This window comes from Pinus tabuliformis, chromosome 6 (genome assembly GCF_031772625.1).
Source record: "Pinus tabuliformis cultivar Carrire ecotype Pingquan chromosome 6, CPIR1, whole genome shotgun sequence".
Classification (NCBI taxonomy): domain Eukaryota; kingdom Viridiplantae; phylum Streptophyta; class Pinopsida; order Pinales; family Pinaceae; genus Pinus; species Pinus tabuliformis.
This window is the reverse complement of record NC_142292.1, coordinates 1,929,785,734-1,929,929,912: the sequence shown is the minus strand read 5'-3', so window position 1 is coordinate 1,929,929,912 and position 144,179 is coordinate 1,929,785,734. Positions and strand designations below refer to the sequence as shown.

At 36.7% G+C, this 144,179-nt stretch overlaps 1 long non-coding RNA gene across 2 annotated transcripts; it reads right to left on the bottom strand.

Annotated features, from left to right (window-relative positions):
- Nucleotides 1–37,386: 37,386 nt before the first annotated feature.
- On the bottom strand, nucleotides 37,387–130,450 carry LOC149266896 (uncharacterized). Of its 2 annotated transcripts, XR_016253037.1 has the most exons (5): nucleotides 130,327–130,450; nucleotides 130,144–130,220; nucleotides 113,883–113,959; nucleotides 88,631–88,710; nucleotides 37,387–37,511 (listed from the first exon to the last, which is right to left on the bottom strand). It is a non-coding gene; the product is annotated as an uncharacterized LOC149266896 (long non-coding RNA). The 2 variants fall into 2 exon arrangements; XR_016253036.1 differs by lacking the exons at nucleotides 37,387–37,511; nucleotides 88,631–88,710 and adding an exon at nucleotides 113,285–113,598.
- Nucleotides 130,451–144,179: the final 13,729 nt, after the last annotated feature.

Sequence of the window (144,179 nt, the reverse complement as noted above, 5' to 3'; positions counted from 1 at the left end):
AGTGTGTGCATGTGGTCTCCCTTTCAATATTTGTTCTATTTAATAGATGGGAGAGAGATGAGAGGGCCCCGTGCATTCCATCTTTCCGAGATCTATCTTTCATTCTCTTGGGAGAATGGTGTTCTAAGACATATGAGTCACTGGCAGCAGTACGTTGATTAAGGGCTCGGGGGTGGCCAGTTGTAGCAAATCCTTTCACAATTGAGCCTACGGTTGGGTGGAGAGTTGTCCCCAAAACCTTGTTGTGGTAAGCCTACCTCTACCACAGGTAAACTAAATTCACTATGAATAGCATGTACTTGTGGTAGAGGTAGGCTTACCACAACAAGGTTTTGGGGACGACTCTCCACCCAACCGTAGGCTCAATTGTGAAAGGATTTGCTACAACTGGCCACCCCCGAGCCCTTAATCAACGTACTGCTGCTAGTGACTCATATGTCTTAGAACACCATTCTCCCAAGAGAATGAAAGATAGATCTCGGAAAGATGGAATGCACGGGGCCCTCTCATCTCTCTCCCATCTATTAAATAGAACAAATATTGAAAGGGAGACCACATGCACACACTCCATGTGTCTACATGCAACTTTCTTTTGATTTTTTTAGCTTTCTTGTCTTATTTCTTACTTTCCTTTTGATTTTTAGCTTTTCTTGTTTTATTTCCTTCTTTTTGATAGTTTCCTTGTTTTATTTCTATTTATTATTATCTAGAGCTTTAGTATGGTTATTACTATTTTTATTTTTATTATTTTTATTTATTTTCTTTGTATATATTTTTAATCTTATTTATTATTTAACATTTATGATTTATTATTATTATTATTTATTATTATTTATTATTAAGGGGAGAGATCTTACATACTCTCCCACTTTAAGGAACTTCGTCTTGAAGTTAAGTTGAATTATTTATTATTTATTATTTTTATTATTTATTATTTATTATTTATTATTTATTATTTAATTTACTTTATGTTGCCAACACCCTCTGTTGAACTAGTATAACGAGCAAGCATCGAAAGTCCCCAACACCTGGGAAATCTCAAGGAATCTTTGTCCTTTTTCCCACTTTCTCCACCAAGCATAAGCCTAACTCTCTCTATTTCCTAGTCCAAGGCTGGCCCCAAGGCTCGCGCCTGACTCAGACCTCATCTGCCCCAAGGTAGGCATCCGGTCTGGTACTCAATGACCCCAGGCATCTCACAAGGTTGTCCCACTCCCTCAACAACTACTAAGGTGCACAGCCCCAGGCATCAAAGTCCTTTACATCCCTTCCAGACTTCGGCATCTCAATCCAATAACAGGCACCTAGCCTAGAACATCAAGCACTTGGCCTCTTCAAGATGGTCCCATAGCTCTTTAAGAGCTATCCATCAAGAGCTACACACGACAAAGGAACCACTGGCATATGTAGTGTTGATTGAGGGCTCGGGGGTGGCCAGTTGTAGCAAATCCTTTGCACAATTGAGCCTACGGTTGGGTGGAGAGTCGTCCGCAAAACCTTGTTGTGGTAAGCTTACCTCTACCACAGGTAAGCACTATTCATAGTGAATTTAATTTACCAACAGTAGAGGTTGGCTTATCACAAGGTTTTGGGGACGACTCTCCACCCAACCGTAGGCTCAATTATGCAAGGATTTGCTACAACTGGCCACCCCCAAGCCCTCAATAAATGTACTACTGCCAGTGACTCCTATGTCTTAGAACACCATTCTCCCAAGAGAATGAAAGATAGATCTCGGAAAGATGGAATGCACGGGGCCCTCTCATCTCTCTCCCATCTATTAAATAGAACAAATATTGAAAGGGAAACCACATGCACACACTCCATGTGTCTACATGCAACTTTCTTTTGATTTTTTTAGCTTTCTTGTCTTATTTCTTACTTTCCTTTTGATTTTTAGCTTTTCTTGTTTTATTTCCTTCTTTTTGATAGTTTCCTTGTTTTATTTCTATTTATTCTTATCTAGAGCTTTAGTATGGTTATTACTATTTTTATTTTTATTTATTTTCTTTGTATATATTTTTAATCTTCTTTATTATTTAACATTTGTGATTTATTTATTATTTATTATTAATTATTATTTTGTATTATTTATTATTTATTATTTATTATTTATTATTAAGGGGAGGGATCTTACATACTCTCCCACTTTAAGGAACTTTGTCCCAAAGTTAAGTTGAATTATTTATTATTTATATTATTTATTATTTATTATTTAATTTACTTTATGTTGCCAACACCCTCTGCTGAACTAGTATAACCAGTAGGCATCGAAAGTCCCCAACACCCAGGAAATCTCGAGGAATCTCTGTCCTTTTTCCCACTTTCGGCACCAGGCATAAGCCTGACTCGGTCTGTATCCTAGTCCAAAGCTGGCCCCAAGGATCACGCCTGACTCAGACCTCATCTGCCCCAAGGCAAGCATCCGGTCCGGTACTCAATGACCCCGGGCATCTCGCAAGGCCGGCCCACTTCCTCCAAAACTACTAAGGCGGACAGCCCCAAGCATCGAAGTCCTTTACCTCCCTTCAAGACTTCGGGATCCCAATCCAATAACAGGCACCTAGCCTAGAACATCACGCACTTGGCCTCCTCAAGATGGTCCCATATCTCTTCAATAGTTATCCATCGAGAGCTACACACGACAAAGGAACCACTGGCATATGTAGTGTTGATTGAGGGCTCGAGGGTGGCCAGTTGTAGCAAATCCTTGCACAATTGAGCCTACGGTTGGGTGGAGAGTCGTCCCCAAACCTTGTTGCGGTAAGCCTACCTCTACCACAGGTAAGCACTATTCATAGTGACCTTAGTTTATTAATTACATGTTTATTTGGCTAGGTAAGTGCCACTTTGATTTAAATTTAATGTTAATTAGAAAAGTTAATTAGAGATTTATTTTGGACTGTTACAGGCTTCAAGACAGAGGCGGGGAATCTGAACTCTCAAAGCATCTAGCGGTGGAGTTACAAAGGTTGAAATTGGGAATCTACTGGAAAAGCTGAGAACTAATATCCTGAGCATATTATCATTGTAGCTAGATGTGTTGCAGGTGAAATAGAAGAAAATGGAAGCAGAGAAGGCCATGTTTATTTTCTTCCCTCAATGTAGGAAGAAGCATCCGTTGAAGGAATGTCCATTAAATTCCGTGGAGACTTGTGCGATATGTGAACAAAGTCATTCCACTAACACTTGTCTGTCTCTTCCTAGATTGAAGGTATTATTTTAGGGAGAAAATGAAGAATAAAATTAGCTTTATTTTATGGGATGAAGGAAACCATGGCAACCATGGTCACTGAACATGAATCAGGATATGCCTCAAAACCCATCTCAGTATTTTAATAATATGAATTTTGGTCAACAATCTATACCTTTTTCAACTTTTTGACCGTAGTCTTATCAATATCCGATGCCCTGGAAACCATGGTACCCTCAATCTAGTTCAAATTCTTCATTGTCCTAGAATTGGCGTTGACCTCCTCCTCCTCCTTTAGGATAATTCTCCCAAACAATGCCATAGCAGCAACTACAACTGGAAGTTAATGTGCCTACTATTAATCCTCCTCTTCGTCCTCAACTGTCTGTCCAATCCAATCCAAATCCAACTAATAGAGGGGCTCAATAGGTTGAGATGCTCAACCTCCCTACATATAGTATTGCCACAGCGGAATGTAACGAATTGAATCTTTGATCTAGTCAGGTGGTCCACATAGAATAATAGGGGATGAGCCAACTCATATTCCTATAAAGTAACAAACCCGTTCACAAACTCTTGTTACTATAGGACGTCGGATTGGTCCACCTTATCTAAAAATATTATCTTTGAGCAAACAAAGCCCTCATCCCAAATTTGACTTTTTAGGGGAATTGTAGAATTTATTATTTAAAATTATGTTACTTCAGGCTATGAAGGATGTACTAATTTATGCTAAGACAATTAAAGAATGATGTTCTAAGAAACCTGGAAGAAAAGCAAAGGACCTATTGTAGCGGCTACAACCACCCTCCAAAATTTTTCCTTAGCATTGTTTTGGAGCCTCCCTTCGAACCTTCAAAGCAGCTTGCCTTGCTTCATTAAGTTCACGAGATTTAGTGTTTTTCTTGCACAAAGGGAACCTTGTGATCACTTCTTGATTCATTCCCCTCATAGGTTGTTCATCCAGACTTGGTCTAGCTGCATGCTAAGTAGCTTCCCTAAGAAAATTGCGCATTTCTGGAGGGCAACCAGCCTTCTCCAGAAATTGCGGAATCTTGTGTGGCAACCTGTTGGGCTCCAATATTATGCAATTATTTCAGTCAACACTCCCAACAGGAATTACGTAATTCTCCCCAGTAGGGTTTCTTAGCCCAAATTTGTGCAAATTTGGGTAGCAGTCAGCTTCTTTGCCCATAAATTATGCAAATCTCCTGGGTAGTTAGTCTAGCTCCCAACCATAAATGTACATTTTGTTCAAGAAGTCAAAAAGCCTCTTGCATGAGCAGCTAAGTTGACCAGTTCCCTCCAGGACCGAGAAAAACAAACGTGCATGCATGGGTTGCTTCTCCCAATGTAGCATGTAAAGGCATCCCTCATTTCAGAGATCTATGTTTAGCAGTTGGAGGTTACATGCAAGGATCATTTCAGAAACCTCCCACCAAGTGTCGCTTTCCGTAGATTTATGGCATTCACATCACAACCTCAATGTTATCAAAACTCATCAACCAGATGCTACAGAGCTCATTCCTCACATCACACTTGTAGCTTTGACATCCCACATCACATCTAGGTGCACTTAACACATTCAACTCATCTGTTTTGGAGTAAGCCCGCTTCCCATGCCTTGTGTTGCGTTTCTGTCACTTTTTGTGTTTTCACTTGTATGAGTACTATTTTCTTGATTTCTTTGAATTTTTATTGTCATTTACATGTATATTATATTTTCCTAGCACCATTTTAGTTTTCGTTAACATCTCACTACTGTCGCATGCATGAAGTTGTTTTCTGCGAACAGTTGCTGATTCGGTGACTCGCCTCACCCACATGCATGTTGTTCCATTTTTTGAATCTGTCATTCATCATTTACATGCATGATCATTTTCTTATGCTTACGCTCAGGATCAGCATGCATTCACTATCCTATTTTCTTTCAGTTTCCCGTCGACGAGTCAGGCCAACCTTGGCCCAGACTCTGCCTTCACCAAGGCTGCATTGCAGAATCTACAGAAGGAAGGCTCTTCCTTCCTGTGCAGAAATACTCATTTTTTCCTAGAAATATCCTCCATGACTATTTTGTGCATTTCTAGAGGACAATGACTGCTTGGCCGAGGAAATTTCACAAATTATTCCCTGAACCTGTAGTCCTTCCCAGCTGGAATTGCACATTGCGCAATCCCAACAGCTAGTAGCCAGACTAGATTATGTATTGCATAGTTCCAGCAATGAGTCAGTGTCCCAGTAGCCCAAACTATGCCTTGCATAGTCTTGACAGTTAGTCTTCTGACCTCCCGACTGAAATTGTGCAACCTTCATGATCAGTCACACAGGTATGTTGAAAGTCAGTTCTCAAGTTCATTTTGGTTTTCGACTGGCAGATTTCTTGCCATGAGAGTTTCCATGTCTCTAGGTACTATAGGTGTTCATCTGCCTCTCAGTAGTGCACGTACAATGGTTTCCAGAGGGTAGAGTTGAAGACATTGTTGAGAGCACACCTAGAGATGTAGTCGATCAAATGTCTATGAGCTTGCCAACTCACAAAGATATCAGTTTGTTCATAGACAAGGACATCAAGACATGACAACAACAACATCACAACAAGCAGCATCATGAACAACAGTTGAAGGCAGCATACTGAATGCAACGAATGCAACGAATGTAATGAATGCAAGAGGAAGGCTGTTGACAACACAGGGGTGGAACAAAGTTGCAACCTCAAGATGATGAAAGAAACATTGGAAACTCAGGCTATGAGGTGACGACTTTACATGATGATCACGCGAAGACATGGAATGGAACAAAGAATGAGTTACATGTGCTAAAGCAACAACTCAAGGAAGAACATGAAGCGGCACAGGAATACAAGTGAGTCGCAGCAGGAATAGGAACAACAGTGGGTGCAACATGCACTCATGGATGAAACTGTGCCCGTACAAGTTAAAGATCCATCCCAGCAACTGGCAAGGAGCAGACATGGTGAGAAGTGTAGTTGATCACATGTAAGGGATTCAACAACATGCATGCCATTGTGCGTACACATGCAACCCAACCCATTCAGCACACTCACCAAGGTGAAGACAAGAAGAAAGGCCAACTGGAGCTAAATAAGTACTTTGACAAGTTGATGTGCATGAACACCAACACACACTTGAAGATCAGCATAGACACTAATGCATCAATGTGTTTTCAGTTCAGCCACAACCAAGAAGACCATGCGCATAATAGTAGACGAGCTGGATGAAGGGGCCGAACCAATGCACCGGTTGCAATGGAGGCAAGAGTTTGCTTCAGCAAGATGTCAACATGAGGTGCATGCACACCATCACGGATGACCAAGCTTGGCATCAGCTCACCACCTTCATCATCACAAGCATATGAAAGAGTTGGTCTCATCACAGTCAACCAAGTGTCAGTGATGTCTTGCTTAGCTTACTCAAACCATGTTGTCTCACATGGGTACATGTGCATTGTAACGTTGAGTCATGTCAAGTGTAAGTCAAGTCTCAATAGTTGGATGTAACAGTCATAGAGTAAGCGAAGAGTCATGAGGGTAGTTGAACTATCACAAAGGGGAATGTCAAGGGTCAGCCCATCTTTTGCTATAAATAGTCCCTCATAACTCATTTTATAGGTTTTTGGTTAGCCAAGCTTCTATTAAGATTATCTTGAAGAAAGCTTAGACAGTATTGTAATGCGCCTTGTCTTTTCCACTGCACAGAGCTAGTTCATCTCTTTAGAGGAGCAGGAAGATGTGGTTGTAATGTTCCATTGGTGGGCCTAGTAGGTTTACATAGATGTATTGTATGATTGGAACTTACACTTCTTTCTATAATAAAACTCAGCACATTTTCATGCATATGTTGTTATTTTTGGTTGGACTGTTCTGGTTGCCTTAATGATATATGTTGTTTAACTTACGTATTTGTGTATGAATTGATTCATATGCAATTATAAGAATCTCATTACAAATGTGTTGGTGGCTTAACCATCACTTTGGATTATTAACTACTCTGCTTTCCATCTTTTGATCCATCTTCACTTGTGTGTTCCCTTCCCAGCTGAGTACTGATATAGGTTGTCAAGGGGGGCACTCATCTCACCCCCTTTGTGTTAGAGCCTCCCATGTACCTTCCTTGACTCACTCTTTGGAGGAGCAGGCGGATGTGGTTGTAACGTTCCACTGATGATGCTAGTATGTTTACATTGATGTATTGTATGATTGGAACTTACACTTCTTTATATAATAAGAGTCAGCACATTTTCATGCATATGTTGTTATTGTGGTTGGACTGTTCCAGTTGCCTTAATGATATATGTTGTTTAACTTACATATTTTTGTATGGACTGATTCGTATGCAATTATAAGAATCTTGTTGCAAATGTGTTGTTGGTTTAACCATCACTTTGGATTGTCGACTGCTCTACTTTTTAGCTTTTGATGCATCTTCGCTTGTGTGTTCCCTTCCCAGCTAAGTACTGATACAAGTTGTCAAGGGGCACACTCATCCCACCCCCTTGGTCTTAGAACCTCTCTTCCTTGACTCATTACAGCAGTCACACCCTTGCTATTGATAGAGTTATCTTACTTGCCTTTGTGTGACATTGTGGTCAAGGCATTACCTTACGACCCACTACTGGGACTCCTACACCAAATGACCTGAGGTCTAATTAGGATTTCTTACTGGGGAGATTCCCTGGACATGTTGGTAGGTCCAACACCATCAACGAGACCCAATTACTATTCATGTCAGGGGTAAATTATAGGATATAATGCTGGGGAAATCCATACCTATCAAATATGGGGATCTTGGGAACCCAATTCTGATAGTACAGATTAATGGGGTGGATATCCCAAATGTACTGGTAGATTTGGGGGCAGTGATTAATGTTATAGCCTCTGTAGCCATGATTACCTTGGGTCTATGAAACCTTAAACCAACTCTCACCATCATAGAATTGGAAAATTGGTGTACTATAAGACTAGTAGGGAAGATGGAAGATATCACTATTCTGCTAGACTCATGGCAGTACCTTGTTAACCTTTTGATTTTACATACCCAATCCCCAGCTGGTGGGAATCCTTTGATTTTAGAAAGACCTTGGCTTGCAACCTCAAATTCTTATATTTGGTGTCGGTTTGGAAACACGGTAATATCCAATGGGGAAGTTAGAAAGAATCTTATCCTTTAGCCCCCTGTAGAATCAAGTTCATCAAATAAACTCGGATTTACCTTGATACAAAAGTCTCTACCTACCAAAGAGCCTAAATCTAAGAATGAAGAATTTCGACCCATCCTTACGATCAACAAGGTTCTATGTGTTAAGGATGAAATAGAGGATGATTCCATTAGCACCTTTCTCAGCAGTCTCGACTTTGTTTCTGATTCAACCCATCAGCTGTTAGAAACTGTCATGAGTTGTGATGTTTAGGAAGATATAGAACCAAACAAAAAAGTAGAAAACATTCTTGAAATTGTACCTCATCATAGTGTTCCTGTAGAAATTGAAACAAGGAAAACATTGAATATTAATCCTAACCTTTCAAACTCCCAATCCAAACAACTACTGAAAGTAGGTCAAAAGCATAAAGAAGCCTTTCCTTGGGCGTATACTGATATGAAAGGCATCCCTACTGATTTATGTACTCATCATACACACATTAAAGAGGAATGTCCACATATTAGGCAGCCACAGAGAAGCTTGAATTCTGCCTTAAAAAACATTGTCAAAGATGAATTACATAAGTTATTAGATGTGGATTTATTTATCCAATATCAAACAGTGAATGGGTTTCCCCACTGGTTATTCTTCCTAAGAAGAATGGAAAGCGGTAGATTTTCATTGATTAGAGGGAACTAAACAAAGCAACTTAGAAACACCATTTTCACTTTCCTCTCATTCACCAAGTTCTTCATACATTAGCCGAGAAGGATTTTTTTCTCCTTTCTACATGGGTTTAGCAGATAAAATCAAATGAAAATAGCTCTAGAGGATCAGGACAAAAATACCTTCACATGCCCTTCGGGAACCTTTTCCTAGTAAGTCCTTCCATTTGGACTTTGTAACGCACCTGCTGCCTTTCAAAGGGAAATATTAGGAATTTTCTATGATCAAGTTAATGCTATTGTTGATATTTACATGGACGACTTCACCCCATATGGGGACTCCTTTATAGAATCTTTGAAGAACTTAGAGAAAGTACTTGAAAGAGGCAAGAAAACACATGTTTCTCTTAGTACAGTCAAATGTCATATTATTATGAAAGAAGGAATAATAATGGGACACGTTCCTTCAACTGTAGGAATTTGGGTTGATCTTGCGAAGGTAGAGGTAATATTAAAATTTACTATGACTAAGACACCGACACAACTACACAACTTTATTGGTTATGCTGGCTATTATAGGTGTTTCATAGAATTTTTTTCTCAAATAGCATTCCCAATTTTTCAGTTTCTACCTAAGGATGCAGAATTTGTGTGGAGAGGTGAATGTGAAACAACTTTTGTGGAAATCAAAAAGCTAGTCTAAAAGGCTCTAATATTACGTGGTCCTAACTGGAAGCTCCTGTTTCACATCTCTAGTGATGCTTCTTAAACAATAGTAGGGGCGGTTTTGGGGCAACAATAGGGCAAGAAATCGTACACAATTTACTATGTCAAGAAGAAATTGACCCCTACTAAATCAAACTATACGATAATTGAAAAGGAGTTCTTGGATTTCATTTATGCTATTAATAGATTTCAGCATTATATCTCGAGGTATCCTACTTTCGTGCACATTGATCATACAACTATCAAGTATCTCATTAACAAACCAATAACCCTTGGTTGCATTACAAGATGATTACTGTTAGTTCAAGAATTTGATGTTACGATTGTAGATAACCCAGTGAAAGATAATGTAGTTGCATAGTTCCTTTCTAGGATGGATAAAAATGATGAATGTAGAGCGATAGAGGATAGTTTTCTAGATGAATATCTTTTTTGCGATTTCTACTCACACATCGTGGTATACAGATATTTCTAACTATCTTGCTACACAAAAGGTGCCTCAACATTTCCCTTACAGAGAAAAATGAAGGATTATCCATCATAGTGCTCATTATTGATGGATAGAGGGATATCTCTTTTACACAGGGTCTGACTAGCAAATTCAATGCTGCATAAGTGGTGATGACATCTATGATGTCCTGAAAGCTTATCATGATGGATGGCCCCTGTGGGGAGCATTTTGCAGATAAGAGGACAGGTCATAAGCTATTACAAATGGGATACTATTGGCCTTATTTTTTTCGTGATGCAAGGAAATATGTTAGAGGGTGCGATAGTTTCTAGCAGATGGGTCAGCCTGATCAGAAAAATGAAATGTCATTACAACCCCAACTAGCTCTTGAGCCCTTTGAAAAATGGGTTATCGATTTCATTGGGCCATTTAATCCTCCTTCACAGTAGAAAGTTCACATGCTGGTTTGCAAGGATTACCTGACAAAGTGGGTAGACGCCAAGGCTATTGAGAAAGCAACAAAATAGGTTGTCTCAGACTTTTTAATGAGGAAATTCTTGCATGGTATAGATCTCCTAGAGAGATAGCTTCAGATTGAGGGGCACACTTTACATCACATCTAATACCAGGACTTATGAAAATGTATGGAATCAAGAATAAGGTAACATCTCCATATCACCCTCAGACGAATGGTCAAGTCAAAAGCACAAACAAGGTACTAGAGAATATTCTTACAAAGACTGTAGTGAACCATCACTAGAAACAGGATGAAAAACTTCCCAAGGCATTGTGGGCATATAGAACAACAATGCAGAACACAATAGCGTTTTCAACATACGTGCTTTTCTATGGGAAATCCCCTTTGTTTCCAGTGGAATTCAAAATTCAGACCCTCACGACAACCCTTGAAGTAGGTGTAGATATTTTAGAAGCCTAGAAACATCGATTGGAACAAATGAATGAGTTGGATGAAATTCATCAGGTAGCTATCCAAAATACTGCTGCAATCTAGCAGTAGAGAACTAAATGGCAGGATAAATTCATTAAGAAAAAGGTGTTTGAAAGAGGGGATTTGGCATTGCTAAATGATTCTCGGGTCAAGGATTTTAAAGGAAAACTTTGCTCCAGGTGGATGAGACCATATGAAGTTGACATGGTGTTCGATAATGGGACTATTAGACTTATAACAATTGATGAGGAACATAATCCTTTGATCATAAATGAACATCACCTTAGATTATATCATTGTCTAGCTTCAAGAGACTCCTTCATTAAATATCTCTCTAATAACTCTAGTTTTGAAGTTATTAGTGCATGGAATTCCTCCTCTACACCCCTAATCTATAAAAAAAGAAGAAAAAAGAAGCAATAATATATCTATATATATATATATATATATATATATATATATATATATATATATATATATATATATATATATATATATATATATATATATATATATGTTATACTACTATATCAATCGTTTTCTTGTATATATATGTTGTTACTACTCTATCAATCGTTTTCTTGTAGGTACTCGTCCGGTGCTATTACTCCTCTGGTGTTGTTACTCCATCGTAATTCCAACTAAGTGTTCAAGCAATGTTGTTACTCCTCCGCTACTGTTACTCTATCAAGTTAAGTTGCCACATGCGTCCCTGATCGACTTTGTGTATTTGATTTATAATTCATTTGACATGACCCAATATGACCAAGGAAGGTCATCCCTTAGTTGGGGGGAGGTTCTATAATAAATGAAAAGATGCCATAATTAAATTATAATAACGACTTGTTATTATCATTATTGAACCTTATGCTAAGTGTGTACACTCCATGATTTCCACCATACTTCACACAGTTACCCATATACATCGGGACTTGAAGTTAGCACTATTGTATTAATGAATGCCCTTTCCAATGCTACGAAGTAATTACCATTATTATCATCCATTATTACCATTATCTACCTTGATTTTTCCATATTTCATCGTTACCCTTCTAGATTTCAATCTCACTGCACCCAATCGCTATCACAACTCTTTCACTGCAAATCTACCTGTCGACACTCCTCCTTGACTGTCTTTTGTCACTTTGAAGTTCTATTATGGAGCCTTTGCAGAAAGGGTGGGCAAGCTGTGAGACTTGAACCAGAAAGCACATAGTAGCTTTGACACAATGCAAACATTTGGAAAGTCTTCTTGGATGTAGGATGGAATGTATATTTTGAGAGGCTACAAGGATTTGATGAAGTGATCGAAATTGAATTTGTGTTAAACCTGGAAGGAAATCATTCCAAAGTTCACAGGCTGGATGTTTTTGTCATGGAGGAAGCTATTTCAATTGTCATTGGGTTATAACAAGGAGGTCAAAAATGGTTCTCTCGGAAGTCTCCTCTGCTAGAGTTTCCAGAATTGTTTTGCAAGATTGGAGACAGCATTCCAGAAAGGAAGAGGGTACGATCGTAAATATCTACCATATCAATGGGCTGAGGTGGTGTATTTTGTTGTGAGGTATATTACCTGGGAAGGTCTACTTTCTACATTGTTTAAATACCATTTCAAACTCCTTGCATGCCTTCGGTTTTAGCATGTGCAGGTTCATTCTTTAGACATGCCATACTTTCTATGGAGCACACTTCAATTAATGGCATAGTCTGCCCACCAGTCTTGACAACCATTAGCAGTTGTCACAATTCATGGTTTTGTTATATTATTGGTGGTGCATGCTCTGTCTCGAACCTTTGTGGCTTGGCCACAATTCACTGAGCTAGCAGAAGAAGAACTTGTGGCTATGCTACCTGTAAGGGAGGAGGAAGAAGACTTAGCAGCAGAAGAAGAGGCCCCTGACGATGTCGTTCTAGCGTCACGTGTTGGTCCAATAAAAATAGGTAGAATGGATATAGGAGAGAGTGCGATCCATGTTGCTCCACAAGAACTAGTGTCGATTTCCAATTTAAGATAAGAATCATCACCCTTGGATGGAATTAAAGGTGGTGCCGACACACAAGAACCAACATCACCTATCCAAGAAATTGAATAACTTTTGGTTGAAAATGTAGGTAGTGCTAACACACAATAACCAACACCACCCATCCAAGCAATTAAAGAACCTTTGGTTGAAAATGTAGGTGGTGCTGACACACAAGAACCGGCACCACCTATCCAAGCAATTGAAGAACCTTTGGATGAAAATGTAGGGGGTGCTGCCACACAAGAACCAACACCACCTACTCAAATTAATGTGGAACCTTTGGAAGAAATAGCGGTTGTAGTCGATAGTTCTCCACAAGAACCAGTTTCAGTTACTGAGTATAATGAAAATTTGGAAGAAGCACAGGCAAAAGGAGAAAAAGGGAGCATAAAATAGCTAGTGAATATAGAAGAAGCAGGAGGAGGGCCTACGTCAGCAGGAATTAAGAGAATGGAAGTTAATGAAATTATCCCTCACTCTCCTTTTCTTATTTATTTAACAAAAATCGTAAGGAAATTTCGTTTGCCTAGATGCATGGAGAAAGAAAAAGCTTCTCCCCCAATCCTAAAATTTGTCAGGACGATTGGAGGCACCATTATTGACACTGTTACTCAAAAAACAGTGTTGAGTGGTGAATGAATTGAGCAAATTGAAGGGTTGGTGGTTGGGACTGACACACAAGAACCAGTGCCAACCAAAGGACAAAATGAAGACCCTATATGAGGACACTACCCCATAAGACCCTACAGTGAATCCAGAGCCATGGAGGGAAGACACAGAGAACCTAAGACCCGAAGAAGGAGACAACGGGGCTGTTCCTCTAGTCCATGAATAAATGGAAAAAATCAGAGTAAAACAAGAGCCAGTCGACGCTTTTTTCAATGTCAACCCACCAAGCCCTGGACCAACTGTGAGACCTATGGAAGAAGTTGCTGTAAAAAAAGAGTTCATTGAGAAATGTGCGAAAAGGAGACCCCTTCATAAGGAAAGATATCAGTCACAATTTAGTGAAAACATGTAGTTGAAATTGGAAATCATTAAATTGAGAAAACGGGTGCGGAAATTACGAAGAAGAGTGAGGAAGCACAAGAAAAATGTTGTGAAGCCCCGACCTCAAACTATTTGAGTGGTACCAAAGACTAAAGATAGGTCCATGACTTTAGTAGCTACACAAACTGAGTCGTTCTTGCATTTATTTGAGCCTTGATAATTCATGATAATTGTGAGACCCAGAAATGGGAGGTTGTTGCAGCTCATCTCCAATGGGGGTCCATTTCTATGGAATCCCACTAGGAAAGAATAAGGGAAATTCGTGATCAATTTGTGAAAACAATCTCCAGCTACATAGAATAGATAGAGAAGGAAAAGTGGAAGTAGGAGAGACAGTAGAAGCGAATTAAGGGACTGGAAGAAAAGGTGAATCTACTAAAGGCTAATAAGGAAGAAATGTTTAGTTTGGCACAACAATAAATGGCTTTCCCAGCCCCTTCCCATAGCTATGCTCTGTTCTGCCATCAACAATATCTGTTCTTTTGTCTAGAAAGTGTCCGCGAGGAGCTCAGTCATCAGATGGAATATTCAATGTAGTTTTTGTGCATCTTCAAATGCCACAATATTTTGGATCAACACTTGATGTGAGAACTCTATATGCATGATTAAATTTTGGGAAATGATCAATCATTTAACCCAGTGCCATACGTGGGACACATTCAACTGAGAGCTTTTAACTCCTACACAGTTAATTAGGTTAAATGGAAGAAGGCCTTCAACACGTTCAAAGAGAATCAAGGAAATAGGCCACTTGTCCCTCAAATGGAGAATTGTCAGTTTATGAATGTTTATAGTAGACATGAGACCATCTTAGGGATCGAGGGACGAAAAGAAAAGATGCTGGCAACCCAAAAATGGTGCATCAACATATGCAAAAAACAAATCTTTACTTATCAAGAGGAGGCCTAGGACAACTTCCAGAAATGGTGGATGATATTGTCATCAGCCATCAGGATACGTGAGCCTTTTGGGGCCCCCAATTTTTCTCAGGATCTAAATAAGGGTACCTCGGTATATTGCATGCATGCAACTTTGTGAGGTCTGATGGATGGGGTTGAGGTTGTAATTCCCAATTATCTGGTTTCCATCTGATCAGTATACTTCAACGTATGAGGTAGGAAAGAATTGGTGGAAGGAAGTCATCCAGACATATGGATATAATCCTTCAAGAATAGAGATGTCTGCAAAATACGATCTTGCATAACTTCATGTTGATCATCGCAACACTAATCTAGATTTTCACATGCGACGATCTATATGAGGGCATGCAGTAAGCCCAGTTGGGGGGAGATGTTGGTGGCTAGATTTGCATACTTTTACTGACCCTTTTACCTTGTTATTTTTACCCATTTCATGCCAAAAATGGTTAATCGATATCTTAAAATGCATAGGTATACCTCTTGTCATGTCCTTATGGATTATTGTTCAATGAAGCATAGTCGTTGGGGATTATTATCTAAACAACTTGCTATTTTAGTTATTTATGCAAATTTGAAGGAAGAATGACCATGACCGTGATTCACTGAAGGATACCATCAATCTGCCAGTGCTATCCTTGAACATTGGTTGCAACAGTGAATCAATATCTCGATTGAAACACTTCTATATTTTACATTCTGCTTCATTCTGAAAACCACCATGTAATTAAAGGTAGACAACATTATAATTCTAGGAATTGTATTATTGACAAAATGTATAAAGTAGAGTTGTGGGTTGTGAAAGTTATCGTTGTTAAGATTTGTTAAGATTACAAGAGAAATAATCTAAATCTGAGTCTGTAACAACATACTTGTAATATTTCTTTAATTAATGATAGTTTGATCTTCTGAGAATAGTGTGATTCATTGATCTCGCCACAGCCCAGAAAAGGGAGTTGGGCCCACTCTCCTGACCAGGTGTTTGTTGGATTAGATGTGTGTTTAGGTTTATTCTGTGAGTTTATTGTTGCTGAGAATTTTTATTAGTGTGTTGATATGAGTCCTAATTGTTGTTGCTATTATTGTCATTACAGTTATTACTTGTTGTTACTCTGATTTGTTGTTACAGTTATTGCTTGCTATTACACATTGATGAATTTATAATTAATTTTCAATGCTAGGTAAGGAAACTATGGCCTGCACATACAGTGCATGATAGCCTTGAAATAACTCATAGATCCCTAGATTGAAAATTAAAGGTGGATTGGGTGAAATTTTATGATTCATTCTTGAACACCAATATTTATTTTGGTGTAATCATCTACCATTAGCATAAAGTATAATTCACCATTTAAACCTTTGTTCTCATAGGACCACATAGATTAATGTGTATTAACTCCAATGGACGTGATGAAAAGTGTTATTTTTTCTTGAACTCAACTTTGGTCTATTTACCATGCCGACAAGATTCACATATCGTATTGGTAGGTTTTGAAATTTTAGGCATTTCTCTTACTGCTACCTTTTTGTTGATCTTGACCAAATTGTCGAAATTTATATGTCCCATTCGTTTGTGCCATAACCAACTTTCATATTCTTTTGCAAAAAAGTACCCTTTAGGTGTCTCATCCAGAATGTATATGTCATTTGAAGCTCTTCTTACTGTAGAATTCCAGCAAAAACTCTGATAGATCTAGAATTCTAGTTAAATTAAACACAAGTAATTTGTTGTATTCATAAGAGGAGAGAAATAATTTGTTCCACAAAATCAATGTATTAAATTAATGAACAATAGTAATACATGAGTAACCAAACCTCTAATGCCAAAGGGAGGTGGTTATATAGAAATTGCCGAATCTAGAAAATTAGGAAAAAACTAGTAAAAAACTAGAAAAGGCTAAGAAAAGCTAAAGGGAGGCCTAAAATAGCAACAATGACTCAAGACAACCTATGCCAACTATCAGCCATGAGGAAAGCATGAGGAGGGCCACATTTCCCAAGGAAGGCAACTTTAAAACATGCTAAAATGGTATGGGGGACCAAATCCCTTGATTTAAGGGGGTATCTTCATGTCGGGTGCCAATCCCCAAAATAACTCAAGTGGATAAGGTGTGGTTAGGTGTGAACATGCACTTAGATGTTTAAATGGTTTAGGAAAGTGGTTGGACCAATATTTCCATAATATTAAGCCTTTAAATGCAGAAAACAATGGAAAGTTGGTCCATCGAGCTAGTTTACCAAAAACCAAGTGTGAACATGATTTTTAGTGCATGTGGCTAGGTCAAGGATGATTAGGCTAAAAAATACATGTAGATGTTAGGATTATATTCCAATGCTCCCCCTTCATCCTAACTCACTTATCTAAACTCAGTCCCAACCAAGATGTCGTGTTAGGTACTCAGGTACAATAAATAAAAAATCCTCATAAAATGAAGAAAGAGGGAAAATCGCGTGGGAAGCCCCCCCCAAAAAAAAAGAAGAAGGGAAAATGGGCTAGGTGGCCAGAAGGGCCTACTCAACTGTCTCCAGCACTCCAAGCATAGCTCTCAGTTATGAAAATTTCTTTTCAGTGAAAGACTTGGTGAAGGTGTCTGCAACCTGCTGCTCAGTGGGGCAGTACTGCAGTGATATGACTCAATCATAGATCAGCTCGCGGATGTAATGCATGTGAATCTTGATGTACTTGGTCCTCTACCTCTAAATTGGATCAATCAATATTTGAATGGACCCCTGCTTGTCACAAAATGTGACAGTCGGAAGTGGATACTAAATACCAAACTCGGAGAGAAGCCCTTGCAACCAAATAGCCTGTGTAGTTGCATTCACTGCACCTCTATACTCTTCCTCGGATGTAGATAAAGAAATCGTGGAATGCTTCTTGATATACCAGAAAAAAGGTCCTAAACCAAAGCTGAAAACATAACCAGAGGTGGACTTTCGATCTGTACCATCACCAACCCAATCAGAATATGTGTACCCAATCAGTGAAAGTGGGCAATCTGCAGCATAAAAGATACCAAAACTAGAAGTACCTTTCACATATCTAAGGATTCTCTTTGCAGCTTTCCAGTGAAGCTCATGGGGCTCCTGCATATATCTGGAACAAGCTCCTACTACAAAATATATATTAGGTTGGGTGTGAGTAAGATGCAACAAACTCCCAACCAACTGTCAATACAATGTACTCTCCACCAAAGGTGTAGTACCCGCATTCTCAAATCTAATCCCCGAAAGAAAGGGAGATGTTGTTGGCTTGAATTCTGTCATCTAAAAGTGGAAAAGTAGATCTGATCCATACTTATACTATGCCATATTGAACCCTAAAGTAGACTGAGAAACTTCAATACCAAGAAAGAAGTGCAACAGTCCCAAATCTGTCATTGAAAATCGATTATGCAATGCTAATTTTTCCAAATCAATAGCTGAGGTAAGGTTCCCTGTCATCAGTAAGTAATCTACATAAAGTAATATCAGTGAAAGGGATTCATCATGTTGTAGAAAATAAAAATTCGGATCAGGTTTTCATCAAATGAATCTAGTGGAAAGCAGGAAACAATCCATCTTTCAATACCAAGCTCTGGGAGCCTGTTTTAGGCCATACAAGGATTTATTTAATCTATAAACGAGGGAAGAGTTCTGAATGTATCCATATGGCTGATCCATATGTATCTCCTCCTTGAGATCTCCATGAGTAAATGCACTCTCAACATCCATGTGATGAACTTCCCATTTGCGAGAAGCAGCAATGGTTAAAACTAGTTGAATGGAGTACATTTTTGCAACAGGTGAAAATGTCTCTGTGTAGTCTATGCCATGTACCTGTGAGTATCCTTTTGCAACAAGTTGATATTTGTACTTGTTGATCTCACCATCTGCAGCAATCTTTGTTCGATAGATCCATCGGCATCGAACAAGCTTTCTTCCTTTCGGAAGTGGAACCAAGTCCCATGTGTTCTTTTCCATGAGAGCAGAGTACTCTTAATCCATGGCAGCCTTCCAAAGAGGGTTTCCAGTAGCCTCAGAGTGTGACTATGGATCTGAACCAAGTGTAATATAGCAATTTATGGGAAGCAATGGTTCGGTGGCAACGAGGGCTTGAGGAGCCCCAAAAATCTGTGATCTAGTCCTTCTCGCATCCACATGATCACTGACTAGTTCACTCGCATCTTGTAGGGCTTTCTCCGCCCAAGTTGGAAGCTGAGTTGGAGCAGCCATGACCTACTCCTCATCCTCTGAATAAGACCCAAGAGGCTTCTCTGATGGCTACTCTGAAGTGTTCGAAGAATTTTTGGACTCCTCCTCATCAGTGGCAACAAGCAGTTCCTCGGCAGGGTCTGCTGAAAAATCATGCAATGATTCTTCTTCAAACTTCACACTTCGAGCTACAAGGAACTTTTCAGTGTGAGAGTCCAGCAATATATATCCTTTGACACTATTAGGATATCCAAAATATATACATTCAACACTTTGAGGCTCCAAAGCCTTCCTCTTATCTGTCGGAATGTGAGCCCATTCTCGTGAAATAAAAAAGCGAAAGTGTGACACTTTTGGTTTCTTACCGATCCAACATTGAAATGGAGTGGTGCCTTTGAGTGCTTTACGAGGAATGTTGTTCTGAATATATACTGCACAATTAATAGCTTCAGCCCATATCTTAGGAGCTAATGATTTGGACTGTAGCATACAATTGGCCATCTCTTTTAACGACCCGTTTTTCCTCTCCACGACACCATTTTGTTGTGGTGTATATGGCACTATGTGTTGTAGTTGTATACATGCATCAATACAAAGTTGCTGCACATATTTGTTGACATACTTCCCCCCACATTATCTGTATGGAGTATCTTAATCTTAAACCTAGAGTCATTCTCAACAAGTGCTTTAAATTCTATAAGACATTCAAATACTTCCGATTTTAATTTCAGAAATAATACACAAGTAAAGAGAGAGAAATCATCTATGAAGGTGAGTACATATCGAGCCTTACTGAATGAAGGTTTTGAGAATGGGCCCATAATGTCACTATGAATCAACCCAAGAGGTGAAGAAGATCTCTGTGCCTTCCCTTTGTCAAACTTTTGCTCTGGATGCTTTCCAAGAATGCATCATTGAAATACACCGCTTGTGAATTTAATAGCGAGCAATCCTTCTACCATGTTTTCCTTGTTGAGTTGATGCAAGTACTTATAGTTTATATTGCCAAATATTTCATGCCATAACCTACTGATATCATTAGATTGTGACAAAAATACAGTGCTAATAGCTTTAGGAACAAATTGGGAGAATAAATACAAACAAGAACCGTGATCTGCAATTCCATGTGCAAGCTATGAGCCCGTGGAAATGTCGATAATCACTGTGGAGTCCAGAGTGAACTCCACCTTCCTTCCAGAGCTAGAATGAGTGATTTGATATATCAAGAGAAGATTTGAGGACAGCGAGGCAACATGAAGCACATTTTTGAAGCAGCCCCCTTCAAGGTCTACAATTCCTTCTTCGCGTACCTTTGCGGGTGTGGCATCTCCCAAGTAAATTGGGGATTTGGTGCTTTCTTCGATGGAGGAAAATTCATCTTTTGATGCTGCTATATCGTTTGATGCACCTAAATCAAGGATCCAAGATGATGGAGTTGATATGACAACCATTAAAGCATGACTATCTCGTGCCCTCCCCCTCCCATCTCCCATTCTGTTATCATCCTTATCCTTTGCATTCTCGAGCACGGTGAGATTGTGCTGCTACAATTGCTTAGCCATCTCATCGATTGTTTTCCTCATGAAATTTTCTTCGGGATGAAAAAATTTGGAACAATAGCTGAAAAGTGTTCTTTCCTTCTTCTTCTTACTCTTAGGAAAATAAGAGCTCTCTGAAGATTGTATGGGTCTCTCCTTATTCGATTCATTAAATTTACCCTTCCCTTTTTGCTTGTCTCTTCCACTACTCTTTTGAGCATCAATAGCCGCAAGTGCTTGGTTCTTTGAACGCTTGATGGCACCCATTTGGACTAACTTAGCTTTCTCTTGAGTCAATGCTGCAATGAAGTCATTCAATGGAGGCATTTTCCATTTTTCCTGAGTCAATTTATATGCTTGAAAATATGATACAACTACAAAATATTAAGGGCCTAATCTCAAGAGAATCGAAAGGATAAGTTGATCTTCCTCTTTCTTGAATCCACATGCATCAAGTTCACCAAGGACAGATTTAAGCTTGGTGAAGTATTCTTGCAGGTTTCTGAAATGAGTTGGTCTAAGGGATATGAGTTCATTCTCTAGTTGATGCACTCTCATTTCATCCTGCTTGCCAAATAGTCTTTCCAATGTGGTCCAGACTGCATCAGGAGTAGTGGCTCCGCTGACATAAAAGAGGAGTTATCTGGAAATTGATAGGCATATCATCCCAATTTCTTCATCTAATTTATTGAAATACTTGATCTTCTCCACTGCAGAAGTCAATTCAGTCTCTGTTCCCATTGTTACCCTGTAAAGCCTTTTACTTCAGAGGAGCAGAGTGATCTCTGTCTTCCATTCAAAGTAATTGAAAGGATTTAGAACGAGTTTTATGGGCTAATAGAGATGATCCATTTCTACTTGCTACACCTCCTAATGATCTATACCTGCAAATAAAACCATGTACAATCCACTAGATTCGAACTAGCTCTGATACCATGTAGAATTCCTGCAGAAACTCCGATAGATCTAGATTTCTTGTTAAATTAAACACAAGTAATTTGCTGATATTCAAGAGAGGAGAGAAAGAATTTTCTCCATAAAATCAATGTATTAAATTAATGAAAAATAGTAATACATGAGAAACCAAACCTCTAATCCCAAAGGGAGATGGTTATATAGAAATTGCCGAATCTAGAAAATTAGGAAAAAGCTAGTAAAAAACTAGAAGAGGCTAAGAAAAGCTAAAGGGAGGCCTAAAATAGCGAAAATGACTTAATACAACCTGTGCCAACTATCAGCCACGGGGAAATCATGAGGAGGGGTGCATTTCCCAAGCGAGGCAACATTAAAACATGCTAAAATGGTCAGGGGACCAAATCCCTTGATTTAAGTGGGAATCTTCATGTGGGGCACCAATCCTTAAATAACTCAATTGGATGAGGTGTGGTTAGGTGTGAACATGCACTTAGATGTCTAAGTGGTTTAGGAATGTGGTTGGACCAATATTTCCATAATATTAAGCCTTTAAAGGAAAAAAACAAGGGAAAGTTGGTCCACCAAGCTAGTTTACCAAAAACCAAGTGTGAACATGATTTTTAGTGCATGTGGCTAAGTCAAGGATACTTAGGCTAAAAAATAAATGTAGATGTTAGGATTATATTCCAACACTTACTATAGCCATTATTTTAGAAAACTTGCATTTCATGATTTCACATTCTTAGAGTTGAATAGCATCGTGTGTCCTTGATCACACATCTTTCCAACACTGAGCAGATTGTAATTCATATTTTCAACCAATAGCACATCCTTCGCTAATGCATCCTTGTTTCTAAGTGTGACAATTCCTGTTCCTATGATGTTTTAAGAATTGTCATTTCCAAAAGACACCATTCCATCCTTCTTTTCTTTCAAGGATATGAACTTGTTTCTATCTCCAGTAATATGCATTGAGCAACCACTGTCAACGTACCAAACGTTTTTATTTCTTTGAGCCTTGAGAGCGAGAGCAAAATTTTCAATCTTCTTTTTCCATACTTGTTCATTTTGATTTTGTGAAAATTCCTTTGAAGAACTTCCAAGTCTACAATCTTTAGCCAGGTGTCCAAAATTGTTACATTTGTAACATTTGGCATCATCTCTCAAATGATAAAATCTGTTGATATTTTGCTGAGTTTTGGAATATTTATTTCTGAAAGATCTCCCAGAACTATATTCATTCCAAAAATACACGCCACATTCTACATCTCTATGTCCAAACCTTCCACATGAATAACAATGACCATAAAAGATAGGTTGATACTTGGGAGGAAATATTCTTCGAGGAATTATCTTCCATGGCTCTTCCTGCAAGTCTTGATCTCTTGATATAGTTTGGAGGTCTACCTTCTTATATCCATGTTCTTTTGTTGTCATAGAAGGAATTGAATATTTTTTAGATTTTTATTTGTAACCAAGACCAGTCTTGTTACTGCATGACCGTTAATTGTTGATGAGTTCTTCCAATTATTTTGAGTTGTTAGCGTAGTGTTGAAGAGTTTTTCCATTTTTTACTTCCTTTCATAGAGAGACTATTTCAGCTTCCAATGCTTCCCCTTCCTTTTTGTCTTCCTTTAATTCTTTCCTGAGTGATTCTTCAATTTGTTTGTATTCTTCAACCTTGATTTTAAGATTTAGGACTTGTTCCCTCTCTGTCTTTAATTTGTCTTCAAGATTGTTGATGTGCTTCTTCTCAGTCTTGAGCTCTTTGATAACCCTGATTACTTCGTTTTGAAATTCAACCTCAGTCATTTCTTCTTCTTTATCTCCTTCTTCATTAGATGCCACTTTCTTATTGTTCTTGTCCATAAACAATACTTTTCCATTGATTTCTTCTTCATTATCATTGTCTTTCTCAGATGAGGATCTATCTTCTTTGTAGAAGAAACTCTTCTTAAGCCATTTCTACTTGCATTTCTTCTTGTACTTCCCAGGACCTTTCTTTCCCTTCGTAACAACCTCATTTTTGTGAGGACATTTGAATGAAAAATACCCAACCTCACCACAATAAAAAAAATATTAATGGAAGTTTACCTCTGATTTTTCACATACCTGTTCTAATTTTCCGCATGAAGTAGGAAATTTCTTTATCTAAATATTCTTCTTCATCATCTTCCTTTCCTTCATCCTTATAATTGCAAGTTTTTGCTTCGGAATATGCTTGTCCTTACTAGTCTTCTTGGATGCGGAAAATGTTCTTTCTAAGTGAGAGAGTCCATCCTCTTATTCAATCCTCATTTCGTATGCTATAAGCATTCCATGCAGTTCATCTATGTTGAGATTGGCCAGATTCAATCTATCTTCCAAGACAGATACCTTTGGATTGAGTATTGTTGGCAAGGTTTTGAGGAACTTTCGGACAATAATTTTTGTGTCGATAGGTTCTCCCAAACCTTCCAATGTATTTGTTGTTTCATCAACACGTTGAAGGTATGCAACAATATCTTCATCTTCCTTCATTCTGAGTTGCCCAAATTTTGCCTTGAAAATTTGAAGCTTTGATTCTTTCACCTCATTTGGGGACTTTTTAGGTCTAAAATGGGCCTCCTAAGGAAATTGTAAAATAATAGTGGAAATAATAAAATAAGATTAGATGACATCATCAAATTTTAGAAGGAAAAAATATTAAACTATTTTTTCAACTCATAATTTCAACTTATCTCCCTATGGGTTTACTCAAATTTCAATCATAAACACTCGTTAGATGCATAATTTGATTCCTCATCCTAGGAGTACCCATATTGCATGCTTTTTATGGATAGTTCTACATGACAAATGAGAAATACATGGAAAAACGTGATTGCAATCACATTGTTTCATATATTTCTCATTTTTTGTGAAGTAGGGTCCATTGAAAGTATGTAACATGTGTAGTCTTTGGATGAGGAATTAAATTTTGCATCTAAGGAGTACTCCTGCTCAAAATTTAAAAACTTAGCGAGATAAGTTGAGAATACAAGTTGAAAAAGTAGTTTTATTATTTTATTATTTTTTAATATTTTTACTTTTTTACTCCAAAAATGGTGAATCATCCACCATGGTTGAAATCATCATCTTGAATCCTATTGGTTCTTATATAGTTTATTTTGGTTGTACACTTTTCTTGGGAGGCCAATTTTAGACCTCAAAATTCCCCTAATGTGTGACTCACCTACATATATATTCTCAAGCTTGCCTCATAACTCTTTAGCAATTTTGCAACTCAATACCTTAACATAGACAAATTCGATATGCCCGCTGATAATAAAATCTGTAGCGTTTGCATCATATACCATATTTTTCTTACCTTGCTCATTTGGGGTCGATGTGAAGCCTTTTTCAACGATTTCACATACTTCGTATCCTTGTGCCAGCACATGAACCTGCATTCTACCACTCCAAAGTGCATAGTTATTTCCATTGAACAAAGGAACTCTATTATTAGCGTATTCCATGACCTCCTTCCAATTGTTAGAATGCTATTGAAGGAACCAAGCTCTAATACCAATTGTTGGAAATACTGAGAGGGGGGTGAATCATTATTCCTTAGGAATTAACACATTTAAATCTTTTCAAAGCATTAGTTAATCTTCAATTATTATTAATGTTTAACCAATAACAATAGTAAAAAAAATAACACAATAGGCATAAGAATTTTAGGTGGAAAACCCCCTCCAGGTCAAAAAACACTAAACACTTTTCTAATAAATTATTTAATCTTCAACCACAAATGAAATGAAAGTTACAACTTCCTAGAATTCTAGAAAAGCATTCTTCTCTAGCTCCCACTAGAAGGACACCCCAACGTCCTGGTTTCTCTAGTAGTCAAATGAATGGATGCCCCAACATCATAGATTAACCTACCACCCTGAATCGTTCATAGGCTCCAACTTGTAGGTGACTTCATGCACCTTCCTAGCACCTCCCTGTCATCCTATAATGATAAAAAATGAGACAAGAGTGTGGACTCACGTACAATGGACAATGGTCCACAATACAATATGATTTACAATGATTTTCTTGTACTTGACCAAAAACCCAATCACACTATGACCTATAACCTAGCCATGACATCATCCCAACAATGACTCTTATACCTCCCAACAATGCGTCTTCAACTCTAGGTAGATTGACTGTTTTACAATAATCATTGTTTTAGAATTTTACAATGATGACCTTTTACAAGACTGACTCTTTACAAGACTGACTTCTTGGATCATTTTCATCTTCTGAGGTACTATCATTCTTTCTTCAAGTAATGGTACTTTGGCGACGCACTTCCTTCTATTATGTGTTCGAGTTGTCCTAAAGTGTTCTCCTTCCTACACATGCATTAACAAGCAAGACCCAAACAACTACAAAATAATATACTTACGATGTCATGCAAAAACACATGTCATAGAGGATTTTAAAAATTCAAATGCAAATGCTAATTATACATACCTTGTTGTAGCATACTTACCCTTGACTGTTGATGTGTGGTCCCTACTGGAGTGATCCTTGAATGCATACTTTTTATTGCCTTCTAGGAACTTGATATTGAATCTATCATATCTATGTAATTTTGAATCTCCAAAGTCTAAAATTTTTTCTTATGGTAGGCCTCTGAGTCCTCTTTCCAACACCATAGTTCTGATCAAGATTGGATTCTTCAAGAAGGATTCATGGCCAATCTCCCACGATGACCTGATTGTAGACTAGTTCAGTAGACCGAATTTGTACGAGGTTCCACATGTCACTGTTTCAACCTTCGGCCCTGAAAACAATACCCAAGAAACTACAATCCATCCTATTTCTATCACTATTTATGATATTTGAATCCAATGTTTAGAAAGAAGGTTATGAAGATTTTCGTCAGGTCACCTAATTCACATGGAATTTCGGAGCCTTCAAAAACTCTAACTTCCTCAGATCATATCTCTGAAAATATAGTGGAGCAAGAACTGAAATTCGGTCAGGAGGTTCATCAAGATTTTGGCTCAAACGAGTTTTAATTTCATCTTCTTAAACTTCGTAGAAAAAAAATTATAGTGAAAATTCCACGATAGCCCGTTTGAAGCAGCAAAATCCTAGAATCCAAGGCTCTAAACTTGCTTCAAAACAAACATTAAAACTTGATCATAATTTTGTGCGTTAACAAGACCTCAATGAAACCTTAAACTCCATGTGATAGATCCCGTGTTAGATGCTCATGAGGGCTGAAAAATTACATAGGTCTTATCACAAGATAGCTCATTGAAAATTGCTTGCTAGAGGAGGAAATGAGGGTCAATATTTATAGAAATGTCTTGAGTTGAGAGGGTCCTCAAAAAGTGAACGTTGGAGGGATTTTAGGAGCATAAAATATTATTAATTATTGAATATTCAATGACCACAACCAATGATGAGTGCCATGCCACAACCCCATGGGTTTTTAACCCATTAACTGGGGTTACTAACTTCAAACACGAATAACTCTCAAACGGTGAAGAACTACATGGCGTGCCATATATCAATGGAAATATCTTGATGAGTAGAATACATATGGAAGATCATTGACTTAGAATAGGATGAATTTTCATGTCAAAATGGCCATAAAAGAGCAGGGTAGCCCCTGATGCTGCTAGGGTTGAGATCAATGACAACCATTGATAAACAAATGCATATCTAAAAGCTTGGCCCCTTCAAAATTGACTATAGCAGAGGAAGTTACTATAGAATGGCTTTTAATGGATCCATGTGATTACATTTAATTATTGGATTGCTAATTTTCCCCAAACATAAGCCTAACCATATCCAAAATTACCCAATCTAGTCTAATCCATTCACTGATTACTGTACACCCTTGTAGAAATTTCTCTATAGATTAGCTAGCTCTGATACCATGTAGAATTTCTTGCAAATTCTCTACAAATCTACCTCTGGGATCTATGTAGAGAATATGACTGTAGATTAACTCGATAATGCAATATACCAAAGAAAAATACTATAATCTACTTCTACTATCAAACTTGTGGAAGCTTAAAGATCGAGATGAATCAGAGCTGAACACATATAACCATAAGAAGAAGAATCAATACACATGAAACATAGAAAATACTCAAGGGAATGCCTCAACTAAAAACCCCACTATCTGTATTATTATACAAGGTGGAAATATCTTAGAATTACACAAAGCCTTAGCTGTCACAGCTAGCCAGATCTCAGTGCAATCCTCCTCGATGCTCATAGGCAATCAAAGCTTATCACAAGCCTTATCCTCTACCCTCCAAGCTCCTATTTCCTTGCACAATTATCTCTAGGATGATATCCTTCACCCATTGTAACACTGCTCTCACACACTGCTCTAACACACTGTCAGAACTGCGCAATCCTCAAGGAAGCTTATTCCTTCTGCATGGATGATTTTCCTTTATAGGAAAACTCATGCAACTGATAGTAACCTGTCCTTAACATTTAGCTCACCTGGGTTTTTCTATAAATAGACATGCATGAGTTTCTCGTGAGAGAATATTCAGTTATCTAGAGTACAATAGTTGGATGCATGCATGCATTAATTGACTAAACTCACAATTAGTTCCTCAAATAGTTTGGAACTAATTTAACTAGAATTAACTCAGTTAAATGAGCTAACTAATTACAACTCAAATATAACTCATCCTTGTCTCCTTAATTAAGGGATAATATCCTTAATTTAAGGGATAACTGTTGCATGACTTCATAAAGACTTCTAGCTTGAATTTCTCCAACTAATTAACTCAAGATGAATTAATTAATTATTTTTCAAGCAACTAGTGAGACTAAATTCGAATTTTAATTCAAGGACAAATTGAAACTGGAATATTCTTGTTGCCACATTTCAACACTCCCTCTTAACACGAAAGGGATTATCTGCCACCCTAATCCTATCTCTATGGAACTTGAATTTACACTTCGACAATGCCTTAGTCAAAATGTCAGCATCTTGCTCCTTGGTCGAAATACACTGCAACAACATGATTCACTTCGCCACACAGTCTCTGAGATGATGATATCGGATGTTGATGTGCTTGGACCTATCATGAAATACTATATTCTCAAAGAGTTTGATACAACTCTGATTATCACAATAGATCACTGTTAGATCCATCCTCTGATCAAACAAATCAACTAGAACTTTTCGTATCTAGATGGCCTCACATGCTGCCTAACTTGCAGCCATGTATTCAGCCTCTACCAAGCTAAGTGCAACTGACCTATGTTTCCTGTTGTACCAAGAAACTGCAGCTGACTTAAGGTTGAAAATTCATCCTAATGTGATGCTTTGATATGATGGACTCCCTACCCAATCTGCATCAGTGAAGCCCTGTAGCTTCACTCCCTCTGTCTGTCTGTACCATAATCCATATTGAGATGTGCCTCTGAGGTATCTCAAAACATGCTTAGCTACCTTCCAAAACATTTTGGTAGGCTGAACCATTTCTTGACTTAGCTGATTCACCGCATATCACAAATATGCTCATGTGTTCACTAAATACATCAATGAATCCACAAGCTACTAATACACAGTAGCTTCTACTACTTCTCTTGAAGTAGCATCCTCCTTCCTCTAGTTACCTGCTAGAGGAGTCGCATGGGCTTGCACTTATCCATGCGGAATCTCCTGGGTATCTCATTGGCATAGTTGCCCTGAGACACAAACAACTCCCCATCCTTATGCCGCACTTCCATGCCAAGGAAGTAGTGCATGAGACCCATGTATTTCATCTCGAATTCTCTTGCAAGGTCCTCCTTGCAAGACATGATCAAATGATCATCACCTGTCAATACGAGATCATCAACATAAAGTATAATGATCAACTGCTTACATTTTACCATGATGTGGTACAGGTTCGCATCCACTTCACTCTTTGTGAAGCCCAACCTAGTGAAGTAGTTGTCGATCCCAGTGTACCAAGCACGAGGTGATTTCTTCAACCCGTACAAAGCTCTCTTGAGTCGACACACATGTGAATCATGATCGAAGGTCTCAAAACCTTTCAACTGCTCTATGTACACCTCTTCCTCAATCTTGCCATTGAGGAATGTAATCTTCACATCCTTCTGATCGATCTTCCAGCCCTTCTGATAGTGCCAACATCGATCTGATAGATGAGTACCTTTCTATAGGAGCAAAAAAATCGTCATAGTTGATCCCCTCGACCTATGAGAAACCATGGGCAACCAATCTTGCCTTATGCTTCTCCACACTACCATCAGCAGCTTTCTTTACCTTGTAAAGCCAATGGGAACTCACAACTGACTTGTTCTCCTGTCTTGGAACCACATCCCAAACACTCTTCCGAACTATGGAGTCATACTCCTCCACCATAGCATCAACCCAAATCAACTGTTGCACTACTTCCTCAAAGGAAGATGACTCAGTCTCAATACGTTCCCCAACAAGGGCCATATATCCAGTGTACCTATCAAGTGACCTCCTTTGTCTGCATTGAGAAGATGGTTCTCTCACATTCTCTCTCGCATATGACAATAATCTGTCAACTTCTCTTTTGCGCTTCCATCCATCTCTGGAAGATTTTGCTTGAGTGTATGTCTCCACTCCTAGAACCTTTTCATGTGGCTGCTCCACATTAGTCTGAGGCTCCTCCTCCTTAGGAACCAAAAGTTCCTCCAAAGCCTCTAGTTTTAGCTCCCTCTCAAGGGAAACTTGCATGGCATTCTGCTCATCAAACTTGGGATCTCTGTGAACCACAGTCCTCTGACTGACAGGAAAGTACACCTGATAGTTGTGAGGTGTATCAGTGTACCCCAGAAGTATTCCCAACTCAGCTATCAGCTCAAGCTTCTTCCATCCATCCTTTGTCACATGGCAATATACCGATGAGCCAAAGATCTTGAAGTGACCCACATCTAGTCTATTACCGAAGAAAGCTTCCTCTAGTGTTTTCATCCCAAGTATGCGATGTGGGCTTCTATTCTGCAAATAGACCATTGTGTTGCTTTCCTCAGCCCCAAATGAAGTGGTAGGCCTTGGTCATGTAGCATCACTTGAGCTACCCCCATATAATCATTATGTTCTTCCTCTCAGCCACCCCATTCTGTTGTGGGTTATGAGGTTTCGTCAACTCCCGTTTAATTCCTTTTGCTGCACAAAAGTCCTTAAACTCTTAAGAGACATACTCTCCACCATTGTCGCTTCTCAAGGTCTTGATCTTCTTCCCTGACTCTTTCTCAACCAAAGCTTTGAACTCACAAAACTTTGAGAAAATCTAGTCCTTATTCTGCATGAAATAAATCTAGCATTTACAAGAAAAATAATTAATGAAAATCACATAATACCTTTGCTTCACGATGGATGTTGTCGAGAATGGTACACACAAATCAGTATGAACTCACTCTAAGATCATTTCAACTCGACCGTCTCGATCATGAAAGGAAGACTTGGCGTACTTTCCCAAGGTACAACCTTTGCATGTGTCCACTTGCTTAAGTTCACCTTTGGGAAGTCTAGTAGAGATCTGCTGCATTATCTTCAAGGGGCCATGATGCAAGTGGCCTAACCGCATGTGCCATAACTCGCCAATGTCTTGGCTTTGCACCAATTCTGCTTCCGAACTCAATGCATCACAATCATCTACCTCTATTTTATAGAGATTCTTCACTCGAATCTCGATCGTCTTGGTCTGACCCATGGCTATGTGTCTTAGGAATGCCTTTCCTTTACTAAAGACAACATCATAGCCTTCGTCCTCCATCATCATGATAGATACTAGGTTCTTCTTCACTCTAGGCACATACTTCACATCTGTCAAGGTGAGAGAAGCTCCATGCTCCCTCCAGAAAGCAACCATGCCTACTCCTAAATCACTATACTTTCTGTCATCACCCATCTCTATGCGTATCTTGAGGTCTTTCTCCTCCAAGGTACTGAATAAACTTTTATCGCCGACCATGTGGAATGAGGCTCCACTATTAAGATACCAAACACAACCCACCATCGATGAAACCATACATGCGATGAGGGTAAAATCCAGTTCGAACTGAGAGGCTAATGCCTCACCTTCTGATCCTTTCAAGAATCCCTTCTTGGACTTCTCCGATGGGAAATTAGTCCCATAATGTCCCATCTCAATTTGAAGTATGATATGAATTCGATTTCCTCCTGCAACACCGAACTTCAAACTTCGAATTCTATTTTCTGTATATTGTTCACAGCTCTGATAAACTTGGCTCTAATACCATGTAGAAATTTCTCTATAGATCAGCTAGCTCTGATACCATGTAGAATTTCCTGCGAATTCTCTACAAATCTACCTCTGATATCTATGTAGAAAATCTAACTGTAGATTAACTCGATAATGCAATATACTAAAGCAAAATACTATAATCTAGTTCTACTATCAAACTTGCGGAATCTTAAAGATCAAGATGAATCAGAGCTGAACACATATAACCATAAGAAGAAGAATCAATACACATGAAACACAGAAAATACTCAGGGGAAGGCCTCAGCTAAAAACCCCATTATCTGTATTATCATACAAGATGGAAATATCTCAGAATTACACAAAGCCTTAGCTCTCACAGCTAGCCAGCTCTCCATACAATCCTCCTGGATGCTCATAGGAAATCAAAGCTTATCACATGCCTTCTCCACTGCCCTCCAAGCTCCTATTTCCTTTCACAGTTACCTTTGGGATGATCTCCTCCACCTAGTGTAACACTACTCTCACACACTGCTCTAACACACTATCAGAACTGTGCAATCCTCAAGGAACCTTATTCCTTCTGCATGGATGAGTTTCCTTTATAGGAAAACTCATGCAACTGATAGTAACCTGTCCTTGACATTTAGCTCGACCAGGTCTTTCTCTGAATAGACATGCATGAGTTTCTCATGAGAAAATCTTCAGTTATATGGAGTACACTAGTTGGATCCATGCCTGCACTAACTGATTGAGCTCACAATTAGTTCCTCAAATAGTTTGGAACTAATTTAACTGGACTTAACTCAGTTAACTAAGCTAACTAATTACAACTCAAATATAACTCATCCTTATCTCCTTAATTAAGCGATAATTGTTGCATGACTTCACAAAGACTTCTAGCTTGAATTTCTCCAACTAATTAACTCAAGATGAATTAGTTAATTATTTTTCAAGCAGCTGGTGAGACTAAATTCAAATTTTAATTCTCAATTTTAATTCAAGGACAAATTAAAATTGGAATGTTCTTGTTTCCACATTTCAACAACCCTAATTGGGATATTTGGATACACTATTATAATATAATCCACATATCCCTAACATTCGATTATGATTTGTAGATGATTGGAAAATAGGGGCTCAATATAAATTTGAATGCATTAAAGTAAATTATATTATGTATGGTTAGAGTACCAAGCTCTGCATAGCTTAAACATCATTCCGAAGGAATTTTAGGCTAAAGCCTCTTGCTTGAGGAATTTTAAACTGAAACATTGATTTTCAATTTCCTCAATATTTGTTGCTATGAATCCACTGTTTTTATATCAATTTCGCATTGTAAGGTTTATGAATCTATACTATTGATATTATGCTAGATGAAGTTATGTGATCTTCAATCTCTACAATTTGGTTTATAAATTTGTAGATAATTTATCATTGTATTAAAACCTGTGGCCACTTTGCCAAAAAAAAAAATAACTCTTAATTATCTACTTAAATCATACAACAAATGATACATGATACACAATGTAATTCAGACAAACCGATTGGGGTACTCTACAACAACATGTTTCTTATAGTCCATCAAGCAGTTTACACTAAAATAAAATGAAATAAGATTATTAATATAGATATATTTTATGAATAGTGTATTATAACTACCAAACTTGAATTGAATTAATGAACTACTCTTTGCCTACATAGACCTTATCTAGAGTCTTTCCAATATTTTTCTCCCATAAACCCATAAGCTCATTCATACACAAAGTATTTGTAGGAGGAATCATGTATATAGTCTTTGCCAAAGTTCTATGATCATCCATTGCGTTGGTTGTGTACATTACGACTTCTTCCTCGACCGCAAACATAGTTGCATGTTCACAATATATTGAAATGGTTTACAATCTTATGTAGGGATAAAATAAAGTATGCATAGAAATCAATGGTCCATCAAACATTTGATATTTTCATTTCCAAGAATGACAAATTGTGCCTAGAGGGGTTGTAATGCTGGCATGAAATTCCCTTCAGTTCGCACATAATCTTTACATGACCCAACACTCTCTTTTGTACAACCTTCAAATTTACAATGAGTATATTATATGGTATTTTTTTATCTAGAGGAAAAATGCATGAATTTCCAACAACATTGGAGAGGGTGTGCAAAATATTCCCTCTTCAAAACAAATTCCCTTGAATTTATCTTTCTCCTAAGGTTTTGTTAGGACTCAAATGTTCAATTTGGGATTGTCCTAGGCCTACTGAAATATCAAATTGGTGCCAAAACAACTGTAGCAATTTTCATGGAATCATGTCTTTCGATAAAGACCCTTCAGGCATGAGACTTATTTTTATGACCTAGATGTATTGACCTAAAGGATGGCCTTCTCTTTGCTACTCTTGATGAAAACACTGTGGGAGAAGTTGTTGGGATTCCTAAATATGAAAGTCCTGTCAAGAAAGCTACCTTATCATCATGTCAAAGGGATAAAAAAACATTTGAATTGATAGTGGGCAGGTGTAAAAAGAGGCCTCACACTATTTTTTGGTAGTAGTGTGAAAGTATAGAATACGACCATTGAGGGAGGGATTCTCTTCTTAGAAGTGATGAATTGTTATCTACAGAGGCACACATAGCATGTTTTCATTGTAAAGGGTGTGGTGAAATTAATCATCTCTAATTGGCTAGATATCCCCAAGAAAAGCCCACATGGGCATAAAATTATTGGACAAATGTCACAAGCATAACAAAAGGGTAGACAAAAATGTGTTGTGAACAATTTAAAAATGGAGCACATATCGACATAATTAATTAAAATAAATAAGATATAGAAAAAGGTAACTTGATAAAAAAAAAATATTATTTCATCTCAAACAAATGTCTCAAAACACCTTATTGTGTAGTAGTGACTATTTGTTGAATATATTCTTAGAAAAATGGAAAGTAAGCCCTAGAGCAGTGTTATTTTCATTGAAGTATTATATTGTTATTGTATCTCATATTCATTTTTGTCATAAAATAATTCTATTGTTTATGTCTACTATTGTTTGATAACAAAAACACTAACAAGAAATAAAAAAAATAAAAAAAATTACGAAATGGGAAAAATAAAAGGTTATGTCATATAGATATGTTGTTGCAGCAACCAAACTAAAATGTTTGTTGGCATTGAACTTTACCATAACCAGTATAATATACATGGTTTATGAAAGTTCAAAATACAAATGCATTTAGAATATAAACAATGGGAAATAAATAAAGGTTTAGTGAACAAATATATTTTTCATTGCAATTCAATCATCAACATCAAAATGGGTACATGAAATATTGGCAAATAAAGAAAGAGACTAGCTACAATTGCCCTTCTTCACTGTTGGCTTTCATGACATGAAATGCATGCATGAAAGCAAGATCACTAACATTATCTCTTGAAATTCATCTTTCCAAAATTTAAAGTAAAATACATGAAAATAGGCCAAGTCCAATGTGTAATATTCCCTGCTAGGAATGTCTTGAAAAAGTCACAAATTTTCCAAGTTTGCTTTGCTTTATTCACTTTGGTAGTTTCAAAAACAGTTTGATAAAAACATGTTGTAAGTGATTTTATAAAAAATTATAATAAAAAGTAACACCAAAAATTCCAAACACACTTTATGGAGATAACTAGGAACAATTGATATTTATTTTGCATTGAAAATAGAGGCATACATACCATTGGAATTACATGCTTTCATAATGAAAAGATACTGAGATAGAAGAGACCAATGAATAATGATGTAGATAAGGGTTGTAGATGACTGTGTTAATATTCAAATATCTCCAACTATACAAATAATCCTTCACGAAGATTGTATAAATATATTATCAACCTTAGATTGTAGAGACAAACAAGTAATAGTCAAATGAAATGAAATTATTTATATAGGAGTAGTCAAATGAAATAAAATTATTTATATAGGAATAGTCAAATCACAAAGAACACCATCTATACAACTCCTAAAAAAATCAAGCTTTGTAGTGTTTTGCAGACATCTATAGGTAAGAATAAAAAATTACATAAATTTAACATTACAAATTGTAAGGAAAAGTAGTTTCAAAACCTTTGTGAAGAATCTTGAATTTGATCTATCTTTGATTTTTGGTTATTGATATTCGATCCTTTCTTCACTCTCTCTTACAACTTTGGAATATTTTCTCTGAGCCTAATCAACCACCTTCTACAGTGACTCTATTAAAGCCTGTAAAATATAAAATTCTTAGGCCATCTTCTTCTTGATTTTATAAATTCAAAGAAAATTTCGTACATGAAACTTCTCTATGAGATACCATCACATATATGAGAAGCATTATTCTGAGCAACAAAGCTAAATATTTTGACAATATGTTATGTTCTTACCTTAAGTTCCCAATTTTCATGTGTGAGTTCCTCAACTTTAGCAGCATCTATAGGAGATGCCTCCTTTACAACAACATTTTCCCATTCAACAACTATTTTTTCCTCTTACCACTCTTTTTCCAGCATGAAATTAGCTTCCTTTGCTTGATCTTGTAGCTTCTCCATAACCAATTACAATTTAGAAATCTCTTGTGATTTGGCTTCTTCAAGCTTCTTCTGCATGATAGATTCAAATTCGTTTAGATTCAAACCCATCAAATATTATTTTCATTTCAGTTAAAGGACTTGAGATGAGGTAGTAAATGTTAAGCATATGCATCCTAGTTCTAAGCCAATGATGAGTGACACCATATTATAATATGGACTAGTAATTTGTTTTATAAGACTACTAGGGAGTTATATATTTTATCAGTACTTAGTAGGGGCATGTGATGGACTATAGTAAGTGACTACATAATACATACATCTAATCCCCCCAAAATCTTTTGAACGCAACCCAAAAAAATTTGATCTTGTGAGACATTAAGAAATATGACAATAAAACCTAACAAAAGCAAAGAATAAATATTGCCATCACATGCTTTTCTAACTCTAGTTGCCATGTCTTCTCTTTAACACGTTTCTCCAATTTTTTCTTTACGTCTTTTAATGCCCTGGTTTCCCTAGCAGCCTACAAGAAGAGAATATCCTAGTTTAAAGAAAAAATATGTTACTTGGACCCACTATAGAAGCATGTGAAAGGAAATTGTGCCAAAGCATGTCAGTGTGTGGATGAATTGAGAAAAAGAAGACCTTAATACCAAAATAAATTCATAATGCAACTTGTCTCTTCTTATCAGATAACAAAACACTCATATAAAATAAAAAAGAAATATTTCTATGATAATAATTGAAGCATGTGTTCAAAATAACAATATTTGTGTCTGAAATTTCAAACCGGGATAAAATCTTCACATACACCTTTTATAGGAGACAATATAGAAAAGGATGCTATAATAAGCTCACCATATTAGGTTTTTTAAGCTCCTTTATTGCAACCTTTAATGCCCATCACACTCTAGATCAAGTGACACTTGCTTCTTCTTCCTCTTCTTGTAAAACACATGAGCTCTTTGTGCATGTCATTTAGCCTGAAGAAGACACTAATCATTCAATTATCCAAATATTAAGTCTGAGTGATAAAAGGTAGACAATCTATCTAGTATTTTGTAATCTTATCATTCCTCCAACACTATCCTTGGAACATTGAACCCATTTTCAAAGCTAACAAGCAACAAAACAAAAATTCAATAATCTCAAGCCTTTGTCTCCTTCATTTGAATAGCCATACAAAACTTTTTTCATATATTAATATATCTTGTATTGTGTTCTCAAGTAAAATGAATTGCATTTGAATTTTCAAATAACAATTGCTAACATCTAACTACTACAAGAGAATGACATACCTAGATAAATTGCACCTTTTCTTTTCCATTCAAATCGATATCCGTTCTGAGAAACCATTGTCCAAAATCCTAGCTAGACAAAAATAGTTGACAACCAAAGTTTAACATTGGTTCTCCTATCCTTATGCCGATGTAGATGTTTTTGTATTTTCTTTGCAAAATCCTCCCTCTTCATGTGTTCATAAACCTTAAGTGCAAGCTTGCTAGCATCTAACTACTACACGAGAATGTCATGACTAGATAAATTTCACCTTTGCTTTGCCGTTGAAATTGATATTCAATAATAGTAGCCATTGTGCAAAATTTTGTCTGGATAATAATAGCTGAAAACCAAAGTTTAACATGGGTTCTCCCGCCATGATGCCCAAGTAGATTTTTTTGTATTTGCATTGCAGTGTCATATCCCTTCATGTGTTTATAAAGCTTAAATGAAAGCTTTCCTAATGAATGAGAAACAAATGAAATTCTACTTATTCATGGAAACTCAATAATTGAATACAGATAAAAAAAATAAACAATAAATAAAGATATTAGTAAAAAGGAACAAGAAAAAAATCTCAAACCATAGAATGACAAAGATCGAATTTTTTGAAATAGACAAGGAAAAATACCTCTCTGCAAATCTTATAAATGAACTAGAGCCTTGTGCATGGAAACAAATTCTCTCTGTTCTAGATGTGTGAAAAATTGGCACAAGATGAGTTTCATTGCATATCCCAATATTGCAATTCTTCAAGCATCTAACTCAACCATCTATCCAACTCTTAGGAAAACCTTTGTTTTTGTCCTATCTAAAAAAATATTTATTTTATTAGAAAAATTACTTCAACCATAGAATCCAAAAATGTTAGAGTTAGATCTGAACTCATCTTAGCAAATTCTATGTACAAACCTAATAACCTTTGAAAACGTTGGTCCAACCTATTCTGCCAAAGATCCTCAACGAATCTTCTAGTTTACCCAACTCTGAACACCCCTTAATCAACATTACATATGTGACCTGATTAGGATCACACCATTCTATCACCATCTTATCAAGAAACCTCTCGACATTTACAATCATCCCCTTTTTAAAGTACTTATCCAATAGCATGTATATTACCATAATATATAACACGCATCTCTTTGCCACCATTGATCGAAAAATCCTTTCTTCTTCTTACAATTGATTGTGTTCAGTACATCCACTCATCAAAATTGCATACAAGGCACCCCTATGACTTATATTCCTCTCTCCCATTTTCTCTAAATACTTTAGGCCCTCCTACATCCATCCAACCTTGCAAAATCCATCAATAATGGTAAGATATTGATACAATATTTGTCAGAATTCAATGTTGGACAATGCTTGACTATGCTTGACCATGGTTTATTTTCATATTGAGACAATCTCTATCAAAATATGACATTGGACAATGATTAACCATGGTTGACAATGGTTTACAATGGTTGAGCATAGTTGATTTTCATATTGAGACAATATTTGTCACAATGTGGTGTTGGACCGTGGTTGACCATGATTTTTTTTATGTAAGCGTGGTACATCCATTTCTCTATTAATATTTCATGAAAATAAGTTTGATTTCTACAAAATTGTAGTTGGCCTCAACCTGCACGTAGGAAACCAGGTCTATTGGCCACCTGTCTACATCAAATGTTGTCCAAAATTTAAAAAGAGTTTTTCTTACCATCCATGCTACATTGGCAACTTTATCATCTATATAATTATTGCTAAAAAAGTAAATGCTAGTCATCATACAGACAAAAATATACTGGTTGGTCTGCTTCATTCATCTGAAGAATCAACGAGGCTGGTGCTTTCATGCTTGAACCTAGAACTTCACCTCTCATCATATTTTGGAGACTCTGTTCCAGCCTGTTCAGACTGAGGTTGTTGTTGTACAACTGCATTTGGACAAATTGTATCTCCCTCTACAAGTCCTTCATACTTGGCTCTGCCAATCTATCCTCTGGTATTCCTTGGAACTTTGACGATTGTTTCGCATTCCTCTACCTAGATCTCTTGATTTTCAATTTTTTTGTTTGGTTCTCTTTCACATTCGGAGATTACAGCTTTCACCTCAGTCAGGGTTTCTACATAGTATGCGTTGATCAGGTTCTGCATACTCTCCTTCCTTGTTTTCCTACCTCTTTTGTTCGGTCATTTTCTTGAAGTCGGGTCCAGGCCTTTCATTTTTTTTCCTGTCCTTCCTAGTCCTCTGTTTCCTTTCCTTCCCAGTTGGTTGCCTTCCTTCACCATCCAATTCTTCTTTCTACTTTTTTCTTTCCTTTCCAAGTGGAGCACCTGTACCAGGGCTAGAGTGTAGTTCAAGTGCCGAGTCTTCAGAGTTCTCTGCACTCTAATTTTTAAGCTACCTATAACAGAAACCAGGAATAAAGCATTATAAATCGTCATCAAATTTACCATAGTGGACTCATAGTATTTTGTGCTCTGTAAGTTGGTCATGTAATTGACATCATTCCTTCTATTCTTGTTTGGATACTCGGCCTGAGAATTGGCCTCGCTCATTTTAGGATTCCCCACAAACTTCCCCCATTCTGGGTGAGACTTCTCAGGTGTGAGCGTTTTCATCTGCTCTGTGCCCTGAAGACTATGATAACCCCCATCTACACCCATGTTCCCCACTCTCCCCATAGAGATTTGAAGGATAATAACAACACCATTGTCATGGGTGCTTCCCATGAGAATTTGAATAACCCCTCTATCCAGCTCCTGCAAGACTTCCCTGCACCTCCACCCTACTATAATTTCAACCCTACCACCCAGTTTCCTAGGTTTCTTTCTTCCCTAGTTTTCACCTCCCAGGAGCCAAGACAATGCTTCTCATTTTTCCACCAAACTACAATTATTATTTCAGTCCACAAGAGAGCTACCCTTTGCCATTGGGTCCCGGAGCTAAGAAAAATCCCACTTTGGACGGTTTCCCTTCCCCAAATTCAGCCACAATTACTACATCTTTTTCTGCGAACCTTTTCTAGGACCAGGATTGACTCTGGATTGAGGAAAATTAAACCTGCTAGTAGGTTGAGGGAGATGCTAAGGCCAAGTGAAACTTCTAGCCCTCTGCAATTATCTATGACACCTTCCTTCTCTATCGGCATTCTCATCCTTATCAACCTATAGAAATTGTACCGACAGACACAATGGAGAGCACATAGGATGACCCTATTGGCTGCAATTCAACTCAGCCTTCTTCTTATACCCCAGAACCTATCTACGCAAGGCTAAGAGAAGGATTCCCAAGCGCCCTTCCCTGGATGATAAGGCAGTCTATCTACCCCCGTATTAACAGACCAATTACCCAAGAACGTTGGGAGACCTCAGCATCTAAATCGATTGGGGACACCATTAGAATTAACCATTGTTCTACTTCCAGATTCACTTTAGTGCCTCTTTCTAAATTAATTATTTGCAAGAGCCAATTCATGTTTTCCAAACAATCGTGAGTGAAAGAAGAGAGCACATACTAGTTTTTACAATCAATAGTCGAACACTGCTCGACGTCCTCAAACCCTCGGCTCTTACCACCTTCAGTTGTATGTCCTGCCTTTTCTTTTTGCATGTGAATTATTCTCATCCTAACCTTATTTCCATTTTGTTTTATGTTCCACCTACCCAGCATGTCACCTGAAAGATCCACCATGTGATCTATTCCTCTATCTGCCACCCTTCCTCTCACATGCGGGTCTTAGGATGGGTTTCCACTAACTTTCCCATAATTGCAGATCATTAAAATTTGCCTACCGCTGGTGGCTCTTGCCGCAAGTTGTCTACATCTGCCTTGCCACTTTCTGGGTTCCGTGCCAACTAACCATCCGCTCTTGCATCTGCCCGCCTTAACATCTGGGCCTACCCTGTATTTCTAGTTTCTCCACTTCCATTTTCTAGCTCTCGTGGCCCCTGTCCAGCCTCTTCTCCCTCTACCAGTTGTGCCATCTGGCTAGCTTCTCCTTCCTCGGCCCACCATGACCTCTGACTGTCGTCTCTCCCCTCTAATCTGCAAGGCCCATCACACCTCGATAGGGGGTTTTCTCCTTTTTCCTTGTCTATTCTTAGGATTTCCTCTAGAATACTCATGCCTACCATTTGACTTAACTCATCTCCCCTTATATCAAGGTTTCTGCCTGCCTGTCCACACCCCTAGTTGGCTAAGTTGTCGACTGCCACGTTACCCAATCTACAGACATGCGTCGGGACAATGTAGTCTATCCTTCGTATTAGATTTCCTATTTCTTGGACCAGCCATGCCATCCTCCAACTTTGGCTTATTTTCTCCCATCTAGTTCCTTGCTAGAGCTTTTTTACCATTTTTATTGCCAGTTTCGAGTCTCCTTCCACCTCAATTCTTTGAAAGCTTTCTCTCCTTGCAATTTCTAGCCCCCACTTCAACACATAGAGCTCAGCTTCATTATTGCTCGCTATACCACAATCCATGGCATACAAATGGATGGTATTTCCTTGGGAATCTCTGAACACACTTCCAGAGCCTGCCACCCCCGAGTTCGCTTTTATTGCTCCATCAAAATTAAGTTGGATGAAGTCCACCTAGGGGAGCATGAAGATGTTTAGGGATTCACTGGGAGGAGATTTCTGTTTCCATGAGTTTTTATTTAACATGCTGGGTTTTAGGCTTAATCTTGCCAATATATGACCTTCCTGAGGATTGGTTTCCCAATCCTATGGGTACTAGTTCTATGCTAAGATCATTTCTCTAGTATTTTGGACTATCATTCCCCATAATTCTATTGTTGTTCTCTTTTACACTCTGAAAATTTCTCTGCTTCTTTCCTTCCTCACCGCCCAAAGTAGGAGTCCAAAGGATATTTGCTAAGCTCAGTTTAGAATGGGATTCCGCTAAGGCTTCCTTCTCCATTTTTCCACTGTTAATTTCGTTCTTGTTTGATCCCTATCGCTAAGGCCGAATTGTTGCTCATAACATTGCCATAGCACCTCACTATAACTGCAGGCATTTAGTAGATGTTACATTGATTCCAATTTTCCTTCACATGTACAACAGGACGATGGTCCATTCAACCCCCTTATTTGTAGTTGATCCCAGGTGAGTGCTCTACCATGCTAGATTATCCAAAGAAAGAAATTTATTTTCGGCCATAATTTGTCCTTCTAGATTCGATCCCATATAGGTGGTCCTTATTATTGGTGGTATGCTACTTGTAGGTGGTATCCTTCTTGTATGGTGAACATCCCTTTTATTCTGTACCCCCATCTTATTATATCTGGTCCTTCCGATATCGCTATTTTTCAGGACTCCATCTCCTTCTCGTAGGTTTCCCACTGAATAGATTTTGGAGCATCCAACCAGTCTTGTTTCTTCTTCCATTTTCTCCAATGTTCCCCTGTGTCCGGGCCCCAATAATTTTTCACTATCTGATTTGTAGGGTTATTGGTGAATTGGCATATTTCTACAAGTTCTAGTCGACTATGTAGTTTATCTATCTGCTTCCATGCCTTGTTCTAGAATCTGGCTTTGTCTCCTCCCCTTATCTCCTAGAAACTATGAGTTCTTATCAGTTCTCTATTTTGTGATGCTAGATTCCATATGGACGACCCCTTTATGTTTTCCTGGACTCTTAGCCTTCCTTCTTTCGATCTTGGCATACCATATTTTCTCCCCCATATTTCTTTCCATAGATTTGTTCCTCTCTGAATCCATCTCCACCATAGCTTGGCCCCCATGACCTGGTTTAAAATATAGGGGTCTCTGAGTCCCAACCCTCCTTCTTTTATTGGCTTGCTAAGCCAATGCCAGGATAGCAATGCCCATTTTTTATCTGTGTTTGGCCCCTACCACAGGAATTTCTTAAAGATGTCAATCATCCCTTGACACACTGTTTTAGGGACAACTTGACTAGATAATTAGTAGATCGGAATTGACTGGAGCATTGCTTTCAGCAATATTACTTGACTTGCCATGTTCAGTGTTCTGAAGGTCCAGTTCTGTAGTCTCCCTTGGATTTTCGCCAGAAGTGTCTTCCAGTTTTCCACTCTGATTGGGTGAAGACTTAGCGAGATCCCTAAGTATTTCGAGGGGAGATTACCTATGTGGAATCCCATGATTCTTGCTAGAAAAGCTTGGGATGGGGCTGCAGTATTGAAAAAGAAGATGTCCGACTTATCCTTATTAATCTTTGTCCTAGAGGCACTCATGAAATCGTTCAAGATTTCCATCAGGGCTCTGGCTTCCTTGAGGGTTGCTTGCCCAAACATCATTATGTCATCAACAAATTGTTGATGTGTTAATGGCAAATCATTACCCCACATTCAAAGACCTGTAAATTGTTTGCCTTGTACTTTTTCTTTTACATATCTTCCTAATACTTCAACATCCAATATGAATAAGAACATGGACATTGGATCATCTTTTCTTAGCCCCCTTGTTGCGTTGAAAGCCTGTTGTGGGGAAAAGTATCCGATGCGGATGACCCTATCCCTACTCTAAAGGTGACAGTCTTTAGCAACAACTGAAAGTAAAGCTTTGATGTTTTCCTTTATGAAAGTACAGAGAGAAAGATGAAAAGATTAACCAACCTGGTGTCCTTCGCTTAGTTGATCCTTGTCCTCTCTCTTTGTCTCTTGTTCCCAGCTCCTTGCTCTCTTTGCCGGTCCAGCTACACATAGATCCTGCACAAAACAAGAGAGGAAACTACAAGATACATGTACTCATAACTGATGCATGGATTAGAGTGAATCAAATATACAAGTAAATACAATCCATCAATGTAATACAAGTATATAGGAGAACATGCAAAACTTTATTGATAGAAGTAACAGGGTTCTGAGAAGGTTACAACCAATGATGGCTCCAATCCAGCAGCACCTCCCCAGCAGCAAGAACTCTCCTCTTCACCTCTAGTAAAACAATCACCCAATAGCTCTAACTGTAATCCAACAACACCTCCTTGCTTTACACAAAATTCCAGCCTCTTTAGACCTCATAGAAGAGCTCTATATATAGGAGAGAAGAAGAGAGGATGAGTCAGCTTGAGACTGACATAAAGCTGCCTTGTGTCCTCTCCCTCTTTAGTTAATCTTCAGTTCTTGAGTCCACTTGGAGATCCTTGCTTACACATGGTGATCAAGTACCTCTTACTCATCACAGGGCGAATCTCATGAACCAAGTGTCAGTTTGGAAGCTTCCTGGGCAATTGACACCTTGCAGAATGACTGTGCCACTTGGCCAATCTCGCCCAGCGCAGGTAGCCTTCATTGCTTTTGACTTTCAGCGCAGGTACAAGGAAGAGCAGTTGACATTCAGCGCAGTTGCTCAGTGGAGCAGCTGACATGATCCAAAATTAGCCTGTTTTGAAGTGTTTTCAGGTGGAGAACTGATTGGAAGTGCTGTTGTTTGATGACCTTGTTCTTTTAGGGGTAAGAACAACATGTTTAGGGACTGAGGATCCCTGTAATTATTGACATTTCATGCTCCATGCTGCGAGGCACAAAAATGTCTATAACAGTTGCCCCCTAAAGTATGAGGCCGTTTATCGGGTGAAATGCTTTATCTAGAGGGTCCGAAGTTCATTCCAGTGCTGAGGAGGCGCCATGTAATACAATACAATACAATACATTATTTTTCATTGTATTTTCATGATCTAGCTGAGGCGGGCATTCCCATGCTCAGCTTTTATAAATACATTTTGGTACATTTTGGTACGAATGGATGAAGGATAATGTATGGCAGTGGATGGGACACGGTTGACACTTTCAGAATGACCCCTCTTGAACATATAACGACATTGATGCGATGGATTGGTAGCATTACCCCAAATGTGGATGGTTTGGCGAGGACCATGGTGATGAGACCGGTGAATGAGACAACCCAACCCGATGTGGTATGGAGGAAAAGTGTCATGTCCAAGAGTGACTTGCTACCATTAAACTTTGATGTTCTCCCAATTTTTCCCCAGTCATTTCTGACCAGTACCTCTTTATTTTTGTCAAGCTTGAGGAGGATAACATATGCTTGTTCTATAACCTGCCCTTCAGGCAAGCCCATCGCTATGATTTAACGAGCCTAGCGATAGGGAAACTCGTTCTCGTCTAAAGACAAGTTTGTCGCTATTTAATCATTTTAACGAGTCTAACGACAAAGAAAACTCGGTTTTTTTCATTTTTAGAGAGTCTGAAAAGGTACAGAAAGTTAACTCCATAATTCCTTTTTCGTCATCTAATCCCTTAAGTCCGAAAAAAGTATAAAACAATACAGAAGGGATGAGTTTTCGATTGTTTTAACGAGCCGAACAAAACAAGCGCTCGATCTTTTTGTGCAATAATCCCTCAGGTCCAAAAAGATTAAAATCTAGAGGAGGGATAGCTTTCCGGTCGCTTTAACGAGCTGGAAGGCCAAAACTCGGCAAACTTTTCATATTTTACGAGTCAGTGAAAAGAGCTCAAAGAAGACTCGTCTTTTGAGGAACGAGTGATAAACAGGGATAGCAGCAGATTCCAGGTACAGGTTGGAATTTTCCAATCACGGCAGTGTCACAAGGATGGCTAGGTGAAATCACTCTTCGCAGTTGTTTCTCAAAAGAGGTAAACACACAAATGGAGGTGAATGATCGGCCAAATGAAAAGTGGAGGTGACGGTGCACAAACACGACCAAGGCTTTTATGGCTGATGAATTTACGATCTCAGAAGGGTATTTACCGGTTCATTTTTTCTGAATGAGCTTGAACTCTAAAGGAAAGCCTGCTCATAAACTTATGTTTATTTTTTAACGAGCATGAACTATGCGCTAAAACTGCTCGGATCTTGCGTTTATTTTTTAACGAGCATGAACTATGTGCTAAAACTGCTCGAATCTTGCATGCCCCCAGCATCATAATAACGCATGTCAAAAGGAGGGTGCCCCCCAAGCTTCATTGCATTCAACTTGGTGATTGGAATGAAGGTTTACCTTTGAATTTTGAAAAGGGGATTTGTTTCATTTTTTAATGAGGTTGACATAGTAAAAGAACTATCCTCATAACTCCTTGTTTCATTTTTTAACGAGGTTGACACGAGATAAGAACTGTCCTCGGGGCCGACCAAATATTTAGGAATCTTCCGAATCCAACCAGAAGATTGGATTAGATTTCATTTTGTAGGTTTCCACCGTGGCCACTCCCGCCAGATTAATTGGAGGCGGTAGGGCGAAAGTACCCATTAAGGCAGGGTCTTTTAGGAGACCTACTCCGATATTTTGAAACGAATGGTCGCTTCCATGGATCAGAGGAACGCTTCCTGTAACTTGTGAACCATTAGGGAGGAAATTTTGTTGGTCAATGATCGTAATCTCTCCTTGAAAGGGGAATGCGATTTTCCTAAAATAGGTCGACACAACAGCTTCCATGGCATAAATCCATGGTCTTCCTAGTAGGATGTTATAGTCAAGATTGCCATCGATGACTTCAACATCTATTTCTACTGTTTTGCCCCCTAGTTCAACTCTCAAGTTACTAAGGATACCGTAAGGGGTATATGTCCTTCCGTCGAATGCTTTTAATGTTGTTGATGATCACGTCAAGGTTGGAGATCCTAAAGTTTTCCAGCAACTCATTGACATAATACATGTCGATGCCCCCTCATCAATAATTGTTCGATGAACAGTTTTGTTGAGGGCTTTCACTTGGATGAGGAAAGCTAGTTGAGCTGGTAACTGAGGATCATATCCTTTGTGATCAAAGGATACAAGATTGGAATCTTTAGGATCCACCCCACCAATTGCTGATAACAATGCCTGCCTTTGGGATGGGCAATGTTGTAGTACTTCAAGAGTCGACATAGCAGATGGCGATTGCGCCAAATCTTCCACTATATTATAATGTTGTGCCGCTCTGGCACGAGGATTAAATGTCGACTTGTGTACTACTCCCTTTGGCGGTTTTATTGTTAATTCATGTGTGATGGGGGGTACAACTTCTGCCGAAGTTGTTGTCGAACTGCTAGGTTGATCTTTACCTTTATCGTTCGACACCTGTGGATTCCCGTAATCTTTGTTCCTTGTCGAAATTAAAGCATCATCATGTTGCTTCGATATCGATAACATAAGCACTTGCGACGGTGAAGCATTTCCACTACCAACCAGATTTTTTCCTCGATCGGGAAACGGATCAGTTAACACAGCTGGAGTTTGCGAACTCTTTAAGAATCTTTTTAGATCAGCTTTGTATGGACATTCTCTCGTCCAGTGATCCTCATCACATATCTGACACCCATAAGGTGGTTTCCTATCTCGAGGAGGGCTTGAAGAAGTTTTTCGAGGAGATGACTCTCCTTGTTTCTTCTTCTTCCCTTTGTTTTGATTCTTCTTGCTTCCTGGTTGATTGGAGTTTTTACCTTTATCCGTAGATACAGCATTTACCTCCGAAGCAAGAATCTCTTGATTTGCTTTTTGATTCGAAGTCTTACAGGCTTTCTTATCTGAATCCCTTGTCGACTTAGCGTTTGTAGTTCCAATCACGCCATCACCGGCATGAGAGTCACTATTTGATCCGGGAGGAGGAGGGATTGAAAATTCCGGTCTGGGGGCGTCAGGTATCTTATCATAGAGCGTGCCCGACTGAGTATATACTAAGTCCAAATATTGAGCACGAGCAATAACCTGCTCCTCTGTTACGACGCCTCCCTTGGCCACATCTTCTGTTATAGCAGGCAGAAGCGACTTTATAAACCACTCAGCCAATAGCTGATCTGGAACATAGGTCTTTACCATTCTGCGACGACGACGCCACTCATGTATATGATCTGATATATGTGTGGCCGTTGTCTGCTTGAAATTGGTCAAGATCTCCGTTCCAGTTTCGTACCTTTTAGGTAACTGAAAGTGTGTTAAGAAAGTCGTGGCTAGGGAACTAAAATTGTCGAACGAGGCTCTAGGTAATTCAATATACCATTTGGCCGCCGGACCAGTCAATGTCCTCTGGAAAAGACGAAGCCTTATCGAATCATCATTCAAGGTATTCGATGAACACCACAGATGGAATGTCATCACATGATTCGACGGGTCTTCGCCAGGATTTCCATTGAATTTAGGAATGTCCGAAGGAAGTTTGTGAGGAATCGCTGGCCACCAATGGGCATAGGCGATTGGATCGTTCGTCAATCGATGTAAATCCGGTAATTCTAAGGTCGCCACGAATGGCAACTGCTGATTCAGGTTTGGTGAGGCGTACCCAGGATATGATGGAATCGCCTGAGCAGTAGGTCTTTGCACACCAGTATAATGCAACTGATGTTGATATGACTGATATGGTTGGTGGGCTTGGCCACTGTAAAGTGGTTGGTTTAACCCATTCTGAATATAGGGTTGCCCACTATTTGCAAAGATCTGTTGCTCAGACCCCTGGTACACCTGTTGAAACTGAGGTTGTTGGTATTGCACCATCCATGGTTGTGAAGCCATGTTTTGTTGTGCGACACTAACCGACGGACCAAGACGCGGGGTTATGGTTCCCGTTTGTATCTGTGTCGTCCCGGCAGTTGGCGATTGTGGTTGTGTTGCAGGGTCAATAGGCTGTTGCATTACAACTTGGGGTTGACATACAACAGGCATCGATTGAACTTGCGACACGGTTACAATTGCTGGCGTCGTCGGGATACTAGACATAGGTACACATTGTTGCATGGAATATACAACTCTTGGTTGTTGGGGTAACATAGGTACCCAACCACTCGTCGTTACTTCAGTCAAACCTGAATGTGGTTGAAAACTGCCGTATGGGTATCCCCCCGAAAGGGGAAGTGAAAGGGCATATTGCCCCCCATACGGTAACCATCCGGAGCTCAAGGGTATAGATGGCCTTTGAGGACTGGATGGCCCAAACTGATTCCCAAAGGGATCAATTTGTCTCGTTTCAACATAAGAATTACCGGGTATTATACCGGAAGAACAAACTGGAACAGACCAAGTTGTCATAATAGTCCCTGGGCGGACTCCTTCTAGCTGATGAGAGCTAGTCGGGACGGCTGGTATGCCGGCAAACATCGTCGGATTGGCAGCAGGAGCTTCTGCTGTCGCTGTGTCGTTTGGCACAGTTCTAGATGTCGACGGTTGTTCAGACATTTTAAGTCTATCCAATAAACTTCCTAACGATTCTTCAGGAACTTCTGGTGGTGATAGACAAACTTCTGATGCAGAAGGAAAAAGAGGGGTACCTACTCCAAAATGAATTGGAGTATTTGCTTGCTGGTCCTCTACGATTTCCTCTATTGCAATCAGACCAGGAGGAAGAGGAAGACCGTCAGGTCCGTAAAAGATTTCTGGTGCCGAAGAAGGAGTTGCTTCGACAGCGACAGTCGTTTGAACAACAAGACTCTGTGGACCGGTTTCAGATGGAACTGGTTCAGTTATGCAAGTACTTGTCTTCAGACTAGGATCAGTACCACTGTCCTTCTGTTGCTGTTGAACTTCTCCAATAGAGGCAGGGATTCCAGAAATATTGGGAGTGACCAGAATCTCAGATGTTGTTGGAACTTCCGTTCTAACCTTAAAAGGAGATTTTGACCTGGTCAAGCGAGTTCGCTTCGTCCGTACTACTCTCGGTTCCGGAGACAAAGGCGGTTGACTCACAAGCCTCCCTGAACGACGGGGTTTTAATTGACTTTCCTCCACGGTTGCGGATTACTTGATCAACTAAAATACAAAAAGGGGAATTATGTTTCCGTATTGAATGAATTTTATTAGACGCTTTTAGACACAACTTTGCTTTTTCATGTTTTAAGAGTCGAGAAAAAGCTAAAGATGACTCTAGTCGCCTTCGATGTATTAACGAGCCCGAAGTGACAAATGCTCGGTTGGACCTTTTCAGTTATAGAGTTTGAAAAGGGCCAAAAGAAACTGCTCTGGAGATCTAGGCAGAGGGTGTGCCAAACCTTTCGCGAAACCACAGAATACGTTTTACGGTACGGGTGGTCGATCTTCGTGAATGCTGTGTTCACTGCATCGCGATCAGTAGGGCGGTCGACACGGCTTCCTAAGGATAAAGGATAAAAGCCTATAGGGGTCTCCCAATATACGCGACGGTACGCGGGAGCTCAAGTCCGTATTAGTGCCACCGACTCTCAGGAGGAATCACCCACCTTCGTAGAGATCGACAGTCACTACGTTTAACGACGCCGGAACACGTCTCTACCTAGACCTCTACTGTGAGCGTTATGTTACAATGCGTTTTTAGATTCATTCAATATATTTTAAGTTGATCTTGTTTATCAGTTTGTCTTTCAGGATCACCACGAGATGTATTGGTACAAATTCCTAAATGCAGCTAAAATGATAAGCAAGCTTTCACAATCTTTTTAGCTTTGAAAATCCTAACTACTGAGGGGAGAGAAAAACAATATCTTTCCACACAGAGCACAAAGCACAAACTAATGCACTTTCTCCTAGATCAGACACACAAACTTATCAAAAATGCAAATGCAAGATGCATGTATTTCTTTTCTTTTCCTTTAATGTTGATGTAGACAAAAGGAAAACTGTTGTATAATTTTCGAATTCAATTTGAAGCGTAAACAAACAAGCTTTGTCTAAATGAAAAGACGCTTTACAAGTACTTGTTTCAACATTCAAAATATATGAATTCAAACCATAAAGTGAAAAACAAACAAACTCAAACGGCCACGAACAGTAATAAAACTAGCTCATAAGATCACAAAGACACTTTTACAGTTCAGGATCTAAGAGGCCACAGCTATACTGGTTCGCTTTTCACAATGGGAAACTGTAACTGAAGCAAGAAATACTGAAAGAACATTCACAGTTTCATCACACAACTGAGGCGGAATAATGTCAAGGAGAAGTGGTCTACAGCAAGTACAATGACCAGCAAGCAATCAGCTAAAAATCAGTGAAAACAGGGCCAAGACACAAAGGGAAAACTGAGCAAGACAATGGCTAACTGGACCAGCGCAGGTTCTAGTCTGCCAGTTTGACTCTCAGCGCAGTTCCCGAAGGGAGTACCTGCGCTGTAATGCAGACTGCCTGTGGACAGCCTGCACTGACTCACGAGGGTTTCGTCTACAAAGAATTCCGGGTCATAAAAAGCTCAAAAATGCACTGTTTTTGCTGAAATAAAAAGCTATAGGTCAAGTACAGGCTAAGGGATGATCAAGAGGATGAAGATCTATCACAAAGAGTAAAGAGTCTTTTGTAGATAGGCTCTTCAAATCTTGAATTTGCTCAGCAAATGAGCAAGAGTAGCAGACCCTCTACTTCGCTTTTGATATAGTCAAAAGCTTTTCGATTTGGTACTCTTTTCTTCAAGAAATGAATAGCAAAATACTACAAACACCAACAAGATACTAGGATCCCCAGTGGAGTCGCCAGTTTGTTGTGGGGAAAAGTATCCGATGCGGATGACCCTATCCCTACTCTAAAGGTGACAGTCTTTAGCAACAACTGAAAGTAAAGCTTTGATGTTTTCCTTTATGAAAGTACAGAGAGAAAGATGAAAAGATTAACCAACCTGGTGTCCTTCGCTTAGTTGATCCTTGTCCTCTCTCTTTGTCTCTTGTTCCCAGCTCCTTGCTCTCTTTGCCGGTCCAGCTACACATAGATCCTGCACAAAACAAGAGAGGAAACTACAAGATACATGTACTCATAACTGATGCATGGATTAGAGTGAATCAAATATACAAGTAAATACAATCCATCAATGTAATACAAGTATATAGGAGAACATGCAAAACTTTATTGATAGAAGTAACAGGGTTCTGAGAAGGTTACAACCAATGATGGCTCCAATCCAGCAGCACCTCCCCAGCAGCAAGAACTCTCCTCTTCACCTCTAGTAAAACAATCACCCAATAGCTCTAACTGTAATCCAACAGCACCTCCTTGCTTTACACAAAATTCCAGCCTCTTTAGACCTCATAGAAGAGCTCTATATATAGGAGAGAAGAAGAGAGGATGAGTCAGCTTGAGACTGACATAAAGCTGCCTTGTGTCCTCTCCCTCTTCAGTTAATCTTCAGTTCTTGAGTCCACTTGGAGATCCTTGCTTACACATGGTGATCAAGTACCTCTTACTCATCACAGGGCGAATCTCATGAACCAAGTGTCAGTTTGGAAGCTTCCTGGGCAATTGACACCTTGCAGAATGACTGTGCCACTTGGCCAATCTCGCCCAGCGCAGGTAGCCTTCATTGCTTTTGACTTTCAGCGCAGGTACAAGGAAGAGCAGTTGACATTCAGCGCAGTTGCTCAGTGGAGCAGCTGACATGATCCAAAATTAGCCTGTTTTGAAGTGTTTTCAGGTGGAGAACTGATTGGAAGTGTTGTTGTTTGATGACCTTGTTCTTTTAGGGGTAAGAACAACATGTTTAGGGACTGAGGATCCCTGTAATTATTGACATTTCATGCTCCATGCTGCGAGGCACAAAAATGTCTATAACAAAGCCTCCGTCGGAGTTCCATTGAGAAATATTGAGAACACTGGGGTTGAGATTATCAAATAAATCCATCTTATCCATGTAGGATCAAAGCCATACGCTTTTAGGATTCCTTGTAAGTGATTACAATTCAGGCGATCATAAGTTTTCGATAAATCTAGTTTTATCATCATGCCTTTCGGTTTTTGAAATTTCAGGGAGTGGATCACCTCTTGAGCCGTAACAATTCCATCCACAATTTTCCTCCCTTTGACAAAGTTGGTCTACTCTTGAGAGATTAATCCAGGCAGGATAGGTTTGAGGCAATTTACCATGATTGTGGCCATGATTTTATATATTACATTACAGAGAGCTATTGGTTTGAATCCTTTCGGATCTTCTGAGTGGTCAGTTTTTGGGATAATATCTAGGAAGGTGGAGTTCAAGGCAAGATGCATTCTTTTATTGCATCAAGACTCCTCCACGACTACCAAGTTTCCTAAAAGAATTTTGTTGTGAACCCATATGGGCCCGAAGCTTTATTCTCCGCAAGGCCTTTGATAACATCTTCCACCTTAGACTTAGTGATTTCCCTTAGCAGGGCTAGGTTCTGATCCATGCTCACTAATTGTGGGATACGCCGAGTCATTCTATTTATATTCTATGACCTATCTATATTAGGTTCTGTCAGAAAATTTTGAAAGTGATGGACTAGCAGGTTCTCCATGTCTTCCTTTTGAGTTAGGCGGTTCCCCTTCCCTCAGCCATTGAATTATCGATTTCTGTTTCCACAAGATCTCTTCCTACTGCCTCCTTTCCTCCAATGTATTTATCAGTTGTCCTTCTTCCTCCACTAGGGCTTCAGTTCTTCCATCATTTACTATCTGTTATTGCACCTTCCTCATCTTTTCATGTAGAAGCTCCTATTCCTATTGTATTTTACCAAACTCTTCCTTGTTCCAATTTTTCTATTTTGACTTTGAGTTCTTTAAGGCGGAGTTGGAATGTATGCATTAGGTTTCTTCCTTCTTTCTCACTTTTTTTCCACCAATCCTTTAGTTTCCAAGGAAAGTCGGGTCTCTTAACTAGAATGCTTCAAACTGGAAGGGTCTCTTAGTTTTCCCTTATTTCATATCCACTTCCAGTCTAATTGGCCAGTGATCTCAACCCACACATGGTAGGATGGATGCCTTGTAATATACATATCTGTTGATTAAGTTTTTTGTTGGCAAGAATCTGTCTAGGCGAGACTCTATTTGCCTATTTCCTCCTCTTGTATTGTTCCACGTGTACATTCCATTAATTGTTGGGATGTCCACCAGATGTAACTCTTCTTGGGCATCCCTAAATTGTTCCATTTCGGGTTCCTCCCTTATAATCCCTCCTTTTTCTCTCCTCTAACGATGCTATTAGATTAAAGTCTCCTACAATCAGCCAGAGTTTTTCATCATGCATTTGGTTTAGGATCAGTATATTTTTTTATGAAGTTTTCATTTTCTATTAGAATGTGCAGTTCGTAGACTACTAAGAGCATGAATCATTATTTTGTCCCTATTTTTTGGAACTGACCTATGAGGATGTGCCGCATCCCTATCCAATAATCTTCTTTTACCTCCGCTAGGTTCCAGATTATTGTTATGCCTCCTGCGCTTCCTTTCGCATCTGTTGCTACTCCCTCATACCTTAGTTTTAGTTTCCTTAGAATCTCTTCTATTTTTTCCCCTGTTGTCTTAGTTTCTTGGAGAAGCATTATTTGAGGCTTTTCCTTTTCAAATTTATCGATTAAATATCTCTATTTTCCTCAACTATTTAGGCCTTATGTTCCAAGGTATTACTATCATTGGGTAACTTTGTTTAGTTGTTGGTATAATGCTGATAGTGGTACGACCCTACCCGTGTTTACCAACATCTCTCCCATTATCTTTATTGATTCCTGTAAATTTCTCCTTCCTCTTTTCTTTCCGCCTTTTGCTCTGTTTTGATATTCCTGGGGGTTTTCCTGGTGCATACCTAGTTTCTCTGCGATCTCTACTTGTCTCTGTCCTTGTTTGGCCTTATATTGTTGGAAGGTCTCCTTGTACAATTTCTTTTGGTCCTCTGGGATAAATCTTTCGTCTAGGTGCCTCCATTCGTTTAACAATTTCTTGAGAACTTCCTCTTCCATGCTTAGCTCTCCCCCCTTTCTTACGTCAATTTCCATTGTAGTGGTTTCCATCCCTACCTGTTCATATTTATTTGTGAGATCTATTTTAGCTTTCCGCTTTGGTGTTGTTTTTGCATGACTTGAACTACTTTCTTTTCCTTTTTCCTGGTAATCCATGAGTTGGGTTTCATTTTCTGCTTCTTCTTCCTCTTGTAGTACCTCATATCTATTTTTACTGCTTGACTGAGATTGGTTGTCTTTTTCTGGGTTTTGGGATCCCTTTGGTGGCCTTCTCTTGTTCTTAACCTCTTGGAACCCCTCATTTCCTTCCTATGGGGGTTTCAATTGTTTTTATTTTAGATCCCAACCTTCCTGGTTCAATGGGCATTCTTTAAATAAGTGGCCATATTCGTGGAACCTTCGTCATTTAAACGGGATATGCTCATAGTCCAGGGTCTATTGCCAGATGTCTTCATGGTATTCTAGTTCTACTGATACAAGGATGGGCTCTGTTATATTCATATAGACGTAGATTCTAGCATAAGAAGTATATTAGCCTCATTTTGTGGTTTCAACTATTTTAGCCAATTTTCCTATTGTGTTCCCAATTCCCTCTAATATTTCTGGGTCCCAGAAGTCCATTGGGAGTCCAAAGAGTCTTACCCAGACTGGGGTTACCAAGAATTTCTCTTTATCCGGGTTGTAAGATTCTTCCCAATATCGCATGAACAAACCTGCATTATAATGAAAATATCGGCCATTTTCAAATACTCTTTCCTTATCTTGCAGGCTTGAGAAGATTACCATGAAGAAGCCTCTCACTCCCAGCTTCAATTTGATATGGCCTATGGGTTGCCATTTTTGTTGTATCCACTTGATCAGATCTTTCTCCGTCGGCCACACTCCTATGAACTTGTAGATCATCGCATGGTCCTTCATGAAGCTTCAGTATCTTTCCAGTTTGTTCATCGAGATTACAAATTTGGGTTTCTCTACTGCACATGGCAGACACTGCCCCCTGCTTCTAGCCTATCATTGTGCTTCGAGGACTAGGCCATTTGTTGGATTAGTTGTTCTTGGGCATGCAACTGGTTTTTTGTTTTTTGGATTGAATCTCCCACCATAGTGTCCCAGTAGGAGGGGATCTCTCCCCCCCCCCCCCATCTGCTTCTATCATCACAGACTGTCTAACGATTTATTGTCTGGAGAATCTACTGAAGATGTCAAGAAATGCAGGTTGCAACCTTAGGGTTTGGGCATTTCACTGGCGCTAAGCTTCTAGGGTTGCAGAGCACATTGGGATGAAAATACAACACATGCATATATGATTGAGCATGATTATCAACCCAAGGGATTAATAATAAACCATAGGATTAATATTAGAAACCCTATGAATAATATTATAACCTAAGAATATGAACCCTTAGATTAATAAACCCAAGAGATTAATATTATAAACACAAGGGAATCATGAACCCAATGCATTAATACTAAAACCCCAAGGGATTATGAACACAAGGGAATAATATTAAACCCAAGGAATCAATATTATAAGCTAAAGGTATATAAACCCCAAGATAAATATTATAAACCCTAAAATAAATATGGTTAACCATGGTTTATTTTCATATTAAGACAATCCTTGTCACAATGCGACATTGGAGCATGTTTGAACGTGGTTGATCATGATTATTTTTCATTTTGAGATAATATTTGTCACAATGCAACGTTGGACCATGGTTGACCATGGATAATTTTCATATTGAGACAATCTTTTTCACTATAAGACACTAGACCATGGTTGACCATGATGATTTTATAAAACATGGTTGACCATGGTCAACCATGATTGATATTATAAACCCAAGGTAATAATAAGCCCAAGAAATTAATACTAAAACCCCAAGAGATTATAAACCCAAGCAAATAATATTAAACCCAAGGAAATAATATAAATCCAAGGTATATAAACCCTAAAATAAACGTGAATGACCATGGTTGATTTTCATATTGAGAAAATGTTTGTCACAATGTGATGTTGGACCATGGTTGACCACCATTGACAATCGTTGGCCATGATTGATATTATAAACCCAAGGGAATAATAAACCCAGGGGATTAATACTAAAAACCCAAGGGAATAATGTTAAACCAAAGGGAAAAATATAAACCCAAGGTATATTGATCCAAATGGATCCTAGAATGCTCTCTAAGTCTTCAAATTCTCTTAAAATCATGCCAAAGATCAAAACAATCGCATGCGAAGAGCCCTTAGAATGGCAGAAAAACACTATCGGGAGGCCAAAAATGCATGAAAACAGTGAAAAATAGAGTATTGGGAGCGTGAATAGTGAATGCACAGTAGCTGTTAGATTTGGCCGATCAATGGTCTAGATCTAATTGACAAATCACAATCCGCACAGGCAGACAATGGATATCGACGCAGACCATATAAAACTTGTGATGGCGACTAGCGGAGTCAACTAGGACATTCGATCAAGCGCACAGATCGAAGGCCCACGTTGCATCATGGGATCGCTATCAGAGATTACAAGAGCACTTACAACAGCCTAGGGTTATCACGATGTGTGATTGTGATCAATCGCATTGCGATATCGCAATAGGGGGCTACACAGAGGACCAGGCTATATGCGCATACATATATGCGATCCGATGAACCAAACGTGACGATTATATAAATATTATTTCATAAGATTTTAGATCCACAAAAAAGGCATTTTAATGTATTTTGCGTATTTCATTTATTAAACGAAATACAAAGGATGAAGCGTCGATGCGATGAGCTAGACCCGAAAGGGTTCCTTAAAGATATTGTATATTATTTTAGATCCGCCATAAGCCATTTTAACGTTGTTTTCACCATTTTTAACATATTTATAAATACAAAGGAGCAAGGCTGAAGCGACTTATGAGATCGATGAGGATAGACCCGATAGAGGAGTAGACCGTATTTAAGGACTTTTGAAGTCTGAAATGAAAAGTGTTTTGGCGGATTTTCTCAATTTGAATACATTTCTCTATGTTAATAAAGAGCGGCTGTTTCAGGGGTTCCAAAGGCCCGAGGCACTCTTATGTTGCAGAATAGGTGGCCACCTCCCCTTTAGGCATTATGCAATGATTATGTAATGCTAGAAGGGGGATTCGAGCAGACAGAGGCCGGGAGATAGAAAGCCAAGAAGGAGAAATGAATAGGTAGCCTAGATTGGCTTTGAAGCCACAAACATAGAGAAAACAAAGGGAAGCAGTATTGCAAGTAGTGCCAAGATAGAGCTAAGACAGAGACAGAGAGTGATTAAGAGAGTTTGTGTACTCAAAGAAGGCTTGAGAGGTTCAACCAAACTCTTACTGTTATATTTGTTGTGTATTAAGTCTCAAATTGAGCTCATATTGTTGTAAAAACTCTGCTTGAAGACATAATAGAGAGGCCACCACTGAAGGCTGGACCATGAGATGTAGGCCAGGAGTATTGGGTGAACTATTCATTAAATTTTTTGTGTTATGTGTTGTCTATTATGTTTTTTTTACTGCTTCATTTTCTGTGTATTTCGCAATCTTATTGATCCATTGCATAAAATAACATAGACAAATCCAGGCACATGAGTCTGTAATACCTTATTATTTGTCTTAGTTCTCATTATTAGATCAAATGGTATCAGAGCCTTAGGTTGCTAAGGTTAGACAAGCTTGTGCTAGACTGTTTGTGAATGCTAACTAGGTCAAAGCTCAAATCAGGAGAAGGAGAACTAGTTGAAGCTAACCCAGAAATAGAAAGAGTATATCCTAGGAGGAAAATGGCAAAAGAAAATCCCTTGGAATTAGACTCTCAATTCATGTACAGTTTCATGACCATGAGAGCGATGGTAGAAGATATGTATCGAAAATTTAAGAAAGGTAGTGGTGAAGATTCTTTAACCTCCAATCAAGACAAAGGAATAGAGGAATCTCTTCTAGATGGCCATTCTGGAGGCAAAGGGAAAGGAAAAGAGGCTACTCTATCCACACCTCTTGATAGCCCTGAAAATAAAAAGAAGAAAACATATTTGATTAAATTAGATGTTAAATTTGATTTGCCAATATATGATGGAGAATTAAATGCAAAGAAGCTAGAAAACTGGATTAGACAGATTGATGTGTATTGCAGGGTGCAGAATATTGATTCAGACAAGAGTAAAATTTAGCTGGCCAGCCTACGCCTTGGAGGAACTGCCTTGGTATGGTGGGAAGGCAGGACACATGCTGACTTAAAGAAGCATGGTAAAATTCTTTCTGTTTGGAGTGAATTTGTTTCTGCAATTAAAAAAAAATTCTATCTACTAGCTTATATGCAGCAAGCTATGATGAGTTGGAAAACTCTTCACCAATTAAAAGGGAAAAGTGTACAAAGCTATACCTAGGAATTTAGAAAAAGAGCTTTGATTTTAGGCATTTATTTGGACTCACCTGAAACTTTGCTGAAGTATATATGTGGTCTACATAGCTATTTGAGGCACACCATTCTCATGTTTAACCCTACTAGCATAGATGAGGTATCTATTCAGGCTACACATCTAGAAGCTAGAGGCAAGAATGTGAACCTAAAGATTGGGGGATCATCAAAACCCACTGCAAGCAAGAACAAGGAAAAGAGGAAGCAGAAATGGAAAGAGAGGAAGGCAAATGTTGTACAGAAAGCCAAACCTTCATGCACTCACTACAAGAAGGATGGGCATGATGATGAACATTGTTGGTCTTTTCATCCAGAGTTGAAACCCAAGAAGTTCGATGGCAAGAAGAAGAAGGTTGTTGCTGCTATACAAAAAGATTTGGGGTCAGACTCAGGTGATGAAACAACAATCACAGCTACAGGTATACAAGGTAAAAATTCTAAAGCATCTACTAGTAATTCTTTCCAAACTATTGATAGTGAAGAAAATAAGAGGAAAAGACATGAGATTTTTCATATTAGAGTTATTTCCAAGCATCAAAAGATTGATACTTTGTTTGATAGTGGCTCACAAGTAAACTTAATTTTTGAAGCAATTGTAAAGAAGTTGGGATTACTAACCACACCTCATAAGAAGCCATATCCATTAGGTTGGGTATGTGATAAAGCAAAGCTACAAGTGACTAGACAAAGTAAACTTAGGTTTGCCATTGGTTCAACATTTGTAGATGAGATTCCCTTGGATATATGTGGAATTGTTTTAGGAAGTCCTTACTTGTGTGATAGAAAAGTCATTTTCTATAGAGCAAAAAATAAGTATCAACTAACCAAAGATGGAATAGAATATATTGTAATAGCTCACAGGCTCAAAAATAATTATACTCTCATAAACTCAGGGCAAATGAAAAGGATTGTAAATTCATGCAAGCAATTTTTATTAATGGTTGTAAAGGAAAACAAACCTGATAAAACCAATGTATTTGAGGGTTGTGATGCTAAACAGAAATATGATTTATAAAAAGTTGTTTCAGAATATGATTTCATATTTTAAGAACCTAAAGGTCTACCACCCAAAAGGGAAATTGTACATGATATTCGCCATTGCCTAACATCGGAATGTATAGGTTATCTACTTTAGAGAATGTAAAAATCATGCAGGTACAGGAGCTGCTTGAGAAAGGGCTCATAAGACCAAGCACATCATCATGTGGATCTCTAATCGTGTTGGTGAGAAAGAAAGATGGTTCGTGGAGGATGTGCATTGACTACAGAGCACTGAATAAAATAACGATCAAGAATCGTTATCCCCTTCCTCACATTGATGATCTATTGGATCAGCTGAAAGAAGCTATTTACTTTACCAAGTTGGACCTACGTAGTGGTTACCATCAGTTTAGAGTAGCAGAGCAAGATGCATGGAAGACTGCTTTCAAAACAAAGCAAGGGTTGTATGAATGGCTATTTATGCCTTTTGGCTTGACTAATGCTCCTGCCACTTTCATGAGAGTTATGAATGACGTACTCAAGCCTTTTATTGATGATTTTGTGATTGTATATCTAGATGACATTCTTGTTTTCAGTAAAGCATGGGAATAACATTTGAAGCATGTAAAGCAAAATCTAGATGTTTTGAAAAAAGAAAATCTCTATGTTAAATTATCAAAATGTGAATTTGGTAAAACATCTTTCAATTATTTGGGTCATATTGTAGGGGGTGGTGAATTGAAGATAGATCCCTCTAAGGTTGAAAACATTGTAAACTAGCCTAAACCCAAATCTGCTACAGAAATTAGAAGCTTCCTAGGAGCATCACAATATTGGAGAAATTTTATTGCTAACTTTTCCTTAATTTCAGCTTCCTTACATGCTTTAACAAGATTGAAGAAGGTGTTTTAGTGGGGAGGAAAATAGCAGAAAGACTTCGACACCTTGAAAGAAAAAATTAGTACAGCACCAGTACTAGCATTGCCAAATCTTCAACAACCATTTGAGATCGAAACAGATACCAATGACTATGCCATGGGAGCAGTGTTGATGCAACATGTTAAACCCATATGCTACCATTCTGAGACTTTTAATTCTGTTGTAGTTAATTATGCTACATATGATAAAGAATTGTATGCATTAGTCTAGAGTGTGAAAAAGTGGAAACATTACTTAATGGGCAAAGAAAAAATTATACATACTGATCATCAGCCACTTCAATATTTTCACTCACAAACTAAATTGCAACAATCAAGACACTATAGGTGGATGGGTTTCCTACAGCAGTTTCATTTAGTCATCAGATATAAAAAGGGCATACATAATAAAGTTGCAGAATGTTGTCCAGACCAATCACAAATGAATCTAATATACTTAAGCATAACTCAGTAATGCATGAAAGCTACATTGAATAATATGCTCAAGATATAGACTTTAAAGATGTTTATGCAGAAGTAATGGAAAAAAGGTAGAAGAATTGGATTACTATGTTAAGGATCAACTCTTGTATCATTTGTAAAGCTATGCATTCCACAAACTGAAAGAGTTAACATAATTAGGGAGGCACATACTTCTCTGATATCAGGTCATTTTGGTGTAATTAAAATAGCTGCACAGTTGCAAAGATATTGCTATTGGCCAAAACTGCATGAAAAAATTTCTAGATATATTAAAGGGTGGACCATGTCTGCTAAACGCAAGCCTAGCAATAGAAAACTAAGCTTGTACACTCCACTTCCAGTTCCTTCTCATCCTTGGGAAAGTGTTTCCATGGATTTTGTTGGGGAGTTGCCAAAATCTAGAAAAGGTCATGACTATCTGTATGTTATTATGGACAGGTTCAAAAAAATGTGTATTTTAATACCTTGTAATTAGCAAATTACAGTTGAACAAATAGTGAAGTTGTTCTTTCAGCATGTTTGGGTGCATTTTGGGTTACCCACTTCCATAGTATCTGATCGAGATTCTCAATTTGTTGGGAATTTTAGGTCAAGTCTGTGGGAATTGATGGACACCAGACTGAAGAAGAGCACAACCTTTCATCCACAAACAGATGGCCAAACATAGTTAGTGAACATGAAAGTGATCCAGTTGCTTAGGGGTTATTGCAGCAAGCATCCTAAGCTTTGGGATGAACATTTATGTTGTGTTCAACATGCTTACAACCATGCTAAACATTCTTCTACACAGAGATCTCCTTTTGAGACCTATTTTTGTTTTATACCAAGGTCTCCCTTGGATTTTGTCTTTGAAGAAGACATAGTAGTTGCTAGACACAGTGATGTGGACAAAGTGACCAGGTTCATTGAACAGATCCAAGAAATTCACCAGGCAGTGCAGGAATAACTAGAAAAGATCCAAGCCAAGTACAATGCAAGGCATGATAAGCATCAGGTGGAGCACAGCTTCCAAGTTGGTGATCAAGTCTGGCTATATACCAGCAATGACAGAATGCAAGGTGAAGGAAAAAAGTTGAAGCCAATAAGGTATGGGCCTTTTAAGGTACTTGAGAGAATTGGTGAGAATGCTTTCCACCTTGATCTGCCAGCATAAATGCACATATATTGAGTGGTAAATGCATAAAACTTAAGATTGTTTGAACATTCATTAATTGAAGATCCTTAAGAGCAAAGTCAATTGCCTTCCATTGATGATCAGTTGCCTAATAGCTCAACGAGCTATAAGAAGATACAGTTCTGGACAAGAAGGTGAGAACCACGCACAGAAGGGATGTTGAGTACCTTAGGATCAGGCTCAAAGGTTCAAAACCCAACAGTGCAAAATGGATAGAGATTGGGCAAGTGAGGTAGTTGTATCCTCACTTGAGCGATGCTTGAAAACTAGCTTTTGGTGGTCCAAAAGCCTTTTTCAGTGGGAAGGTGTGATCCAAATGGATCCTATAATGCTCTCTAAGTCTTCAAAATTGCTTAAAATCATGCCAAAGATGAAAACAATCGCATGCGAAGAGCCCTTAGAATGGTGGAGAAACACTATTAGGTGGCCAAAAACACATGAAAACAATGAAAAACAGAGTATTGGGAGCGTAAACAGTGAATGCATAGTAGCCGTCAGATCTAGCTGATCAACGGTCTACATCTGATCAGCAAATCGTAATCGACATAGACAGACAGCGGATATTGGGATAGACCATATAAAACTTGTGATGGCGTCTGGCAGAGTCAACTAGGACCGTCGATCAAGCACGCAGATCGACGGCCCACGTTTCATCACGAGATCGCTATCGGAGATTACAAGAGTGCCTACAATGGCCTGGGGTTATCGCGATGTGCGATTACGATCAATCGCATCGCGATATCGCAATCGAGGGCTACACAGAGGAGCGGGCTATATACGCATACATATATGCGATCCAATGAACTGAACCTGACGGTTATATAAATACTATTTCATAAGATTTGAGATCCGCAGAAAAAGGCATTTTTAATGTATTTTGCATATTTCGTTTATTAAATGAAATACAAAGGATGAAGCGTCAATGCGATAAGCCGGACATGAAAGGGTTCCTTAAAGCTATTGTATATTATTCCAGATCCACCATAAGCCATTTTTACGTTGTTTTCATGATTTTTAACGTATTTTTAAATACAAAGGAGTAAGGCCGAAGTGACTTGCGATAGCAATGAGGACAGACCTGATAGAGGAATAGACCATATTTAAGGACTTTTGAAGTCCGAAATGAACAATGTTTTGGCAGATTTTCTCAATTCGAATACATTTCTCTATGTTAATAGAGAGTGGCTGTTTCAGGGGTTCCAAAGGCTGGAGGCACTCTTACGTTGCAGAATAGGTGGCCACCTCCCCTTTAGGCGTTATGCAATGACTGTGTAATGTTAGAAGAGGGATTCGAGCGGACAGAGGCTAGGAGATAGAAAGCCGAGAAGGAGAAATGAACAGGTAGCCCATACTAGCTTTAAAGCCATAAACAAAGAGAAAACTGAAGGAAGTAGTATTGCAAGCAGTGCTGAGACAGAGCTAAGATAGAGACAGAGAGTGATTAAGATAGTCTGTGTACTCAGAGAAGGTTTGAGAGGTTCAAGAAAACTCTTACTGTTATATTTGTTGTGTATTGAGTTTCAAATTGAGTGCATACTGTTGTAAAAACTCTGCTTGAAGACATAATAGAGAGGCTACCAATGAAGGCTAGACCAGGAGATGTGGCCCAGGAGTATTGGGTGAACTCCTCATTAAATTTGTTGTGTTATGTGTTGTCTATTATGTTTTTGTTTACTGCTTAATTGTCTATGTATTTCGCAATCTTATCGATCCATTGCATAAAATAACATAGACAAATATAGGCACATGAGTCTGTAATACCTTATTATTTGTCTAAGATCTCATTATCAAATCATATATGAACCCTAAAATCAATATTATAAACCATAAAATATACATGGTTGACCATGGTTGAACATGGTTGATTTTTATATTGAGAGAATCTTTGTTAGGATGCGATGTTGGACCATGCTCGACCATGATTAACCATGATTGATTTTTTTATCAAAACAATCAATTTAAAAATAAAACATTGACCATGGTTGATCATGATTGATATACATATTAAGACAATATTTGTCACATTGTGACATTGGACCATGCTTGACCATGGTTGTCAGGATGTGACGTCGGACCATGGTTATGGACCATGGTTGACCATGGTTGATTTTCATATTGAGATAATCTTTCTCACAATGTGATATTGGACCATGCTTGGTCGTGATTGATTTTAATATTGAGACAATCTATGTCAGAATGTGGTGTTAGACCATGGTTGATGATGATTGACCATGGATGACCATGTTTCACCAATGTTGAACGTGATTGACCATGGTTGATGATGGTTGAAAATGGTTGAGCGTGATTGATTTTCATATTGAGACAATCTTTGTCACAATGTGACGTTGGACCATGGTTGACCATGGTTGATCACGATTATAAACCTAAGGGATTTATATTAAACCCTAGGATTAATATTATAAACCTTGTTAATAATATTATACCATAAGAATATGAACCCTTAGATTAATAAAACCAAGGGATTAACATTATAAACTTAAGGGATTAATACTAAAATGCCAAGGGATTCCAAATACAAGGGAATAATATTAAACCCAAGGGATTAATATTATAAACCCAGGGTATATAAACCCTAAGATAAATATTATAAATCATAACATAAACATGATTGACCATGGTTGAACATGGTTGATTTTCATTTTGAAACAATCTTTGTCACAAAGCGACGTTGGATAATGGTTGACCATGATTGATATTATAAACCCAAGGGAGTAATAAACCCAAGGGATTAATACTAAAAACACAAGGGATTAATACTAAAAACCAAAGGGAATAATATTAAATCGAAGAGAATAATATAAACCCAAGGTGTATAAACTCTAAGATAAATATTATAACCCCTAAAATAAACACAATTGACCATGGTTGATTTTCATATTGAGACAATCTTCATCACAATGTGACGTTGGACCATGCTTGACCATGGTTGACCGTGATTGATTTTCATATCGAGATAATCGTTGTCACAATCAGACGTTGAACCATGGTTGACCATGCTTGACCATGTTTTATTTTCATATTGAGACAACCTTTGTCACAATGTTATGTTGGACCATGGTTGACCATGGTTGTCACAATGTGACGTCAGACCATGGTTGACCATGATAGATCATGGTTGATCATGATTAATTTTCATATTGACACAATTTTTCTCATAATGGGACATTGGACCATGGTTGACCATGGTTTATTTTCGTATTGATACAATCTTTGTTACAATGTGGCGTTGGACTATGGTTGACTATAGCTGACCATGGTTCATGATGATTGACAATGGTTTAGGATGGTTGATTTTCAAATTGATACAATCTTTGTCAGAATGTGACATTTAGATGCTTGACCAATGTTGATCATGACTGACCATGGTTCATGATGATTGACAATGATTTAGGATGGTTGATTTTCAAATTGAGAAAATCTTTATCAGAATATGACATTAAACCTTAGTTAACCATAATTATAAACCCAAATAATAAATATTAAACCCTAAAAATAATATTATAAACCTTATAAATAATATTGATGATGATGATGATGGTTAATGTCCGCTGAGACCAAACAATGATCTATCGGACCTAAATAAACAAATTATTTATTTTGATTTAAGATTTTATTCCTATGCTCAAAAAGCTTGGAGAGAAGCCTCCCGAGCTCACTATAATTTTGACATTGTAAAAGGCTAGAAAAGTCAGTATTGTAACAAAGTGTTTATATTTTAGTAATATAAACTCTTAGATTTTAAAACTTTTACTAATATAATTTTTATATCTTTAAAAAAAATTAATAATTAACTAAAATTTTATAAAATAAATTAATATAATATTATTATTTAAAAATTTATTACTTTACACTATCTTAATTAAAATTAAGATTCTTCACCGCATTAATACTAGCCATGTGATCTATGAAAACTCATTCTTTACTTTGAGGATATCTTGAAGTTCTTTAATGTTTTTCGTTAGATTTATACATAAATGAAGTCCATAAAAGTATAATCTTCTTATTTAGATTTATACATAAATGAAGTCCATAAAAATATAAGATATTTACAATTTTGTAACTTATCTGATTTATGAAAACTCATTCTTTACTTTAAGATATCAATATAAGATACTTAATTTGGTAAGTTATGTTCAATGAAAACTCATTCTCCACTTCAAGGATATCTTAAAGTTGTTTAATGTTTTTAATTTGATTTATACATAAATCAAATCCATAAAAATATAAGATATTTACAATTTGGTAAGTTATTTGATATGAACTCATTCTTTACTTCAAGGATATCCTAAAGTTGCGTAATGTTCTTAGTTAGATTTATACATAAATCAAGTCGATGTTCTTAGTTAGATTTATACATAAATCAAGTCGATGAAAATAGAAGACATTTACAATTTCTACCAACTTATTTGTATGTATAAATTTGGGTAGACTGTAAGTTCATTAATAAATAATTTTTTAATTGGGTTAGTTTTTCTAATTTTTAGGTATTTTTGTAGCCATATGGCATTGCTTAAATCATAGTTTAATTTTTAAATTATTAATTTTTTTGTTTTTTCTTAAATTAATATAGAAAAATGTTTAAACAAATATTTATATAATTTATTTTACAAATTTATTATTGTTGGGAGCACTTCTTATAACACATCATGACATCAAAATATTTTATATAAACTTTTTCATGCTCTACCTCATGATGAACCATATTTGTTGTTTCGAAACGCGTCGACCAAAAATTTCTCTTATGTAATTTCTACCGAAAAACTTTGTTTAATTCATTATGAATCATAGAAACCTCAATACATAAATTATTAGCTATATTTTTTGTTATAATTTAAGTTTTATAAATACTCTTAAAAAATATAATTTTAAAATGTATAATTTACCTAATGATTTGTTTTAATAAAATTTCAAAAATATTAAATTTATCTATATATTCAAAACTGCATTTAAAAAAAAAGAAAAAAAAAACTAACCACCTAAAATTGTACAGTGAGCTTGAGTCGATTGCAGATACCCCGAATATTCGGGAATCCAACGAACATAGGCGCGGTCAAAAAATTGACCGCACCCATGTCCGTCGGATTCCCGAATATTCGAGAAATTTGCAATCGACTTAAGGATGGTCAAAATTGTATAACAAAAGAAAATCCTTTCTTCTAATTCCTTTGCCAATTTTACAATATTCTCCATAATGTGGCAAAATATGATACGATTGTAGAGTGTACTTCCTTTGACTTTGAACATTTCGACACAAATTCTTTGTAATGCTCGAAGGACGATCCTTAAGTCAATTGCATATTCCCAGAATACTCTGGCATCCGACGGACATCCCACGGACATAGACGCGATCAATTTTTTAACCATGCACATGTCCATCAAATCTTAGAATATTCTGGGAATCTGCAATCGACTTAAGCACACCGTGCTCGAAATACTCATAAAAATTTTATTGCACCCACTAAATACATGGACTTGTTCCTGGGTCATCCTGTTTCTGAGCGGCCAAACAGCGAAGATTTTACGAAGACGTTGTGGAGGGGGACATGGATGGACTCCGCGTGCTTTGTGCGCATCCATCCACGTGACACCATTTCAATATTCCACTAAAATTAGTGGAGAAGCAAACAAACGCACACCATTCCAATAAATGAGCGGAGAAACTGCTCTATGGAGACGCATTTCTGTGGGTATCTGATTTGACAGGCAGATACGACAAACGAAATGCTTATCATGAAATGAAGGTGGCGTGGTTGAAAGAGGAGGAAAGCCCAGGAAATTTGATCTCGGGGCCAAATCGGTGATACAAATTTTCTAGGGTTTCACCAGTCTGTTCTTACACACAGTTTTGCGTAGGTACGTCACGTACATCAATAGGGAACGTTAGTCAATTTCTTTTAGTCATTTCTGAGTTGGTCCCTCTGGCTCCAATTTTGCCGCTGGACTTGAACATTGTGGATTGTTGATCGATTCTGAGCACCGAGGAAATCGCGGAAAATGCGCTTAAATATGGGGAAGTGCGTCACGTGGACGAAAGAGGTATAAGACCACTTTGAGAAGAATACCTCACATTTAACACTGCTGGAAGAGTATTGTTCATTCCTTATAAATAAGATAAGAAATTACTTTATTGATTTAATAAATTATTATTATTATTATTATTATTAATATTATTATTATGATTTTTTTTTATTAATTACATTATAAGTGGTTCTTATAGGTTTTAAATGTGGTTTATTTTGGATAAAAGTGAAAAAAGCATCCAGTATTTAAATTACATTTCTCGCTATTTAAATATTCTAATTGATTGATTTTTCCACTCTTATCGTCAGGATGAACTACATAGTTCCAAACTCGACGAGCTTATGAATTGATTAATCCAAAAGATATTATCAAAATCAACATAGATAAACAAAAATCTAAAATCAAGTATTATTATTATTATTATTATTTAGAATTAATTGTTTTGATTATTTAAATTTGAACCAAATATTATTTTTATTTTTTTATTTTATTATATTGATTTTATTAATTGTTTTTATTATTTAGATTTGAGCTAAATATTATTTTTATTTTTTATTTTTAGATATTCATTTTATTGGATTTCTTTTTATTAATTGTTTTTGTTGATTGAATATTAACAACAATATAGCAATTATTTCCTTATAATAAAATATTACTTATTTAGTCAAATCCAACCATTATATTACTGAGCATCACTTGATGCAATGAGTGCTAAGTGGACTAAAAAAAATCATTAAAAATTAGTCAGTAACGACTACCTCTCATGGAAATGGTCATAGATGGATGACTTACTTAACACAGTTGAATCCCAAAACTGATATATAATTTTCTCTTTATCTATTTAACTTGATGCCAAGACCTATTTCTTCATCTTGTCCTGACAATCAACCTCAATGGATGTTTCAGAAGGCATCAACAAAACTCTAATGATGTGATTTTTACCTAAAAATTTCTTATTTTCATGATATGTATCACAGAAGCCTAAATTCAATTAATATCAATAATATTATATTGATATTGTTGATATTGAAATATTATGAATCATATAATATTGTAATATATTATAATGTAATATAAAACCCACTGGATTAATCTTTTAAACCCCAGGTATATAAACCCAAAGATTATCATTATAATAATAAATTAAAAAAATCATTTCGGTAGAAATCACAGAAATATAAATTCGAAAATGGTAATAATAATCAAGATATTGCGATAATAATCATTATAATAATACAAACCAAAGGGAATAATAATAAATCCAACATATTAATATTATAAACCAAATGTATGTAAGCCCTAACATGAACACAATAAACCCTTAAATAAACATTGTTTACCACGTATCACCATGGTTGATTTCTATATTGAGACAGTCATTGTCACAATGTGACATTGGACCATGCCTAACCATGCATGATCGTGATTGATTTTCATATGGAGACAATGTTTGTCACAATGCGATGTTGGACCATCGCTGACCATAGTTGATTTTCATATTGAGACCGTCATTATCAAAATGGTACATTGGTCCATGGTTGACCATGACTAGCCTTGCTTAACCATGATTGATTATATAAAAACATGCTTGATCATGGTTACGAATGGCTAACCATGGTTTTCCTTGCTTGACCTTGATTCACTACGATTGATCATGGTCGACCATGATTGGCATTATTAACCCAAGGGAATAATAAACCCAAGGGAATAATATTAAACCCAAAAGGAATAATATGAACCCAAGTGAAAAATATTAAACCCAAAAGAAATAATATAAACCAAAAGCATATAAACCCCAAGATAAATATTATAAACCTTTGAATAAATATACTTGTCCATGTTTAGAAATGGGTGTTTTTTCATATTGATACAATCTTTGTTACAATGCGACGTTGGACCATGCTCGACCATACTTGACCATGTTAAAAGGGATTAATATTATAAACCCAAGCTATGTAAACCTCAACATAAATATTAAAAACCCTAAAATAAATATGGTTGACAATGGCTCACAATGGATGGTTTCCATATGGACATAGACCTTCTCACCATGGTTGATCATGCTTGATAATAATTGATTTTCATATTGAGACAAACTTTGTCACAATGCAACATTCAACCTTCGTTCACCATGGTTGATTTTCATATTGAGACATTCTTTGTCACAATGTGACAATGGACCATGGTTAACCACGAATGACCTTGGTTGACCATGATTGATTATATAAAACATAGTTAATGATGGTCCACAATGATACACCATGGTCAACCATAGTTGGCCTTCGTTGACCATTATTGATCATGGTCAACTATGATTCATATTATAAACCTAAGGGAATAATAGACCCAAGAAATTAATAATAAAAACCTAAGGGATTATAAACCCAAGGGAAAAAAATTAAACCCAAGTGAACAATATTAAACCCAAAGGAATAATATAAACTCCAAGGAATTAATACTGAAAATCCAAGAGACTATCAACCCAAGGGAAAAATATTAAACCTAATGGAATAATATTATAACCAAACAAATAATAAAACCCAAGGTATATAAACCCCAAGAAATATATTATAGCCATTTAATAAAAACTCATGACTATCTTTGGCCATGGTTGATTTTCATATTGAGACAATCTTTGTCACAGTGCGACTTTGGACCATGATTGACCATGGTAGAAATGATTAATATTATAAACCCAAGATATGTAAACCCTAACATAAGTATTATAAACCCTAAAATAAACATGTTTGAGCATGCTTATCCATGGTTGATTTTCATATTGAGACAATCCTTGTCTCAATGCAACGTTGGACCATGGTTGACCATTCTTGATCATGATTGATTTTCATGATCAAGCATTGTGACAATTTTTTTTGCAATACGATGTTGGAACTCGTTGACCATCGTTGATTTTCATATTCAGACAATCTTTGACATTGTGTAATATTTGGGCATCATTGACAACAAGTGACCTTTGTTGGTCATGATTGATTATATAAAGCATGGTTGACCATGGTCAACCATGATTTCCCTTGGTTGACAAATATTAATCAGCGTCGGCGATGATTGATATTATGAATTGAAGTGAATAATAAACCTAAAGAATTAATATTAAAAATCCAATGGGAAAATATTTAACCCAAGGGAACAATATTAAACCCAAAGTAATAATATAAACACATGGTATATAAAACACAAAATAAATATTATAAATCATCTAATAAACATGCCTGACCATGTTTGGCCATGGTTGATTTTCATTTTGATACAATATTTCTCACAATCCAATGTTGGACCATGCTCATCCATGGCTCAACCCTTACATTATTAAACCAAAGGGATTGATATTATAAACCCAAGGGAACCAAAAAACCAAGGGATCAATACTAAAGCCCTAAGTTGTTATGAAACCAACAAAACAATATTAAACCTATGGAATTAATGTTATAAATCCGAGGTATATAAACCCCAAGATAAATATTATAAACCCTAAAATAAACATGGTTAACCATGGTTGATTTTCATATTAGGACAGTCCTTGTCACAATGCAACATTGTAGCATTGTTCACCATGGTTGATTTTCATTTTGAGACAATCTTTGTCACAATGCAACGTTGGACCATGATTGACCATGGTCGATTTTCATATTGAGATAAAACTTTTCACAATGCAACATTGAACCATGGTTGACCATGGTCAATCATGATTGATATTATAAACCCAAGGGGATAATAAGCCCAAGTAATTAATACTAAAGGGAATAAAATTAAACCCAAGGAAATAATATAAATCCATGGTATATAAACCTTGAAATAAACATTGTTGACCATCGTTGATTTTCATATTGCGAAAATGCTTGTCACAATGTGATGTTGGACCATTGTGGGAATAATATAAACCCAAGGTATATAAACCCTAAAATAAAAATGGTTGACCATGGTTGAACATGGTTGATTTTCATATTGAGACAATCTTTGTGATAATGCGACGTTGGACCATGCTCGACCATAGTTTACCATGATTGATTTTCTTATCAAAACAATCATTGTCACAATGAGATGTTGGACCATGGTTGACCATGGCTGTCACAATGTGACGTTGGACCATGGCTATTAACCATGCTCGATTTTCATATTGAAATCTTCTCTCTCACAATGCGATGTTGGATGATGTTTGACCCTGATTGATTTTGGTATTGAGACAATCTTTGTCACAATGTGGCAACAGACCATGGTTGACAATAATTGACCATGGTTGACCATTTTTGACCAATTTTAAACATGATTAACCATGGTTTATGATGGTTGAGAATGGTTGAACATGATTGATTTTCATATTGAGACAATCTTTGTCACAATGTGACGTTGGACCATGGTTGACTATGATTATGAACCCAAGGGATTTATATTAAACCCTAGGATTAATATGATAAACCTTGTGAATAATATTATACCACAGAAATATGAACCCTTATATTAATAAACCCAAGGGATTGACATTATAAACCCAAGGGAATAATAAACCAAAGGGATTAATACTAAAATGCCAAGGGATTTTAAATAAAAGCAAATAGAATTAAATCCAATGGATTAATATTATAAACCCAAGGTATATAAACCCTACGATAAATATTATAAACTATAAAATAAACATGATTGACCATGGTTGAAGATCATTGATTTTCATATTGAGACAATATTTTTCACAATGTGTCATTGGACAATGGTTGACCATGATTGATATTATAAACCCAAGGGAATAATAAAACAAAGGGATTAATACTAAAAACCCAAGGGAATAATATTAAATGTAAGGGAATAATATAAACCCAAGGTATATAAAACGTAAGGTAAATATTATAAACACTAAAATAAATACAATTAACCATGGTTGATTTTCATATTGAAACAATCTTTCTCACAATGTGACATTGGATCATGCTTGACCATGGTTCACCGTGATTGATTTTCATATCAAGATAATCGGTGTCGCAGTTAGACATTGTATCATTATTGACCATGCTTGATTTTCATATTGAGACAATCTTTCTCACAATGTGATGTTGGACCATGGTTTACCGTGATTGATTTTCATATCAAGATAATCGTTGTCCACAATTAGACGTTGGATCATTATTGACCATAGTTGACCATGCTTGATTTTCGTATTGAGACAATATTTGTCACAATGTAACATTGGACCATGGTTGACCATGGTTGACCATGACTGACTGTGGTTGATCATGATTAATTTTCACATTGAGACAATCTTTCTGACAATGTGATGTTGGACCATGGTTTATTTTCATATTTAGACAATCTTTCTCACAATGTGATGTTGGACCATGGTTTATTTTCATATTGAGACAATCTTTGTCACAATGTGGCATTGGACCATGGTTGACCATAACTCACCATGCCTAACTATGTTTGACCACTGTTGACCATGATTGACCATGGCTGACAATAGTTTACGACGATTCATTTTCAAATTGAGACAATCTTTGTCACATTGTGACGTTGAACCATGGTTGACCATAATTATAAACCAAAGGGATTTTATTAAACCCTATGATTAATATTATAAACCCTATGAATAATATTATAACTTCAAAATATGAACACTTAGATTTTAAATTATTTATTAATATAATTGATATATCTTTAAAAAAAAGGTCCAATATTAATTTAATAGTTATCTAAACTTTTATAAAATAAATTAATATAATAATATTATTAGATATCATTTTTTGGGATTGAATTGCGTTAGGAAAGTCATTCATTTATGACAATTTCCATGAGAGGTAGTCCTAGCTGACTAATTTCTCATGATTTTTTAACAGTCCACTTAGCACTCATTGCATCGGATGATGCTCACAGGGGTGAAGAAGTGGGATTGAAACTACTTAAATAAATCACATAGCATCAATCGTCACTTCTGGGGCTTGCACCCGGTAACCATGACTTCCGAGGATGTCACCCCTCCCAGATCGCCTCTAGATCAAGCACGCTTAACTGTGGAGTTTTCTCCACAATCAAACCCACTTAGCTTGCTATCCCATTTGCAAAATCTTAGCAAATATTGTGCCTCATGAACCATTCAAGTAGAGCTCACTTCACTCTTATGTATTTATGTATTAAGGGTCTTTCGCAGTGCATTATATTAGATATCATTTTTTGGGATTGAACTGCGTTAAGAAAGTCATTCATCTATGACCATTTCCATGAGAGGTAGTCGTAATTGACTAGTTTCTCATGATTTTTGAATAGTCCACTTAGCACTCATTACATCGCGTGATGCTCACAAGGGATGAAGAAGTGGGATTGAAACTACTAAAATGAATCACATAGTGTCAATCATCACTTCTGGGGCTTGCACCCGGTAACCAGGACTTCCCGGGAGGTCACCCATAGCAAATCACTTCTAGAGCAAGCACGCTTAACTGTGGAGTTTTCCCCACAATCAAACCACTTAGCTTGCTACCCCACAATCAAACCCACTTAATTAGAAATTTATTACTTCACATCTTTTAATTAAAATTAATATTCTTCACTGTATTAATACTAACTATGTGATCTATGAAAACTTATAAAAACTCATTATTTACTTCAAGGATATCTTCAAGTTGTTTAATGTTCTTCATTAGATTTATACGTAAATCAAGTCCATAAAAATATAAGATATTTACAATTTGGTAAGTTATTTGATCTATGAAAACTCATTTTTTACTTCAAGGACATCTTAAAGTTGTTTAATGTTTTTAGTTAGATTAATACATAATCAAGTACTTGAAAATATAAGACATTTACAATTTCTACCAACTTATTTATAAGACTTGTTCTCGACGAGAATGAGTACTGGGTCACCTGTTCTAGAACGGCCAAATAGCGAAGATTTTACGAAGACGTTGGGATGGGGACATGGATAGACTCCGCCTCCTTCATGTGCATCCATCCACGTAACACCATTTCAATATTCCACTAAAAATTAGTGGAGAAGCAAACAAACGCACACCATTCCAATAAATGAGCGGAGAAACTGCTCTAAGGAGACGCATTTCTGTGGGTATCTGATTTGACAGGCAGACACAACAAACGAAACGCTGATCATAAAATGAAGATGGCGTGTTTGGAAGAGGAGGAAATTCCAGGAAATTTGATCTCGTGGCCAAATCAGTGATACAATTTTTTTAGGGTTTGACAACCTTTCTGCTCTTGCACACAGTTTTGCATGCGTACGTCACGTACATCAATAGGGAACGTCAGTCAAATTCTTTTAGTCATTTCTGAGTTGGTCCCTCTGGTTCCAATTTTACTGCTGGGCTTCAACATTGTGGATTGTCGATCGATTCAGAGCACTGAGGAAATAGCGGATTATGCGCTTAGATATGGAAAAGTGCGTCACGTGGACGAAAGGGGAATAAGAATTCTGAGAAGAAGAATAACTTACATCTAACACTGTGCCGGAAGAGTATTGTTCATGGTTTATAAACAACATAAGAAATTACTTTACTTTATTTTCTGATTATATATTTATTTATTTTATTTAATTATTATTATTATTATTATTATTATTTTCATAATAGTTTTGGGATAAATCACATTATAAATGGTTGATATATGTTTCAAATTATCTAATGTGATTTATTTTGGACAAAAGTGAAAAAATCAATCAATAAGAATGTATAAATTATATCCCTTTTATTTAAACTTTTTCATTGATTGATTTTTTAACTTTTGTTGTGAGGATGAACCAAATTAGATTGTTGGTACATGTTTCAAATCATCTAATGTTAATCATTTTAGACAAAGCTGAAAAATTCAAGATAATGCTATAATAATAATAATAATAATAATAATAATAATAATAATGATATCGCTATAATAATAATAATAATAATGATATCACTATAATAATAATAATAATAAATTGTTTTATTGTTTTATTATTATATTGATTTTATTAATTGTTTTATTATTTTCATTATTATTATTTTGATAGTGTTTTTCTTATTAATCACATCATAAATTGTTGGTATATGTTTGAAACCATCTAATGTGATTTAATTTGGTCAAAAGTGAAAAAATCAATCAATTAGAATGTTTAAATTATATCTCTGTTATTTAAACATTCTAATTGATTGATTTTTTTACTTTTGTTATGATCCAAAAGGGATCTAAGAAACCCTCTAAATCTTCAGAAATCAAAACAATCGCAAAAGAAGAACCTCTTAAAAAGTCGGATTACACTATCGGGAGTCAAAAACATAAAGAAATAGTGGAAAAACAGAGTATTGGAAGTTTAACACTACTTTGCATGAGAATCGTCGGATCTAGCCAATCAACGGTCCAGATCCGATCGGCAAATCGCAATCGGCAGTGGCTATCGGAGGCTATTTGGAGGCGGTCACATAAGTGTTGCGATAGTGATCAACAGGGTCAACGAGGACCATCGACCAAGCGTGCAGATCGATGGCGAATGTTAACTCGCCAAATCACATCAATAGATTACAGCAGAAGCGCTTACACTGGTCCGAGGCTCATGCGACATGCGATTGCGAAAAGTCGCATCACAACATCACATAAAAATATTACAATGAAGCAGGGCCAATATAAACATAACTCGCAATAGCCAGACCCGATAACATTATAAACGATGTTTGATATGATTTGAGATCCAGAAAACAGGGTTTTCCTTTGTATTTTCATTTTTCGTTAAATACATGAAATACAAGGGATAAAGCGTCGATGCGATGAAACCAGACCCAAAAGGGTTTATCAATGCTATTGTATATTATTTCAACTCCGATATAAGCGAGATTTTCATGTTTAATATATTTTTAAATAAAAAGGGAAATCACGAAACAAGCGGGATTTCAGGTGGGCCGTGGGTGGTAAGAGATTTTGGCCGGGCTCCGCCTAAGCCCATACATTGGCTGCCATGTGTCTAGGCACTAGAGAGAGAAAAACACTCTTTTCTGGTGGTTAACTCTCGTACGCATGGCTGCCTGAAATGAACCACAGTTGTTGGATGCAGATCTCCCAGATCAACAGTGCAGATGTGATGTTGGCATAAACATGGATCTGATAGGAGTTATAAGGCATAATTGATAACATTTCAAATCTGATAAATGGAAGTTTGGCGATTTTTCACAGTTTTTAATGTATTTCTCTGTGAACACAGAGAACGCTATTTCCAGGTATTTCAAAGGCCCGATCACCCATTTCGTTACAGAACAGGTGGCCAACATCCCTGAAAGAATTTAGTAATGATTGCTAACGCTTAGAGGGGGATCTGAGCGGACAAAGGTCGAGAAGCCAGAGAGCCGAGAAGGTGAAATGAACAAACATCAGCGATTGGATTTAAAGCCACAGATTGATATAAAACAGAGGAGGCATTGCTGAGACAGAGCAAAGACAGAGACAGAGAGTGATAGAGAGAGTCTGTGTACTCAGAGAGGCTTGAGGGCTTCAAGAAAAACTCTTGTTGTTGTATTTGTTGTGTGTTCAAACTCAAATTGAGCTCATACTTTTGTAAAACTCTACTTCTGAAGACATAATAGAGAGGCCACCACTGAAATTTGGACTAGAAGACGTAGCCTAGGAGTTTTGGGTGAACTTCATATTAAACTTGTTGTGTTTATGTGTGTTGTCTATTATGTTTCTTTAACTGCTTCATTGTCTATGTATTTCGCAATCTTATCGATCCATTGTAGAAAGTAACATAGGCATATCCATGCACATAAGTCTGTAATACCTTAATAATTATCGAAGATCTCATTATTAAATCCAGTGGTATCAGAGCTTTAGGTTTGCTAAGGTTGGACAAGCTTGTGTTGGATTGTTGAATGCTAACTAGGTCAAATCTCAACTTATGAGAAGGAGAATTGGTTGAGACTAACCCAGAAATAGGAGGAGTCTATCCTAGGAGAAAAATGGAAGAAGAAATTCCCTTGGAATCAAACTTTCATTTCATGGATAGTTTCATGACCATGAGAGCCATGGTAGAAGAGATGTATCGAGAATTTAAGAAAGGCCGAGGTGAAGATACTTCAACCTCCAAACAAGACAAAGGAACAGAGGAACCTCTTCTAGATGGTCATTTTGAAGGCAAAGGGAAAGGAAAAGAGCCTCCTCTATCAACATCTCCTTCTATCCCTTTGATTAAATTAGATGTAAAGTTTGATTTGCCAATATATGATGGAGAATTAAATGCAGAAAAGCTAGATAACTAGATTACACAGATTGATGTATATTGTAGGGTGCAGAACATCGATTCAGAAAGGAGAAATATTCAGCTGGGTAGACTTTGCCTTGGAGGAACTACCCAGTGTGGTGGGAAGGTAGGACACAAGATGATTTGAAGAAGCATGGTAAAATTCTTTCTACCTGGAGTGAATTTGTTTCTGCCATTAAAAAAAATTCTATCCACTAGCTTATATGCAGCAAGAAATGATGAGTTGGCAAACTCTTCACCAATTAAAGTGTAAAAGTGTACAAAGCTATACCCAGAAATTTAGAAAAAGAGTTTTAATTCTAGGCATTTCTCTAGACTCACCTGAAACTTTGCTGAAGTATATAGGTGGTCTGCATAGCTATTTTAGGCACACCATTCTCATGTTTAACCCTACTAGCATAGATGAGGTATCAATTCAAGCTACACATCTAGAGGCTAGAGGCAAGAATGTGAACCCAGAGATTGAGGGATCATCAAAACCCATTGCAAGCAAGAACAAGGAAAAGAGGAAGCAGAAATGGAAAGAGAGGAAGGAAAATGATGTACAGAAAGACAAAGCTTCTTGTAGTGATGGACATGTTGATGAACATTGCTAGTCTTTGCATCCGGAGCTGAAACCCAAGAAGTTCGATGGCAAGAAGAAGAATACTGATGCTACTATTCAGAAATATTTCGGGTCAGACTCAAGTGATGAAACAATAGTCACAGCTACATGTATAAAAGGTAAAAATTTTGAAGCATCTACTAGTAATTCTGCACAATCTATTGATAATGAAGAAAATGAGAGGAAAAGACATGAGCCTTTTCATATTATAGTTATTTCCAAGAATCAAAAGATTGATACTTTATTTGATAATTGTTCACAAGTAAACTTGATTTCTGAAGCAATTGTTAAAAAGTTGGGACTACTAAGCACACCTCACAAGAAGCCATATCCATTAGGTTGGGTATGTGATAAAGCAAAGCTACAAGTGACTAGACAATGTAAACATAGGTTTTCTTTTGGGTCAACGTTTGTAGATGAGGTTGGGTTAGATATAGTTGCCTTGGATATATGTGGTATGGTATCGTTTTAGGAAGTCCTTACTTGTATGATAGAAAAGCAATTTTCTATAGAAGTGAAAATAAATATCAACTCACAAAAGATGGAATAGAATATATTGTAAGAGGTCATCGGCTCAAAAATAACTAGACTCTCATAAACTCGGGGTAGATGAAAAGAATTGTAAATTCATGCAAGCAATTTTTACTAATGGTTGTAAAGGAAGAGACCCCTGATAAAACAAATGCATTTGAAGGCTGTGATGCTAAATAGAAAGCCGATTTAGAAAAATTTGTTTCAGAATATGATATCCTATTTCAAGAACCTAAAGGTCTACCAAGCAAAAGGGAAATTGTACATGATATTCATTTGCAGCAAGATGCTCCATTGCCTAACATCAGAATGTATAGGTTATCCACTTTAGAGAAGACAAAGATCAAGAAGCAGGTACAATAGCTACTCGAGAAAGGGTTCATAAGACCAAGCACATCACCATGTGGATCTCCAATCAAGCTGGTGAGAAAGAAAGATGGTTCGTGGAGGATGTGCATTGATTACAAAGCACTGAATAAAATAACGATCAAGAATCGTTATCCTCTTCCTCACATAGATGATCTATTAGATTAGTTGAAAGAAGTTGTTTACGCTTCCAAGTTGGACTTGCTTAGTGGCTACCATCAGGTCAGAGTTGCAAAACAAGATGCATGGAAGACTGCTTTCAAAACAAAGCAAGGGATGTATGAATGGCTAATTATTCCTTTTGGCTTAACTAATTCTCTTGCCACTTTCATGATAGCTACAAACGATGTACTCCGACCTCTTATTAATGATTTTGTAATTGTATATTTAGATGACATTCTAGTTTTCAGTAAAACATGGGAAGAACATTTGAAGCATGTAAAGCAGACTCTAGATGTTTTGAAAAAGAAAATCGCTATGTTAAATTATCAAAATGTGAAATTTGGCAAAACATCTTTGAATCATTTGGGTCATATTGTAGGGGGTGGTGAATTGAACATAGATACCTCTAAGGTTGAAGTCATTGTGAACTGGCCTAAACCCAAATCTGCGACAAAAATTAGGAGCTTCCTAGGAGCAGCACAATATTGGAGAAAGTTTATTGCTAACTTTTCCTTGATTGCAGCACCCTTACATGCTTTGACAGGATTGAACAAGGTGTTTCAGTGGGGAGGAAAACAACAAAAATCTTTCGACACCTTGAAAGAAAAGATTAGTACAACACGAGTACTAGCATTGTCAGATCTTCAAAGACCATTTGAGATTGAAACAGATTCCAGTGACTATGCCATGCGAGCAGTGTTGATCCAACACGGTAAACCCATATGTTATCATTCTGAGACATTTAATTCTACAATAGTTAATTATCCCACATATGATAAAGAATTGTATTCATTAGTGTAGAGTGTGAAAAAGTGGAAACATTACTTATTGGGCAAAGAAACAATTATACATACAGATCATCAACCACTTCAATATTTTCACTCACAAACTAAATTGCAGCAATGAAGACACTATGAGTGGATGGGTTTTCTGCAACAGTTTCATCTAGTCTTTAGATATAAGAAGGGCATACACAATAAATTTGCAGATATGTTGTCCAGACCAATCATAAATGCATATACTATACTTAAGCATAATTCAGTATTGCATGAAAGCTACATTGAACAATATGCTCAAGATGTAGATTTTAAATATGTATATGCAACTTTAAATCATGGCAAACATGTAGAAGAATTGGATTATCATGTTAACAATCAACTCTTGTATCATTTGGAAAAGTTATGTATTCCTCAAACAAAAAGAGTTAACATAATTCGGGAAGCACATACTTCTCTAATATCGGGTCATTTTGCTGTAAGTAAAACAGTTGCACAACTACAAAGGTTCTGTTATTGGGAAAGAATGCATGAAACAATTTCTAGATATATTAAAGGGTGTACCATGTGTGCTAAAAGCAAGCACATCAATAGAAAACTAGGCTTGTACACTCCACTTCCAGTTCCTTCTCATCCTTGGGAAAGTGTTTCCATGGACTTTGTTGGGGGACTGCCAAAATCTAGAAAAGGTCATGACTATTTATATGTTATTGTGGATAGGTTCAGCAAAATGTGTATTTTAATACCTTGTAACAAATATATTACAGCTGAACAAACAGTGAAGTTGTTCTTTCAGCATGTCCAGGTGCATTTTGGGTTACCCACTTCCATAGTATCTGATCGAGATTCCCAATTTGTGGGGAAGTTTTGGTCAAGTCTGTGGGAGTTGATGGACACTAGACTAAAGAAGAGCACATCCTTTCATTCACAAACAGATGGCCAAACAGAGGTAGTCAACAGGACAGTGATCCAGTTTCTCAGGGGTTATTGTAGCAAGCATCCCAAGATTTGGAATGAACATTTATGTTATGTGCAACATGCTTACAATGTGCGAAGCATTCTTCTACACAAAGATCTCATTTTGAGACTTGTTTTGGTTTTACACCAAAGTCTCCCTTGGATTTTTTCTTTAGTAAAGACATAACAGTTGATGGACATAGTGATGTTGACAAAGAAACTAAGTTCATTGAATAGATCCAAGAAATTGACCAGGCAGTGTGGGAATAGTTGGAAAAGAGCCAAGCCAAGTACAAGGCAAGGCATGATAAGCATCAAATTGAGCATAGCTTCCAAGTTTGTGATCAAGTCTGGCTGTACATCAGCAAAGATAGAATGCAAGGTGAAGGTAAGAAGCTGAAGCCGATAAGGTATGGGACTTTCAAGATACTTGAGAAAATTGGTGAGAATGCTTTTCGCCTTTATTTGCCAGCTTACATGAACATCTATTCAGTAGTTAATGCAGAGAACTTGAGACTATTTGAACCTTCATTGATTGAAGATCCTCAAGAGCAAAGTCAGTTACCTTCTATTGATGATCTGTTGCCTGAATATCTCAATGAGTTGCAGGAAGATACAGTCCTGGACAGGAAGGTGAGAACTACGTGTAGAGGGGATGTTGAGTACCTCAGAATCGGACTCAAAGGTTCAAAACCAAGCAGTGCAAGATGGATAGAGATTGGACAAGTGAGGAAGTTGTATCCTCACTTGATTGATTCTTAAAAACCAATTTTTGGTGGTCCAAAAGCTTTTTCACTGGGAAGGCGTGATCCAAAAGGGATCCAAGAAACCCTCGAATTCTTCGGGAATCAAAACAATTGCAAAATACGAACCTCTTAAAAAGTCAGATTACACTATCGGGAGGAAGAAACATGAAGAAATAGTATAAAACAGAGTATCAGCAGTTTAACGCTACTTTGAATGAGAACCGTCAGATCTGGCCAATCAACGGTCTAGATCCGATCGGCCAATCGCAATCGGTGGTGGCTATCGGGAGGCAGTCACATAAGTGTTGCGATAACGATCAGTGGGGTCAACAAGGATCGTCAATCAAGCACACAGATCAATGGCCCATGTTAACTCGCCATATCGCATTGGCAAATTACAGCGGAAGCACTTACAACGGTGTGAGCCTCATGCGACATCTGATTGCGACAAGTTGCATCGCAACATTGCATTGGAATATTACAATGAAGTGGGGCCGATATAAACATAACTCATGATAGCCGGGCTCGATAACATTATAAACGATATTTGATATGATTTGAGATCCAGAAAATAGGGTTTTCCTTTGTATTTGTGTTTTTCATTAAATAAATGAAATACAAGGGATAAAGTGCCAATGCGATGAAACTGGACCCAAAAGGGTTTAATGAATGCTATTGTATATTATTTCAAGTATGATATAAGTGGGTTATCATGTTTAATGTATTTTTAAATAAAAAGGGAAATCGCAAAACAAGTGGGATTTCGGGCAGGCCATGGGTGGTAAGAGGTTTCAACCAGGCCCCGCCCGAGCCCATACATTGGCTGCCACGTGTCCAGGCCTTGAAGAGAGAAAACCACTCTTCTCGGGTGGTTAACTCCCATATGGATGGGCTGCCCGAAATGAGCCACAGCCGTTAGATTTAGATCTCCCAGATCAATGGTGCAGATGCAATGTCGGCATAAAGGCGGATCCGATATGAGTTATAAGGCAGAATTGACAACATTTCAAATCCGATTAACAAACTTTTGGAAAATTTTCATAGTTTTTAATGTATTTCTCTATGAACATAGAGAACGTTGTTTTCGGATATTTCAAAGGCCCGATGACCCATTCTGTTACACAACAGGTGGCCACCATCCCTGAAAGCATTTAGCAATGATTACTAACGCTCAGAGGGGGATCTGAGCAGACAGAGATTGAGAAGCTAGAGACCCCAAGAAGGTGAAACGAATAGACAACGTCGATTGGATTTAAAGCCACAGATTGACAGAAAACAGAGTAGGCAGTGCTAAGATGGAGCAAAGATAGAGACAGAGAGTGATAGAGAGAGTCTGTGTACTCAGAGAGGCTTGAGGGGTTCAAGCAAAACTCTTGTTGTTGTATCTGTTGTGTGTTGAGACTCAAATTGAGCTCATACTTTTGTAAAACTCTGCTTCTAAAGACATAATAGAGAGGCCACCACTGAAGGTTGGACTAGGATACGTAGCCCAGGAGTTTTGGGTGACCTCCATATTAAAATTGTTGTGTTTATGTGTGTTGCCTATTATGTTTCTTTAACTGCTTCATTGTCTATGTATTTCACAATCTTATCGATCCATTTCACAAAGTAACATAGGCATATCCATGCACATAAGTCTGTAATACCTTAATAATTGTCTAATATCTCATTATCAGATCATGTTGTGAGGATAAACCACATTAGATTATTGGTACATTTTTTAAATCATCTAATGTGAATCATCTTTGACAAAGGTGAAAAAATCAAGATATTGATATAATAATAATAATCATAATAATAATAATCAAGATATTGCTATAATAATAATAATAAAGATATTGTTATAATAACTATTATAATAATATTAAAACAAATGGAATAATATTAAAACCAACCTATTAATATTATAAACCCAAAGTATGTAAAATCTAACATGAGCACTATAAACCCTTAAATAAACATTGTTGACAATGTATCACCATGGTTGATTTCTATATTGAAACAATCATTGTCACAATGTGGCATTGGACCATGCCTAACCAGGCTTGATTGTGATTGATTTTCATATGGAGACAATGTTTGTCACAATGCAATGTTGGACCATTGTTGACCATGGTTGATTTTCATATTGAGACAATCATTATCACAATTCTATGTTGGTCCATGGTTGACCATGACTACCTTGCTTGACCATGTTTGATTATATAAAATATGTTTGATCATGGTTACCAATGTCTAACCATAGTTTTATGTGCTTGACCATGGTTCACTATGATTGATCATGGTTGACCATGATTGATATTACTAAGCCAAGGGAATAATAAACCAAAGGAATTAATACTAAAAACGCAAGGGATTATGAACCCAAGGGAAAAATATTAAACCCAAGGGTATAATATTAAACCAAAAAGGAATAATATAAACCAAAAGTTTATAAACTCAAAGGAATAATATGAAACCCAAGCGAAAATATTAAACCCAACAGGAATAATATAAACCCAAAGCATATAAACCCCAAAACAAATGTTATAAACCTTTAAATAAACATACTTGTCCATGTTTGGCAATGGGTGTTTTTTCATATTGATACAATCTTTATTACAATGCAACGTTGGACAATGCTTGACCATACTCGACCATGTTGAAAGGGATTAATGTTATAAACCCAAGTTATGTAAACCCCAACATAAATATTGAAAACCCTAAAATAAATATGGTTGATAATGGCTGAGGATGGATGGTTTCCATATTGACAAAGTCCTTCTCACCATGGTTGACAATGCTCGATAATAATTGATTTTCATATCGAGACAAACTTTGTCACAATGAAACATTGAACTTTCATTCACCATGCTTGATTTTCATATTGAGACATTCTTTGTCACAAACTGACAATGGACCATGGTTAACCATGAGTGACCTTGGTTGACCATGATTGATTATATAAACCATAGTTAACGATGGCCCACAATGATACACCATGGTCAACCATGGTTGGCCTTCATTGATCATTATTGATCATGGTAAACCATGATTCATACTATAAACCTAAGGGAATAATAGACCCAATGAATTAATACTAAAACCCAAGGAATTGTAAACGAAAGGAAAAATTATTAAACCCAAGTGAACAATATTAAACCCAATGGAATAATATAAACCCCAAATAATTAATACTAAAAGTCCAAGAGACTATCAACCCAAGGGAAAAATATTAAACCTAATGGAATAATATTATACCCAAACAAATAATAAAATCCCAAGGTATATAAAGCCCAAGAAATATATTATAACCCTTTAATAAACTTTCATGACCATCTTTGGCCATGGTTGATTTTCATATTGAGACAATCTTTGTCACAATGCGACTTTGGACCATGCTTGACCATGCTTGTCCATGGTTGATTTTCATATTGAGACAATCCTTGTCTAAATGCAACATTAGGCCATGGTTGATGATGCTTGATCATGATTGATTTTCATGATCAAGATTTGCGACAATATTTATCGCAATGCAATTTTGGACCATCATTGATTTTCATATTGAGATAATATTTGACATAATTCAACATTAGAGCATGGTTGAAAACAAGTGATGTATGTTGGCCTTGATTGATTATATGAAGCATGGTTTACCATGGTTGACATTGATTGACCATGGTCAACCATGGTTTCCCTTGGTTGACAAATATTAATAATGGTCGATGATGATTGATATCATGAACTAAAGTGAATAATAAACCCAGATAATTAATAATAAAGACCTAATGGGAAAATATTTAACCTAAGGGAACAATACTAAAACCAAAGGAATAATATAAACTCAAGGTATATAAAACCCAAGATAGATATTATGAACCGTCTAATAAACATGCCTGACCATGTTTGGCCATGGTTGATTTTCATTTTGATACAATCTTTGTCACAATGTGATGTTGTACGGTGCTCAACCATTGTTGAACCATCACACTAATAACCAAAGTGATTGATATTATAAACCCAAGGGAACAAAAAAAGCAAGGGAGCAATATGAAAAGCCCAAGTAATTATGAACCCAATGGAACAATATTAAACCTAGGAGATTAATGTTATAAACCTAAGGTATATAAACCCAAAGATAAATATTACAAACCCTAACATAAACATGGCTGACCATGGTTAATTTTCATATTGACACAATCCTTGTCAAAATGCGACATTGGGCCACAATTATTGACCATTTCTCACCATGTAACATCACATCTATAAATCTGGATGAGCATTATTATCCATCAAAATTAATGACAATTCCCCACAGATGTTTTCCATATTGGCAGAATCTTCAATAGAAATCCATGCTCAACCATTTACCACCATGATTCACCATCGTTGACCATGGTTGATTATCAATATCTATGACCATAATTAAACATGGCTCACTATGGTTTCTTTTCAATAATAGTCACAAACCCATGGCATTAACATTATAAACCCAAACCCTATAAAGTGAAAGATAAATATTGTAAACCGCTAAATAAAAATTAAGCCCTAACTTTAATACTATAAACGTCAAGAATATTATTATAAACAATAGGCATTAATAAACCCAAAGGAACTGATACTAAAACCCAATTGATTACAAACCCAAGTGAATAACATTAAATTGGAGCATTGTTATTAAAGCGTAGACATAAAATTTTAAAAATTGAACAATCTGTATTGTTACACAACACAACGTTGCAAGATGAAAGAAAAAAAAAACTTCATTTGAGAACATTGGAATTTAAGGAAAACTTGGAATAAGATAGTGTAACCATATGTGGGGTAACCATCATAACCTTGGTCTAAATATAGGCATAAAAAATTACCTTTATAGAAGATAGCCTCCTTTGGGGGTGTTATGCCACCATAAGCAAGTTTTGTCCTCTTCCAAAGCGTGTTAGCACTACTGCAAATAAAAAATTTTGAATCAATATTTTTGTACACATGTTTCACCAAAACACATTCATATTTTCCTAGGCTAAATTTCTCCAACAAAAAAATTCTTTGAATGCAATTAGTAACTTTGAGTAGCACTAAACATAATCATTGATCCAATTGTACATTGAGTTCCATATCCAAAATGAATAAAAGTAATAAACATGGAATAAATGTGTCCTTTATCATTAAGGTAGGGTCCAATGAAGTAGTCATTACCCATATGAACTCGAAAAGTAATGAATCCAAATTCTTTCTGAGCGCATCAATTACAACTGGCAAGGAAAATTGTGTTTTCCAACAAAAGACTCCATTGTTTACAAACCAACTTAAATCTCATCAAGATCAATAAAGGGAGTCAATGAAATATAAACTTAACAATATCAAATGATAGAAACTTCCAAATAATTGAATCCATGGTAAGCAACAACTTTCCTAAAATTAAAGGAATATTGTATATTATGTTGCAACGACAAACATACACCATACCAATCAGAAGGGCCTACAATATTATACTGTTGCATTTATTAACAAATATTTATTAATATTCTCACAAAGATTACATACATAGTAATTCAATTATTGCTTCTCCATGGTAAATATTGTGAATAATATATCATTATACACCAAGTGAATAATTAGACAGGGCGGAAACAATATACAATAAAAAAAAATGAAAACAAAGCAACGATATTATTAACTTATTCTAATAAAATCAATATTTACCTTTTAAAAACATTCCACTCCTACACATATCTACACACTGAATCATTTCATCCTAGTCTACGCATAATAAAATTTTATGAATTTCTATGGCTTTTTAGTTAACTTAATTAAATTATATATCAAAAATGATTCAACATACTTCATCAGACGTATGATCAAGATCCTTTTACCAAAATTATGAAGTGTGTATATATATATAACTCCAATATAATAGAAACTACATTGGAATAAAATATTAGAATAAAAATCACATTGTAATATAATCCCAATACAAATTTACACTATAATTTTTTTCTATAATTTTAATAACATTAATAACATTAGTATGTGTATCATTTCATGATTAGGTTTTTCTATAACAATTATAAAATTTATAAAAAAAACTAATTTAATCGTACTAATTAAAATGAAATGTATATTATAATCCCAATAAAATTTACATTATAATTCTTTTCTATAATTTTAATAACACTAGTATGTGTATCATTTCATGATTAGGTTTTTTTATAACAATTATAAAAGTTAAAAAAAAAATTAATTTAATCGTATTAATTAAAATGAAATGTATATTATAACACTAGACAAAAGTAAATCTATATATTAAATTCTAACCGTACAAACATAACACTTTTCTTAAAAAAACCATGTTCAACACACTTGCAATAAAGTTGAAATTCATTTAATTTGTAAACTATTCAACAAACAAAAAACTAAACAAATATTACCATAAATATGGATCTCTAAGAAAATGTCAGCATTATATATATATATATATATATATATATATATATATATTTCTTAAAAAAACCATGTTCAACACACTTGCAATAAAGTTGAAATTCATTTAATTTGTAAACTATTCAACAAACAAAAAACTAAACAAATATTACCATAAATATGGATCTCTAAGAAAATGTCAGCATTATATATATATATATATATATATATATATATATATTTCTTAAAAAAACCATGTTCAACACACTTGCAATAAAGTTGAAATTCATTTAATTTGTAAACTATTCAACAAACAAAAAACTAAACAAATATTACCATAAATATGGATCTCTAAGAAAATGTCAGCATTATATATATATAGAGAGGGGTTAAATATAATGTGGCATTTAAGAAATTGCTTAGCATTGGTATATTTCAAATCACTATTTCAATAGTATTTTAACTCCATTTTTATTACTTTAACAAAAACAATAATTGTTTTCATTTCAATAAAAATTAGAATGTTAATTAAAATGAAAGAAAAAAAGTCTGATTTAATAAGAATATTTTTTTTACAATAAAATTATTGAAAATATAATGAGTATAACAATAATTTTAATGACAACAATTACGCTATTTCGTTTGAATCATTTAACACCAATAAATATTTATGATTTAATATTTTTATATTTGTATTATGTTTATATTATAATGAATTCCCAATGGATAGCTCAGTTGGTTGAGTACCTGTTGTTAAGTATCTCACCTATCGAGAGTTCACGGGGTCAAATCTCATTATAGCCCTTGGGGTTAGGACTTGCTACTTTGGCCAATGCGTAGATCCCTTCGGGTTGATCAACCTGGGCCAATGGGTATATATTTATATAATAATTATAATTTATCACATGATTAACTCTAGAGAGAACTTGTATTATTTTGTATTCACCTTTTTTTATTATAGGTTAAGTTACTCAATGAATTCACTATATCATTTAATCGCAATCAAGCCTAATCACTGATTAACATCATTGTTTACTCTACCACTTTAATTCAATAGTATGGATTAATAGTTTATTAGGAAAATTTTGATATTTATGCTTGCAATTTAACTTTACCCATCTCATAGCTACAATACAACATTTCATGTATTGTAATCTCCATACGTAATGAGGAGTCAAGATTATATTTAATTTCTAATGTTGAACAAGGCCATTTCCTAAGTTAACCGCTTGTTGAAGTTCATATTTCTCATCAATATTAATGGATAGCATGATGTAAAGGATTTGCTAAACTATATGTGGCAATTTTTTGTTTTCTAGCCATGGTTATAATGTTTACGTTGCCAATGGTTGTATCATATATTAATACATGAATAGACTTAATCCTTAACCCCACTTTCTAGAGTGTTCTACTGAGGTACTGTTGTGGCCACCAACAACCCCCCTCCTTATTTAGTATTAGCAATAACACTAAGTAAGTGGGGACCCTTAGTAAAAAATTCAAAAAATTCAATTAAGGCTTATGTATTCTACTCCTTAAGAAAACATCGCATCGTGCGGAGAAGATAGGACATTTCCTTGTGAGTAAAAGGATAAACTGCGAGAAGTGCGACGCGAATTCCATCGCATCACATGCATTAAGAAACGCTCATATTCGAAAACCTTAAAAAATCACCGATGGCCGATATGCGATATCGCATATCGCAAATATCGCATAAAAAACACATAACCATTTAACGATTGTAACAAATCTACGATCTTGCGATAACGCGATACTGCGATCTGCGATACTGCGATCTGCGATCTTGCGATCGCACGATACAGCAATCTGCGATTCTGTGATAAGCGCGATCGGGCAAGCCTACGATAACACATCTTGATGAAAATGCGATAACGCGATACTGCAATGATGCGATGCGAATCGCAGAAATTGTCCATCGCAAATTTTCCCCGGCTCAACATTCAAGAAAAGTTTTCCATAAACTAAAAATTGGATATGCGCTTTAATGAAAATTAATGAATGATACACCAAGTGTTAATGAAAGACAATTTTGTGTTTTTCGAAGAGTTAGTTCACGTCAAGTGGCATGTTTTTTGTACATCCATAGAGCTCAGAGCTTTTTGTCGATTTTTATTATCATTACTCTCTCCTCATGTGTGAACTGCAGGAATGAAAAATAGAAACAACATGAAGCAATGTGCAGGGAGCGATAAAGGGAAAGGGTAAAGCTACAATGCTCGGAAACAGACAAGTGATGCCCTCATAAGTAGATATTGCATGCAACAGAGCCGCAAATTCACAGAGCGCCGCAGAGCTATCCGTTACAGATCTTTCAGTCACAGCCATGGTTGAATGAGTAGTTGAACAATGCTGATATCAACAGGCGATTTAACGCTCAAGGTGAGAAGCTCACGAAAGTAGTATGTTTACAAAATTTTGAAGCTTATACCCAGTGAAGGAAAAGGCGCTAAAAGGCGAAAAACACACCAGAAAGGCTCGGATCAAAGAACGGAGGCAGTTTCCGATGCGCGATTAGTGCCTAGCGCTAATCACGCATCGCTGAGAAAATTGTTCAAAAAGCAAGGTCCCTAACTGCTCAGTCACCCATAAGCCCGGAAAACGCAAGAAAGCAAAGGCAGAGGCAATGTGAGGATTAACCAAGTAGAATTTGGATTATTACGGAGCATACACAGTAAATCCACATAGTCAGAGGATGACTCTCGAGTATATCTTCTATTTTGATGAAAAGATGGTGCCAGCTCTTGCCATTTCTGTTTTCTTAGCTCAACCAAAAGAGGAAGACAGTCAGCCGACTCTACCCAGGAAAATATTGAATGCTCGCAACATTAAGGAGCAAATGCAGAAATAGTTAGATATTCTATTTAATTTTTAGAAATAGTTTTGCTTAGAAAAAGGGCGGTCATTTAAACCGTATCCTGAATCTGTGTAATTAAGTTATTTAGTTAGTAGTATTTAAACCCTTCTCATGCATTTAGAGAAGGGTCCAGAAATTTATCAAAAGCGTGTCCTCAGAACATGCACTTTTGCACCGTCAGAGGAGGTTTTGGTGAATGAATGGATCAAGATTTGTTGATGTTTGCATTTGATATCTGCTACTGATGTTGCACTTTTGTACTCTTAGTAGATGTTAGAGAAAGGAGAGATAAATCATTGTCACTTGAAGCTTATGAGTAGGACCAGTCATAAATGGTACTTTTATCTCTTGACCATTTCTGCTTATATGTTAAAGTGATATACAGTTTTAGTTGTTTATATTCTATTGCATGAATGCTTGAGTTATCATTTGGCACTTTTGTACGGTGGTAGCTATTTATTTATGTTTAATGTATGAATAGCTTATTATGGGATATGTTGTTCACAACTGTTTCGCCTAACTTTTTATGCGAAGCAGTTCATCTTAATTGATTTCCTTTCTTATAATCGTTGAATGATCTTTATTACCAGTTGTTATTTGAAATTTCTTTAGATCGCATAATAGAAGAATTACATCCCGGGTTAGCATAGATTTAGATGTGTTGTTTATTAGATTACAATAGCATAGAATTAGATTAAAGCTTGAATTAGAATAGCTTAGATAGGGACTGTTAGATCAGCAACATCCAACTCTACACACACACACCCATAGATTGGGAAACTGGTCCCATTATCCCCAGTCAGACCCGTTATACCAAACGGATAAGAAGCTGCCAACGAAGGTCCAGATCGGGCAGGTATCCCCCTTGTTGTCGACCCCATTTTCGGGGCTTCAACATATTTGGCGCTAGAAGGAGGGCCTATGAATCGCAAGTAAATCCAAATCTGAATACCATTCTAAGAGTAAATCGCCCTCATCATCTCCCCCGACTTCACCATTACATTTAAATCCAGAGTCAGAAGTCGCTCGAGTATCAACCGTTGCTACACACCCTGATATTTCAGAACAATCTACCGTTGAACTTCCTGAAGTCGAATCCCTGATTCACAAACTTCAGCGATTTTCCATTTCTCCTCAGAGGTCTGATAAATCTCAAGGCAGCGTGACTTCGCAGTACAACACTGCTCATCCCCTGACCAGGCTAAAGAGTGAAAAGTTTTGCGTCCAGCCAACCGAATTACCTCTTCCCACCAGGAAAAGAGCGAGGAAATCACCGCAAGAGTCTGACAGTGAGACTCTTTTGTCTACATCATCCATCTCAACTACTTCACCGCGAAGTCAGCCATCCACACCTCCACTCTAGATCATCATCCATCCGTCCACTGGAACCCCCACAACCCCTCTTCAATCATCTACGATCATAGTATCCTCATCCTCCCAGCCACAGGGATCATCTTCTACACTTTCCTCTGTTAGCAGTTCAACAATGGCCCAGTCTCCATGGAATAACCCTGGGGCAGTCTTAATGCCTGCACCCTTGAGTCAAATACCGGCCCATCCTGAGAAATGGCTACCTAAATTCAATCCCGAGGCAGGCATGCTGGCAAAAGAGCACATAAACAACTTCATGGTTTCCATTAATCTCAATGGAGTTACTAATGAAGATGTTGTTGTTCGGCTTTTTCCCTATGCACTGCAAGGGACAGCCGGGTCATTGTACTTTTCATTACCCTCCGGATCCATCACAAGATGGGACATCTTCCAAGACCAATTCCTAACCAAGTTTGGTGATGAAAGGTCGACAGCAACGTTAATCAATGACCTATCGAATCTTAAAGCCAAAGCTAGAGAGCCTATCAAGGATTTCAATTTACGGTTCAACAAAATTTTCAACAAAATTCCTACTGCTTCCTAGCCCAGGGAAGAAGTACGATGTAAATGGTATATTACCGCTTTGCCATCGAACATAGCAATCTTCGTGGACAAGGCAAAAAAAATAACCTTAGCTGATAACATGAAAGAGGCGATAGCAGTAGAGAAACGAATAATAGCCCTGGAAAAGAGATCCGCGATAGAGGAACGTAAGTCCAAAAACGTCACCTTCAAGGAAGACTCCGAGAAGAAACAAGCAAAATATCCTTTTGATTTGGAAGGATTGCAAAAAGTTCTAAAGACCATGTCCAATGAGATGGTCGACATAAAAAGGCAAGTAGTAAAAACTTCTTCGAAAAAGCCCTACAGAGCTTTTAAAAGAGGTCCTTCAACAAATGCAAAGCCACCCAATGCCATTTCAAATGCTGAATCCGAGGAAGAGGAAGAGGAAATTACCACTGAAGGGCACACCGATGACGAAGAAGTTGTGGAATTACAAGGAATGTGGGATTTCATCCTCCCACAAAAAGAAGATCAAGAAGTATTTCCAGTTAGCACACGAAGCAAAAATCAGCTTGATCGTCCCCAAACTATCCCTAAGCCGAAGAGCGCAAGCTCTGCAACAAAGGATAAAGTCGCAACAAAGAAAACGACATCTAAAGCGACTCAAACTAGCCCAGTCCAAGCAGATGAAATGACTCCATCGAAAACAATGATAGTGTCGGATGAAATGGAGTACAATATGATGACATGAAGAAGACTAGGGCTAATATCACCCTTTACGAACTGAGCAAATTGAAACATCAATAGAAGATAATGAAGAAAGAATTACATGCCGTGCCAGTTGCCCCTTTGCCTGCCGCTGTACTTTCTCAAGCTTCCCACAACATGGGAAGACCTCCAACTAACGCGATCAATAAGATTGATCCAAATGACATCGCCTTAATTGGAGGGAGATCAAGATCTCATACTCCCCCATTTCTCCTTACTTATGAAATCTTCAATAAGAATGTGCACAATTGTTCGGTAGATTCTGGTGCTTCATCAAATATTTTACCCAAATCTATATGTGCCAAGTTAAATGTTCAACCACAGAAATCCGCAGTGCGCATAGTTCAGCTAGATCGATCTCAAGTCGAAGTGATTAGCGAACTAAATCAAGTAACCATAAGATTGTCATCCAACCCGAAGGTATGTCAGGTTATTGACATTCTAGTTGCCGATATCCCAGAATTCTATGGTTTAATTCTTAGTAGGGATTGGTTCGAGAAACTTCGTGGATACTTCGCAGCCGATTGGTTGCACATGTGGCTGCCCTACAACGGTAAACCGAATCAAATAAAAGTTGAACGAGAGCTACACTAGAAGTACATAGTAACGGAATTAGAGGGAGAAAATGAACCAGTAGCGTATAACAACAACATTATTGGAAATTACTCGGTAGATTCTTTCCTCGGCAATTTCAATGCTCATGCGTCACCCTATTTAGAACACTCTGTTTTGTCCCAAGTCGAAAATTTTTCTCAAACTGATAGTTCGAAATGTATCAATTTTTTAGATAAACCTGTAAATAAATCCTTGTTTTGGAAATTATTTTTTGATGGCTCTAGATCTAACGAAGGATCAGGAGCAGGATGCATTCTGATTAGTCTAGAAGGAGATAAAATCATGCTCACATGCAGACTCGAATTTGATTGCACAAACAATACAGCAGAATACGAGGCTTTGGTTCAAGGCCTGTACAAAGGAATCGGGTTAGATGTCAAGTATCTTCAAGTTTTTGGAGACTCTGAGATTGTGGTTAAATAGGTACGTAACACTATACATTGCTTATCAGGTCATTTAAAACACTATCAATCTTTAGTACAAGATCTGACTGAGCATTTCATAGCGTTTAATATTTCTTCAATCCCCAAACTCCAAAACGCAAGTGCAGACCTTTTGGCTAACGTAGCTTCTAAGCTTATTCCATCCGAAGATTTTAGTCCAGATAGATTCTCAATAGAATTAATCTTTAGACCGTCCATTCCTGACAACATCACAAATTGGAGAGTATTCAATGATGATCCTAATATCGTAAATTTCCTTACGTCTGAAGGATCCTACTCCAATCAAATAATTGATGAAGACCAGCACGATCGGCAATTGCAACAAAATAGCACTAATAATGTTATACCTAAGTTGGTGGTCAAGTTAGAAGACTTATACGATTTGAAAGATCGGTTTAAGAGGTATACCAATTCAAAACTCTACAGTTCAACCTTGAACTACGAATTAGTAACCCTAGGGACTAATGCTAAACCACAAAACATTAATCTAGGCCTCGGCCTAGCCCCTAAAGAGAAACTAGCATATATTCGTCTTTTGAGACAATATAAAAATGTTTTTGCCTGGAATTATGATGAGTTGAAAACATACGACACTTCTATCATCTAGCATACTATTCCCATGATCGATAACGAAAAGCTTGTCCAACAAAAGCTGAGAAAGATCCACCCCAATTTAGAAAATCAGATAAAAGCTGAGCTCAATAAGTTACTGAAAGCCAGGATAATCTTTCCCGTCAGACATTCCAAATGGGTCTCCAATATGGTACCCGTCAGAAAGAAAAACGGAGATGTTAGGATTTGCATTGACTTTCGGAACCTTAACAAAGCCTGTCAAAAAGACAATTTTCCTCTTCCACCTATGGAGCAGATACTGCAGGCAGTGGCGGGCTTAGAATTAATGTCTTTCTTGGATGGATTTTCAGGATACAATCAAGTGTTACTACATACTGATGATCAGTTGAAAACCACATTCAGAACTAAATGGGGCACATACGCATATCGGGAGATGCCATTTGGTTTGATTAATGTTGGTGTCACATTTCAGAGAGCCATGGACATCGCATTCAAAGGTTTATTCAATAAATCTGTAGTAATTTATTTGGATGATATAACAATGTACTCGAAGAAGCGAAACGACCATCTCAAAGACCTGAAACAAATCTTTCAACGGTGTTTAAGGTATGGAATTTCACTTAACCGAATGAAATCTTTTTTCACACTAAATGAAGGGAAACTTCTTGGATTCATAGTGTCAAAATCCGGTATTCACATTGATCCCAACAGAATCAAAGAAATTTCTGAAATATCCCTACCTCATAACAAAAAAGCCATGCAATATTTCCTCGGTCAAATCAATTTTGTAAAGAGATTCGTTCCAGATTTTTCACGAATCGTGTCTCCTTTGCAAACCATGATTAAAAAGAATTCAAATTTTAAATGGGGTCAAGATGAACATGAAGCATTCAACCTGATCAAGCAAGCTATTATAATGCTCCATCTTTAGCGACTCCGAATTTTTCAGGACCTTTTATTTTATACACATTTGCCTCAGATAAGTCATATGCTGCGATTCTAACTCAAGCGAATCAAGAAAAAGCGGAAGCTCCAATTTTGTTTTTAGCTCAAATTTACAGGGTGTTGAACTAAATTATTCAGACGTGGAGAAACAGGTTTATGTTGTTTTCAAAGCGGTCAAATACTTCAGACCTTTCTTACTTAAAACCCATACTAAGATCATAGTACCGTTTCTAGCAGTAAGGAATCTTCTAGTACAGAAGGATGTGGGTGAGAAAAGGGCCAATTGGGTTACTGCATTACAGGAATATGACCTTGAGATCAAACCAACAAACATTGTAAGAGGTCAAGGCTTCTGCAAAATGCTCGCTGGAGCATCGCAAATTTCTGAAATTCCATCTGAAGAGGTACAAATGTGTGAGGTAAGCCTAAACGATGAAAAATCATTATATGCTGATGTCATTTATTATCTTAAGAACGGGTATGCTCCTTCACACCTTGATCATACTAAGAAAAGAGCTCTAAGATTGAAAGCTAAACAATATCAGCTCATAAATGATATTCTTTTTAGAAAAAATTATGATTCTCCTCTTCTTAGGTGTCTTGATAAAACTGAAGCTGAAAAAGTTTTGCAGGAACTCCACGATGGGCCAGCAGGCGGACACTATGCTGGAGATGCTACTGCACATAAAATCTTACGCGCAGGATATTACTGGCCCACGCTATTCAAAGACTCGCACACTTACGTAAGAAGATGCCAAGTCTGCCAAACTACTGCTGGAAGACAAAAGAAGTTGTCCCTGCCACTACAGCCGGTAAACATCGAGCAACCTTTCAGTCAGTGGGTCTAGGACATAATAGGTGAGATCGTTCCTCACTCTTCTAAGCAGCATAGATACATCCTCATGGCAACAGATTATTTTACTAAATGGGTAGAAGAAGTTCCGCTCAAGACAGCTAATTCTAAAAATATTATTGAGTTCATAGATGAATTTATAATCACTAGGTTTGGATTTCCATCCACTTTAATGTTTGATAATGCATCATACTTTTCTGGAAATGCAATGACTGAATTTGCACTTAAAAGAGGATTTAAACTTAAATATTTGGCCAATTACTATCCGCAAGGTAATGGGTTAGCTGAGTCAACAAATAAAAACCTAATCAGGATTATTAAAAAAACAGTTGACCAGAATCAAAAGAATTGGCACAAGGCTTTGATATATGCTTTATGGGAAAATAGGATAACGCAAAAAGCTTCAATCGGTACTTCTCCCTTTAATTTAGTTTATGGGAAAGAAGTGGTTCTTCCGACTCACTTAGCCTTTCCCTCTTTGTCTTTAGTACAATACATTGATGAAGTACCCACTTCCTCCTTACAGCTAAGACAAATGGAAATAATTAAATTAGAAGAACAATGAGAACAAGCTAAGAAAATGCATGCTCATCATCAAGCACTAGTAAAATCCTCTTTTGATTCAAACATAATGACCAGAAAAGATTTTCGGATGGGAGATTTAGTTTTAAAGTGGGATAAGGCTCATGAAGAAAAGGGCAAACATACAAAATTTCAAAGGATGTGGCTTGGTCCTTTTCAGATTGTTGAAGTCATAGGTCCATCAACATTTGTGTTACAGGATTTAGCAGGTAAAACGGATCCTTTGCCTGTTAATGGACAAATTCTCAAGAAATATTTCCCATAGAAGATTATTCTTCTATTTTTGTAGAATAGTTTTTCTTTTCATAATAAAACCAGTTGTGAGTGGTTACATTAGAGACACCAATTCTCTTTTAGATTTTGAACTTTTCGCTTGTATAAATAGCAAATCTTTCTGAAAACTGATCTTTATTATTGACAGATATAGTTAAAAACTTTAGCTTAGATATGATACTAGTTTCAACTTCAAAGAATTTGATGAAAGCAACCTTTAGAAAAGAAATTGTTTTATCTCAGCATAATGAAAGGTATCAATAACAAAATAAAGATTCTCCGTAGAACAGCTGTTTCCAAAAAACTCTATTATTGTCGTCCAGAGCTATCTTAAGGAAATAATGACTTCCTCCCTCCTAAGGAAAATCACAGCTTTCAGAGGGATAATCCAAGGATACACTATATCTTGAAGAATGAGAGGTCTCATCACGAGCCGGCTTATCATGATCACAGATATTATAACTTGCTGACTTTGCCAATACTGTCCACCACAACAGGGCAATGACTCAATATTGTTGCAATCAAAAGACAAGGGGTCTCATCATGAGCCACCTTGTTCAGCAAAGTTATAAATCAAGTGAGTGACTTTGTCATAATTTGGCTGCCAAACCAAGACATTGTTCTTTAAGAATAAAAATAAAATCAAAGCAATAAGTGTGGATATGGATTTTTCTATGAAAAGTTGTAGGTCACCTTCAGTAGGATACAGGATCATTGCTGGTTAACAGGTAACCCTGTCGAGGCTATAAATGCCTGCTGGCAGCATAGGCTCTACCTACGACAAATGAGCAAATTTAAAACTAGTTTACAGAGGAGACTTTCTTTTATCTTTACAAGACCATGTAATGGCTGATGTAAATACAAGGACTAGCTTGAGGAAGCAAATAATTAGAATAGAAAGAGGTTGAAACAAAATATCATTGACAGTTTAAAGCATAATGTACTCTATCTTTTCATAACAAAGTTTAATTTTCTGAAAAATTTTCTATTTTGGAAGTTTGAAAAATTCAATAGAAAAACAGAGAGAAATGGTTCTTCCAAGTGAATCACCAATTGTTGTGGCCACCAACAACCCCCCTCCTTATTTAGTATTAGCAATAACACTAAGTAAGTGGGGACCCTTAGTAAAAAATTCAAAAAATTCAATTAAGGCTTATGTATTCTACTCCTTAAGAAAACATCGCATCGCGCAGAGAAGATAGGACATTTCCTTGTGAGTAAAAGGATAAACTGTGAGAAGTGTGACGCAAATTCCATCGCATCGCATGCATTAAGAAATGCTCATATTTGAAAACCTTAAAAAATCGCCGATGGCCGATATGCGATATCACATATCGCAAATATCGCATAAAAAAACACATAACCATTTAACGATTGTAACAAATCTACAATCTTGCGATAACGCGATACTGCGATCTGCGATCTTGCGATCGTGCGATACAGCAATCTGCGATTCTGCGATAAGCGCGATCGGGCAAGCCTGCGATAACACATCTTGATGAAAATGCGATAACGCGATACTGCGATGCTGCGATGCGAATCGCAGAAATTGTCCATCGCAAATTTTCCCCGGCTCAACATTCAAGAAAAGCTGTCCATAAACCAAAAATTGGATACGCGCTTTAATGAAAATTAATGAATGATACGCCAAGTGTTAATGAAAGATAGTTTTGTGTTTTTCGAAGAGTTAGTTCATGTCAAGTGGCATGTTTTTTGTACATCCGTAGAGCTCAGAGCTTTCTTGTCGATTTTTATTATCATTACTCTCTCCTCATGTGTGAACTGCAGGAATGAAAAACGGAAACAACATGAAGCAATGTGCAGGGAGCGATAAAGGGAAAGGGTAAAGCTCCAATGCTCGGAAACAGACAAGAGATGCCCTCATAAACGGATATCGCATGCAATAGAGCCGCAAATTCACAGAGCGCCACAGATCTATCCATTACAGATCTTTCAGTCACAACCATGGTTGAATGAGTAGTTGAACAATGCTGATATCAACAGGCGATTTAACGCTCAAGGTTAGAAGCTCATGAAAGCAGTATGTTTACAAAATTTTGAAGCTTATACCTAGTGAAGGAAAAGGCACTAAAAGGTGAAAAACACACCAGAAAGGCCTGGATCAAAGAACGGAAGTAGTTTCCGATGCGCGATTAGCACCTAGCGCTAATCGCGCATCGCTGAGAAAATTGTTCAAAAAGCAAAGTCCCTAACTGCTCAGTCACCCATAAGCCCGGAAAATGCAAGAAAGCAAAGGCAGAGGCAATGTGAGGATTAACCACGTAGAATTTGGATTATTACTGAGCATACACAGTAAATCCACATTGTCAGAGGATGACTCTCGAGTATATCTTCTATTTTGCTAAAAAGATGGTGCCAGCTCTTGCCATTTCTGTTTGCTTAGCTCAACCAAAAGCGGAAGACAGTCAGCCGACTCTACCCAGGCAAATATTGAATGCTCGCAAAATTGAGCAAATCCAGAAATAGTTAGATATTATATTTAATTTTTAGAAATAGTTTTTCTTAGAAGAAGGGTGGTCATTTAAACCGTATCCTGAATCTGTCTAATTAAGTTATTTAGTTAGTAGTATTTAAACCCTTCTCATGCATTTAGAGAAGGGTCCAGAAATTTATCAAAAACTTGTCCTCAGAACATGCACTTTTGCACCCTTAGAGGAGGTTTTGGTGAATGAATAGATCAAGATTTGTTGATGCTTGCATTTGATATCTGCTACTGATGTTGCACTTTCGTACTGTTAGTAGATGTTAGAGCAAGGAGAGATAAATCATTGTCGCTTGAAGATTATGAGTAGGACCAGTCATAAATGGTACTTTTATCTCTTGACCATTTCTGCTTATATGTTAAAGTGATATACAATTTTAGTTGTTTATATGTTATTGCATGAATGCTTGAGTTATCATTTGGCATTTTTGTACGGTGGTAGCTATTTATTTATATTTAATGTATGAATAGCTTATTATGTGATATGTTGTTCACAACTGTTTCGCCTAAATTTATATGCGAAGCGGTTCATCTTAATTGATTTCCTTTCTTATAATCGCTAAATGATCTTTATTACTAGTTGTTATTTTAAATTTCTTTAGATCGCATAATAGAAGAATTACATCCCGGGTTAGCATGGATTTAGATGTGTTGTTTATTAGATTACAATAGCATAGAATTAGATTAAAGCTTGAATTAGAATAGCTTAGATAGGGACTGTTAGATCAGCAACATCCAACTCTACACACACACACCCATCGATTGGGAAACTGGTCCAATTATCCCCAGTCGGACCCGCTATACCAAACGGATAAGGAGCTGCCAACCAAGGTCCAGACCGGGTAGGTATCCCCCTTGTTTTCGACCCGATTTTCAGGGCTTCAACAGGTACGTGACTCAAAGTATTGTCGCAAGGTGGAATTCCTCTGGCCCTTGATTTCCGAGGTCAATGATCCAATACATCAGAGAGAAAGAGTTGGCTATGGGGTGTAACCATCCTTTTCCTCTTCCATGTTCATCCTCATTCTAGCAATTTTCACTTCTTGGAGCGCTTGTTGGAAATACAGAGAATACAAAACATTAATTCACACAAAACACGAGCTGCTTGTCTTCTATTGATCACATAAAACATGATGATTACAATGAACCCAATAAAGGTTATTTAAACATTTTCCAACTAGCTACTTGCCTAAAATATCTTGACATGCAACCACATGAAATCACACACTCAAACTCATCTATCACTTAATGCGACTTGACTCAACACTCAAACACTCAACCACTCAATAACTCAGTTAACTGACACTCTATGTTTGGCTAACTCCTCATGCAGGATTAATTATCTTATTTTAACACTCCCCCTTAATTACAACTTCTAAACTAAAACATGACTCATGAAAACTGAAACATGCCTGCTAGTCTATGTCTTAGCTAGGCTTACAACACCCAAGTTTCTTCTATGAAACTCAAACACATCTTATGCTAATGACTTAGTAAATATATCAGCCAATTGATCACTAGATTTACAAGGCTTCAAGTGAACTTCTCCATTTCTCACAAGTTCTCTAATAAAGTGATATCTAGTATCAATATGCTTTCTCTTCTGATTAAACACACTATTCTTGGATAGTACAATTGTTGAGGTGTTGTCACAATATATTGTTGTTGATCCTTGTTGTTTTTGCTTGATTCCATCAAATACTCTTCTTAACCACACTACTTGACATGCTATTGATGTTGCTACTACAACTCTGCTTTTGTTTATGAAAGTGTCACAATGGGCTGCTTCTTATATGCCCATGAAATCACACCTAAATGAAGGTGGAACAAAATACCATAAGTGCTCTTCCTATCATCCGAACTTCCTACATAATCATTATCTGTGTATCCAATCAAATCCTTCTTTTCTGTGCTTGCATACATTATGCCACAATCTCTAGTTCTTGCTAGGTATCTTAGAATTCTTTTTCCTACACTCCAATGTGTGTCTTTTGGAGTCTCCATAAATCTAGAAATAAAACTCACTCCTTGCATGATATCTAGTCTTGTAGCTGTGAGATACATGAGGTTGTCAACCAATCTTTGAATAGAGTTGGATTGACATCTAATACTTCATCATCCTTACTTAACTTTGTACCTGTTGCAACTGATGTAGGGACAGGTTTGCAATTTTCCATCCTGGATATTTTCAATAAATATTTGGAATATTTATTTTGAAAAATAAAAATTCCTTTTTTCAGATTGCTCAACTTCTATGCCAAGAAAATATTTCATGAGACCAAGATCTGCATCTCAAATTCTTTCATCATGGCTTATTTAAATTCATCTATGTCAAAATCACCTGTAAAAATCATGTCATAAACATATGCAAACAATAAAAAAATTTCCATGCTCATTTACCTTTGTGTACAAGGTAGGCTTGATGTTGCTTCTACAAAATGCATTCTTGATCATGTAACTGTCAATTCTGCTACACCAAGCTCTAGGCACTTCCTTTAATCCATAGAGCACTTTCTTCAACCTGTAAACTTTGTCTTCGTTACTTTCAACTTCATATCCTAGAGGCTGCTGCACATAAATTTCTTCTTCTAGAATTCCATTCAAGAAGGCTGATTTCACATCCATCTGATATAAATTCCACTTGTTTTGAGCTGATGTGGCTAGAACTGCTCTTATAGTATCCAATCTAGCTACTGGAACGAACGTTTCTCCAAAGTATATTCTCGATTGCTACAAGAATCCTTTCGCTAAAAGTCTTGCTTTAAATCTATCAATTTCACCTTTTTCATTCAAATTTGTCTTGTACACCCCACCAATGAGATTTTTATCCTTTGGAAAATCAACCAAATCCCATGTATCATTCTTTTCAATAGATTCAATTTCTTCATCCATGGCTTGCAACCAATTTTCATATTTGATTGCTTCTTCAAATCAAGAAGGTTTAATGACAACAATGCAAAATTTGAACTAACATCCAAATCATCATAAATATATTTCAAACTTCTCATATTTCTCTTACCATTTCTTGATTCATCACCTGATTGATTACTGGGAGAATCTTGATCTGTTGATCTGCTTGAGGATCCGTGCCGCTCTGAAAATCTTGGGGTCCTTGTTGGTGTGTCTCTGTTTGGTGTCTTTACCTATGATTATTGATGCTCCTTTTCTACTACATCTTCTTCCATCAGTGGAACTTGTGCATCAACTGTTTTGTCTGCAGTTCCATTCCATGACTCTTGTTCTTTGAACACAACATCTCTGCGAATTATGGTATTCTTTGTGACAAGGTTATACAATTTGTAAGCTTTTGATTGCTCACTATAACCAATGAATATGCATTTTTCACTTTTATCATCCAATTTGCCTCTTCGTTCCTTAGGCACATGTGCATAAGCTACACATCCAAATACTCTAAGATGAGATACGCTACAATACATACCTGACCATGCTTGTTCTGGTACTCTGTTCATTACACTCTTTGTAGGAGATCTGTTGATCACATAAATAGCACATGCAACTGCTTCTCCCCAATACTCATTAGATACGTTTCTTCCTTTCAACATGCTTCTTACCATGTTCATAATTGTTCTGTTCTTTCTCTCCGCTACATCATTCTGCTGTGGTATGTACCTAGTTGTAAACTGTCTTCTGATCCCATGTTGTTTGTAGTAATCATGGAATTCCTTTGAGTCATATTCTCCACCATGATCTGACCTCAATACCTTGATCTGTCGATCACTTTGGTTCTCTACTAAGGCTTTGAATTCTTTGAAATTTGCAAAAGTTTCAAACTTTTGCTTCAAGAAGTAAACCCAAGTGTTTCTATTGTAGTCATCAATGAAAGTAAGGAAGTAACAACTTCCACGAATCAACTGTGTCCTCATAGGTCCACACAAGTCTGTATGCACTAGCTCAAGAGTTTTCTTTGCTCTGTATGCAACTCCCTTTGGAAAACTTTGACGGTGTTTATTTCCCAAGATGCAACACTCACAAGTACTAGTAGGTTCTTTGATGGGAGGTAATCCTCTAACCATCTGTTTCTGTTGGACCAATATTAAACCAGAAAAATGCAAGTGTCCAAATCGAAAGTACCATAACCAATAATCATCAGAACATGCAACTATAAAATAAATCACCTGACCACTGTAATTCAAAATTAGAGGAAAAATTTTGTTCCTCGTCATCTTCACCTTTGCTATCAATTGCTTGCTTAGCAGATTGTCATATATAACAACTTCTGGACCTTGAAAGATAACTATGTATGCTTTCTGTGTCAAATGACCAACACTTAACAAATTATGTTTGAGACTAGGAATATAATATACATCTCAGATTGTCTTTGGCTCCCCCTGCTTGGTCAGAATGTTGACCACTCCTTTTCCATCTACTACCACAATCTTGTCAGTCCCCAAATTTACCTCTGTTTTCGCAAATTGATCAAAATTTGCAACGAAATCCTTGTTGCCTATCATGTGGTTACTGCAACCACTGTCTAACAACCACACACTAGTAGAAGGTTCATGCATTGTATGGCAAGCTAGGAACATGGAGTTAGTACACTTTGTAGTGACATTAGCTCTGTGGTTCCCTTGATCAACTATCTTCTTCCTGCAATCACGACCATAGTGACCAAATTTATTGCAATAATAGCATCTCACCTTTGATTTGTGAATTCTTTGATTATTGTTGAAGATTCTGTAGTTGCTTCCACTTACATGTTCATGCTCTTCTCGGTCATCTTTCTGTCCACCATATCTTCCATTTCGTCCTCTGCCTCTTGACCTACTTCTGTCTCGACCTCTATCTCTTGAAATAGAAACTTGACTATTGAAAGTGGTCTCTAAAGTGGAATCCTTATTTCTGTCTATCCTTGCCTCATGTGATAGAAGTGATCCCATCAGCTTATCAACTGTCAATGATGCCAAATCCTTGGCTTCTTCTATGGCTGCTACCACAACATCAAATTTGGTAGACAAATATCGGAGGACCTTCTCAACCAATATTTTATCTTTTATATATTCACCATAAATGTTTAACTGATTTACAATAGTTATGACCCGATTCATGAAAGAATCGATGTCTTCTGTCTCCTTCATCTACAGAATTTCAAAATCTCTCCTAGTATTCTGCAACTTAACAATATTGACTTTGGCCATACCTTTATAGTTTGTCACCAAAGTATCCAATGCTAATTTTGCTAAAGACGTGATCATAATCTTTTGGAACACTACTCGGTCCACTCCATGTTGAATAAGCTGCAACACACATGCATTCTTCTTCTTGTCTTTCTTCCATTGTTCCCTCTCTGTATTACCAAGATCTTGTTCTTCTTCTTCATTCTTAGGTTCTGAATACCCAAACATGACATAATCCCAAAAATCATGTGCCTGCAACGTGGTCACCATCTTAAAGGCCCACACATCATAATCTTTCCCTGTAAATGGTGTGAACTAGGATTGGAAATTTCAAAAAGCCATGTTTCTCCAAAAATACCTTTTTGAAAAAAAGAATAAATTTCTCCTTTGTAAAACTCTTTTTCAAAAAAATTACCCATTTCAATAAAACCCTAAGTTTTTTATTTAAAAAAAAAAACTTAAAAAAAACGTTTTTAAAAAACACTTTTCAAAAAGTCTTGATATTAATTTTTATATATAAAAAATATTTTTAAAAAATCTTTATATATAGAAAAAAAACACTTCAATTTTAACGATCTCTTCGAGCTTCCCGCTCAATGTATTTAAATAACTTCCCACTCAACTTATAAAATTCAATGGACTTGGTTTAATAACCTATTCAACATGAAACGACGTGAGCCTTTAAACACAATATACAAACAGCATTAAAATTCTGCTCTCATGGTGAGGCCACATGACCGACAATAATATTGACTCCTTCAAATTGCATTCCACCAACGACAATTGTGGTTGATGCAGTTATGGTTTCAGCTGGTGGCATCTAAGGTTGTGACCCTCCCTCTAGCCATAATAATTAGACGGTTGATTGCTCAACAACTGACAAGCTACGGCTTATCGCTCAATGACTATGCTGAAACTTTCGACCCTTTACTTGGGAATCTGTAAATCTATAGGTTGTCGTTATAGAATTTCTTATAGTTCCAATACCAATTTGTTTGAGAAAGAGAAGACAAAACATGAATTCACACAAAATGCGAGTTGTTTCTCTTCTATTGCTCACACAAAATATGATCATTACAATGAGCCCGGTGAAGGTTATTTAAACCTTTTCCAACTAGCTACTCACCTAAAATATCTAACATGCAACCACATTCAATCACACACTCAAACTTGTCTATCACTTAAATCGACTTGACTCAACACTCAAACACTCAACTACTCAATCACATAGTTAACTAACTCTCTATGTTTAGCTAACTCCTCATGCAGGAGTAATTATCTTATTTTAACAGTGCTAACAACTTCACCAAACCTTAAATGTTTTCCTATGAGTCCTGAGCAGTATAAGATAATGGTTCATTTTAGGTTACCTGTTATATGAGTCTCGGCTTTAGAGTAGGATTTTATTATACGAGTTTTCCCTTGGATTTGATTTCTTTTTCACTATGTCCCCATTTCTTTCCAGCCCGTAGTTCCCACTTTCAATCACCAAAATCTCATTGGAAAAGGGAGGAAGAAAACCCTCATTTGGCCATATACCATCAGCGACATCATTGATGTAAGTGTTGTTGGCATCTCAGAGCTTCCATTAAGGATTCCTAAGTTGACCAACTATAGAAGTTCCTCTTTCTCATAAATATTAATGGATACTGTGATGTATAGGATTTACTAGACTATATGTGGGGATTCTTTGTTTTCCAACCATGGTTATAATGTTCACATTTCCAGTGGTTATATGATATCTTAATACATGAATAAGGTTAATCCTTAACCCTTGTTTCTGGAGTGTTATACTGAGGCATATGACTCAAGGTATTGTCACTCTAGCCCTTGATTGCCCAGATCAATGATCCAATGAATCACAAAGAAATGTCCAGTTATGGGGTGTAACCACTCTCGCCCTCTGCCACATTCACACCCTTTCTAGCATTATGCACTTCCTGGAGCACCAACAACCTCGTCGAAACCCTATTTACTTTCCTCTAAGTTGAATACACTTCTGAGCATAGTAAGGTAATGTATAATTTTAGTTTACTTGTTATGTGAGTCTCGACTTTGGAGTAGGATTTTATTATACAGATTTTCCCTTTGATTTGATTTCATTTTGACTTGGTCCCCATTTATTTCTCACCTCGAGTTCCTATTTTTAGTCTCCAAAATCTCGCTAGAAATGGGAGGAAGCAAACCCTCATTTGGCCATCTACCTTCAACTATATTGTTGATGCTAAGGTTTTTTGCATCTGCAAGCTTCGATCAATGGTTCTTGTGACATAAGGGATGGAAGAAGAGCTTCCAGATTCTGCTTAAGGATTTCTCTTTGTTTTGAAAAGTTGGTAATAGAACATCATTACTAGACAATACCTCGCTCAACGGGCTTGGTCTGTGTTGAAGCTTTATATATTTTCATTACATTGACATTTTAGTTACAGTCGTGAGGCTAGCTACCTCCTAGACGTGTATAATTTCTTAACTGAATTAGCGCTATTACTTTGTTTTGGTTACTAGAAAACCAAGAAATTTTTCCCATGAGTTTCTTATCATATAAGGAATAATATATTTTGAATTGGGTGGTTTACCGAGCTATGTGGAATTATTAATACATATTTATATAGTTTTCAAGGTTGCCTTTATCTAGTTCTTTCTTCAAAATTGGTGATGGGTTATTTCCTGTGTTCAATTATGTTTATATATATATAGATATTCTCTTTCATTATTAATTTTCTACTTTCCCAAGTTGCACAGAACTCTATCAAATATTTTGTTAATTTATTATCTGTTATTCATATTCTCGGCATGACTGGATAGTAATTAAAGTAAGAACTTTCTCCTTGAATTATTTAATTTGATTTAATTGTGGTTTACATCCTTCGATCTGGGACTACTTGTCAGCTACTGGAAAGGGCCCAACCTTCAAGGCTATCCTCGATCACAATTAAGGTGTTATTTCAGCTTCTGAATGGCTATGGTTTGATTTAGGATATGGAATCACTTGGCACACACACATAACATGTGTTTATTAAGATGACCAGCTTCAACCCGAGAAGTTCATTCTTCAAAAGACTTGATTTTTAGTTTTGTTTTTTGAAAACAACAACTCTTAGGGCTTTCTTTAAGTTTTCTTTTGCAAGTCAATAATTCAATGTAGAGCTTACCTCCTATAATAGACTTGATTTCCCCTTCACACATTAACTAGGGCGAGGTTAGCATTTTTTAACTCCTAAAATAGTTTTTTATCAACAAAGAATTTAATATCAGAATTAACCCGAAACCTTTTCCAATCACAGTGACTAGTATTCTTATATGTTTTTTTTTCATCACAATACTTATTTTTATTTCCCTTCAAGAGCCTGTCCCCTATGTTTATTATTACATGTGTACTATGAAATATGTCTATTTTTCCCTTTTAGCATACTCTACAATATGTCTATTTTTCTTTGCATACTCTGCAATATGTCTATTTTTCTCTTTCTATTAATTTAATTTATTTTGATTACAATTTTTTTTTCTCTTTACAATGCGACTCCTACTTTGATACGCAGGAGTAATTCTATACCTATATATAATGTCCAATTTCAATGGTTTTCTTTGCAAGACTATATTCATGTATAAAATTCACACTGTTAATTGCTATTTCTTACTTGTTATTGTATGACATTCATACTATTACTTATCTTATTTATGTATTCACATTGTTGTTTTATATGCTTTACTAACAATATCTATTGACATTTTATAAAGAAAACACTAAACATAATTAAATAAAAAAATTGAAGCATACTATTATTTACCTAGGCAAAGAAAATCCTTACAACCTGAGCCCACCGACCCAATTTGATCAGCCAAACTATTGACAATGAGTATAGCAAAAGAACACCCAGAGCATATAGCATGAATTCCACTGGGACAATCCTCCAAAAACACCACAGCTCAAAAACATCAAAAAACATGTAATTAGAGTAGCAAACCACCCTAGTAGAGCTTCCTAATACTTCCATCATGGTCGTTTACACTATCCTTCAAAAACACCACAGCTCAAAAGCATCCAAAAATATGTAATTCCAAACCATGCCAATATAGCTTCCTAACACTTCCATCACTGTCATTTACACTTCCCTTCCTTCTACCAGTGAACAAACTCTTCGAAGGCATATTTGAAACATAATATTATGCGTCAAGTGTTCCATCCCGACAGCCAACAACTCAAAGGAAACACATTGTTGCCACAATGGCTCGTATTTCCCCTTTCAACTAATCAATTTTTTTTTTCAATTTTTAATTTTTCATTTAATAAATTTTTCCATTTATTATTGTTTTTCATTTTTTTTATTTTCTTTTACTTATTTGCTATATTTCATTTATTTTTGTTTTCTTGATTTATTGATTTTTTCAATATTTTATAATACGTTTTTCTTAAAATAAACTTTTAAAATAAAATATTGATAATGTGACATCTTCAGACCTTTAAGTTATTTTATTTATATTTTCTTGTTTTTTTTACTATTACATTTAAGTAAACGGATAAACAAGTTGGTTTTGTGGTGTTATTTATTTTAAATTTAATTAAGTCAAGTTATAGAAATATTAAAACGGTTTCCATGAAAGATCTAAAGAATTAATGATGAACCTCAGTAACTCTCTTTTCACTCGACAGTTATTAGTTATCAGTTAATGAAGTAGCTATCCCTTATCTGTCTTCGTCTTCCAAAAGAGAAGAGAGAAGGAGTAAGAGGGTGGGGTTGGGGGCGGGGTTGGAAAACTAGAAAAGGATTCCTTGTGTTGAACAATGTTTGTTAGTGGGAATGACCTTGAGAGAGACTTCCCTAGAGGAAGAAATACTCAATTGCAGGTTGGACCTGGAGTCCTGAGGCCAAATCAATAGAACTCCTATCTTGAAGAGAAATGATTAGTGGGGAAAGAGGAGCTAGGGGGAGAATATTGGACGTAATTGCAAAAATTCTCATTGCAAGGGTGGAGAGGTTCATTCAACAGCGATTTAGACTTTCAATGGAAGATAAGTGTAAATTTTTGTCAGTGTTTATAACTATCTTTCGAAGGAATGTAACTTGCTAATGTTGTCCAAGTAGAAAATAAATTCTATGGTATTTAGGATTGCATGTTTCCCTAATTTCATATATAGCATGATGTGAATGTAAGGAGGAAGTTTACCTTGAGTTTCAGATTGTTCTGATGATATAAGTATTTGTGAATAGTTAACATAAGTATCTAGGTTGGCATAATGTTTAGAGGTTATTATGTTACAATATATATACAGCTCAAAATGTATAGACAAAATAACCTTGCTACTTGAGCATAATAGTTATGTTACCCAAATCAAGAATCCGTGCAAGAATAAAATTGTACACTCAATGTATTATGAAACAGTCCTTCCATATTAAACCAGGTAAGAATATATTTATATACAAATGCAAATTGGATGAGTTACTACGGTTAACAATGCCTTTTTCCAAATAGAAAGATGAAGTACCTACCACTGAAAACAGGTTCAGTATAACTCTAACTAGTAAGTTAAAGAAACCTCACATCAAATATTAATCCTAATAAATTAATCTGTCGAAACTATTAATGGAAAACCAGAGTTATAATCACATATATTATGAATTTAATCAAATTTTTTACCAATAGCCATTAGGAATGACGTGTATGCAGAGTAAATTCATCAAGAATCGGGATGCATATAACATGGGTAGTTGTGGAAGGGCTTCCAGTTAGCAATAGGTACTCAATGCCAAATTTATTAAACATTAAGTCTTATGAGGAAAAGAATTATCAAGTAAAAAGTAGAGCCTTAACGAAAACATAGTTACAAAAAACAAATAAGGAAACTTCTACATAAAGGAAGAGAGGATGTGAATAACTTCAAGGTAACCCTTCCGATTTGTTTCATCAGCAGTCCTATGATGGACGCCAAGGAATGAAGTTCTGAAGAATGAACCGACTTGGGTAAGGGAACTGTATCTAATGAACATAAATATTAGATATTAATAGAGTAATTGAGAACAACATAATCCAAAATAAGCACACTATTATATATGAATAAAGATAGTTAGATAGAGTAGTGCTTCAATATGCATTTGATAACACAAAAATAGTAGAAATTGATACACAACAAAGAAATTGTGCCAAAACTTCGATTGGGAGGTTTGATAACCCAAAAGCCAAAACCCTCAAGAAGAAAAGCTCCTGTAGCTGTTTAACTTAAACAATCCAATATTTTCCTAATGGAAGGAAGGCCTTCATACCTGCATACATTGCGATGAGAAAATCTGGGTCTTCCGGAAGCCTGGCACCCGCACCCATCCTCCAGTTGGCTAAGAACCTGCATCATAAAACTGTAGTATGTTTTACAATGAAAATATGAAGGAAGTGATTGAACAAACTATATAACACAAACAAGAATAACCCTTTTTCATTTAGAAACATATCAGATGAAAGGCGGGTGTAGCAGTGGTTCTCAGCGACATAGGTTCCAGGAATCACTAAAGACGCGATGCCTATAGAGGAAAGAAAATAACCTTAATACCTTTGACAAAGAAACATCTACAGACCTGCTATTAATCAAGAGACTGAGCTTAACCAGAAAAACAAATGATGTAATCCTTGCTTAAGAGATTACCTGTATAAAATGAATGACCATGAGATGACAGCATGCAATGCCCAGTCAAACTAGTTAGTAAAGTTGGAACTCTAGGCAGACCCTCCTGGCACGTAGCTGATGAAGGAAAGATGGTTTGAGCAAGGGTATCATCAAACTTACGAGAGTTTCGCGGGATGTAGCTCCAAGAGCTAGACAAAGTAGAATGGCAAGAGAACCGAGAGAAGTCGTCGGATCGTAAGGATAGACCCTTGAGATCTGGTGGAGCAATGGATCCAACACCTCAATCAAACGGTAATGCCAACAACTGATGGCACCCGATGAGGACGAGACTTGGCAGCCATCCAACTGTGGACCAGCCAGAGAAGGTCGAGGAATGTCAATGTGATGATGTGTCTAGACAAAATGATAACCAGAAATTTAATTACCATGTGCAAACCTTGTGAGTGACATAATTAGGCGTGTGATATAAATATAATGGGTACAATGCCAATCTATGAAGTGGATATCACCTCCACTCTCGCAGTTATATTGTACTCTCTAATTAATTGTAATAATGAAGTTCAGTTAGACTATAATCCTGGGTCATGGTAAACCAATTTTTTTATATAGTTAATATGCATTGTATTATTTTAATGAATAGGTGTTACAATTGGTATCAAAGCTTCAGGTTACTATGTTGAGGCCTGAATGAATGATCTTAGAAATAACAAAATAGCTATGATGCACAGAGGAGCAGTGGATGCAATAGGTAAGAAAGAGTGGGATCCGCTCCTTTTGGTGGAACTACAAGACGTAACCCAGAAGTATGGGTACAACTGGGAGAAGAAATTGCCAATGCCAATGTTGTTTTATTAGAAACAATCCAACATTTATGAGTAAAAATGCAGAGTCTATGTCCTGATAATGAAAGGTTACGTTTGGAACAAGAAAAGATTATGAAAAAATTGTTAGATAGAAAGAATCAAAGGAATCTAGACCCCAGTCAAGGAGAAGAGAACAAGATGGAATCTCGCAGACAACAAGAGGAACGTCCAGAGTCTGAAGGGGGAAAAACTTATAATGCAGAACAATCAGATAATGTTTCCAGTAAAAAGGGATTAAAAACACAAACGACACAACTTCGATGAGAGTTCAGAAAGATCAAACCACCAATCTATAACGGTGAGGTAGAAGAAGCGACAAAAGCCTGGTTAATTAATATTCCCAGATATATGAATATGATGACAACTTGAGGGCAAGGTTAGCAATTTATCAGTTACAAGGAAAGGCCACCCTGTGGTGGGAAGAAATCAAAACAGTCAAAGAAATTAATGAGCATGAGGTCACCTAGGAACAATTTCAAAGGCATTTCAAGGATAGATATTTAACTAAATGATTTTATGAGGATAGATCAAAAGAGTTTCATGAATTGAGACTAGGACAACAGACCATGGATGAATTTATAACCAAATTCACCTACCTATTAAGATGTGCCTTATATCCATGAAGAAAAGGCTAAAGTCCAGCGTTTTATCAGCATTTTACCTGCCTTCATGAAGGAGAAACTGGAGTTTGATAATGAAAAATGATGGACAAAGCAGTCGAAAAGGCTCAGATCTGCTACCAACAAATGAAACAGAAAGGTGAATTAAATAAAAGTTAGCCGAGTAAGAAGGGGCATAAAATTTTTGCAAATAATAAGAACATGAAGAATACGGGCACCAGATATTTAGGATGGAAGGGACCAAATGGTTCTGCTAACTGAAACTAGCAAAGGTACAGACCTAAAAATGAAATAAAACAAAATGAAGCATCAAGTAAGTTGGAAAAAAGCCAGATTCCCAAACCTCCATTGTAGTGTTGGGGCTGTGGGGAACCCCATTACTACAAGAATTGTCCTCATAGAGGGAGAGTAGAACCTGCCACAAATTTGCATGAAGCTTATACTGTTGGTGACATGGCATGGAGCATACCTTGGATTAACACAACATTGGAAGATCACTAAGTAGATTGTCAACCCTCGATGGTGGAACTCGAAGGTAAAATATTCAATCATCCTTTTTCCATTTTAATAGATCCGAGTACTAGGTTGAGCTATGTTATCCCAAGAATAGTTGATATTTTCCACCTAAAAAGTTCAAAATTTGAGAACCCCTAGCTGGTTCAACTAGCAACAGGTGCAAAAATAAGAGTCAGTGCAAAAGTAGAGGATTGGGAAATAAATCTAGCATAACAGAAAATTAGGAAAGACTTAAATATACTACCCTTATGTTCCTATGATGTCTTGATAGGCATGGACTGGTAATGGAAGTGGTCCTTAGTAAAATTTAAAGATAAGACCATTAACTTTCTACCAAATGATGGTACCAGAATAGAAATTCAGGGTGTTAAAAGAGAAGTCAAGTTATGACTTGTTACAACCCACCAGCTAGCGAGATGTATGCGCAAAGGTTGTCAAATCTATGCGGTTCAAGTGGGGTATACAAACTCCAAAGATAAAATGTCAGTCTTGGAGAAAATTCATGTAATCTAAGACTTTAGGGACATATTTGCAGAATAAATTCCGAGACTACTACCCAAGAGGAACCTTGACTTTACCACAAAATTGGTCCTTGGAGTTGCCCCAGTTTCCAAAGCTCCCTACAGAAAGAGTGTCCCTGAGTTAACTGGACTCAAAATACAATTACAGGAGTTGTTAGATAAAGGGTATATCCTACCCAATGTATCCCCTTGGAGAGCCCTGATTTAAGTCATAAGTAAGAAGGATGGTACTCTACGGCCATCCATAGGTTTCAGACGAGTGAACAAGTTAACCATTAAGAATAAGTACACCTTACCCTGAATTGATGATCTCTTTGATTAGGTAAAAGGAGTAGTGGTATTCCCAAAAATTGGTTTAAGATTTGAATATCACCAAATTCGAATTAAGGATGAAGACATATACAAGACTGCCTTTAGAACACGCTATGGCCACTATGAGTTTGTAGTCTTTCCAGTCAGACTTACTAATGCTCTAGCAACATTCATGAGTATGATGAATGGAATTTTCCATCCATATCTAGATAAATTCATCCTTATATTTATAGATGACATCTGGTGTACTCTAGAATTATTGAAAAACATAAAGAACACCTTCGAATAATGCTACAAACCATTAATAGAAAACCAACTCTTTGCCAAATTCAGCAAATGTGACTTCTTTAAGGATCAAATCCAATATCTAGGACACGTCATATCCTCTGAGGGTATAGCAGTTGACCTAGAGAAGATAAAGACCATCATGAATTGGCGATCCCAACCAATGTGGCGGACATAGGCTCTTTCATGGGTCTTGTGGGTTATTATAGAAGGTTTATAAGGGGGTTTTCTAAAATCGCTTATCCAATTACCTCCTTACAGAAAATATGGAAAAACCTTCAAATGGTCCCAAGAAAGTCAAGAAAGTTTTGAAAAGTTAAAACAATTTCTTACAACAACTCCAATATTGAAAATTGCAGATCCAGAAGAAGATTTTATAGTTTGCACTGATGTGTGCAAAGAAGGCATAGGTGGCGTTTTAATGCAGACTGGAAAGGTTAATGCTTGCGAATCCTGTAAGTTAAAATAACATGAATAGAAATATTCTTCTTACGATTTAGAGCTAACTGTGGTGGTTCACGCCAAAGGTATGGCAAAACTATCTATTGGGGAAAGGATTTTTTTCTCAAGACAAACCATAACAACTTAACGAGTTTCTTCAATCAACCTACCTTGAATGAGCACCAATCTCGGTGGACTACATTCTTAGGCGAATTTGATTTTGAAATCAAACATTTGAAGGGGAGAGAAAATAGGGTGGTAGATGCATTAAGTAGGAAACTGCACCATCTCTACGAGATTTAATCTAACTGAGCAGAACTCAATTTTACTGAACAACTAAAGGAAGTGGCATAGAAGGAACCTAAATATAGCTACCTTTGGCAGCAAGTAAAATCTGCTCAAAATCCAGTAAATCAGAAAGAGTATAGTATTAATTCTAAAAATTTATTGCTATTCAGAAATCATATTTACGCATCTAATCAATTTTCATTAAAACAAACCATGTTATATGAGTTTCATAGTAGTCCCTATGCTACTCACCCAAGTTATCAAATTCTCTTCTTTCCTATCAAGAAAAACTACTATTGGCCTGGTATGAGAAAGGAAATTGCTGAGTATGTAGCCAAATGTCTGGAATGTCAGCAAGTTAAAGCTGAGCACTAGCACCCTGCTAGGTTATTGCATCCTTTAGCTATCCCTAAGGGGAAATGGGACACAATAACTCTGGATTTTATAACTGGATTACCTCGGTCTAAAAGAAAAAATGACTCCATTGTGGTTGTGGTGGACAGAATGAGAAAGAAAACTCATTTCATACCTATCAAATCCACATACCGAACAACCCAAATAGCATATATATTTATGAAGGATATTTTTCGGTTTCTTGGTATGCCTCTAGTCATAATATCTAATCGCATGTCAAGTTCACCTCTACTTTTTGGAAAGCATTTTTTACCAGGCTAGGTACGCAAATCCATTTTAGCACCGCTTATCACCATCAAATTGATGGACATACCGAAAGAGTAAATCAAGTGGTAGAGGAAATGTTGCGCATGTATGTTATGGAGCAACATAGAAAATGAGAAGAGTATCTACATTTGGTGGAATTTGTCTACGACAATGGTTATCATGAATCACTTAAGATGAACCTATTTGAAGTGCTCTATGGAAGGAAATGTAAAATCCAAATTGGAACAGTCCAGAGAACAAGATGATATTAGAACCATATGTGCTGGAGGAAATGGAAGGAACCATGAAAAAGGTTTGACAAAATTTGAAAGTTTCTCAAGACAGGTAGAAATCGTATTCTGATAAAAAGAACCTACCAGAAGTTCCAGGTAGGAGATCATGTGTATGTGTGAATTAAACCTAAGACGAGTACATTGAGATGGGGAAAGTGTGCCAAATTGGTCCCCCCAATTCTGCGGCCCTTTTCAAATTCTAGATAGAACAGGACCATCGGCTTATCAGATAGCCCTACCCAGCCACATTTAGGTTCATAATGTATTCCATGTTTCCCTTTTAAAGAAATATGTGTATGACCCCAGACATATCATAAACTGGCAAGAACTTCAGGTAATATATATATATCTATATATATATATATATATATATATATATATATATATATATATATATATATATATATATATATATATATATATATATTGACAAACATATATAACAAATAATCTATTTATTCAAAATATATTAATTATGTGTATGTGAATTATATAATAGTTGTATTTATGACAGGTCGAACCGGAAGGAGAAATCCTGGTCGAACCCCTGCGCATACTCGATTAGAGAGAAGCAACATTGTGGAGGTGAGCTATCATCCAACTTAAAGTGGAATGGAAGCACTTCGGCCTGGAAGAAGCCACTTGGTAGGATAAAGACTTTATGCAGGAGGTGTATCCTCAATTATTCGAAGAGCAGATGGAAAAATGAACACCAGGGACGGGGTTCTGCTAAAGCAAGGGAATATGTGAAATATTCCGACCTTTAAGTTATTTTACGAATATTTTCTTGTTTTTTTTTGCTATTACATTTGAGTAAACTGATAAACAACTTGGTTTTGTGGTGTTATTAATTTTAAATTTAATTAAGCCAAGTTATAGAAATATTAATATGGTTACCATGACAGATCTAAATAGCTTCTGATGAACCTCAGTAACTCTCTTTTCACCCAAAAATTATCAGTTATTAGTTAAAGAAGTAGTTATCCCTTACCTGTCTTCCTCTTACAAAAGAGAAGAGAGAAGGAGGAAGGGGGGGTTGGAAAACTAGAAAAGGATTCCTTGAGCTGAACCAAGTTTGTCAGTGGGAATGACCTTGAGAGAAAATTCATTGGAGGAAGAAGTACTCAATTGCAAGTTGGACCTGGAGTCCTGAGGCCAAAGCAATAGAACTGTTATCTTCAAGAGAACGAATTAGTGGGGAAAGAGGAGCTAGGGGGATAATATTGGACGTAATTGCCAAAATTCTCATTGGAAGGGTGGAGAGGTTCATCTGACAGTAATTTAGACTTTCAATGGAAGATAATTGTTGGCTTGAGGGGGCCTAACCCAAGTTTGGAGTTAATTAGCCAAACAAATCCCTACACTACTGGCCCTTTTGGCAATAGCCCACAAAGTGCGGACTGAGGTCTCACCCAAAACAGTATGGGGGGATGCTGGAACCATGTTTTGACACCCTTGAGATGTATGAATTGTTCATTTAGTCCAACTATAAAGACCTTCATGCAGGTTACTTCACACATTGCCCTGACCTACGAGGCCTTCGCGATCTGTTACAATCGTCTTCGCACAGCCCTAACCAGGGACTGAGATGCTTTCACACTGCTAAGAATGTGATATGCATTAATTCCCGAAGTTACACCACAGATATTACTTACCTTCTTATAAATGTTAGTTAACTTCACATAAAGATATACTTTGTCTTATATTCTCTTAGTCAACATAATCATATAAGTCCACGCATATAAATAGTAAAGATGCAATTCATACCCAATATACTCGATGCATAAAATGGGAAAAGGATACACATGAATGGTATAAAACTTCTCTTTATTAAGGCTTCAATCAGTTACAGACTCAACTTTCCCTGCACACTCAGCTGCAGACTACTAGGCCTCTGCACACTCAGCTGCAGATCCTTCTCCTACTCTACGATCCAAGACTTGACTCTACACTTAAATAAGACTCAAATTTTCATCCTTCATTCTACAATTGATTCAGTGATTTACAACTTAAAGCCTCGCCCTATTTATACAATCCCATGGTCCGCGAACCATGGGTAGATCTCTAAAGTTGACACTGCATTTACAAAACTGTGGACGAACATCTCTATGACTCATTTACAAGTTCGTGCTCTGTGCCTACAAAACGTGGAGCGTTTACATCGGATTTAGTCAAAATCTGGGCTTTAAGCCACATAGCTTTCCTTGGGGGATCCCATGCCCAACAAGCCCCCAACACAAACATCATAATTTTCCCTTGAGTCACTTTGTCGATGTAGTATCTTCGCATGGAGACCTCCAAACTCTACCCTAACTACTACAAGATCGACAACGCACTATTCAGAGACCGTTGTAGCTGAACTGCTTCCCTGCATCTAGTTATAGTCTAGCACCTCCTTTCAGGTGCCTGGAGCACTAAGACTATTCTTTAGTCGGCTAGTCAGATAGTTGGGCCACCCATGTATGGCTTCAACCAACTGCCATTCACTTTTCCTAGGAAAGGCTCTCCATTTAATTTTACGAATTGTACCGCGCCTCCATCTGTGACCTCTTTAATAACATACGTTCCCAACCAATGCATTATGAATTTTTATGGGAAATTATCAAACTTACTATCATACAATAACACCAAATCATTCACATTAAAGGTGCACAACTTAATATGTCGATTGTGCCAGGCCTTTTCACATTGCTTTTGTACCTGTTGGTGAAGGCCAGCCAAAAATCGTTCTTCCTCAAGTTCCTCCAACTACATGAGCCTCTCCTCTAGGGCTCCATGGTTTGTCATACCTATGAGCATTGTTATGTGTATACTAGGCATGATGTATTCCATCGGCATTACGACCTCCACTCCATAGAGCAATCAGAAAGGTGTTTTCCCCATTAGTTTCTTACATGTTGTCCTATAAGCCCATAATACTGCAAGTACGCATAGGTCACAATCACTTCGCTGCGTGTTGCATACTTTGGTTAGCTCAATGTCCATTACTTTGTTAAATTCTTCTAATGTCTCGTTAGCTTGTGGGTGATACGGTGTGCTTTTCTGATGATACACCTGAAACTCTTCTGTTAGTGCGTTGATCATCTCGTTCAAGATATGTGTACCACAATCACTCATTAATATCTTCGAACATCCAAATTGTGTCAATATGTGTTCGAACAGAAACTTCGCGGCCATCATGGTCGTCTAGTATTTTACTAGCTACTCTTCTACCCAACGAGCTAGGTACTCTATCGCAGTGATAATATATCTTGCGCCTGTTTTTCTTTGAGGTTTGATAGGTCGTACGAAGTCAATCGCTCACTTTTCAAAGGGTTGTAGCATCATTGGTAGATTCTAAGGCATCTCGTCCCTCTATGATGGTTTACTTGTTCTTTGACATACATCATAGGCCTTGCAATGTGATTTTGAATCCTGACGAAGGGTCGGCCACCACAAGCCTGCACGAAGAACCTTATGTGCAGTTGCTCTCCTTGCATAATGACCTCCTGTGAGGCCCCTATGCACGTCCCCGAGGATTCTACTTCATTCAAACTTTGATACATATCTTCACAGTATCTCATCATTCCCCATCTTATATAGGTGCCCCACAATAACAGAAAAACCTGGAATGTGCAACACTAGTTCCTTCTTCTACTGGATAGAGTAATCTTCTGGTGGAGTTCCAATTGTCAGAAAGTGAATTATATCTTCGAGATTTCCATCCGCCACACACACGGCAAAAAGTTATGCGTTGGGTATTCCTTCCTCCAAGCTGGTAGGTCCTTCCCCTATCTTAAAGCGCGATAGGTGATCAAGTCCCGCGTTCAGTCATTCAGGGTTCACAACAACTTCAAAATCATATTCTTGGAATAATGAAAGCCACTTACATATGCACCCCCCAACACAGTCTTATTGACCAAGTATTTCAACGCGGAATGATCTATATACATCTTGAAGTGTCCCCCTAGCAAATAGTGTCGATATTTCTGGAGAATGTACACCATAGCAAGTCCCTCACGTTCAGTGGTGGAATAGTTCTTTTTTGCTTTAGATAATCCACCACCCGCGAACGCGATAAGGTGATCCAAGCCCTCTCCGCCATCTTGTGTGAGAACTATCCCCAATTCTATACACGATGCATCAACATGCACATGGAATTCTTTCTTCCAGCTTCGGAAGACAAGAATCAGCGTAATCACCATCTTCTCCTTCAAGATATCCAGGCTTCTTTTATAGTCATTGTCCCAGTAGAATGTGACATCCTTATTCAATAGTTTCTCCATCGGCGCTGGGATTTGGGCATAACTTTTCATAAACTTTCTAAAGTACCCCGTATGTCCCAAGGTAGTGCGTAGTTGTTTCACACTGCGTGGTGCCTCCAAATTTAGAATCACCATGATTTTCATTGGGTCTACCATCAACAGTTATTTACAGACCACATGTCCCAGCAAGTTCCCAAAAGGAACGAGAAACATACACTTCTTGAGGTTAAGCATTATTTGGTATCTTCGACATGTATCCATCACCAAGCACAGGTTCACTACATGGTTCCTAACAAATGAAAATATAGTCCAATCATCAAAATAGACCCCCAAGAATTTATGAATATATTCCTTGAACGCCGCAACAACTATGTGCAAAAAGATGGCCGACGTATTCTTCAATCCAAATGACATTACAGTGTATTGAAAGAAAACCCACTCAGTTAAGCAGGTTGTCTTGCTCCTATCTTCCAGCATGATCCTAATCTAACGGTACTACTCTGAGAACCCATCAGCAAAAGAATATTCTTCCTGAACGCTTACATTGTCTAGCACCTCATCTGTGAACGAAATTGGGAAGGGATCATGTACACACGCATTGTTCAACTTTCTAAGATCCACGCATATTGTTATTTCATCATTATGTCTTCTCTTGTACAGCCATCGTGCTTACCCAGTCAAATTCCTCCATTGGATCAATGATGCCTACCATGAGCATCTTGTCTAATTCTACACAGACCTTTTCCTTGTATTTCGTGTTTAAGCGATACAGCCTCTCCTTAACTGGCTTCATGTCAAGTTTCAACATGATCTTATTACCCTTAAATATTTCATTATTCCCTTTAAGTCTGTAAACTGGGTCAGGAATAAATCCTGATATCCACGGAGTAGTTCAGCGACTTCGTCCATCATCGCATCGTCCCACTGATCCCCAATCTTCGCGAATTTGGGTTCCACCTCTGTACCAATATTTACCTACTTAGTCTTTACCGACGTGGTGATGTCAGGGTTCTCGATTTGTGGTCCTTGAACCTTGCGCTAGCCTTCTGTCTCAGGAATATCAATGTTCCTCGGATCTTCATCCTCTTCCTCAACAATTACATTATAACACTCCAGCGAGCAACTTAACTGACTAGCCCATTCAGGCTGAATCTTCTCTACTAGTTCCTGCGCTATCCTAAATATGGCTACTTTTACTTCTTGTAGCACTTCATCAATAGTATACCATACATCCTCAAAGTTGAAGGTAATCATGAACCCTTCGTGTAGGACATCCCATTCACTTGTCCCATGGCAGAGCTCTGTTTCTATATACTAGTTCATTGGTATAACATTTAGGGTGTGACACAACAGGTGCACCCACTTCAGTTGTGGCTTTTCCCCATAGGCCTACATCCACTTGGTCGGATGTATATGCAGATCATCCTACTCATTGTATTTATCTATCATTCGCACTCTAGGCTCCACAAACCATGTGTGCATCATCATCCTACATTCGCACCAATATTCAAAGCTCCCTTTGTGCGTACCCCATGACCTCGCAGGTGTAGCACGCAGTACCCAATTCAGGCCTAAAAACATTGTTTTTCCAGAACCTCCCTTTTGAATTCGTCCAAGAAAGCATCTACCTCACCTAATCCATCATAAGTAGGGAGATCTCTCACTTCTGTTGATAAGCAGCGCAATGATCTTGTCATCATATTATAGTTTACTGTGGTTTCCTCCTGTAACCAGTCCTTCCATCACTCTATCTCCTCATCAGAATTCAACGTAAAGGGGTTTTTGCGCCCTAATGAGATCTATCCATCCGCGGTGGGATTTACCCAATCTTGCTCTCACATGGTTATTTTGTAGATGCAGTTCAAATCATCGTAACTTTCATCATCGCGCACTGGCTCTGTATAGCATGATCCTTCCGCAGGGTCCAAGGGTATAACTACGTGCATAGAATTCTTCTCAAAATTCATCTTGTGCTTCTTCAGATTAATCACCCCATTCATGTCAGTGGCCCAATCAATTCCTAAGAGCGCGGGGTAGGAATTACTGTCATCAACAATTTCTATCACCTCAAAGTCTGCTAGTGTGCTCGCTCCCTCAATATCCACGTTGATTCCCTGCAATTTCCCTAGGGGTATTATCTTCTATTGGCTCATCATTCACAATTGAATAGGAGACCACTGTAGCATAGGCCTCCCCATGTGCTCCCATGTCTGCTTCGGTAGAATTTTTGCGCCTGATCCTAAGTTCAGACTTACTTGGTCCATCTCATATTCTCCAATCTGCACGGTTAACCTCGTTTCTCTTCCCATCCTCGGCGTATGATTTCCAATCTTTCGATCTATGCACGGTTCTCTTAGCATTATCCCACTGCATTTGTTAATGAGTTCCTGTAGTCTCTTTACAACATTACTGTAGAGCAGTAGCTTCATGCACGTTTCCAGGAACGTCGTAAGCATAGATGGGTCCATTTCGGGCTCCAACCTATCTTTGCTTCCTGAAGTGGAGGCATCAGCAAAGCTATTCTTAGCTTCCATGAAGCTTTCCTTAGCGTGCTCCAAATCAAACTCTAGTTCTTTCGTCTGAGCCTTGTGAACCTAAGTACTATCTTCGAGTCATTTTCCATTATCATCTCCCATCACGATTCCACTTTGGAGGACAATGTTATCATTTGGATCTTCCTCGCATGGCTCAGATCTCATCATCTGCAGGTTCTAAGTCGGGGGAGGTGGTAGCGCTCCCTTGTCGCGTATCCTAGCTATCAGCGTAGGATAATATTCTGTCTCATGATGAAACAAGGTACAATATAGACATGATCAACGCATTGGGTTCGAACAATCACGGGAAAAATGTCCTAGCCCTCCACAATTATAGCATATTATTGTCTGCGACCTCTTGTAGGTCCTCCTCCACCTCAGCCTTGCCCGCACCCTTGAAATCCTATTCATTCCACTCCTGCATTTAGGTCTAGGGGCCATGATTCGGCTTGAACTTTGTAGGTGGGAGTTCTGTCTATCATTAACTCATAGCTTCTAGAAGTGCGCTCATCATGTCCCACTGATTTACAAAAGTTACAGAACAATTGCTATGAATTTTGTGTATACTTCTGTAACAAATGGTAGTTGTCCATAGCATGTCTCCCTCCTATTTGAGAAATCGTGCACCACAAGGTAGGCGTTGCGCTAGGTCCTACTTATGCCTCCTATCTTAACGACATCAGTCCTCCTCCTGCAAGGTAATTTGCAAACATCGGTCAATGGTCCTTATCATAACCTTAACCCTTGCATTTTACGCACCATACCTCTTCGCGCACTTCTGGTCAGACTTTCCTTTCCTATTTCAGACTCTGCATCCCAAGGAATAAGTTTTTCAATTGCGTGTGGATCTACTGAACTCCCCAGTTAGGATCCTGCATTTAGGTCTCATGCAGTCTCATCGCAGTCTCCAAGGCTTCTTCTTGAGTCGTTAACCTCTACTACGATAGTGCATTCCTCAAATGCGGCATTAGCGATGCTACAAATCATTCGCGGTGTTGTCCATCTGTCAAAGTCATATTAGCTTTGCGAATTGTGTTATTCAGCCTCTAATCCAACTCCCAAGGAGTCTCACCTAGTAGCATTGTGATCCCTTTGAGACCAATGATCGACTGTGCTTCTGGTTTCAGTCTACTAAATTCCTTATTTAACGCAGTTTGGATATCTGCGATCCCTGCATTAGGATTGTCATTAGAATGCTTAATATACCAGGTCAGCGCGTGGTCCTCCAGGGTGCTAACCAATGTCACTTTCTTTATATTGTCATCAGTAACTCCCTATTCTTCCCATATGGCTCTTATCACTAACCAAACTGGTTTGGATCCTCATTTCCTACTCCCTTGAACACAGGCAACTTTATCATGCTTCCCATATTGACTTGCGGTAGTGGCAGAGGTGGTATGGGTGAAGAAGGAGGTGAAGGCAGTGAAGCTGGTGATGGTGTGGGTGAGGGTGGTATATGTGGAATCCTTTTCCTTATCAAATGGATCGCACTTTGTGGAGAGACCTTCACAAGATCTTCCTCTTCCCCTCACAGAGGGGAAATCAAAGTGCTATTCTCTGGTCCCTTACTTCCTTCGTTTCTATAGGTTTTCCCACTTTGCGTAGCTTTGAACATCAAGGTAATTGCATAACCCTATTTTCACACAATAGCATTTTAATCCAAATATTTAGAGACTTTACGTACTTACCTCGCGGTCCTTCGAGAAAGCGTTGCTTTGCCTCGCTATAGCTGTCTGAAGTATCTACCGTGAACTTAGTAATGAATCTTCCTATAATCCAATCGAGCTAGTGATCAATAGCGCCCACGATCTTATCCTCTAATGCTTCCAATCTGCGCACCAATTGTGGGGTCTACACAATAGGATTGTCAAGTTTCTACATTCCTTGGCTATCTGCTAGCTTCGTGATCCACTCGTACAGCTCAGTAGGGAAAGATGCAAAGAAGATTTCATGGATCTCTGTGTACAGGTAGCAGTCTAACCACTCTTCTTTTTTCAGTCACAAATTCTTGTTCTCCTGCGCCTTGAACTCATGAATTCTCTTTTCCAACCAACCTTCAATTTCCTTCTTAGTTGGATTCCAATGATACCACATCAAACATCTCTATGCAAATTCCATTCCCGGCAACAGAACCATTTTTTGGCTTTAAGGGGCCTAACCCAGGTTTGGAATTAATTAACCAAACAAATCCCTACACTACTAGCCCTTTCAACAACAGCCCATGGAGCACAGACTAAGGTCTCACTTGAAGCAGTATGGGGGGATATTGGAACCAACTTTCCACATCCTTGAGATGCCTGAGGGGTCGATTTAGTCCGTCTGTGAATACCTTCGTGTAGGTTACTTCGCGCACTACCCTGACCTGCGAGGCCTTCATGATCTATTATAATCGCCTTTGGGTAGCGATCTGCGATAATTCCCTATGTTACACCATGGATCTTACTTATCTTCTTATAATGGTTAGTTAACTTCACGTAAATAAATACTTTGTCTTATATTCTCTTCGTCAACATAATCATATAAGTTCGCGCATATAAACAGTAAATATGTAATTCATACCCAATATACTCAATGCATAAAACAAGAAAAAGATACACAGGAATGGTATAAAACTTGTCTTTATTAATGCTTCAATCAGTTACAGACACAACTTGCCCTGCGCACTCAGCTGCGGGGGTCTGCACACTTAGCTACAGACTACTAGGCCTCTGCACACTCAGCTGTAGAGCCTTCTCCTACTCTACGACCCAAAACTCGACTCTACACTTAGATAAGACTCAATTCTTCATCCTTCATTCTCCAATTGATTCGATGATTTACAACTTAGAGCCTCACTCTATTTATACAATCCCATGGTTTGCAGACCATGGGTAGATCTCTAAAGCCAACACTACATTTACAAAACTGAAGGCAGACAACCCTATGACTCATTTACAATTTTGTGCTCCACACCCACAGAACATGGAGCCTTTACATCACATTTAGTCAAAATCTGGGCTTTAAGCCCCAAAACTTTCCTTGGGGGATCCTGCACCAAATAATAAGTTCAAATGTTTTTCTATGTTTATAATTTATTTTCGCAGGAATGTAACTTGCTAATCTTGTCCAAGTAGAAAATAAATTCTATGGTATTTAGAATTGCATGTTTCCCTAATTTCATCTAGGAGGTTAACCTTGAATTTTAGATTGTTCTGATGATATAAGTATTTGTGAATAGTTAACATAAATATGTTGGTTGGCATAATGTTTAGAGGTTATTATATTACAATATATAGAGATGAAGATGTATAGACAAAATAACCTTGCTACCTGATCATAACAGTTATGTTACCCAAGTCAAGAATTTGTGCAAGAACAAAATTGTACATTCAATGTATTATGAAACAATCCTTCAGTATAAACCAGGTAAGAATATATTTATATATAAATGCAAATTGGGTGAGTTACTACAGTTAACAATGCCTTTTGCCAAACAGAAAGATGGAGTACCTACCACTGATAAAAGGTTCAGTATAACTCCGACTAGTAAGTTAAAGACACCTCACATCAAAGATTAACCCCACTAAACAAATGTGCTGAAACTATTAATTGAAAACAGAGTTATAATCACATATATTATGAATTCAATCAAAGTTATTACCAATAGCCATTAGGAACAGTGTGTATGCAGTGTAAATTCATCAAGAATCAAGATGCATATAACATGGATAACAGTAGAAGGGCTTCCAGTTTGCAATAGGTACTCAATGCCAAATTTATTAAACATTAAGTCTTCTGAGGAAGAGAATTGTCAAGTAAAAATTAGAGCATTAACCATAACCTAGTTACAGAAACCAAATAACGAAACTTCTACATAAAGAAAGAGAGGATGCAAATAACTTCAAGATAACCCTTTAGATTTGCTCAGTTCGTAGTCCTAGGATGGACGCCAAGGAACAACGTTATGAAGAATGAAAAGACTTGTGTAAGGAAAATGTATCTAATCAACATAAATATTAGATATTAACAGAGTAATTAAGAACAACATAATCCACAATAAACAAACTATTATATATGAAGAAAGATAGTTAAACAGAGTACTACTTCGATATGCATTTGATAACCCCAAAATAGCATAAATTGATACACATCTATGAAATCATGCCAAAAACTCGATTCAGAGGTTGTCCCCCAGAACTGTGATAAGAACAACAGTCCATTCCAGAATTCGAGCTAGCACAGATAAGGGTATGATAACCTGAAAGCCAAAACGCTCAAGAAGAAACCCTCATGCAGTTGTTTAACTTAAACAATCCAAGATTTTCCTAACGGAAGGAAGGCCTTCATACCCGCATGTATTGTTATGAGAAAATACTGGTCTTCCGGAAGCCTAGCACCCACACCCATCCCCCAGTGGGCTAAGATCCTGCATCATATCATTTTAGTAAGTTTTACAATGAAAATGTGAAGGACGTGGTTGAAAAAACTATATAACGCAAACAAGAATAACCCTTGTTCATTTAGCAACATACCAGATGAAAGGCGGGTGTAGCAGTGGTTCTCAGTGGCATAGGTTCTGAGAATCACTGTAGATGTGATGCCTGCTGAGGAAATGGAATAAACTTAATACCTTCGATAAAGAAACATATGCAGACCTGCTATTAATCAAGATATCGAGCTTAACCATAAAAAAAAAAACAATGTAACCCTTGCTTAACAAATTACTTGTATAAAATGAATGACCATGGGACAACAACTTGCAGCTCCGAATCGAACCAGTTAGTAAAGTTGGAAATCTATGCAAACCCTCCATGACATGTATCTGATGAAGAAAAGACAGTTTGAGCAATGGTATCATTGAACTTACCAGAGTTTCGCAGGATGCAGCTCCAAGAGCCAGACCAAGCAGAATGACTACAGAACCGATACAAGACGTTGGATCGTAAGGATAGTCCCTTGGGATCCGATGATCCCAAGGACCATCGGATCCAACACCTCAATCGAACGGTAACACCAAAACAGATGGCACTCAATGAAGACAAGACATGGTAGTTGGCGACCATCCAATAGTGGACCAGCTGGACATAGTCGAGGAATGTCAATGCGATATTGTTTCTAGATAGAATGATAACCAAAACTTTAATTACCATGTACAAAACTTGCCAGTGACATAATTAGGACTGTGATATAAATCTAATGGGTACAACACCAAACTATGAGGTGGATATCACCTGCACTCTCGCAATTATATTGTACACTTTAATTAATTGTAATAATGAAATTCAATTAGACTATAATCCATGGGTCATGGTAAATCAATTTTTTTTTTATAGTTACTATGCACTGTATTATTTTAATAAATAGGTGTTACAAATAATTAAATATTTGTTTTTTTGAAATTTTATTTTATTAACGATAAATATGATGATGATGATGATGATGATGATGATGATGATGATGATGGTGGTGGTGGTGGTGGTGGGTGGTGAACGTCCACTGAGACCAAACTTTGGTCTATCAGATTTAGTTTGATTTAAGATTTTATTCCTATGCTTAAAAAGCTTGGAGAGAAGCCTCTCGAGCTCACTATAATTTTCACAACGTAAAAGGATAGGAAGGTCAGTATTGCAACAAATATTTTGAAACTGAGATCTAATGTGGTTGTACGCGGGGCACTCTAAGAGGAAGTGATTTTCATCCTCAATGTTGGTATTCTCACAGAGATGGCAGAACCTTTCCATCAATGGTGTTTTAGGAACTACCCAACAACTCTTTTCACTATGGAGCTCATGAGAGTTCCTTCTAATCTTGGCTATCTTAATTTTCTTCTTTGAGCTAGTTAAAACAGAGAGATACTTTTGATCTTCTAGGGTGGGGTTGATGACCTCCTTATAATATCTTAATTTTCTTTAGCTGATAAATCTTTCTCACACAACATTTTTTCTTTGAACTTAGAAGTAACAATATTCTTAATGTTATTAATGTTTTGCAATGCAAAATTCTCGTCGATCTCCCGATGGTTTAACCAGGCCCTGGTGTCTTTACACCAACCTCATTTGAGCCTTAGGTGGATTTGGCTAGAATTTAAATCTAGCTTACGAAGTCTATGGTCTCCTATGTTATTGAGTTTGTGCTTGTACAATAGATGCCTAGTCATGGCTGGGCTCTCGATAGGGGAAAGACCCACTTCTATAAGGAGAAGAGGATAGGGTGTGTTGCTTTTAATTCTGAGGTTATACGTTATAAAACGCGTCTAGATTTGTTCAATCTTTCCCCAGGATTCTCTAGAGATGCTACAACCCCAAACTTCGCATTCATATAAGATAACTGAAGTGACTAAAGTTTCAAATAGGAACTTTTTTCTATCCCACATTACGAGGTTTGCCATTTTACAATTATTTTCAAGACCAAAATAAGCTTTCCATCCCCCATTAATCATTTTCTCAATGTTGTAGTTCCAGTTGAGCTTGTGATGAATATCAATTCCTAGGTACCTATAGGAAGACACTTCCTCCAAATTACTATTGTGATATATATCTTTTTAATTTTCTTTTTAATTATAATATTTTTCTTCTGATTCTCTTTTTTATTTCATTATTTTTTTCCTTTTCCTAAATACTTATTTTTTCATTTTTTATAATTTATATTATTTAAAATTTGTTTATTAGCATTATATAATTAATTCACTCAATATTTCTTAAATTATTATCAAATTAATTTATATTTTTTTATGAAATACTTTTCTTTTATTTACAATTTTATTTTTCTTTTTCTTTTTTTCTATTTTAATATTTTTTTAGTTATTATCTTTTTACTTATATGTTTAATTATAATAAATTTTTTAATTCTCTTTTTTATTTTTTATTTTATTAAATAATTTTTTTTAATTTACTATTAAAATTTTATTAATTTTTTAAATGTTTTTAAATATACAACTAATTATTTTATAATTAATATTTAATTTAATTAATTTAAATAGATAGATTATCAAATTAGATTATTAGATTGATAGATATAGAATAAGTATCTATATAAGTTGTTAGATATAGATATAAATTATTAGATAGCGATCTAGTTGGTTAGATTATCGAGTTGATATAGAATAAGTGTCTGGGTTTTGTATTTACATAGTTGAACAAGTTTTCTTTTTAAAGATACAAATAATTATTTTATAATTAATGTTTAATTCCATTATAAATTAATCATGAATTAAATTGGATCTATAATTTAATTAAATTAACATATTTTTTTAGTATATTAGATCAATACATAAATCAATAAATTATTTAGTTAATGTCACGGTTGCCAACACTCTAAAAGCCACCTTTATTCAACTTTAAAATTATTTTCAGTGTCATTAAAATCCAATGTTTCGTACTCCCTTACACCACAACTGTTGATCGACCACTTACACGAAGAGCGTACTCGCTCTACCCTCAATCCTGCTTCTTGATTTAAATAAAATACAAAAGCCTACATCCACCTGACTCAATATATACACGCCTAGCGAAAAATACTTGTTAATTTCGCCTCTTTATTTGATTTATTTAATTAAAATTCTAAAAAAATTACTCTATCACATACTATTAAATTTAAATTATTTTAAATAAAAAAATCTAAATTACAAATAAGAATAGTATATCTTTACTTTTATTTATAATATCAGAAAAGTTTTACATCATTACTGTTAGAGAAGAAAGCACGCATTTCTAAACTTATTCATAACAAAATAACATTTTAATATGGACAATGTGGTTCATAAATAAAATATTTCAATGCTTGTGTTACTTAAAATATTTTAATGTCAATTATGTATAATTATATATGGTTAAAAGAAAATTTTATGTATATAGTATATAAAGTAATAAAAAAATTGAATTTTATGGTTAAAACATTTTAAGTAGTCTCACTATTTTACATTTGGGCCCATTTTTAGTAATATTGTTGGATCAATTTTGTTTGACATCCAACAACCATGTGTTGGCATTGCAAGTTTGACTTTTGTAGTCTACATATTCCATGTTCCCAAAGGGAGTTTCAAGGTATTGATTCATTTATGCATTGAGACAATGTAGTTTAAATAATGAGAAATTATTCATTGTATATACATATATATAGAACCCATATAGATCCATCCTAACCACATATCTATCAAGTGTTCACAAGGATCAAATATCTCAAGGTGAAATTTGTTTTTCATGTTTTGCACTTTAAAATAGGTTTGCACCTTTGATCCCTCTTGGCCCTCTTTAGTTCCCTAGTTAAGATGGATCTATACAGGTGGTAAGTTTAGTCAACTTAACTACTAGGCAGTGGCTCAAACTTAATATTATATGTTTGGGCTCATGCATACAAGTAGTACCAACTCATGAGGGAGGATCAAGTGGAATTTTATAAGTGACAACTATTCAATGAGGGAGGAGGTGAGGCTTGAGTAGAGGTTTTCATATATTGACATGGGAGCTAATGGACTGAGCAAAGGGTTTACACATAGAGAGCTTGAGCAGACATAAAAGGGTTTACAGTATACATGCAAACTGCACTAGGGAGGGATGCCTAAAACATGGCAAAGAAAAAAAAAATGTCAAATAAATAAAGAAATGCATGCTTAAAGGAATTTTTTTCCCAATCAAATTCATCTATAAAGGTTAACATAAGATTCACATAATTTCGAACATCAGAGTTTAAGTTTTATTAACGATAATAACAATGTTCTTTTCGTAAAAAAATAAAGTATTTTTCAACAAAAACAACTATATAATTCACAAAAACATAATAACATTAAAATACGTCCAACGGTATGTGCTAAATTCAAGGTTTTTCACTGTAACACTCCCTTCTACCACTTAGGCTATACCTGTTGTGTTGAAGGTGTTAGTTACTTTTAACGTGACCTCCATAGTCTTGTCATGGAAATTGGGTAACAAAATTCCTCTATTCTCGAATTTCTCGAAACTAAAATATGATATAACCATTGCCTCCATATTGTCAATATCTTTTCGACGATATAAATATTTCTTTAATCCAACCTATGGGTCAAAATCTATGGCAAATTGAAACTTGTCCCTTTTAAACCCAACCAAGTCAGCGTAGTTACCACATGGTGCTCACTGTATGGCCCACGTGAATACCCTATCAACATGAGAATCCTGCACGGTGACCATGTATTCCATAGCCCTACCACCTCATTATGCCCCTTTAAAATACAGGTGACCTCCTCTTGGCCTATTTCCCTCAGTCCTTCATGCATTTCTTGTTTCACAAATGGCCTGAGGTGAGACAGACTCTTCGACATGAAATGATCTCACCCCTTGTCAATATTTCCCTATCATTACCATTTCCACTATGCCTTTCACGTTATGAATGGGTTTGAGGCGAGACTTATTCCTTCCACATCAAATGATGAAATTATACTCATCAACTACCTACAACTTTTACGTGGCAAACCCATAATATTCTCGACCTTCTCTAAGTCATGCATACCTCGAATTCTTTGTAGTCTTTGTAGTCTTGCGTAAAAATGTATGCATATTATGTTAATGGGAACACCATGGCACAAACACACACATATACATGGGATTAATAGGACACCCTTGACTATATATACATGACATTAATTCTTTGCATTTAGCTCAATGGTACGAGGCTATCCATAACACAAACCATGCATCAAAATATTAACCATTGAAACTATATTTATCATACCATGGAAATAAATAGGCATAAATCACATTCATCATCACAGTGACATGCATTCCTAATTACATTACATAGGAATAAGCATTCCTCATCAAGATCACAATTATATAACAATAAGAATAGACATTGATATTGCACTAAGATACACAATGACATAAATAAGAAACTTATCTTATGAAGTATATGGTTGGAAATTGAATGTGGGATTTCAACTTTCCACCCAATAATAGGTTGATTGCACTGCTATTATTTCTTGCATCCAACCAACCCGAAGCTGGATTCAGAGTACGATGAGGTCAATTATTTAATACTTCTTACCATTCACTCACTTGCAATGAAAAAAGCCCATTTCTCAAGTGTTCTCAACAAATCCCAGTTATTACAGCACGATGGATTTATAATCCAATGAAGAAAAAATAGGGCTTTAATTAGGGCATAGAGAGTCTTACTTATATCTTGGAGAGAGATATGTATAAATAAATAAGAGGTTTTTCAGCTCCATCAGTTCTGTAGGAATAAGAGCACACATGTTGATATTTTCTCAGTGATTCTCGCACCATTGCTCTCAGCCCCTAGTATTGCACTAGGTTCTATTAACCCACTAGCTACGGGTTGTCTCAGCATGTCAATAAGTTCTCAACTAACATAGTCTCCAATAGTTTTGTTAGCCTCAGGAACATAGCCATGACCTTGGTGATTCTCAGCGAGCAAGCCCCCATGGGTTTCTTAGTTTGTTTATCACTAGAGTATCCATACTCCATTGAACTCTCTTCTATCCTTTAAACAAAAATGAATTCTTATGACTTAAAAAGTAGTACATGAGCACAAAAACTATTCCTTTTCATTGTAGGGAATACCTGTGCACCTCTACAGGCCTCCCATATCACATGGATTACACAGGTGATCACAAAAGGATGCGTAAACACACGAGATACACAAACAAGAGTCGAATATCAATCCCATGTTCCCTTGTTACTTAGTGCATGCTCTCCCCTCGCCTTTCACCTAATTCCCCCTCTTTTCTCCTTCCTCCTATTCTTCTTGCTTAACTCCTCTTATGTGTTGACCTTATCAATGCAACCCATGAGGGTATCCTATACACTTGTCCTCTAATCAGGAGCCCATTTCTTCCATTAACTACATGCAGAAGGGCCATCTCCTCCAACAAGGATTTACGCGGTAATTTAAATTCAAGACATGGCTTACAAGCAACTCCTCCTCATGCAAAGCTCTTGATCTGTGTCCCATATTTGACCATGATCATATTTTTTGTTATTTACATTAATTTACATCAATTTTACAATTCATAATAATATTTGCAAGAGGGTTGAAAAAATGTGTTGTCATAACTATTTTGGAATATACCAATATAGATCCATCTTAACCACATATCTACCATGAAATGTGAGGGATCAAATCTCTTAATATGCAAACCTCTTTACACCTCAAGAGATTTAATCCATCTTATAGTTAAGATAAATATATATGAGAACACCAGAAACCTCAAAGTATTTTCTCACATTTCATGAATAGTAAATCGAGTAAACCATTGGCCTCATTACAATTTTTTGTTTTTCATTTTTTAGTTTTAATTTTAATTTCAATTTGTTATTATTATTGCACTGAGAGGAGCTTCACTATTGTGTAGGCGTAAATGTTTAGAATTTAACATAAAAATTTAACATTTATATGCCAGCTTAATTAAAAAATAACAAAAGCTTAAAAGTAATATAGAGCTCCCTATGGGGGAGATGTTGTAGTGTATATAAATAAGTGCAAATATTTAAATCTCAACTCAATTAATAATAAGAAAGTTAAAAGTAATAAAAATAAAAAAATTCAATTTGTTATATTGTAATTTTATTTTGTTGGAAATTTATTAGATTAGTGAATGCTAAACTAATAAATTGAGATGTGAAGTGGATAAGTAAATTTTTTTCTCAACCAGAAGAACTTGCATAGATTTTGGTGGGTAGTGACCACTAGTAAGGCTACACATTTATATGTTTACTTCTACATAAGTACCGAAGAAAACACAAATAATGGTGGGATGTTACTAATGGTGAATATGTTATTTAAGTGAATATAATTTATTTTAAGATATTTTATTTTTGAATGGCCTTCCTACAAATATTAAGAATACAAATCACTACACACATATCTAAAAAATATGCATAAATATTCTAATTATATCCATAAATTGTAGCATAAAATATGTAAGTTACTTATCCACATGGAATTATATAGGGAAAAAGTTGTAATACGACCTTCAAGTTATGGTCCAATTAAATGTTTAAAAATTAATTGATTTAATAATATGGAAAAATAAATGTTATTTTTAAAAATTAAACATTATAATTTGCATTGGTCAATGCTAAACTAATAGTAATCATTAAACAAATTGATTGTAGTCCTTCCTTGGCACAAAATAACAATGATTCCATAACAATATTTAATTTTACTTAATAACAACATAAAAACTTAGTACTTGCAATAAACTTACAATATAAAAATTTTCTTAGCCGTGGATATCCACCCCCACTTTACCATGGATATTACTAGCTTGTAAAGAGGTTTTGTTACAATAACATGGGCCAATACCATGGGTTATCTATACCACATACCACAAAACCATGACTTGTTTCACAATAAGAATTAAAATGTAAAATATCTTAGACATTACATAGAGTAAAAATTCTCGATCATATGGATGGAGGGGGTAGAGAGAGAGAAGGGAGAAAGGGGGGGGAGAGAAGAGGGAGGGAGATAGTGGCATAGTTGGAGGGAAGAGAGAGTGTAATGTGGAAGATAGAGAGAGGTAGTTGTGTGAGAGAGGGAGAGAGAGGAATGAAGACAAAGAAGAGGGGAGGGAGAGAGATGGATTTGGAGGCGAGAGAGAGGTAGGGAAGAAAAAAAATAGAGAGATAAAGGTAGAGTGAGAGTGAGTGACAAGGGAGATATGGAGTGAGAGTGAAGGAGAGAGGACAAGGGGAAAGACCAAGAGAAGGAGAGGAGAGAGAAAGGGAGAGAGAGGGAGACATAGAGATGGGGGGGGAGACGATGGGAGGTGAGAGAGAAAGGGAGAGAGAGGAAGGAAGATAAATATGAATTGAGAGAGAGAAGGAGAGAGGGAGGGAGGGATATATGGAATTCAAGAGGGAGAGAGTGAGAAAAACATAGTGAGGTAGAGGTGCGGAGAGAGAGTGATAAGGGAGAGATAGAGAGAGTATAAGTTAGAGAGGAGAGGAAAAAAAGAGAGAGAGGAAGAAGAGAGAGAGAAGGAGAGAAGGGAAAGGGAATTAGAGAAAGAGAAACATATATGTAGGGGGAAGAGAAGGAGGGAGAGAGAAGGAGATATTGATACAGTTAGAGGGAAGAGAGACAGAGAATGTGATGAGGGGATGGAGGGAGGGAGGTGGGAAAGAAAATGAGAGAAAGGACTTCGTAGAGAGAAGGGAGAGGGAGGAACAAAGAGATGGAGTTGGAGGTGGAGAGAGCGAAGGAAGAAGGAATACATGAAAAGAGAAAGGTGGAGAGAAAGAGAGAGTGGGTGACAAGGGAGAGATGGAGAGAGAGTGAGGGTGATATGGTGAGAGAGTGGGGGAGAGATGGAGAGATAGAGGGAGTGGATGATCATAGAGGATGTCTTAATATTTAATTTCAAATATTAACACATCATGAATCTTAATCACTCAATATTCTATAATAATACCTAAGAACCATGTGGTTTCACTCAATTAATCACTGACATATCATGTGCAATCATGGCATGAAAAACAATACCATTATTTTGACTACATATTAGAGAATACCTCTAAAAATCACATTATTTAAGTCCCTACCAATAAGAACCCAATACAGCATCTAGTTTTAAAAACTCCTACATTCATTATATATTAATTTGACTACATATTAGAGAATACCTGTAAAAATCACATTATTTAACTCCCTACCAATAAGAACCCAATACACCATCTCATTTAAAAAAACACCTACTTTCACTAGATATTGTCGATATCAATTTTTTCATTAACATTTTTACACCCCTTTATATTTTTCATTGACTTTGAGCTCCAATTTATACCTTTCCAATATAAAAACCCTTTACTTCCTATTATATGCTAAATACATTATGTCATTTTTTCCTCAATATATATCCTCGGTTGTGAACATACTTGGTATGGTATTGCTTCTGCAGTGAATCTCTCGTAACCTAAAACTACAACTAGCCTATATCCATTTTAAACCCATATCTAAAGCGCTGAGAGGGATCAAATCTCTTGAGGTGAAAACCTATTTTTTGAGTGCAAAACTAGATCTGGGGTTAAGATGGATCTAGGCTAGTTATTATATATATATATATAGATATATATATATATATATATATATATATATATATATATATATATATATATATTATATATATATATATATATTTAGTTATATGACATTAAAATATTATTGACATTAAATATTTTATTTATAGAGCACATTGTCCATTAGATATATATATATATATATATATATATATATATATATATATATATATTAATTAAAAATATTGACACTAAAATATTTTATTTATGGAGCACATTGTCTTTATTAAAATGTTTTCCTATTATTAATATAGCTTTAAATACATTTCATTATTAATGGTACCTAGAGAGCATATCTACCTGAAGGGGTGTTTTCCGGTGGGCTCATTAGCAAAGCCTAACCCCTAGAGCTTCGAGGAGAATTACCACTCCCATTAGCAAGTTTCTTTTAAGTAAAGAAACTCAAACCAATTGAACTAGCCCTCACATAACCACATATGAATTTTATATTAACAATTTCATGAATTACACATCTTCGTAACTAAATTATTTACTTTTTAGAACTTCTTCCTTCTAACATTAAAATATTTTCCTATTATCAAAATTGATATATATATTTTATATATATGAATTTCATATTGAAATATATATGATGATGATGATGAAGGTTAATGTTCGCTGAGACCAAATAATGGTCTATCGGACCTAAAGAAATAAATTATCTATTTTGATTTAAGATTTTATTCCTATGCTCGAAAAGCTTGGAGAGAAGCCTCCCGAGCTCATTATAATTTTGACATTGTAAAAGGCTAGGAAGGTTAGTATTGTAACAAAGATTGTGAAACTGAGATCTACTGTGGTTATACGCGGGGCACTCTAAGAGGAAGTGGTTTTCATCCTCGATGTTCCTATTCTCACATATATGGCAGATCCTTTCCGTCCATGGCGTTTTAGGAACTGCCCAACGACCTGTTTCACTATGGAGCTCATGAGAATTCGTTCTAATCTTTGCTATATTAATTTTCTTCTTTGAGCTACTTAAAATAGAGAGATACTTTTGATCTTCTAGGGTGGGGTTGATGACCTTCTTATAATAACTTAATTTTCTTTTAGTTGCTAAATCTTTCTCACACCACATGTTAAGATTAGGTATGTTCTATGCTAGAGCAATTTATTTAAATTTTCACAGTTAGCAATCATATCAGCATTAAGATAAACTGCAGATAGAACATAAATATAAATCGCAGAAGACAAGCCAAGGCAAGAGGACACAAGATATGGCGCGAGCCAGGGAAAAACCCCACAATGTGTGGGGAAACCCTTTGATCAAATCTTCTTTTATCTTCAAAGTTCAGCAGAGAGAGAGAGAGAGAGTACAATTACAATAGAAGTCAACACTTTAAATTTTGATATTTGAAGACATATTGCTTCAACTGATTCTCTAAGGTGACTTATTCACCTATCTTAGAGCTACATCTCATCCATTTGCTACACCTGCCTATGTAGCACCATCATGCTATCCTTATGCTGCTCGTATATCATGTTGCCCTGATCATCAGTATGCTGCTCCTTACTTAATGTGCCCATTATGCTGCTTCTTTCATCATCATGATCTGAGACTGTTCATCCTTATCATTCTCATTATGTTGAGACTGTGTCCTTTTACTGGTATGCCAAGGATCTCTTGACCATCATCGAAACCTATTTCGTTATCAGAGTTATAGATCTATCACTGCTGTTCATTGTGTTTGGGCTGCTACAGGTATGCCACCGAGGTTTATATACCAAGACAATATGGTACCCTTGTCCGAGTTCTTCTCTACTTCAAGTCATAGGTATGTCGAGAGTGTATTTGGTCCAGAACTTCAGTCAACACTGCGTCCTCATCACACCTCCTAGATCTGGTACACCATATTACTGTTGTACAAGATGTTTGTATTGTCATAAGGATTTCACTAAGATCTGTATATATATAGACTGTTGTGCGAGATATCAACACAGTCCATTTGTCCGAGATCTTCATCCAACCGAGATCCTTACAAGTATGTCGAGGCCATTGGTTATTCTATTGTGATATGCCTATACAGATCCGAATGTTGTTATACCATACTGAATTACAGAGCCGTAGCTGGAGATATCATCATGTGCGATCCTTTGTCATGAAACAGGTTCAATGAGGATGTGATATATATATGAAGTCGAGACTGTAATAGATACACAGTCCTCTTCGTCCATTCAAGATTACTGAGCCGTAGCTGGAGATATCATCATGTGCGATCCTTTGTCATGAAACAGGTTCAACGAGGATGTGATAAATATATGAAGTCGAGACTGTAATAGATATACAGTCTTCTTCATCCATTCAAGATTACTGAGCCGTAGCTGGAGATATCATCATGTGCGATCCTTTGTCATGAAACAGGTTCAACGAGGATGTGATATATATATGAAGTCGAGACTGTAATAGATACATAGTCCTCTTCGTCCATTCGAGATTACTGAGCCGTAGCTAGAGATATATATATATATATATATATATATATATATGAAATATTTTATTCCTGGTTTTAATAATGAAAGTGAAATATAGTTATCATGTTTCCCTCATACTAAATTGTAATATTAACAATCAACCAAAAACATAATGGGAGTGAAATTAGTAATATTCTATAATATTTTCAATTACTACTATATATATATATATATATATATTTTTTTTTATAATAATTTTTTTTTTTTTTGTTATAATATATTTAAATTTTATTTAAAAAAAACAATATCAATTTCATGTGGACAAGGATGAAATCATACACTCCTCGTACCACACTATAAAATAAGCTATAAGAAAAACTCTAAACATTAGAAAATAAGTGCTATTATTATTTGCAAAAATTATTAATTACAAAATTGTTTAAAGCGTATTAACGATATTGGTTAAAATTGTCTTATAATGTGATCTGGCTCTAATCTAAAATATTAGTTAGAATCAATGCTAAAATAAAAAATGATTTCCCTTAAACCATCATAGAATGGATATCTTTGGATATCTGTAGGCTGCCATCTGGATTTTCATTATATGAAGGCTATTGTTTGGTTTGCGGGCGATTTTTTGGCCCAGTGGATTTTTTAAGGTTATTTTATTTAAACAAAATAAAATTTAATTAGAAATTTAAAAAATAATAATTTTAAATAGTTAAATTTTTATAATTAAATATTATAAAAAATAAAATCTTCAATTTTTAATATTAAAAACAAAATTTAAATAACAAAACACTAGAAATGATTTGGTTATGAAATTCAAGAAAACAAATTTATTTTCAGTAATTAAATTAAGTAAATTAAATTAAATACAGCTTTCCATTTGGTAGTTTTTTTTTAAGATTATTTTATTTAAAATTTAGGAAATAATAATTTTAAACAATTAAATAAAAAAAAATTGTAAAAATATATTTCTATATTACAAATGGAGGGGAGGGGAAATGGAGGGGGGAAGAGGGAGGAGGAGGAGGAGGAGGTCTACCAAAATTTGGTGTATCGAACCTAAAGAAAACGAATTATTTAGTTGGATTTAAGATTTTATTCATATGTGGAGGCAGCAGGGAGGAGGAGGAGGAGGAGGAGGAGGAGGAGGAGGAGGAGGAGGAGGTCCACTGAGACCAAAATTTGGTGTATCAAACCTAAAGAAAACGAATTATTTAGTTGGATTTAAGATTGTATTCATATGCGGAGGCAGCAGTGAGGAGGAGGAGGAGGATGAGGTCCACTAAGACCAAAATTTGGTGTATCAAACCTAAAGAAAATGAATTATTTAGTTGGATTTAAGATTTTATTCATATGCGGAGGCAGCAGCGAGGAGGAGGAGGAGGTCCACTGAGGCCAAAATTTTGTGTATCGAACCTAAAGAAAACAAATTATTTAGTTGGATTTAAGATTTTATTCATATGCGAAGGCAACAGTGAGGAGGAGGAGGAGTAGGTCCACTGAGACCAAAATTTGGTGCATCAAACCTAAAGAAAATGAATTATTTAGTTGGATTTAAGATTTTATTCATATGCGGAGGCAGCAGTCAAAGAGCTGAGCATAGGAGTGTGAAAGGACTCTGCAAACCCAGGTCAGCCATTAAACCCCAAGTTGCTTTAAATAATCCAGCGCTATAGGAGCACAGGGATCACATGGCGGCATACGCAGTTATATGTAAATTTATGGGAATATGGCCAACAGAGAAGGCTTTGCAAGTTTGGATAAGAATCCAATGAAAACCTAAGGGGGAAATAACCCTCCACCTTGGGTCCAAGGGTTTCTTCACAGTGGTGTTCACAAACCTAGAAGACAAAGAGAGAGTGTTCAAAGGAGGACCATACTTTTATGCT